Source organism: Stenella coeruleoalba (assembly GCF_951394435.1).
Source record: "Stenella coeruleoalba genome assembly, chromosome: 1".
Lineage (NCBI taxonomy): Eukaryota > Metazoa > Chordata > Mammalia > Artiodactyla > Delphinidae > Stenella > Stenella coeruleoalba.
Genome location: NC_137169.1, coordinates 145,425,686 through 145,551,291, shown reverse-complemented (window position 1 = coordinate 145,551,291; position 125,606 = coordinate 145,425,686). Strand labels below are relative to the sequence as shown.

At 39.4% G+C, this 125,606-nt stretch overlaps 2 protein-coding genes across 4 annotated transcripts; one reads left to right on the top strand and one right to left on the bottom strand.

Annotated features, from left to right (window-relative positions):
• Window positions 1–55,756: 55,756 nt before the first annotated feature.
• Window positions 55,757–98,988, top strand: WDR26 (WD repeat domain 26). 2 transcript variants are annotated; one of them, XM_079920061.1, is made up of 14 exons: window positions 55,757–56,851; window positions 58,699–58,798; window positions 58,899–59,003; window positions 64,549–64,685; window positions 67,022–67,119; window positions 68,818–68,974; window positions 74,143–74,281; window positions 79,758–79,898; window positions 83,912–84,031; window positions 86,196–86,341; window positions 86,652–86,730; window positions 87,002–87,131; window positions 91,400–91,585; window positions 94,276–98,988. In XM_079920061.1, exons 1-14 carry the CDS (start codon window positions 56,424–56,426, stop codon window positions 94,299–94,301), a joined length of 1,992 nt encoding a protein of 663 aa, XP_079776187.1. In that variant the 5' UTR covers window positions 55,757–56,423; the 3' UTR covers window positions 94,302–98,988. The 2 variants fall into 2 exon arrangements, with proteins under 2 accessions (XP_079776187.1, XP_079776188.1); XM_079920062.1 differs by having other exon boundaries at window positions 58,899–58,955; window positions 94,276–98,987.
• Window positions 98,989–104,235: 5,247 nt separating this feature from the next.
• On the bottom strand, window positions 104,236–124,436 carry CNIH4 (cornichon family member 4; the record flags this gene model as incomplete). 2 transcript variants are annotated; one of them, XM_079940883.1, is made up of 5 exons in its annotated part: window positions 124,314–124,436; window positions 120,898–120,966; window positions 114,747–114,859; window positions 110,034–110,174; window positions 104,236–106,729 (listed from the first exon to the last, which is right to left on the bottom strand). In XM_079940883.1, the coding sequence occupies exons 1-5, from the start codon at window positions 124,380–124,382 to the stop codon at window positions 106,702–106,704; spliced, it is 420 nt and encodes a 139-aa protein (XP_079797009.1). In that variant the 5' UTR covers window positions 124,383–124,436. The 2 variants fall into 2 exon arrangements, with proteins under 2 accessions (XP_079797009.1, XP_079797010.1); XM_079940884.1 differs by lacking the exon at window positions 104,236–106,729 and having other exon boundaries at window positions 110,034–110,127.
• Between the last annotated feature and the right edge of the window lie 1,170 nt (window positions 124,437–125,606).

Below are 125,606 nucleotides of genomic sequence, written 5' to 3'. Positions count from 1 at the left end.
AGAAGTTCTGAGGTACCCAGAAAAAGGGAAAGGCGTTGCCTGGTAACCATTTTGTCGGTGCAGAAGATCAGAGATGAACAAACTCCTGCAGCCAGAAAGCCAAGGGCTGACTCTCTGGAATTACATGAGCTCTCCAGTAATTTTTCACTTCCCCGGTGGTGTCCACTCCACCTAAAAAGAGCACATCCTACTGCTTAGCTGGTATCTCTCTACCCATGGATATCTCATAAACGTCTTCAACTTGACTAAATACAAACTCAAATTCTCCATTTTTCTCCCCAAAGTCTGCTCCCTCCTCCTACCCACTTCCACTCCACCTTTGTCCTCCAAACTCGCTGGCCTTCTTTCATCTCCTTTGACTCACGCTGCTCCTCTTGCACCAGAGAATCGGCACACGCTGCACCTCCACTGGGGATGCTGCTCACCTTGTCATTTCCCTGAGCCCCGCTTCTCACCAGTGCCCAACAGCTCTTCAGCTAGAATGCCCACTCCTCCTGGGAGCTCAGCTCAGTGTCACTGCCGCAGGCAGGATCCCTTGGAGCAACAGGGCCCCTTCTAGGCTCTCACGGCTGCTCTAGGCACAGCTTCTTTGTAATAGTACATGCAGAGTGTGATTACTTCACTAACATCTATGGCCAGCTGAACTAAAACTCTACTAGAGCAGAGACCCTGTCTATTTGCCTCACCTTTGTACCCCAGCACCTGGCACAAAGCCTGACACCTAGCAGGGAAATAGATATTTGATAAACAAATGAATTCAACTGGCGGCGGTAGGTATTACCTATCTATCTATTTATTGATATTTATTGAAGTATAATTGGCATATAACATTATGTTAGTTTCAGGTGTACAATACAATGATTCAATATTTGTATATATTGTGAAATGATCACCACAATAAGTCTAGTTAACCTTCGTCACCATACATAGTTACCAAAAAAAAAAAAGGGTTTTTTCTTGTGATGATTAGGACGGAATCCCTCAGAGCTCTCTAAGATAAAGTGGCTGCAAAAAGAACCTCAAAAGAACCACAGGAGTTAAGCTACAGAAACCGTATTTAGTACTATCAAGCTGCTGACCACATGGCTTCAGCTACAAGCAAAGGTTCAGCAGAAATGCAGATTCAAGGACAGGGGTTGTCAGGCAGTGGGTTGATCAAACAGTGACTGCTTTGGTCTACTTTGTCACCCTCCCCTTTCTGCTTTCAAAATGTAGGTTGGGGGCTTCCCTGGTGGTGCAGTGATTGAGAGTCCACCTGCCGATGCAGGCGACGCGGGTTCGTGCCCCGGTCTGGGAAGATCCCACCTGCTGCGGAGCGGCTGGGCCCGTGAGCCATGGCTGCTGAGCCTGCGCATCCGGAGCCTGTGCTCCACAACGGGAGAGGCCACAACAGTGAGAGGCCCGCGTACCGCAAAAAAAAAAAAAAAAAAAAAATGTAGGTTGAAGGAGGACCTGAGTATGTGACAGTGGCTACTGTCAGACATATATTCTCTCAGCCTAGTGGTCTGAGAGCATTGGAAGGACACAGGGATAAAGTGGCAGGACTTGGCCTGCTAAGGAGATGTGAGCAGAATTCGTTCATGCTAAGCACTTGGACTACACAGCATTTCAAGGGGCTTGGCAATTTTTGAAATTCTGTATGAAAATGATATGAGATCTAATTTTTCAAGTCCTTTTAGTCAATTTTATCAATAAAGGATCTGAAATACCAACACTGCTGATAAAATACAGATTATATGACCACAGCTTTTGACCCAACATCTACGATAAGACATTTAAAAATCGACCCTGGTGACTTTTTCTTTTGCGGTACGCGGGCCTCTCACGGCTGTGGCCTCTCCCGTTGCGGAGCACAGGCTTTGGGCACGCAGGCTCAGAGGCCATGGCTCACGGGCCCAGCCGCTCCGCAGCATGTGGGATCTTCCCAGACCAGGGCACGAACCTGTGTCCCCTGCATCGGCAGGCGTACTCTCAACCACTGCGCCACCAGGGAAGCCCGACCCTGGTGACTTTTAAAGACTAAAAGCCTGAAAGACACTATAACTGGTTTTGTAGTTCATCTGAAGAACCATACCTGATTTTACATTGTCCTTTCTCATCAGATCAATATGTTCAAGTTTATTGTCTGTTAAAATGCTGCAGTACGGCAGCTAATTTACATGGCATTTTGGTTCTAGGGCAGTGATAAACACAAAGCAGAGTTAATGAAGGAGCTCTAGCCTGTCCTTCGCAGATTGGAGAGGAAGTATATGAGTCTCCATAACCAGGGGTGCCAGAGGAGAAAGGAATTGCATTCTGTCCTTCCTCACTCTCTTGGCCTCCAACCCCTACATACAGCTTTAGTCCTACCCTTGTTACCGGGCTCCCAAAAAGCACTCGGGAGGGCCAGGTGTGAGAGTGACCTGAATTATCTCTAATACATGATGAAAGCAAATCATTCACAAATTACAATATTTTTATAATAACGTTAACAAATCACTTGTGATGCACCTTGCAACCCATCCGGACACCTTGTTGAGAAACTTAATAAGGAGTTGATTGCTTTCCTGGGGGAAAAAAAAAAAAAAAAAGATACACTTGTTTACCAGCCCATGTTTACACATTACCACTCCCTGCTAACAAAGCGGATAATTCTGCTTCTTTTCAACCTCTTTGTAGTTGTATCTCACTTAACACAACAGCTATGTTCCTGGAAACCTGTGTGCATTTCATGTCTTGTGAACAGTGCCATATTTGAAAGGCACTAAGGGAGCTTCCTATTTAAAGGAATTCCACATTAAGCAAATACCAGAACTATGGCTACCAAGACTTTGTGGCAACATGAAAAATGCTTATGACTCAGTGTTAGGAAGAAAACACCATAATCAAAATTGTGTGTACACAATGATTAAATTTTTTACAAAACAGATGTACATATGACAAATTCTGGAATAAAATTTACCAAAACTGATAATAGCTACATTAGAGAGATGGGATATGGGTTATTTATGTTTCATTCTACTTTGCAAACTTTCTGGAATTATGTTTTTAAAACTGAAAATGTAAAGTAAAAGAATTATGTGCTAGGTCTTATAGAGTTGAACAGTTATTCAATCATGCTATCAGTCTGGATCTTTCCATGATGAACTTCACTTAAGTTCAGGCAAATCTGTATTTCAAAAGGTTTTAAAACCATTAATTTAAACACATTTTAAATTTAACAATTAGAACAACCCTAAAGTCAATCAAAATTTGCTAAGGACAATTTTAAAAGCCAAAAACGGCTTGTAAACTTCCTTTATGCTCTGCAAATATAAAATTTCCGCATGTCTATTACACAGATCAGTCACCTACCCACCTCTTTATTACCACCATATCAAGTTGATATACATAGACTAAGCAAATAACTTTCAACAAATTGATTCCTTTAAAAAGTAAATAAATAAATAGAAGAAAGATTTTATTAGTAGGCTTAAAATGCCCTTGTCAACTGATGACAAATGAAACACATTTTATGGGTTGAATTAAAGGCCCTGGGATTAATGCCCTCCCTATCCAGGGAAATTATTGACTAAATCTTTGTAAACTGATTAGATGGCTCACTCTCCTCCATTCTCATATTGTTGGATATTAAAATAAAATAGTTGAAGTCATTCAATCTTGTCATAAACAGATGGCAGTCTGCCTTTCCCTCATACTTGCCTAAAGGCCTCTGCTATAAACTCAGAAGAACAATTGAAACTTTTGGAAGTAATCTCAAAAAGAGATACAATAAAAACTGTAACAGGTACTCCTAACTATAGATAGTACAGTGAACAGACTCATAAGTGCAGGCTTCCCAGTCGAAGCTGGCATCCACAGACACCTGTCCAGTCTGTATCAAGGACAGAAGGCCTCCAAGCTCAGAAACACGTGACTCCATGAAAGCTCCGTGACAGCTTAGTCTGAGATCGGCAAAATAAAAATGAATTTCCTGGGATTACGAAAACTGATTTAATTGTGGTTGATGTTCTAAAGAAAAGGAAAACTCCTTTTCTTTCTCCTTTATCTCTATCAGTCTAAGAGGACATACTTTCATAAATTGGAATGAAATATTCTTTAAGTGGTAAATTATTCCAACATCCCTCCTTAGAATTCAGAGGAAAAAAACTTCTTATGAAAATTCTTAGTATATATTTTCAACCTAAAAAAAAACACTTAGAAAAACTCTAAAATAGTGATTCTGTAGAATACATTAATAGACTTTATGTACAAACTACCCAAAACAATAGTAAAAATGATTAAATATTATTCAAAATGCTTTTTCTAAATTCCTTTACTTTTTGTGATAATGTAGTTATTTACTCAGGCTCAGTAAAAATCCATTCTCCTTCCTATAAGACTGAACTGGATAAATCAAATTTGCAACAATAAGACACAAGCTCATTTCATTTTAACGATATGACAAGCTGCTACTAGGACTAAGGACTGTGCTTTACAAGTTGAAGGGAAATGTGTGTAAACAGTAATATGTTGGTAAACATTTAACAACTGGCTCTCTAAAATAAAAAGAAGTACTTCTTGGTATCATTTGCCAATGTCTGTGTTGTAAATTGTCCTGTCATGGCCAATTTTAACATGACACCACTGAACATAGAATTGGAAAGAGACATGCAATAACGCACAATTATATAGAATTTCCACCACAAAGATACAATACATATATAAAAAACCTCAAGAGCATACTTTTCTTTTTAATAAATTTACTTTTTTATTTATTTATTTTTGGCTGCATTGGGTTTTCATTGCAGAGCACGGATTGTCTCAAGTTGCGGGAGTGGGGGCTGCTCTTTGTTGCGGTGTGCAGGCTTCACATTGCGGTGGCTTCTCTTGTTGTGGAGCACGGGCTCTAGGTGCACGGGCTTCAGTAGTTGTGGTGCACGGGCTCAGTAGTTTGGACACACAGGCTCAGTAACTGTGGCTCGCGGGCTCTAGAGCACAAGCTCAGTAGTTGTGGCGCACGGGCTTAGTTGCTCCGCGGCATGTGGGATCTTCCCAGACCAGGGCTCAAACCTGTGTCCCCTGCATTGGCAGGCGAATTCTTAACCACTGCACCACCAGGGAAGTCACAAGAGCATACATTTTTTTTAAAAAGGTCATACAGAGTGATTGGTTCAAGATGGCAGAATAGAAGGACATGCGCCCACTCCCTCTTGTGAGAGCACCAGAATCACAACTAACTGCTGAACAATCATCAACAGGAAGACACTGGAATTCACCAGAAAAGATACCCCATATCCAAAGACAAAGGAAAAGCCACAGTGAGATGGTAGGAGGGGCGCAATCACAATAAAATCAAATCCCATAACTGCTGGGTGGGTGACTCACAAACTGGAGAACACTTGTACCACAGAAGTCCACCCACTGGAGTGAAGGTTCTGAGCCCCACGTCAGGCTTCCAGGCATGGAGGTCCGGCAACAGGAGGAGGAATTCCTAGAGAATCAGACTTTGAAGGCTAGCAGGATTTGATTTCAGGACTTCTACAGGACTGGGGGGAACAGAGACTCCACTCCTGGAGGGCACACACAAAGTAGTGTGCGCATCGGGACCCAGGGGAAGGAGCAGTGACCCCAGGGGAGACTGAACCAGACCTACCTGCTAGTGTTAGGGGGTCTCCTGCAGAGGTGGGGGGTGGCTGTGGCCCACCATAAAGACAAGGACACTGGCAGCAGAAGTTCTGGGAAGTACTCCTTGGCATGAGCCCTCCCAGATTCCACCATTAGCCACACCAAAGAGCTGGGTAGGCTCCAGTGTTGGGTCACCTCAGGCCTAACAACCAACAGGGAGGGAACCCAGGCCCACCCATCAGCAGACAAGCAGATTAAAGTTTTACTGAGCTCTGCCCACCAGAGCAACATCCAGCTCTACCCACCAACAGTCCCTCCCATCAGGAAACTTCCACAAGCCTCTTAGATAGCCTCATTCACCAGAGGACAGACAGCAGAAGCAAGAAGAACTACAATTATGCAGCCTGTGGAACAAAAACCACATTCATTGAAAGATAGACAAGATGAAAAGGCAGAGGGCTAAGTACCAGATGAAGAAACAAGATAAAACCCCAGAAAAACAACTAAATGAAGTGGAGACAAGAAACCTTCCAGAAAAAGAATTCAGAATAATGATAGTGAAGATGATCCAGGACCTCGGAAAAAGATGGAGGCAAAGATTGAGAAGATGCAAGAAATGTTTAACAAAGATGCAGAAGAGTTAAAGAAGAAACACCTAGAAGAATTAAACAACAGACAAACAGAGATGAAAAATAAAATAACTGAAATGAAAAATACACCAGAAGGAATCAATAGCAGAATAACTGAGGCAGAAGAACAGATAAGTGGCCTGGAAGACAGAATGCTGGAATTCACTGCTGTGGAACAGAATAAAGAAAAAAGAATGAAAAGATATGAAGACAGCCTAAGAGACCTCTGGGACAACATTAAATGCAACAACATTCACATTATAGGGGTCCCAGAAGGAGAAGAGAGAGAGAAAGGACCCAAGAAAATATCTGAAGGGATTATAGTTGAAAACTTCCCTAACATGGGGAAGGAAATAGCCACCCAAGTCCAGGAAGCACAGAGAGTCCTAGGCAGGATAAACCCAAGGAGAAACACGCCAAGACACATAGTAATCAAATTGACAAAAATTAAAGACAAAAAAATTATTGAAAGCAACAAGGGAAAAATGACAAATAACATAAAAGGGAACTCCCATAAGGTTAACAGCTGATTTCTCAGCAGAAACTCTACAAGCCAGAAGTGAGTGGCATGATATATTTAAAGTGATGAAAGGGAAAAACCTACAACCAAGATTACTCTACCCAGAAAGGATCTCATTCAGATTTGAGGGAGAAATCAAAAGCTTTACAAACAAGCAAAAGCTAAGAGAATTCAGCACCACCAAACCAGCTCTACAACAAATGCTAAAGGAACTTCTCTAAGTGGGAAACACAAGAGAAGAAAAGGACCTACAAAAACAAACCCCAAACAATTAAGAAAATGGTCATAGGAACATACATGTCGATAATTACCTTAAACATGAATGGATTAAATGCTCCAACCAAGAGACACAGGCTTGCTGAATGGATACAAAACCAAGACCCATATATATGCTGTCTACAAGAGACCCACTTCAGACCTAGGGACACATACAGACTGAAAGTGAGGGGATGGAAAAAGGTATTCCATGCAAATTAAAATCGAAAAAAAGCTGGAGTAGCAATACTCATATCAGATAAAATAGACTTTAAAAAAAGAATGTTACAAGAGACAAGGAAGGACACTACATAATGATCAAGGGATCAATCCAGGAAGAAGATATAACAATTATAAATATACATGCACCCAACATAGGAGCACCTCAGTACATAAGGCAACTGCTAACAGCTATAAAAGAGGAAATTGACAGTAACACAATAATAGTGGGGGAATTTAACACCTCACTTACACCAATGGACAGATCATCTGAACAGAAAATTAGTAAGGAAACACAAGCTTTAAATGACACAATAGACCAGATAGATTTAATTGATATTTATGGGACATTCCATCCAAAAACAGCAGATTACATTTTCTTCTCAAGTGCTCATGAGAACATTCTCCAGGATAGATCACATCTTGGGTCACAAATCAAGCCTCAGTAAATTTAAGAAATTTAAATCATATCAAGCATCTTTTCTGACCACAAAGCTATGAGATTAGAAATCAATTAGAGGGAAAAAAAGGTAAAAAACACAAACATATGGAGGCTAAACAATATATTACGAAATAACCAAGAGATCACTGAAGAAATCAAAAAGGAAATCAAAAAATACCTAGAAACGGGCTTCCCTGATGGCACAGTGGTTGGGAGTCCGCCTGCCGATGCAGGGGATGCGGGTTCGTGCCCCGGTCCGGGAGGATCCCACGTGCCGCGGAGCGGCTGGGCCCGTGGGCTGTGGCCGCTGAGCCTGCGCCACTGAGCCTGTGCTCCGCAACGGGAGAGGCCACAGCGGTGAGAGGCCCGCATACCGCAAAAAAAAAAAAACAACAAAAACCTAGAAACAAATGACAATGAAATTATGATGATCCAAAACCTATGGGATGCAGCAAAAGCAGTTCTAAGAGGAAAGTTTACAGCAATAGAAGCCTACCTCAAGAAACAAGAAAAATATCAAATAAAGAATCTAACCTTACACCTAAAGGAACTAGAGAAAGAAGAACAAACAAAACCCAACCTCAGTAGAAGGAAAGAAATCATAAAGATCAGAGCAGAAATAAATGAAACAGAAACAAAGAAAACAATAGCAAAAATCAATAAAACTAAAAGCTGGTTCTTTGAGAAGATAAACAATATTGATAAACCATTAGCCAGACTCTTCAAGAAAAATAGGGAGAGGACTCAAATCAATAAAATTAGAAATGAAAAAGGAGAAGTTACAACAAACACCGCAGAAATACAAAACATCCTAAGAGACTACTACAAGCAACTCTATGCAAATAAAATGGACAACCTGGAAGAAATGGACAAATTCCTAGGAAGGTATAACCTTCCAAGACTAAACCAGGGAGAAATAGAAAATATGAACAGACCAATCACAAGTAATGAAATTGAAACTGTGATTAAAAATCTTCCAGCAAACAAAAGTCCAGGACCAGATGGCTTCACAGGTGAATTCTATCAAACATTTAGAGAAGAACTAACACCCATCCTTCTCAAATTCTTCCAAAAAATTGCAGAGGAAGGAACACTCCCAATCTCATTCTCTGCGGCCACCATCACCCTGATACCAAAACCAGACAAAGATACTACAAAAAAAGGAAATTATAGACCAATATCACTGATGAATACAGATGCGAAAATCCTCAACAAAATACTAGCAAACAGAATCCAACAACACATTAAAAGGATCATACACCATGATCAAGTGGGATTTATCCCAGGGATGCAAGGATTCTTCAATATACGCAAATCAATCAATGTGATACACCATATTAACAAACTGAAAAATAAAAGCCATATGATCATCTCAATAGATGCAGAAAAAGCTTTTGACAAAATTCCACACCCATTTATGATAAAATCTCTCCAGAAAGTGGGCAGAGAGGGAACCTACCTCAACATAATAAAGGCCATATATGACGAACCCACAGCAAACATCATCCTCAATGTTGAAAAACTGAAAGCATCTCCCCTAAGATCAGGGACAAGACAAGGATGTCCACTCTCGCCACTATTATTCAACACAGTTTTTGAAGTCCTAGCCACAGCAATCAGAGAAGAAAAAGAAATAAAAGGAATACAAATTGGAAAAGAAGTAAAACTGTCACTATTTGCAGATGACATGATACTATACATAGAGAATCCTAAAGATGCCACCAGAAAACTACTAGAGCTAATCAATGAATTTGGTAAAGTAGCAGGATACAAAATTAATGCACAGAAATCTCTTGCATGCCTATACACTAATGATGAAAAATCTGGAAGAGAAATTCAGGAAACACTCCCATTTACCACTGCAACAAAAAGAATAAAATACCTAGGAATAAACCTACCTAGGGAGACAAAAGACCTGTATGCAGAAAACTATAAGACACTGATGAAAGAAATTAAAGATGATACAAACAGATGGAGAGATATAACATGTTCTTGGATTGGAAGAATCAACATTGTGAAAATGACTATACTACCCAAAGCACTCTACAGATTCAATGCAATCCCTATCAAATTACCAATAGCATGTTTTACAGAACTAGAACAAAAAATATTAAAATTTGTATGGGGACACAAACGACCCCAAATAGCTAAAGCAGTCTTGAGAAAGAAAAACGGAGCTGGAGGAATCAGACTCCCTGACTTCAGACTATACTACAAAGCTACAGTAATCAAGACAATATGGTACTGGCACAAAAACAGAAATATAGATCAATGGAACAGTATAGAAAGCTCAAAGATAAACCCACGCACCTATGGTCAACTAATCTATGGCAAAGGAGGCAAGGATATACAATGGAGAAAAGACAGTCTCTTCATTAAGTGGTGCTGGGAAAACTGACAGCTCCATGTAAAAGAATGAAATTAGAACACTCCCTAACACCATACAAAAAAATAAACTCAAAATGGATTAGAGACCTAAATGGAAGACCGGACACTACAAAACTCTTAGAGGAAAACATAGGAAGAACATGCTTTGACATAAATCACAGCAAGATCTTTTTTGATCCACCTCCTGGAGTAATGGAAATAAAAACAAAAATAAACAAATGGGACCTAATGAAACTTAAAAGCTTTTGCAAAGCAAAGGAAACTACAAACAAGATGAAAAGACAACCCTCAGAATGGGAGCAAGTATTTGCAAATGAAGCAACTGACAAAGGATTAATCTCCAAAATATACAAGCAGCTCATGCAGCTCAATATCAAAAAAACAAACAACCCCATCCAAAAATGGGCAGAAGACCTAAATAGACATTTCTCCAAAGAAGACATACAGATGGCCAAGAAGCACATGAAAAGCTGCTCAACATCATTAATTATTAGAGAAAAGCAAATCAAAACTACAGTGAGGTATCACCTCACACCAGTTAGAATGGGCATCATCAGAAAATCTACAAACAACAAATGCTGGAGTGGGTGTGGAGAAAAGGGAACCCTCTTGCATTGTTGGTGGGAATGTAAATTGATACAGCCACTATGGAGAACAGTATGGAGGTTCCTTAAAAAACTAAAAATAGGATTACCATATTACCCAGCAATCCCACTACTGGGCATATACCCACAGAAAACCATAATTCAAAAAGACACATGCACCCCAATGTTCACTGCAGCACTATTTACAACAGCCAGGTTATGGAAGCACCCTAAATGCCCATCGACAGACGAATGGATAAAGAAGATGTGGTACATATTTACAATGCAATATTACTCAGCCATAAAAAAGAATGAAATTGAGTCATTTGTAGAGACGTGGATGGATCTAGAGACTGTCATACAGAGTGAAGCAAGTCAGAAAGAAAAAAACAAATACCGTATATTAACACATATATGTGGAACCTAGAAAAATGGTAAAGATGAAGCAGTTTGCAGGGCAGAAATAGAGACACACATGTAGAGAACAAACGTATGGACACCAAGGCGGGAAAGTGGCGGGTGGTGGTGGTGGTGTGATGAATTGGGAGATTGGGATTGACATATATACACTAATATGTATAATATGGATAACTAATAAGAACCTGTTGTTTAAAAAAATAAATTAAATTAAAAAAAAGAACTTGCTGCATAAAAAATAAATAAAATTCAAAAAAAATTAAAAAGTTAAAAAAATAAATAAAAGGGTCATACAGAAAAGATGCTCAGGACTTCCCCGGTGTTCCAGTGGTTAAGAATCCGCCTTCCAATGGACACGAGTTCGATCCCTGGTAGCGGAACTAAGATTCCACTTGCCCATGAGGCAACTAAACCCTTGTGCTGCAACTACTGGGCACACAAGCCACAACTAGAGAGCCCGTGTGCCACAACTACAGAGCCCATGCACTCTGGAGCCCGCGTGCCACAACCAGAGAGAAGCCTGCACGCCACAACTAGAGAGAAGCCTAAGCGTTGCAACAAAGATCCCATGTGCCACAACTAAGACCCAACGCAGCCAAAAATAAAAAAATAAATAAATATTTTAAAAAAGAAAGAAAGAAAAAATGCTCAACATCACTAATTATTAGAGAAATGCAAATCAAAACTACAGTGAGGTATCACCTCACATCAGTCAGAATGGCCATCGTTAAAAAGTCTATAAATAATAAATGCTGGAAAGTGTGTGGAAAAAAGGGAACCCTCCAACACTGCTGGTAGGAATGTAAATTGGTGCAGTCACTATGAAGAATGGTACGGAGGTTCCTTAGAAAGCTAAAAATAGAGTTACCATATGATCCAGCAATCCCACTCCTAGGCATATATCTAGAAGACAAAAACTAATTCAAAAAGATACATGCACCCAATGTTCATAGCAGCACTATTTACAACAGCCAAGAATGGAAGCAACCTAAGCGTCCATTGACAGACGAGTGGATAAAGAAGTTGTGGCATAGATAGAAATATAGATATATATCTGTGTGTGTATAGATAGATAGATAGATAGTATATGAATACTACTACTCAGTCATAAAAAAGAATGAAATAATGTCATTGCAGCAATATGGATGGATCCAGAGATTATCATACTAAGTGAAGTAAGTCAGACAGAGAAAGACAAATATCATATGATATCACTTATATGTGGAATCTAAAATATGATACAAATGAACTTATTTACAGAACAGAAACAGACTCCCAGACATAGAAAACAAACTTATGGTTACCAAAGTTGAAAGGTGGGGAGTGGGGATAAATTAGGAATTTGGGATCAGCAGATACAAACTACTAGATACAAAATAGATAAACAAGAAGTTCCTACTGTACAGCACAGGGAACTATATTCAGTATCTTATAATAAACTATAATGGAAGAGAATATGAAAAAGAATATATATAACTGAATCAGCTGTACACCAGAAGCTAACACAACATTATAAATCAACTCTACTTCAATTTTAAAAAATAGTTTTAAAAAAGGTCATACATAATTAGGAGGTGATAAGTTTTGAGCATTTATTATCACTGATTTAAATATAATTTATTTAATTGTAAGTTATAAAGTTTAATTTCCAATAATGGCCATGTTTAACAAGCAGCTTACAAAATTCCTATAAATTTAACAACGAGTTCTCATGAATCAGTAGGAGCCAGTTCCAGTATACCAGTCCCAGGAAACTGTCCTGGAACTTATTCTATGGCTTAAAGAATATCAGCTTTGGGACTTCCCTGGTGGCGGAGTGGTTGAGAATCCGCCTGCCAATGCAGGGGGCAAGGGGTCGAGCCCTGGTCCGGGAAGATCCCACATGCAGCAGAGCAACAAAGCCCATGTGCCACAACCACTGAGCCTGCGCTCTACAGCCCGTGAGCCACAACTACTGAGCCCACGTGCCACAACTACTGAAGCTCGTGCACCTAGAGCCCGTGCTCCAACTACAAGAGAAGCCACCGCAATGAGAAGCCCACGTACCGCAACGAACAGTAGCCCTCGCTCGCCGCAACTAGAGAAAGCCCGCATGCAGCAATGAAGACCCAACGCAGCTAAAAATTAATTAATTAATTTTTTAAAAAAAAGAATATCAGCTTTACAGGTAATAAAGAATTTTCTAGCAGGTCAGGAATTTGACAAACTTGAGTGTCTCAGACAGAGAGGGACCCTTTCAGGCTACTACAGGTAAACTTCATAGAAGCAAATTGGAAGGCCCTTGTTCCTTAGTTCAGTAGATGAGCAGATAAAGGCAATAAAATAATTCTGATACATAAAAGTAAATTACAACTGTAGAGGATTTACAGGTTAATTCTTAAACCAGAACTGCTCTGGTTTTATTAATATACAACAAGGATGTCTTTGTATATTAACATCTCTTATATGCTACATAAATAAAACCAGTTAAATAAAACAAATTGAATGAATAATAGTGAATCAGATAATCTCTAAACAATTTATGAGGTCAAATCTGCATGTGAGAGTGGGAGTTGACCATAAAGAATCCCAGTGACAAAACACACACACACACACACACACACACACACACACACACACACAAAACATACACAAAAAATGTGATCACTGTGTATAATTCTAGTCCTCAAAATATGAAATCTTGATTCTTTCCTGTAGGTTAATGCCTCCCTAACAAAAATATCTCTATCCCTAACTTTTGTAATATCAATGTCTGAAGATATATCTCTACCTTTGTAAATGTTAAAGTCATGCAAGAAAACTACTGTTTTTCCACCATAAACAGAATGACAGTAAACTCAGTAATTTGGTGATTTTTTTCCTTTAAATTCCTGCTGCATTTTTTTACTTGATAAGCCTGTTTTTCTGAAGCCTGGACTCCCTTGCAAACCTCTTCATAAGTAAAGTTCTTTTCTTTTCTAAATGCTTTTGTCTCTGAGTCTTTATTTGACAGTAGCTTGCTTATTTGACCCTATGTTTTTTTGGTCGTACATACCTACTTAGGTACTGCTGCTAGTCATGGCCATGTGGCTCCTGTGAGACCAACCTTCTTGCAGATAACAACTATAAACTCTGAGATAAATACAGAAACAACTCTGAAGACACTGAAAAGCAACCAAAAACAGGTAGATACTGAAAGGGAGTCAACATCTGGATGAAGAGAAAAGCACTGGTGAGTTTCCCACTTTTTTATGACTTTTATCCTGAGGGAAGTCCTCAAATTGCACTACACAGTGCAGCTAAAAGTCAGAAAGAAAACCCCAAAATCTTACTGGCTTGAAAAACCAGAAGACAGAGTTTGAGGGAAACACAGCTGCTGGAAAACAAAGGGAGAAATCCTAAAAAGTAGAGAGCCAGAAAGGAGGAGCCCCAAATCATGTGTATAAATTCTAGCCAGATCCCTGGCACGTGTTGGAACCATACATGTGTGAGGCAGACTTCAAGTAGTCTAGCTAAGACTGAAAGAACTGAGCAGAAAATTGAGCCACCATTCACTGCAAGGAAGATAAAGTTTAGTTTGAATTCAGCCAAGTTAACTTCCTACTATTAAAAAAAATAAAAAATACTCTTCAGGGGAACACGGCAGAACTGAGAATCTCTATAACATATCATTCACAACATCCAGGACAGAGTTCAAAATTATATAACAGTCAAAGAAACAGGAAGACATTACCTATTCTCAAGAAAAAGTAAAATCAATGAAGGTCAATCCTGAAATGATTCACATATTGAAGTTAGCAGGCAATGGTTATAAAACAATTATTATACAAAAAAAAAAACAAAAAAAAACAAAAAAAAACCTCAGGGCTTCCCTGGTGGCGCAGTGGTTGAGAGTCCGCCTGCCGATGCAGGGGACACGGGTTCGTGCCCCGGTCTGGGAGGATCCCACATGCCGCGGAGCGGCTGGGCCCGTGAGCCATGGCCGCTGAGCCTGCGCATACGGAGCCTGTGCTCCGCAACGGGAGAGGCCACAGCAGTGAGAGGCCCGCGTACTGCCAAAAAAAAAAAAAAAAAAAAAAAAAAAAAAAAAAAAAAAACAATTATTATAAATAAGCTCAAGGACACAGGGGAAAATATGCTTGTATTGAATGAAAAGTATCAACAGGTAACTAGAAACTATAAAAAAGAACTAAATATAAATTCTAGAATTTAAAAATATATATCTGAAATGTTAAAAATTACTGGATAGGCTTAACAGAAGAATGATGATAGTAGAAGAAAGAGTTAGTGAATTTGAAGAAAGATTAATACATTAATTATCCAATCTGAAGCACAGAAGAAATGATTGAAATAATTAACAACAGTTTCAGGAACCTGTGAGACATTATCAAAAGATTTAACATGTACAACTGGAGTCCCAGAAGGAGAAGAGGAATAAAATGAAGTAGACAAAATATTTGAGGAAATAATAGCCAAACATTTCTCATAATTGCTATGTCCCCATCTGGACTGCAAGCTCAGTGAAAGCAAGGGATTCCGAGTTATACCTCTTTAGTGGTCCACGTAGCACCTAACAAAATCAGGCTACATAGCAAATTCTCAACTAATACATATTTATACATTCAGCATCAAAAATAATTATTTATTGAGTGCCTACTGTGTGAAAGCATGACAAAAGGTGCTAGAGACACAAAGATGCTTTAGTTACAGCCACTGTGCTTAACGAAGAAGATTTTGAAAAAGATAAAAGGAGAAGCCCCATTGTTTCTGAGGGAGGAAAAGGTTTTCAATGGCTCTTGTTTTTCATTCTTTCTTTCCTTTTTCAATTCATCATGATTTTAGTTAACTTGCTTATAGTGATCCCTGCTAAAAGGAGAATGTAACATGTAAATCCAGAGTGAAAGGGGATCTCACATCAGAGGCCATGGTTACAGGTATATCATTCCAGAGCCTCTTTAAACAGTCCTTTTCTTTGTTTTTTTAAATTTTTTGGATGCGTCAGGTCTTAGTTGCGGCACACGGGATCTTTCGTTGCGGCGTGCGGGCTCTTCGTTGTGGTGTACAGGCTTCTCTCTAGTTGTGGCTTGCAGGTTTCTCACTAGTTGTGGTTTGCAGGCTCTGTAGTTGTGGCGCACGGGCTCCAGAGCGCGTGGACTCAGTAGTTGCAGTGTGCGGGCTTAGTTGCCCCGAGGCATGTGGGATCTTTGTTCCCCGACCAGGGATCAAACCTTCATCCTCCGCATTGCAAGATGGATTCTTAACCACTGGACCACCAGAGAAGTCCCTAAACAGTTCTTTTCTCCCCAACTTTGTTCAATTAGGACAAAAAAGGGAGACTCTTCTATATAATTTTCACTGGTTTTTTACATTTGCCTTTACTTTTCGGCAGAACTTATGTCCTCTAGACACTTACAGATGATTAATAAGGACATATTTTTATACTTCAGCAAAATATAGTGGGAAACAGCTGAGAAAGACATTTCTCCACTTTGGGAAGAGTACACAGAGGTGTGCATATGTCTCCAGAACCTGGAGAGTGTAAGATCAAAAGAATTGTGTGTGTGTGTGTGCGTGTGTGTGTGTGTGTGTGTGTGAGAGAGAGAGAGAGAGAGAGAGAGAGAGAGAGAAAGACAGAGACAGAGAGATAGAGAAAGAGGACAAAGAGAGAGTCAGAGAGACAGAAACACAGAGAGAGACATAGAGACAGAGAAAGTAGGACTCAACATTCCTTTCTCTGTGTGAAAGCTTGAAGCACTTTGCTCTGTCTGTTTAAAAACAATCCACTAACAGTCTGTGATTCCGAGAACCAGTCTGTCCACAAATAAACTCAGCAAAACGCCACAACAGAGATGTGCTGGTCTGATATGCTCATTTCAAATATTACTGTGGATGTAAGGACATGGTTTGGGGCACAAAGCCCAAACCTAGATGCGTGGAACCATAAATTTAGTAAATCCCCTTGAAATGAGCTGCTGGAAATGTTTTGTTTCTATTATAAAATAGAATTCACCCATAGATATAAGAAGAAATTAGATTTTGGTATGTTTGCAGGAGGCTCTGAGTCCAGGAAGTGGCATTTATGACTTTGGTTATGGATCTGTCTGTGACTTTAGTCAGTATTTTAGTCTCTCTGGTGCCTATTTAATCAGTCAATTAGGGATAATACTCTTTGCTGTCCATTCCACAGCACTGCTACATCTGTCAATCATAATAGCTGTCATTTATTGAGTTACTACTATGCAACAGGCACTGTGATAAACACTCTTGTTGTATTATTTCTAATCCTAACCATCATCCTGAAGGTGGGTGTTATTCAGTTTACAGATGATGATACTGAATCTCTGAGAGGTTTAGCAATTGGAAAAGTCACACCAACTAGTAAGTAGCAGTGCCAGGATTCTACCAGAGACCTGTCACTACATTATGCTAACTTGTTTTTATTTATTAAGCATAATTGCTACATAAAGAACACTCTAGTTATGTGTCTGTGTATATATATATATATATACATACACACTTAGGGGGAAAAAATCTTAGAAATCTTAGGAACTGTATTCAAGGAGCGTGAACATAGATTAAATATGAGATATGACCTAAATCAACCAGAGACTATAAACAAAGCACAGAGCAAAGGCTACAGGCTGCAATTAAGGACTATGTATAAAACACAAAGTGACAGAGTATTTGAGATGCTTGGGGAATCACTGGAGACTCTTAGTCTTCATGTTGTATGCATCCTAACCTGGATAAAAGCCAAGAGTCCTACACACACAACCCTCAAGACAAAATGGGTTGTGTATTCCCTACCACATGATTTCTAATGTAACTTGAAAATAAGTTTCTAACGTTTGTAAATCAGAAGCATTAGAAAAATACAGTTTCTAAATCAACTATACCTCAATTTTAAAAAGAAAACACTTTTTTAAAAGAAAAATACAGTTTCACAAATTAATGATTATTGATTGGTAGGTGGGAATACCTATTATACCAGTCTCTCTATCTTTTTGAAGGCTTAAAATTTTCCATAATTAAAGTTTTAAAAGAAAGAAAAGGGAAAAAAAAGAGAGAAAAAGGAGAGGAAGAAAAAGAATGGCAATCTGCCTAAGATGGAAGAAGAGTGACGCCTGAAAACAAGGAAGAAATTCTAATAAAATAAATGACTTATGAAGGAGCTTCTTTCCCCCAGTTCACCATAGTTGTAGGATTTCCAGAGGAGAAAACTCAGGGAAGAAAGCAAAAGATCCTCCTGTTAAAACCTGAGAGTGTTCTTACAAGAAATGAAGGACTCTAAATGACCAAGAATAGCCAGTATCTTGGAAGATACACCAGAGTGGCCCAATAGGGAGAAGCTGAGAGTGGCTACACAAGGAGTTCATGAAAAAAGGGCAGGTTTGTAACAGAGGACTGTTTCCAATGAACTTAACGGCATCTAAGAACAAAGTTCAAAAATATTAATAAAATATATTAATATATATGTATACATATCAAAAATATATCTATACTGATTTCTCAGCCCATCAGTCTGTTTAAGCACTTATCAGGGCTTCCACGCGGTTATTTTGCCCTAGTTGATCTTGTTGTTTGCTGCCACTGGCATGAAGTGGCCAATTGTGGCTGTTACGGTTGTTCTTTCATTCAATTCTAACTTGTAAACCAGTGATTTCCAAACTTTTTCAAGTTAAGACACATTACCATTGCTTATTTGATTTTATGAAACGTGTTCCTTCTTTTCTCCTTAAAGGAAAAAAGCTATATGACATATTTTTAATAAAACTAAGCAAAAATAAGTTCTGATAATTCTTTTAAAAATTTTTTTCAATATTAATAGGTATATAAAAATACCCAGCATTCAAAATGGTAAAATTAACAATTTCTGGCATCCAATCAAAGATTACCAGACACACAAAGAAATAGGAAAACTTACCCTTAAAGAGAAGAATGATCAGTCAAGATTAACTGAGCCAGAACTGAACCAGATGTTTTGTGTCCAAACAAGGACGCAAAAATAGTCATTATAGTTGTAGTACATATGTTCAGAATTTAAGTAGACATATGAAAGATATTTTTTAAAGATCCTTAGCAAACGAATCCTAACAATCATCCTGACACACATAGACACACATAGATCAATAGAACAGAATAGAGAGCCCAGAAATAAAACTATGCATATCTCGGCAACTAATTTGTGACAAAGAAGCCAAGAATGTACAATGGAGAAAGAATAGTCTCTTTAATAAGTGGTGTTCAGAAAACTGGATAGCCACACACAAAAGAATGAAACTGGACCACTGTCCTACACCATGCACAAATATCAACTCAAAATGAATTGAAGACTTAAATTTAAGACCTGAAACCATAAAACTCCTGGAAGAAAACATGGGCAGTAAGCTCCTTGACATCACTCTTGGCAATGACCTTTTGGATTTGACACCAAAAGCAAAAGCAGCAAAGCAAAACTAAACGAGTGGAACTACATCAAACTGAAAAGTTTCTGCACAGGAAAAGGAACAATCAACAAAATTAAAAGGTAACCTACAGAATGGAAGAAAATAATTGCAAATCTTGTATCTGATAAGGGTTTAATATCCAAAATATATAAAGAACTCACACAATTCAATAAAATATCCAATTTAAAAGTGGGCAGAGGTACTGAATAGACATTCTTCCAAAGAAGATATACAAAAGGCCAACAGATACATGAAAGGGTGCTCAATATTACTAATCATCTAGGAAATGCAAATCAAAACTACAATGAGATATCACTTTACACCTGTTTGAATGATTTTCATCATAAAGACAAGTGATGGGCTTCCCTGGTGGCACAGTGGTTAAGAATCCGCCTACTAATTCAGGGGACATGGGTTCGAGCCCTGGTCCAGGAAGATCCCACATGCCACGGAATAACTAAGTCCGTGTGCCATAACTACTGAGCCCACGTGCTGCAACTACTGAAGCCCGTGCACCTAGAGCCCATGCTCCACAACAAGAGAAGCCACCACAATGAGAAGCCTACACACTGCAATGAAGAGTAGCCCCCACTCGCCACAACTAGAGAAAACCCATGCAGAGCACCAAAGACCCAATGCAGCCCAAAAATTTTTTTAATAAAATTTTAAAAATTAAAAAAAAAAAAGAGAAGCCATAACAAGTGTTGATGAAGACATGGAGAAAAGTGAACCCTTGTGCACTGTTGGTGGGAATGTAAATTGGTGCAGCCACTATTGAAAAAAGTATGGAGGCTCCTCAAAAAATTAAAAATAGAACTACCATATGTTCTAGCAATTCTACTTCTGGGTATATGTCCAAAGGAAATAAAAACAGAATACCAAAGAGATATCTGCACTCTCATGTACACTGTAGTATTATTCACAATAGCCAAGATATAGAAATAACCTACAGAATCAACAGATGAATGGATAAAGATGTAAGATACATATTTTTAAATGGAATATTATTCAGCCATGTGAAAGAAGAAATTCCTTTCATTTGAGACAACATGGATGGACACTGACAGCATTATGCCGAGTGAAATAAGCCATACAGAGAAAGACAAATACTACATAGTATCACTTACATGTGGAACAACAACAACAAAAAGTCAAGCTCATAGAAACAGAAAGTAGAAAGGTGGTTTACCAGGTATAGTGGGGTAGGAGAAGTAGTGAGAAGTCGGTAAAAGGGTATAAACTTTCAGCTATAAAATGAATAAGGTCTGAGGATCTAATGTAATGCATAACATGATGACTATAATTAATAACACTATTATAAAATTGAAAATTGAAATTTGCTAAGAGAGTAGAACTGAAATGTCCTCACCAAAAACAACAACAGCAAAAAAGATAAATAAATATGTGATATCAATGTATTAATTAACTAGATGGGAGGAATCCTTTCATAAAGTATATGTACATCAAATCATCTCAATGTACACTTTAAATGTTTTACAATTTAATTTTTCAATTATACCTTAATATGCTGGAAAAAGTAAAATAAAATAAAATACCAATCTACCAACCAACATCTAAATAATCCTGGTGGGGGGGCGTCTAGAGATGAAAACTACATTACGTAAGATAAAAAAAAAAATAAGTTGGATGGAATTACTGGCAAAGTAGATACTGCAGAAGAAAGAATTAGTGAATTTGAAAACATAGCAATAGAAACTATTCAAAATGAGACAGGGAGAGGGGAAAAAAAAGAATTTAAAGAAATGAAATCATCAGCGTGCTGTGGAACAACTTCAAGCAGCCTAATATATATGTAATGGGAATCCCCAGAGGACTGTCACAAAGGAGACACGGGGATGCAAAAAAATTTGAAAAATGATGGCTGAAATTTTTCCAAATTGGATGAAAATTATACAGCCACAGATATAAGAAGTTCTATGAATCCCAGCACATGAAATATGAAGAAAGCTACACCAAGACACATCAGATTCTTAGCCCAAAACTAATGTCGAAGGGAAAATCAAATGGATAAATGGATGTCCATAGGCCAAGAAAAAAAAAAACTTCAGCCTAAGCCTCGCACCTTTTACAAAAAATTAACTCAATTAACTCAAAATGGATCACTGATTTAAATGGAAAGAGTAAAACTATGAAAATTTTGAGAGAAAATCTTCAAGATCTAGGACTAGGTAAGACATGCTTAGACTTAATATCAAAAGTATGATCCACAGAAGGCAAACTTGATAAGTTGGACCTCTTAAAATTAAAAAATTTTTGCTCTGTGAAAGACCCTGTTACAGACTGGGAGAAAATATTTTCAAACCACATATTCAACAAAGGACTTGGTACCAAGATGATACAAAGAACTCTCAAAACTCAACAGTTGACAAGCAAACAATACAATTAGAAAATGGGGCAGGGGGAAGAAGGATGGACTGGGAGTTTGGGGTTAGCAGATACAAACTGTTACATTTACAATGGATAAACAGCCAGGTCCTAATGTATAGCATAGGGGACTACGTTGAATATCCTGTGATAAACCATAATGGAAAAGAATATTAAAAAAAATAATGTCTATATGTGTATAAATGAGTCACTTTGCTGTACAGCAGAGATTGGCACAGCATTGTAAATCAACTCTACTGCAATAAAAAAAAATTTTTTTAATAAGTAAAGTAAAACTCACGCTCAAAAAAAAGGAAAGAAAAAGAAAATGGATTAAGAATATTTCAGTGGGCTTCCCTGGTGGTGCAGTGGTTGAGAGTCCGCCTGCCGATGCAGGGGACGCGGTTCGTGCCTCAGTCCGGGAGGATCCCACATGCCGCAGAGCGGCTGGGCCCGTGAGCCATGGCCGCTGAGCCTGCGCATCCGGAGCCTGTGCTCCGCAACGGGAGAGGCCACAACAGTGACAGGCCCGCGTACCGCAAAAAAATAAAAAATAAAAGAATATTTCAGTGAAGGGAATTCCTTGCCAGTCCAGTGGTTAGGACTCTGTGCTCTCACTACCAAGGGCCTGGGTTCAATCTCTGGTCAGGGAACTAAGATACCACAAGTCGTGCAGCATGGCCAAAAAATAAATAAAATAAAATTTGCTTTTAAAAAAAAGAATATTTCAGTGAAGGGGATATACAGGTGGCAAATAAGCCAATGAAAAGATGTTAAACATCAGCAACTAGGGAAATGCACATTAGAACCACAATGAGACATCACTTTACAATAGCATCAAAAAAATATGAACCAGTAGGAATAAATCTGAAAAAAAATATTCAGAACAGGTACACTGAAAACTACACAACACTGATTAAATTAAAGAAAAACTCTTTTAAGAAGTAGAGGGAGAAATAGACTTTGTTCTTGGACCAGAAAACTCAATATTAAGACATCAACTCTTCCCAGATTGCTCTATAGATTCAATACAATCACAATGAAAATCTCAGTGGTATTTTCTGTAGAAATTGACAAGATGATTTTCCAATTTATATTAAAATGCAAAGAACTTAAAAGAGCCAAAACAACTTTGAAAAAGAGTGAAGTTTGAGGACTCACACTACCTGACTTTGAGATTTATTTAAAGGCTATAAGAGTCAAAACGTGTGGCTTGGTGTAAATAAGGCAAATAGATGAGTGGAACAGAATAGAGAATCCAGAAATAGATCCATCCATACATGGACAACTAGTTTTTGACAAAGGTGCCAAGAGAATCCAGTGGAGAAAGAACAGTGCTGGAACAATTGGATATCCATATGCCAAAAAATGAACTTCGATCCATACCTTGCACCATATATAAAAATTAGCTCGAGATGGAGCATAGACTTAAATGTACAACCTAAAACTATAAAACTTCTAGAAGAAAATATTGGAGAAAAATTCTGTGACATTGGAGTAGGCAGAGATTACTTAGATATGACACCAAAGTGTGACCCATAAAAAGAAAATTTAATAAAATGGACTTTATCAAAATTTTAAACCTCAGCTCTTAAGAGAATGAAGACAACCCAAAAGGTGAGAGAAAATCTTTGCAGAGCATATAGCTGATAAAGGACTTACGTTCACACTATACAAAAAACTCATTATATAAAAAACTCTCGGGACTTCCCTGTTGGCCTAGCAGTTAGGATTCTGGGCTTTCACTGCCCAGGTTTGATCCCTGGGCAGGGAACTGAGATCCCACAAGCTGTGCAGTGCAGCCAAAAAAAAAAAAAAAAACCTCTCAAACGTTGACAAGAAAACAAATGACAATTTTTCTTAATGGGCAAAGGATTTGAACAGATACTTCACCAAAGAAAATATACAGATAGCAAATAAAAACCAAAAGATGCATTAGGGAAATGTGAATTAAAACCACAACGAGATCCCACTACACAGCTATTAGAATGGCTAAAACTTAAAAGATTGATCATCCCAAGTGTTGGAAAGGATATGGAGGAACTGGAACTCCCGTACACTGTTGGTAGGAATGTAAAATGGTGCAATCACTTTGTAAAACAGTTTGGCAGCTTTATAAAAAGTTAAGCATAGCACAGATGATTTTCAGGGCAGTGAAACTATTCTGAATACTATAATGATGGATACATGTCATTATATATTTTTGTCCAAACCTAGAGAATGTAAAACACCAAGCGTGAACCCTAATGTAAACTATGGTTGAGTGATAATGGTGTGTGAATGCAGGTTCATAGATAGTAAAAAATGTACCATTCTGGTGTGGGATGTTGATAACAGGGGAGGTTGCGCGTGTGTGTGGGCAGGGAGTTTAAGGAAAGTCTCTCAATTTTGCTGTGAACCTAAAACAGCTTTAAAAAATAAAGTCATTTTTTAAAAAATGTAATGAAGTACTGATACATGTTACAATATGGATGAACCTTGAAAACATCATGCTAAGTGAAAGGAGCCAATCACAAAGGACCACATATCAGACTTCCCTGGTGGCGCAGTGGTTAAGAATCCACCTGCCAATGCAGGGGACACAGGTTCGAGCTCTGGTCTGGGAAGATCCCACATGCCACAAAGCAGCTAAGCCCGTGCGCCACAACTACTGAAGCCCATGTGCCTAGAGCCCATGCACCACAATAACAGAAGCCACCGCAATGAGAAGCCCATGCACCACAACGAAGAGCAGCCCCTGCTCACCGCAACTAGAGAAAGCCCGTGTGCAGCAACGAAGACCCAATGCAGCCAAAGATAAATAAATTAACTAAGTTTTTTAAAAAGTAAGTTGTAAGTGTAATAAGAATATTTGATTGGAAAAAAAAAAGCTAAGCATGCTCCTACCATGTGATCTAGCCATTCTAGTCCTCTCTATACATCCAAGAATAATACAAAGACCTGTATACAAATGTTCATAGCAGCTTTAATAGCCAAAAACCAGAAATGATCCATACATCTATCAACAGGGGAATGGATAAACAAGTTGTGGTATATCCATAAACTGAATATTATTCAGCAATAAAAAGGGATAAATTGATACATGAAAAAGATGGATGAATCTAAAGAAGATTATTCAAGTGAAATAGGACAGAAAACCAGAAAAAAAAAGAGTACATGCTATATGATTCCATTTACATAAAACTTTAGAAAATGCAAACTAATCTGTCATGACAGAAAGTAGTTCAGTGGTTGCCAGGGGTGGTATGATGGATTACAAAGAAAACTTTAGAGGTGATGCGTCTGTTCACTCTATTGATTGTAGTGACAGATTCACAGATGTAAACACATGGCAAAACTTATCAAATTATCCAGTTTAAATAGGTGCAGTTTATTGTATGTCAATTATACCTTGATAAAGCTGTCGGGGTTTTTTTTTTGAGATGACTCAAAGATCAAGAAAAATATGGGTCATCTGACACTAACAAGCTCACCTCCCTGGTGTGCAGGGGAACGGAACCAAGGGCCTCACCTCTGCTTTCTCTGAGCTCAGTACCGGAGCTTTTTACAAGCTCCAAACATGCCTGCAGGATCTTAGTTCCCTGACCAGGGATTGAACCCGGGCCAGGGCAGTGAAAGCACCAAGTCCTAACCACTGAACCGCCAGGGAATTCCCCAAACATGCATTTTACAAAGGCAATGAGATCAGCCTGGTTTTCTTCTCTGCGACCTTAGTAGCCTTCGTCACCACTCTCCACCATACTTAAACCAAAGCTAAGAAACACGAATGTGTGCTTTTGAAACTCCAGCTCTTCCCCACCCCTACTGTGAGAAAGACTTAAAATCAATAATTCTAAGAACAACAGCACAACCAGATCTACTTTGCTGTGTGCACAGAGTCCAACCAGAGGAAAGCCCCGCCAGAGATTCAATTTGTATTATTTCTGCTCTTTATTAAGAACTATTTGCCCCTATGCCATAGTATAGACGAGAACAGGAAAACACCTGGATATCACGGAGGGTCGCTGTGTATGTTACAGCTAGGTTTGGCTGCAGATAATAGAAAGCCCAGTCATTCACATAGGTGGGGGATTATTCTCCTACTTTATTGAGGACAAGAAGTAAGTAGTCGAACTGTTTTGGCAGCTCCACGTAAGTCATCAGGGTCTCAGCCTTTTTCTGTCTCCCCAAGCAGGTGGTTTCCATCCTCGAGGTTACATGGTGTCTGCTGGAGAGCTTTGATCCGAGCAGTAGGAGAGAGGAAGGAAAGGAGAGGTACCCTGATTGTCCCGGAAGGTAGAAGGGTGCTACCTGGAGGAAGGAGAGGTGGATCACCAGGAGGTCAGTGCCTGGCTCTGGGAGTCAAAACGATGGTGGACACCGGAACCGATCCTGGCAGAGCACTCGTGCTGTCTTGCGCCTTGAGGTACTCCCCAAAAGAGTTAATCACTGGAGCTGAAACATGTTCTCTGGATATAAAGACCAACAATTGAGTGGGGTGCTATGATTTTCTTTCCCGGGAGAGCCGCTTCAAAAGAGTTCCACTCCTGTGTCCTGGTCCCATCCTCAGGGACTGCGTTACAAGGACAGCAGGACCTCTCTCCTCCCTGTAGACCAAACCTGGCCCTGGGAGACTCCCCTGGGGCTCTGCCCCTGAATGTCTTGCATCTTCCTCTCAGGTCACTCAGCCCCCCAGTGTTTCTGGGCTACTGGTTGGTAAGCCGGGTGAACGGGCACAGTCAAGTGAGAGGAATGTTTGCTGTCCTGAGCACATACTTGGAAAGTGGTTACGTGCAACACATTCGTAAAAGTATGTTATCTTTGCGGGGGTAGTGGGAAAGCAGTGGGAGGTCTGTTCAAGAATGGAAGGAAATGTTGGTATCGCACAGTAAGAGGCATAGAGAAGCTAGTCAGAAGGTAGCCGCTTTCATCAGACCGGGCTTTCCTGCCAGCCAGCCCCAGGCCACATCCGCCCCCAGCCCTGCTCTCTGATGTTAGAGCCCGGGGAGCTTCTGCCTCACACCCCGAGTGGCCTCACCACGCCTTGTGAAACTTGGCTCCTGGCGCCTCGCACCTGTGAGGCATCGGAAACTCGAATGAATGGTTGGCTCTCCAACCACTGCTGAGCATGACCTTGGGAAGTGGGCAGCCCACACCTGACAGGAGCACTGCTTCCTTCACTCCTGTGACCACCAAGGGAGCTGGGAATTTTTCCCAGCTTCAGCACTCCGGCCAGACAGCTCCCTAGGATCAGTTTCTACTCAGCTGCTGGGCTCCTCCACCACCATCAGTGAACAAGATCAGAGGGAGAAATGGATACAGCCACTATGGAGAACAGTATGGAGGTTCCTTAAAAAACTAAAAATAGAACTACCATATGACCCAGCAATCCCACTACTGGGCATATACCCTGAGAAAACCAGAATTCAAAAAGAGTCATGTACCACAATGTTCATTGCAGCACTATTTACAATAGCCAGGACATGGAAGCAACCTAAGTGTCCACTGACAGATGAATGGATACAGAAGATGTGGCACATATACGCAATGGAATATTACTCAGCCATAAAAAAAGAAAGAAATTGAGTTATCTGTAGTGAGGCAGATGGACCTAGAGTCTGTCATACAGAGTGAAGTAAGTCAAAGAGAAAAACAAATACCATATGCTAACACATATATATGGAATCTTAAAAAAAAAATGGTTCTGAAGAACCTAGGGGCAGGACAGGAATAAAGACACAGATGTAGAGAATGGACTTGAGGACATGGGGAGGGGGAAGGGTAAGCTGGGACGACGTGAGAGAGTGGCATGGACATATATACACTACCAAATGTAAAACAGATAGCTAGTGGGAAGCAGCCGCATCACATGGGGAGATCAGATCAGCTTGGTGCTTTGTGACCACCTAGAGAGGTGGGATAGGGAGGGTGGGAGGGAGACGCAAGACGGAGGGGATATGGGGATATATGAATACATAAAGCTGATTCCTTTTGTTATACAGCAGAAACTAACACAACATTGTAAAGCAATTATACTCCAATAAAGATGTTAAAAAAAAAAAAAGATCAGAGGGAGTCCAGCCGTACTCCATGCCCTCAAAACACGTGAAAGCACTACAGGTCCTTGGACACAAAACCAGGAGAGGGTAGGAGCCCTGGAGGGGAATATCCTGGACTTCTGGACCTCCTGCCCAAGTGGGGTACTTCAGCCACAATTAAAGTAACACATCCATTTTGTTTAAAATTAATTTCAAAGAGAACTAGAAGGTGTAAAGTAAAATAAGTCTCTCCTCCCCCCACACCTAGCTTCACTTCCTAAGGACTATGACATGAAGTTTCCGGTATATCTTCACAGAAATTTTCTATTCAAGTGTATTCTGTTGAATGCATTTGCAAGAATTTTACTTATAAATAATTCAATTAGTAATAATAACTAATGTATAAAGTACATGTTATTTACATTGAAATCATAACTGGAAAAACAAAAATAACTAAAAGTGATCGAAGTGGACCTTGGATCCTTCCAGAGTGCAGTTTTTGAAGTGACCACCAGGTGTCAGAGTTATCAATAGTATTCCCCAAATCACACTGGAAAGTTACAAGAAGGGGAAGTGCCCGGCTGGAAATGAGATGGCGAGATCCTAAACAGGATTATTTGGCCCTTCGGCCCAATATTTTGTCTACTTAGGGTTAGGTAGGGAGAGAGTAAAGGGAGCTGCGGAAAAAACTATTACATTCTCCGACCATAGATTCCCATTCAGTTGGGCACCCCTGGATCTTTGGCCATGGCTCACGCGCCCAGCCGCTCCGCGGCATGTGGGATTTTCCCGGACCGGGCACGAACCCGTGTCTCCTGCATCGGCAGGCGGACTCTCAACCTCTGCGCCACGAGGGAAACCCCGCACTCCTGGGTCTTCAGAGAAGCTGTCAAAGCGCTGGTGAGTTTCACGTAGGAAATGTAAAAATGGCTGGGCAGAGTCGGGCCTCCTATAGTTGTGAGGCTACTTTTGGAATCCAGGGCCATCTCTCCTCTCTTCAATCAGGAGACCAGAGGAGGGGTGACCACAAGAGGAGGACACACACACGAGAAGTGTTCAGCTATGGCCATCCTTGTTTTAAAAGGGAAAATCCAGTTCTGTATCAAGAGCTCTTCCTCCCTAACCTTGAACATCATGGTCTCCTATTCACTTCCTATTTGATCTCCTCATGTATACTTCCTTTACCAGGCCTGACCCGGCTGTTGTCCAGAGCTGCTGGCCTAGAAAACATCCGCCCTCCATGCTTGAGAGCTGCGGGCAGGGCACCTGCCATCGCAGTCTTGAGGCTGTGGCCCAGGGGTAGTTACACTCGTCTTCCTCCAGGGGCCCAGCCACTTCTCTGGCTCCCCCCATCTGGCTCTAGAGGAGTCAACATCCTCTGGAGGATTCCAGACGCCACCCATGGCAGGCCTCATCCTTCTGGAATCACCAGTGTCCACCCCAGCAGAAAGGGGGATGTTGATGCAGTCACAACACAGACTTGTGCAAGGAGGATGACCTAGGCTCCTCCTCCCTGGGAGGCCACAGCTGAAGGGTGTCAAAAAGGAAGGAGAACCCTTGCCACGTGTCCCAGTTGGCACTTGTCTAGGCTGTTCCCTGGACCACATCCCATTTCTGGCCATGGGTCCAGGGAAGGGTTCAGACCCACTACGTACCGGGACTTGTCACTGGTGGAACTTTACTGTGAATAACAATGCCAAGCTTGTGGAAGAGGTAAGAAGTGGTGTAAGGAGAGGGGAGAAGGAAAGAAGGATTCAACATTTCATGGACAATGTTATTGATATTTAAATACTTCTCAAGACCTGTGATTTCCGTGAATTTGGACAGGCAGATTAAGGGGACTTTTTATGTGATCTGAATGACATCATCTGTTAAATTGGTACATCCTATATAGGCCAAATGAAGCAACAGTAATGATTTCAGTCACTATACACCTTAAGTGCTATATACATAATTTAAAATGATACACCTGTGGTACCATACACACAATAAAGATCCCAGTTATCATTAAAACATAGGTAGTATTCATATTCAAATATGATCATGCATTATGTTTGATGTTTCAAACAGAATATATAAGCCAAATGGTTCACTGAAAAACAAAAATGGATAAAACAATGTTTATATCAGGACCCATGTTAATTTACCATGACTAGTATATTAACTGTTGCTTTGATGTGGCCAACACTGGTATGGCAACTGAGGGGGTTTTTTTGTTTTTTCCATTATCCTGTTACATATGATATAAGAGGGATGGAACAGAAAGAATCTCTCATAATGCTAACCATAGCCTGACTGTTTCAAAGACAATGCTCTCCAGACTAAAGCCAAGGATAGGGACCATGAAGCTCCACCCTAATCTCTCTGGGTTTATCTCCCTCAAGGAGACCCCAGTCATTGTGACTCCTGGATAATCCTGGACCCACTGGATCCCCGTAAGTCAAAGAGCCTCCCACATCCCTGAAAAGTCTGGCTATCCATCACATGTTCCACCTCATTTGGCCACTCAAACAACAAGGGTTTCACAAGTCCAGGACAGACTTCACTGGTCAAGGTGTATCTTGAGATCCCCAGACTTCTAGGTCCTCTGGAAAAGGAACAACCAATGGGGTCCCCAGGCTGGGAAGGGAAAGGATTCAGGCCCCTGACTCACCAATGCCTGCTTACCACCCGCCCCCTCCAGTTTAATCATGCTTTGTGTCGGTGAGTCACAGAGGAGATGGGGCCGGGTTGCGTATGGTCTGGCCATGTGTGTGGTATTCTAATGACAATGACTCCTCCCCCTACTTAATCCTTCTTCCCAGCCCTGCACTCAGCCAGGCAAAAGGCCGGATTCAGAATCTCCTCACGGGTACCCAAGGCTGTTTCCCTTTGATAAAGCGAGTAAGGAAATCGTTGATGTGAACACACAAAAATAGAAGACTTCCTGAATCAGACGTGAGTTTGGGTGCAGAGTAAGGCCAAGCTAAAAGCTCAAACTCACTGACCATAATTATCCCTCCCGTAGTGCAGCCTTCCTTACCTGTAGCCAAGCAGCTTCAGAGGCTGTGACAAATAGCTGAGCCTGTCGGAACTCCAGAAGAAACATTCCTCATCAGGCCTCCCAGCCCCAGCTTCAGCGACAGGGCACCAGGAAAGTAAACAGACTAAACCCATCGCAACAAGAGAGAACTGGTTCTTCTGCTCTCCAGACACTGTTCATGACACTTCAATCAAGATCAACACAATATAGCTGAATTATTTTTAACCTTTATGGAGGCTCCTGGCTTCACAAACGAAATATTAGTCAGCAGAGTCGGTATAAAAATCTCTTTGCGGATTTCCCTTGTGGCGCAGTGGTTGAGAGTCTGCCTGCCGATACAGGGGACACAGGTTCATGGCCCTGGTCCGGGAAGATCCCACATGCCGCGGGGCGGCTGGGCCCATGAGCCATGGCCGCTGAGCCTGCGCGTCCGGAGCCTGTGCTCCTCAACGGGAGAGGCCACAACAGTGAGAGGCCCGCGTACCGCAAAAAAAAAAAAATCTCTTTGCAAAACTTATCAAGCGTATACCACAATGTCACAGTGAAAAGACATATCCAAAGTTCTTCTGATCATGGTATTAGATCCTTCCACAAGAGTTGCAACTTCCAATGCCTTACAGATGCCAAATAGATCTGCTTCCTAATATCACCTTGAGCTGTATTCTTTCGACCTGTATAAAGGTAGAAGCCACTGTTAATACCGATAATCCTGCAGGAGTGTGGACTCAAGTCTTTCTGGAGAAACCAGAAATCCAGATGTTTATGTGTAATCTCCCAATTTTTAAATATGGACTACTAGCTTAAAAAAAACACACTTTGCTACCTCCCTTCAGTGACTAAAGGCCGTATGACTGGGAGTCAGGAACCCAAGTTCTGACACCAACTCACTGTCTGTCCCTGGGAAAGACACCTAACCGTCCTGGTCTGCAGTCACCTTGTCTGAAAAGTTTAGACACCCAAAATTCCTTTCAATCCTAAATTATTACACTGTATAGTTAAGTAAGTGTTCTAGATGGTCAATTCTCCCAAGAACAACCAGAAACAAAAATAAAGGAAAAAAAACCCACAAAACATAGATCACTGTGCCATAGCGGGGTCTATTACGATGCCTAGACATGGCCTTGGTGTGGCCAAGCCACTTGGTTAATATATCCACAAGAATGTGAACACTTTTATCAGACCAGATCTCCTCCATGATGGCCACCCACCCACTGGGGAAGATAAAAATTGTATTATCACCATGACTGTGGCAGGGAACACCTCTCTATGAAACAGAACACTCTTGGGTCTTTTGAACCCAAACCCAAGGTTTCAAGGGAACATTTTGAGTTGGGAAACAAAGCTGACCCGCAGGCTGCCCTGAGCCATGACTCCTGACTTTCAAGTTCATGCTCAGCCTACCTGCGATGAAATTCGGAGTTGCCAAATTTGGAGTTGCCTTCGGTATCAGCCAACTGTACTCGGAACAGTTTTGTTACATAATCCTCAGCTGTGCCCCACGTGTGTACATGAGCACACGCTCACCCTGTACAAAAGCCCACAGATCTTCAGATACAGCACCTTTTTTTCAGCACAGGAAGGGAATAAAAAATATTAAGCTGGAAAATAATGAGGGACGGGTAAATTAAAGGCCCTTTCCCACTGTAAATGTTAAAAAATAGACACATTTCAGAGCAAATAAAAGTATTCACATTCTTTTGGTTATATTAACTGTGGCTTGAGAAAACTGCAGGCCCAAAGAAGAGAAAGCCAAGTGGATTACAACCGGGCAGTTTCTTCACACAGGCCACCTTGACACAGATAGCCTGGCTCCAAGTGAAGTGGGAAGGGGTATTCCACAGGCACCTACATTCCTAAGGGCTTTTGTGCATCAGTTGTGAACAACAGGGCCTTTTTATTTTGCTATTAGTAGCTGCCAATAAATAGTATGGTGTAAAGAACCTTTGACTCCTAAACCAGCTGTGACCTATCGCTTCAGTTTTGCCTGCTAGAGACATTTCCTTCACTGTGCCCCACTGTTGCCCTGGCTTTAGGTAACCAGTGTTTATTCTAAGTCAGCTTGCTCTTACCCTAAGGCCTTTGTATTATCCGTTTCCTCTTCTTAGAATGCTCATTACCCTGACCTTCACCAGGTAGTTCATTCAGACCTCAGCCTCCAGGCTGCCCTCAGAGAGGCCCTCTCTGGCCATCCAACATAAAGTACACACCCATGCATTCTGTGTCACATGACCCTACTTTAATTCTCTGCCTACAATTCCTACCACCTGATTTATTTCCTCTTTCTTTCTTTCTTTCTTCTTGCCTGTCTTCTCTCACTGGTATAAAGCTCCATGGCAATAAGGATTTTGTGTCTTTTTCAGCGTGGCTTTGTAGCAACCAGAACAGTGCTTTGCGTATAGCAGTTGCTCAATGATTATTAGTTGAAAGAAAGATGGATGCTTGGATGAATGGAAGAATCCATCCAGCAAATACCTGTGAAGCATTTATGGTGCGCTGGGAATAGATGAAGAATGAAATCCTCCTTCAAGGACTCCACAGTCTACCAGGGAAGACAGATGTTTATACAGTGCAATACTGTGAGAGAACTGCTTTTAGAAGCATACCGTGCCTTCTACCCAAGGTGAGTACGAAGACAATCTCTAAGGAAAGTTAAGAGTTGGCCGAAAGGGCAAAGGTGAGAAAAAGCGTGGCAGGGAAGTCACCCTGTTGAGAAACATCACAAGAAAGGCACCAAATCTGAAAACAGACCGTGGGTTCCAGGAGCCCCAGGAGGTCTAGGATGGTTGGTGCCACAAGTGACAAAATGAGGGAGACGGGACCTCGAAAGAGAGGTCTGGGCCAGTTCTTAAGGCGCCTTGTAGACCAGCCCCTGGATGTTAGATTTTAATCCTCTGTGCAACGGGAGCCATTGAGATGTTTTTAAGTAGGGAAGTGACATGAGGGTTTTATGCTTTATAATGTTGATGGCAGTGAAGGCAACTACTCAGAGAAAAGAACAAAGCATTCAGGAGGCTATTGTCCAATCCAGGTGAACAAATGTCAAGGATCCCAACTAGTGGCAGTGGAGAAGGAAAAGAGAAGACAGATGTGAAAGCTATTAAAAGGGTAGAATCAATAGAGCTTAGTGACACATGAAACGTGGGAGGTGAGAGAAAGGATAGGGTCAAAGGGAACTCCAGGCTGCGGTTAGTGTCATCAAAATTAATGGTTCTCCTGCTTCAGGCCTGGGAAGCCCTAGGTTCATTCTGTTTGTGATGTGACTGGATCTGAGTCTGCTCGCTTACATGAGCTCATGGACACTTGCCCAGGTGGCTATCTACGGTCCTAGCACAAAGGTTCATTTCCCTGCTTAACAAATAAATTTGTATAGAAGTCCCTCTGATGTGTGTGCATCCAATCTACAACGTCAATTATTCATTGGTTTGCAAAGAACACGTTATTATTTCGATGCACGGCCATTTTTGGAGGCACACACTTATCCATCACCACAGAAGCATGACTATTGGTCTAAATATAGATGTGCCTGTCACCTCAGAGAAACAACAGACCAGAAGTCATGATTCCACTTATTCCAAGGAAATTTTAAAGTGATAAAATTGAAAAACAAATCAATGTCATGTTTTGAAGTCTGTAAATCTGATCTACAGATCCCATTATGATTACCTCACCACTTCTCTTGAGGTTAATTGTTAATTTAGCCCCCAGACCCCTCGAAAGCAGCCCTCACCCCCACCCCAAGATATTGCTTACAGCCCTCACGGGCTATCTCACAGGTGCTGAAAAACAAGTAGAGTAGGCTCCTGGCCAGACACCCTCCAAGGATCCCCAGTTTATTCCTTTTCTCCTACTCTAGCCCCCATCCGCTGCTGCCACCTGAGAGGCTATATAATGTGAAGAGATTGGGCGCTGGTGCCTGCTAGCTTGAGTTTGAATCCTGGATTTACCACTTATAAGCTGTGTGACCTGAGGCAAGTTATCTAGCCTCTCTGTGCCTCAGTTTCCACCCTTGTAAAATACGAATAATATTATCTAATTTACCTCATGGGGTAGTTGGGATGATTAAATGAGTTAATGAGTTAATGTTTATAAAGTACTTAGAACAGTACCTAGCACGGTAACAAGTAACAAGCACTCAATAAATGTAAGCTATTATTCCTACTACCACTGCTCCTGCTGGCACTGGGGAAGCCTCTGGTGACTCCTGCCATAAGGTGCCAAAGCGACAGACAGGAGTTCTGTTATAAGGTAAGGGACAATGTCCTCCTTTTGTAATATGATATCAAAGGGGTCACACAGCAGTACAGCGCATGCCCAGTGCTTTCTGAAATTACCAGTAAAAGAGTTCTTTGCATTTTTCACTTGCAGCCTTCCCTCCTCACACCAAAGGACTGAGACTTGAGTCCAGGAGCACCCAGGCTAGAAGACACATGAGTGACAGACACCACGCGATCTCCCCCCCTTGGAGCAGGGCTTTGTTACAGGGTCAAGTGGGTCCAGCCTGGCTTCCACTCCCGTAGGATGAGCTCTTCCCAGGAGAATCCTTCGATCCTCGCCTATATTTCCTTCTGGAGCCACCCACTTCTCAATCCCTCCAAAGGAAGCGTTTAAATCTGATCCTTTAAAAGAAGGAGACCAGCTGTATTGTTAAATTATTTGTAAGTAAAAAGCAAACATAAACTGTAAAAACATGCTAAATTCAAGACTAAAGAATAGTTCTGATATGGACTTCTAATTTATCTTTGATGATAAAGTACCTGTCCATAGTCTTAACATTGGGACAGGCAGAGGAAAGTCAAATTTTGAACATGATGCCATTTATATTAGCATAAAAAAAATCCAATATATGGAACAGAATCGAGAGCCCAGAAATAAACCTACACACATAAGGACAATTAATTTACGACAAAATAGCAAAGAACATACAGTGGAGAAAGGACAGTCTCTTCAATAAATTGTGTTGGGAAAACTGGACAGCCACATGCAAAAGAATGAAACCAGACCACTATCTTACACTAGGCACAAAAATTAACTCAAAATGGATTGAAGACTTCAATGTAAGACCTGATACCATAAAATTCTTAGAAGAAAACACAAGCAGTATGTTCTTTGACATCAGCCTTAGCAATATTTATTTGGATCTGTCTCCTCAAACAAGGGCAACAAAAGGAAAAATAAACAAATTGGAGCTAATCAAACTAAAAAAACCTTTACACAGCACAAGAAACCATCAAAAAAAAAAAGGAAAAGGCAACCTACTGAATAGGACAAGATATTTATAAATGGTATGTCCAACAATGGGTTAACATCCAAAATATATAAAGAACTCACACAACTCAACAGCAAAAAAACAAACCATCCAATTAAAAATGGGCAGACAAACTATTTACAATAGTCAAGACATGGAAGCAACCTTAATGTCCACTGACAGTTGAATGGATAAAGAAGATGTGGTATATATATACAACAGAATACTACTCAGCTCTAAGAAAAGAATGAAATAATGCCATTTACACCAACATGGATGGACCTAGAGGTTATCATACTAAGTGAAGTAAGTCAGACAAAGATAAATACCATATGATATCACTTATATGTACAACCTAAGAAAATCATATAAATGAACTTATTTAAAAAACAGAAATAGACCCAGACGTAGAAAACAAACTTATGGTTATCAAAGGGGAAAGGGTGTAGGGGAGGGATAAGTTAGGAGTTTGGGATTAGCAGATACAAACTGCTATATATAGAAGAGATAAGCAACAAGGTCCTACTGTATAGCACAAGGAAACATATTCAATATCCTGTAATAAACCATAGTGGAAAAGAATCTGAAAAAGAATATATATGTGTACACACACACACACACACACACATATGTATGTATAACTGAATCACTTTGCTGTATACCAGAAACTAACACAACATTGTAAATCAACTATACTTCAATTTTTAAAAAATGGGCAGACAAACTGAATGGACCTTTTTCCAAAGAAGACATGCAGATGGCCAACAGACATATGAAAAGATGCTCGACATCACTAATCATCAGGGAAATGCAAATCAAAACCACAATGAGCTATCACCTTATACCTGTCAGAATGGCTACAATCAAAAAGACAACAAATAACAGGTGCTGGCAAGGATGTGGAGAAAAAGGAACGCTTGTGCACTCTTGGTGGGAATGTAAATTGGTGCAGCCACTATGGAAGATGGTATAGAAGTTCCTCAAAAAACTAAAAATAGAACTACCATATGATCCAGCAATTCCACTTCTGGGTATATATCCAAAGAGAACAAAAACACTAATTTGAAAAGACACATTCACCACAATATTCATAACAGCATTATTCACAATAGCCAAGGTATGGCAGCAACCTAAGTGTCCATCAACAGATGAATAGATAAAGAAGATGTGATACTGAGATAGATGATAGATAGATAGATATACACAATGGAATACTACTCAGCCATAAAAACGAAGGAAATTTTGCCATTTGCAACAACATGGATGGACCTGGAGGGTATCATACTTAGTGAAATAAGTCAGACAGAGAAAAACAAATACTGTATGTTATCACTTACACGTGGAATCTAAAAAATAAAACAAACTAGTGAACATAACAGAAAAGAAACAGACTCATATATAAAGAATAAACTGCTGGTTACCAGTGGGGAGAGGGAAAGGGGGGAGGGGCAAGACAGGGGTAACGAATTAAGAGGTAGAAACTACCATGTATAAAATAAATAAGCTACAAGGGAATATAGCACAGTGAATATAGCCAATGTTTTACGACTATAAAAGGAGTGTAATCTATAAAAGTTTTGTATCACTATGTTGTATACCTGAAACTAATATAATATTGTAAAACAACTATACCTCAATTTTTTTAAAGATATATGCACCCCTATGTTCATTGCAGCATTACTTATAATAGCCAAAATACGGAAACAACCTAAGTGTCCAGCAATGGATGAATGAATCAAGAAGATGTAATACATGTATACAACGGAATACTACCCAGCCACAAAAAAGAATGAGATGTTGCCATTTGTGACAACATGGATAAACCCTGAGGGTTTTATGCTAACTAAAATAAGTCAGAAGGAAAAAGACAAATACTGTATTATTTCACTCATATGGAGAATATAAAAAAAAACCCACAAATGGAGAAATAAAACACATCAAAAACAAACTCATAGATACAGAGAACAGATAGGTGGTCACCAAAGGGGAAGTGGGCTAGGGGGTGCATGAAAGGAGTGAAGAGGGTCAATTGTATGGTGACAGATGGTAACTGGACTTTTGGGGTGAATCACTTTGTAATGTATACAGATGTTGAATTGTACTGTTGTACACCTGAAACTTATATAATTTTTTTAAATCCAATACATAGGAACCCAGCAATTCCACTCCTGGGTATATATCAAAAAAAAAACAAAAACACTAATTTGAGAAGATACATGCACTCCAATGTTCATAGCAGCATCATCAAGCAATGTGGATGGACTTGGAGGGCATTATGGTAAGTGACATGTCAGACAGAGGAAGACAAATACTATATGATATCACTTATATGTGGAATCTAAAAAATACAACAAACTAGTGAATAAAACAAAAAACAAGCAGACTCATAGATATAGAGAACAAACTAGTGGTTACCAGTGGGGAGAGGGAAGGGGGAGGGGCAATGTACGGGTAGGGAATTTTTAAAAGGGGTTACTATGGTATTATATGAAATCATGTGTGTGAAACTCTTGAAAATTGTAAAGCACTATAGAATTTAAAGAATCCTTCATTCAATTAAAAAAATCCAATACATAAGAATAAATCTAGTAAAAGATGTACAAGATCTACCCAGAAAATCAAGAAACATTACTAGGAAAAATGAAAAGACCTATATAAATGGAGAAATATGCCATAGTCCTAGATACAAAGATTCAATATTGCAAAGATATTTGTTCTCCCCCAATCGATCTACAGATTTTACTTACTTCCAGTCAAAATCTCAGAAATTTTTTTGTGTAAACTGACAAGATGATTCTATTTTTCTATGAAATGCAAAGGGCCAAGAATAGCCAAGACAATCTTGAAGAAGAAAAACAGTTGATAGATTTACACTACCAGATGGCAAAACTTATTATAAAATTATAGCAATTAAGGCCGCATGGTATTAGTACAAACTTTTGTCAATTAAAGCATAGAGTGGGGAGGTTCCGGGAAGATGGCGGAAGAGTAAGACGCGGAGACCACCTTTCTCCCCACAGATACACCAGAAATACATCTACATGTGGAACAACTACAGAACACCTACTGAACGCTGGCAGAAGACCTCAGACCTCCCAAAAGGCAAGAAACCCCCCAGGTACCTGGGTAGGGCAAAAGAAAATATAATAAACAGACAAAAGGACAGGGACGGGACCTGCACCAGCGGCAGGGAGCTGTGAAGGAGGAAAGGTTACCACACAGTAGAAGCCACTTCGCGGGCGGAGACTGCGGGTGGCGGAGGGGGAAAGCTTCGGAGCTGCGGAGGAGAGCGCAGCAACAGGGGTGCGGAGGGCAAAGCGGCGAGATTCCCGCACAGAGGATCAGGGCCGACCGGCACTCACCAGGCCGAGAGGCTTGTCTGCTCACCCGCCAGGGCGGGCGGGGCTGGTTGCTGAGGCTTGGGCTTCGGTCGGAGCTCAGGGAGAGGACTGGGGTTGGCGGCGTGAACACAGCCTGCAGGGGGTTAGTGCGCCACGGTTAACCTGGAGGGAGTCCGGGAAAAGTCTGGACCTACCGAAGAGGCAAGAGACTTTTTCTTCCCTCTTTGTTTCCTGGTGCGCGAGGGGAGGGGATTAAGAGCGCTGCTTAAAGGAGCTCCACAGACGGGCGCGAGCCGCGGGTAAAACGCGGACCCCAGAGACGGGCATGAGCAGCTAAGGCTGCTGCTGCCGCCACCAAGAAGCCTGTGTGCGAGCACAGGTCACTATCCACACCTCCCGTCCGGGGAGTCTGTGCAGCCCGCCACTGTCAGGGTCCCGGGATCCAGGGACAACTCCTCCGGGAGAACGCACGGCGCACCTCAGGCTGGTGCAACGTCACTCCGGCCTCCGCCACCGCATGCTCGCCCCGCACTCCGTGCCCCTCCCTCCCCCCCCCCCCCGGCCTGAGTGAGCCAGAGCCCCCGAATCAGCGGCTCCTTTAACCCCGTCCTGTCTGAGCGAAGAACAGACGCCCTCAGGCGACCTACACGCAGAGGCCGGGCGAAATCCAAAGCTGAGCCCCTGGGAGCTGTGTGAACAAGGAAGAGAAAGGGAAATCTCTCCCAGCAGCCTCAGAAGCAGCGGATTAAATCTCCACCATCAACTTGATGTACCCTACATCTGCAGAATACCTGAATACACAAACGAATCATCCCAAATTAAGGAGCCGTGTGGATGAAAAGCTCTTGGTGCTGCAGCCAGGAGCCAGTGCTGTGCCTCTGAGGTGGGAGAGCCAACTTCAGGACACTGGTCCACAAGAGACCTCCCAGCTCCACATAATATCAAACGGCGAAAATCTCCCAGAGATCTCCATCTCAACACCAGCACCCAGCTTTACTCAACGACCAGCAAACTACAGTGCTGGACACGCTATGCCAAACAACTAGCAAGACAGGAACACGACCCCACCCATTAGCAGAGAGGCTGCCTAAAATCATAATAAGGTCACAGACACCCCAAAACACACCACCAGACGCGTTCCTGCCCAACAGAAAGACAAGATCCAGTCTCATCCACCAGAAGACAGACATCAGTCCCCTCCACCAGGAAGCCTATACAACCCACTGAACCAAACTTAGCCACTGGGGGCAGACACCAAAACAACGGTAAATACGAACCTAGAGCCTGCAAAAAGGAGACCCCAAACACAGTAAGCTAAGCAAAATGAGAAGACAGAGAAGCCCACAGTAGATGAAGGAGCAAGGTAAAAACACACCAGGACCAAACAAATGAAGAGGAAATAGGCAGTCTACCTGAAAAAGAATTCAGAATAATGATAGTAAAGATGATACAAAATCTTGGAAATAGAATAGACAAAATGCAAGAAACATTTAACAAGGACCTAGAAGAGCTTAAGATGAAACAAACAACGATGAACAACACAATGAATGAAATTAAAAATACTCTAGATGGGACCAATAGCAGAATAACTAAGGCAAAAGAACGGATAAGTGACCTGGAAGATAAAATAGTGAAAATAACTACTGCAGAGCAGAATAAAGAAAAAAGAATGAAAAGAACTGAGGACAGTCTCAGAGACCTCTGGGACAACATTAAATGCACCAACATTCGAATTATTGGGGTTCCAGAAGAAGAAGAGAAAAAGAAAGGGACTGAGAAAATATTTGAAGAGATTATAGTTGAAAACTTCCCTAATATGGGAAAGGAAGTAGTTAATCAAGTCCAGAAAGCACAGAGAGTCGCATACAGGATAAATCCAAGGAGAAACACGCCAAGACACATATTAATCAAACTGTCAAAAATTAAATACAAAGGAAACATATTAAAAGCAGCAAGGGAAAAACAACAAATATCACACAAGGGAATCCCCATAAGGTTAACAGCTGATCTTTCAGCAGAAACTCTGCAAGCTAGAAGAGACTGGCAGGACATATTTAAAGTGATGAAGGAGAAAAACCTACAACCAAGATTACTCTACCCAGCAAGGATCTCATTCAGATTTGATGGAGAAATTAAAAGCTTTACAGACAAGCAAAAGCTGAGAGAGTTCAGCACCACCAAACCAGCTTTACGACAACTGCTAAAGGAACTTCTCTAGGCAAGAAACACAAGAGAAGGAAAAGACCTACAATAACGAACCCAAAACAATTAAGAAAATGGGAATAGGAACATACATATCGATAATTACCTTAAATGTAAATGGACTAAATGCTCCCACCAAAAGGCACAGATTGGCTGAATGGATACAAAAACAAGACCCATATATTTGCTGTCTACAAGAGACCCACTTCAGACCTAGAGACACATACAGACTGAAAGTAAGGGGATGGAGAAAGATATTCCATGCAAATGGAAACCAAAAGAAAGCTGGAGTAGCAATTCTCATATCAGACAAAATAGACTTTAAAATAAAGACTATTAGAAGAGACAGAGAAGGACAGTACATAATGATCAAAGGATCAATCCACGAAGAAGATATAACAATTGTAAATATTTATGCACCCAACATAGGAGCACCTCAATACATAAGGCAAATACTAACAGCCATAAAAGGGGAAATCGACAGTAACACATTCATAGTAGGGGACTTTAACACCCCACTTTCACCAATGGACAGATCATCCAAAATGAAAATAAATAAGGAAACACAAGCTTTAAATGATACATTAAACAAGATGGACTTAATTGACATTTATAGGACATTCCATCCAAAAACAACAGAATACACATTTTTCTCAAGTGCTCATGGAACATTCTCCAGGATAGATCATATCTTGGGTCACAAATCAAGCCTTGGTAAATTTAAGAAAATTGAAATCTTATCAAGTATCTTTTCCGACCACAACGCTATGAGACTAGATATCAATTACAGGAAAAGAGCTGTAAAAAATACAAACACATGGAGGCTAAACAATACACTACTTAATAACGAAGTGATCACTGAAGAAAACAAAGAGGAAATCAAAAAATACCTAGAAACAAATGACAATGGAGACATGACGACCCAAAATGTATGGGATGCAGCAAAAGCAGTTCTAAGAGGGAAGTTTATAGCAATACAATCCTACCTTAAGAAACAGGAAACATCTCGAATAAACAACCTAACCTTGCACCTAAAGCAATTAGAGAAAGAAGAACAAAAAAAAAACCAAAGTTAGCAGAAGGAAAGAAATCATAAAAATCAGATCAGAAATAAATGAAAAAGAAATGAAGGAAACAATAGCAAAGATCAATAAAACTAAAAGGTGGTTCTTTGAGAAGATAAACAAAATTGATAAACTATTAGCCAGACTCATCAAGAAAAAAAGGGAGAAGACTCAAATCAATAGAATTAGAAATGAAAAAGGAGAAGTAACAACTGACATTGCAGAAATACAAAGGATCATGAGAGATGACTACAAGCAACTCTATGCCAATAAAATGGACAACCTGGAAGAAATGGACAAATTCTTAGAAATGCACAACTGCCAAGACTGAATCAGGAAGAAATAGAAAATATGAACAGACCAATCACAAGCACTGAAATTGAAACTGTGATTAAAAATCTTCTAACAAACAAAAGCCCAGGACCAGATGGCTTCACAGGCGAATTCTATCAAACGTTTAGAGAAGAACTAACACCTATCCTTCTCAAACACTTCCAAAATATAGCAGAGGGAGGAACACTCCCAAACTCATTCTACAAGGCCACCACCATCACCCTGATACCAAAACCAGACAAGGATGTCACAAAGAAAGAAAACTACAGGCCAATATCACTGATGAACATAGATGCAAAAATCCTCAACAAAATACTAGCAAACAGAATCCAACAGCACATTAAACGGATCATACACCATGATCAAGTGGGGTTTATTCCAGGAATGCAAGGATTTTTCAATATACGCAAGTCAATCAACGTGATACACCATATTAACAAATTGAAGGAGAAAAACCATATGATCATCTCAATAGATGCAGAGAAAGCTTTCAACAAAATTCAACACCGATTTATGATAAAAACCCTGCAGAAAGTAGGCATAGAGGGAACTTTCCTCAACATAATAAAGGCCATATATGACAAACCCACAGCCAACATCATCCTCAATGGTGAAAAACTGAAACCATTTCCACTAAGATCAGGAACAAGACAAGGTTGCCCACTCTCAACACTCTTATTCAACATAGCTTTGGAAGTTTTAGCCACAGCAATCAGAGAAGAAAAGGAAATAAAAGGAATCCAAATCGGAAAAGAAGTAAAGCTGTCATTGTTTGCAGATGACATGATACTATACATAGAGAATCCTAAAGATGCTACCAGAAAACTACTGGAGCTAATCAATGAATTTGGTAAAGTAGCAGGATACAAAATTAATGCACACAAATCTCTGGCATTCCTATTCACTAATGATGAAAAATCTGAAACAGAAATTAAGGAAACACTCCCATTTACCACTGCAACAAAAAGAATAAAATAACTAGCAATAAACCTACCTAAGGAGACAAAAGATCTGTATGCAGAAAACTATAAGACTTTCATGAAAGGAATTAAAGATGATACAAACAGATGGACAGATATACCAAGTTCTTGGATTGGAAGAATCAACATTGTGAAAACGATTATACTACCCAAAGCAACTACAGATTCAATGCAATCCCTACCAAACTACCACTGGCATTTTTCACAGAACTAGAACAAAAAATTTCACAATTTGTATGGAAACACAAAAGACCCCGAATAGCCAAAGCAATCTTGAGCATGAAAAACGGAGCTGGAGGAACCAGGCTCCCTGACTTCAGACTATACTACAAAGCTACAGTAATCAAGACAGTATGGTACTGGAACTAAAACAGAAATATAGATCAATGGAACAGGATAGAAAGCCCAGAGATAAACCCACGCACATATGGTCACCTTATCTTTGATAAAGGAGGCAGGAATGTACAGTGGAGAAAGGACAGCCTCTTCAATAAGTGATGCTGGGAAAACTGGACAGCTACATGTAAAAGTATAAGCTTAGATCACTCCCTAACACCATATACAAAAATAAGCTCAAAATGGATTAAAGACCTATATGTAAGGCCAGAAACTATCAAACTCTTAGAGGAAAACATAGGCAGAACACTCTATGACATAAATCACAGCGAGATCCTTTTTGACCCACCTCCTAGAGAAATGGAAAGAAAAACAAAATAAACAAATGGGACCTAATGAAACTTCAAAGCTTTTGCACAGCAAAGGAAACCATAAACAAGACCAAAAGACAACCCTCAGAATGGGAGAAAATATTTGCAAATGAAGCAACTGACAAAGGATTAATCTCCAAAATTTATAAGCAGCTCATGCAGCTCAATAACAAAAAAACAAACAACCCAATCCAAAAATGGGCAGAAGACCTAAATAGACATTTCTCCAAAGAAGATATGCAGACTGCCAACAAACACATGAAAGAATGCTCAACATCATTAATCATTAGAGAAATGCAAAGCAAAACTACAATGAGATATCATCTCACACCAGTCAGAATGGCCATCATCAAAAAATCTACAAACAATAAATGCTGGAGAGGGTGTGGAGAAAAGGGAACCCTCTTGCATTGTTGGTGGGAATGTAAATTGATACAGCCACTGTGGAGAACAGTATGGAGGTTCCTTAAAAAACTACAAATAGAACTACCATATGACCCAGCAATTCCACTACTGGGCATATACCCTGAGAAAACCATAATTCGAAAAGACTCATGTACCAAAATGTTCATTGCAGCTCTATTTACAATAGGTGGGAGATGGAAAGAACCTAAGTGTCCATCATTGGATGAATGGATAAAGAAGATGTGGCACATATATACAATGGAATATTACTCAGCCATAAAAAGAAACGACATTGAGGTATTTGTAATGAGGTGGATAGACCTAGAGTCTGTCAGAGTGAAGTAAGTCAGAAAGAGAAAGACAAATACCATATGCTAACACATATATATGCAATTTAAGAAAAAAAATAATGTCATGAAGAACCTAGGGGTAAGACAGGAATAAAGACACCGACCTACTAGAGAATGGACTTGAGGATATGGGGAAGGGGAAGGGTGAGCTGTGACAAAGCGAGAGAGAGGCATGGACATATATACACTACCAAACGTAAGGTAGCTAGCTAGTGGGAAACAGCCGCATAGCACAGGGAGATCAGCTCGGTGCTTTGTGACCGCCTGGAGGGGTGGGATAGGGAGGGTGGGAGGGAGGGAGACGCAAGAGGGAAGAGATATGGGAACATATGTATATGTATAACTGATTCACTTTGTTATAAAGCAGAAACTAACACACCATTGTAAAGCAATTATACTCCAATAAAGATGTAAAAAAAATGCATAAAGATACACAAATAGACCAACAAAACAAAGAGAGTTGGGAAACAGACCCACACATGTACAGTCCTCTAGTTAGGATAATGATAGCACTGCAGGACAGAGGAGAAAGGAATCTTTCAACATGGTGCTAGATCAGGAATTTCCTAGCAGTCCTGTGATTAGGACTCCACACTCTCACTGTGGAGGGCCAGAGTTTGATCTCTGGTCGGGGAACTAAGATCCCGCATGTCCCACGCCATGGCCAAATAAATAAATAAATAAACAATAACAAAAAAATGGTGCTAGGTCATCTGGGTATCCACATGGAAAAAAATTAACGGGGGCTTCCCTGGTGGCGCAGTGGTTGAGAATCCGCCTGCCAATGCATGGGACACAGACTCAATCCCTGGTCAGGGAAGATCCCACATGCCGCGGAGCAACTAAGCCTGTGCGCCACTACTAAGCCTGCGCTCTAGAGCCCGCGAGCCACAACTACTGAGCCCACACGCCACAACTACTGAAGCCTGCGTGCCTAGAGCCTGTGCTCTGCAACAAGAGAAGTCACTGCAATGAGAAGCCCCCGCACTGCAACAAAGTGTAGACCCCGCTCACCACAACTAGAGAAAGCCCGAGTGCAGCAACGGAGACCCAATGCAGCCAAAAATAAATAAATAAATAAAATTAAAACAAACAAACAAATTAACACTGACCCCTATCTCACACTCGTCACAATCCTAAATTCTCGAAGGAGTGTAGACATAATTTGGAAAAGCAAAACACTGAAACTTCCAGAGGATAACTTAGAATATCGTCATGCCCTTGAGGCCAGGGGATGACTTCTAAAGCAGGACACGAAAAGCACAAATCATAAAGGGAACAATTGGTGAATTGGATTTCATTAAGAACTTCTGTTCATTAAGACACCGTTAAGAGAGTGAGGGCAAAAAAAAAAAAAAAAACAAAAAAAAAATAAAATAAAATAAAAAAAAATTTTTTAAAAATAAAAAAAAAAAAAAGAGAGTGAGGGCAAGCCACACAGTGGGAGAAGAAATATGCAGTACATACATTCAACAAAGGACTTGTATTCAGAATATATAAAGAATTCCACAAATCAATAAGAAAAATGAAACACAATTTTAAAAGGGAGAGAGAGGAGCAAAAGATTTGTAAAAGGCACTTCTTTAAAGAGAATATACACATGGCTCCAAAAAAATATTTTAAAAGGACTTAGCGTCATCAGTCATCAGAGAAATGCAAATTAAAACTACTTTTGCTGCATCCCATAGATTTTGGGTCATCATGTCTCCATTGTCATTTGTTTCTAGGTAGGGTACTACTGGGGTCCTGGTAAAGTTCTATTTCATAGGTGGTGGTTTCATAAGAAAAACTTCACTGAGTTGTATATAAGGATTTGTGCACGCCTCTTTGTATATTATACTTCAATAAAAATTTTTCCTTAAAAAAAGTGAGATTTTAGAAATATATCAACCAAATGCAACGCGTGGATCCTGTTTGGACCTTGCTTCACACGAGCCAACCATTAAAAAAGAATATGTGAGACAGCTGGGGGAATTTGAAGACTAACTGCATATTTGATGATAATTAAGGGATTACTAAGTTTTTTAGGTATGATGATGGCATTGTGGCAATGTTTTCAAGAAGAGTTCTTATCTTTTAGCGCTACATAGTGAAGTATAAATACATATATTATAAATAAAAATAATAGCTTGGATTTACTTCAAAATAATCAGAAGAGGGAGGATGGATGAAATGGGAATCTCTGTACTGTTCTAGCTTTGTGTACGTTTAAAATCTTGCATAATAAAACCTTTTTTTTTTAAAAGCTATGGCATAGCCAAGGTTTTATGCTTTGGGGCTATTTATGACTCCTCTCTTCTACCCCTCTGCAACCTAACCAAGTAATATTATGTAGTGACGATGGAAACCAGAAACATTGAACCCTTAGGCTACAGGGACCTCAGAAGTCATCTAGGCCATTTCCTCGTTCCCAAGCAGAGTATCTGAAACAGGAGAACCCACACCACATCTGCTGCAGAGACTAGCATAGGAGACATAGTGTGACTACTCTCAGAGAAGCAGTTAAAAAAGAAACTTTCCAGGGACCTGGATGTGGCAGAGCAATCATTTACCCACATTCTTCGGGGCACATGCCAATGTGAGGTCTCTAAGCAGCCTGGCTGCCCTCCCTACAAAAGTAAACTCTCAACGGGAGCTCTGGTAGCCTCCCTGAGCTGGCCCTTCCTGTCCTACCACTGGATGCTATGCATATGCTGTCTGACCTCATCTCAGTTAGATATCTATCTTCCTTTGCCAGCTGACCTGGCTGGAGCTGTTAAAGGAGTAAAGCAATGAAGTATGAATTCCTGTATAAATCAAGGCTGGTTCTTCCTTATTCCACGATCCTAGACGAGTACAGGCTTACACAGTTTAGAAACCCTCACTAGATAGATACAAGTAGTTGCAAAAACAAGCTGGATGAGGCCTCCTGACTTAATGTGTCTCCCAAGAAGCCCTCTAGGTTTGGAGCTTTCCCGCTTTGAAAGAAAATTAAACTCATTGATTCCTTCTGGCCCTCATTCACTATTTTAAGATGAAGTCGTTTAAATGGATAAACAAATCTCCAGGTTACACCTAGTTTTAGTGTGCTATCCCTTCTATGCAAAACGCTGCATTTCAACAAGGACTTATTGGAGAAATGAACTGTATCTTTGATAAGGAGCTTTCAGGCACTCTCAGTGGTAGCTTCTGGAGGGAGGAAAACCTTTTACTGGCCCTCACATACTCACTTATCTACCACTAATTAGGCCAATGAGATGATGAGGGCTTCAAAGGTGAGGGACCATGTTTTCATGTACACAAAAAGGGCAAAGTTGAAAAATCAATTTATAGGGCTTGTTTATTTCTTCTTTTGGCCCCTTTAAACAAAGGGGACTTTTCAGACTGATACCAGTTCTGAAGCCTGTGCATCCAGCTCTCCCACACACCAGCTATGTGACCTCAAGTTTTCTGTACCTCAGTTTATCAACTGTAAAATGGGGGTAATAATAGTACATACCTCATAAGGTTGGTGAGAAGGCTAAAATAGTACAATGCATGTAAAGCACTTAAAACAAAGGCTGGTTAGTGTTAACTCTTCGTATTGTTTGATTATGACGGAAGCCCTGCCATGGACATGTGCCATCACAGGAAAGAAAGGATAAGAATGGAAAGAGTGGACACTAGGAAACAAAAGGAAACGAGCGGTGTTGTTGAAACTCTGTGGCTAAACCTTACAAACACACCTATTTCTAGCTATTTTTATAATATATGTCAGTAATTCAGGAATAGAGAAAAAGATACTCCGAGATAAAGGGTCAGAGGTGTATAGCAAGAAAGTGGACATCCTTGTATTTCAGATATGTATATAGAAAGGGTACTCTTAAGTGAAGATACAAACCCCATTAGTATTAAAGGGACTGCAAGTCCTGTGGGTCTTGATTTAGCCAAGGACCGCTCCACAAGCCACAAAAAGAAGCTAAGAGCTACTGTTTTGCTCTTTTGTTGTCAACGACTGGCATTCACGAGTTCATTAAGCTTTTTTATCTTATTTATTTTTTGGCTGCGTTGGGTCGTCGTTGCTGCAAGCAGGCTTTCTCTAGTTGCGACGGGCTACTCTTCGCTGCGGTGCACGGGCTTCTCATTGCAGTGGCTTCTCTCCTTGCAGAGCACGGGCTGTAGGCGAGCGGGCTTCAGTAGGTCCGAGGCATGTGGGATCTTCCCGCTGCAGGAATCGAACCCATGTCCCCTGCCTTGGCAGGCAGATTGTCACATTTGCATATACATTTAGTATTATTTAGTAAAGAGCACAATTTTGAAATAAAATTAATTGAATAAATGCAGGGACCCTTTAAACAGTTTTCTTTTCAACTTTATGAATAATCACCTACTACAGTCTTTAACATTTTTAATTTTTAAAAGTCTAGTCATTAGACCATTACCTCTATATGGGCTGTGTATACATAATCAGAACACATATTTTCTCATAATAATTAGCATTTGTTTGTTAACAATCATAATTGTGTTTTCCCATTGATTATTATTTACTATTATCATAGTGCCAGAGGGATGAACCACATATAGGAACCTGAGAAGAAGGAAGACTGCCCAAAGGGCCTGCTGTCCACTGTCCACGGACTCTAGGGGCTATTAATTATTTATCTACTTTTCAAAGTTAATAAATAGGAATGTCTTTTTGCCCTTTATTCCCCAGATGAATTTAACCAAATGAGAGATGGGTGTGTGTGTGCACGCAGCATCTACAGTCTGAGAATATAAGAGGTGCAGGTAATGGGAAAGAAGGAGATGTTTAAAAAGCAAATAGGGCTTCCCTGGTGGCACAGTGGTTGAGGGTCCGCCTGCCGATGCAGGGGACACGGGTTCGTGCCCCGGTCCGGGAGGGTCCCACATGCCGCGGAGCCGCTGAGCCTGCGCGCCCGGAGCCTGTGCTCCGCAACGGGAGAGGTTACAACAGTGAGAGGCCCACGTACCGCAAAAAAAAAAAAAAAAAGCAAATATATTTAATGTCATCAACTATACACAACACTGCTTCCTCTGGCATTTTTTATTATGATTAATTTTCATGAATAGTTTGATTGGTTTTGAGTGTGCTTTTAAGAACATGAGTGCTTTAAAAACATGATACTTATTAATACCAAAAAAAGCAAAATCCAAATAACCCTTATTGACACTTAAAAAATACTTACATATGGGCTTCCCTGGTGGCGCAGTGGTTGGGAGTCCGCCTGCCGATGCAGGGGACGCGGGTTCATGCCCCGGTCCGGGAAGATCCCACATGCCGCGGAGCGGCTGGGCCCGTGAGCCATGGCTGCTGGGCCTGCGCGTCCGGAGCCTGTGCTCCGCAGCGGGAGAGGCCACAGCGGTGAGAGGCCCGCGTACTGCAGAAAAAAAAAAAAAAAAAAAAAAAAAAAAACCTTACATATAGTTAGAAAATGCAAACCCTGCAGAAAAGTATCAAATGGAAAAATAGGAACCTCCCTCTTCAACCACCCAAGTCCTTCCACCCAAAGGTAAACCACTGTCTTATGCTCCTCTAACCTACCAGAAAAAAATGTATGTGTATATATTCATTTATTTACCCAAATGAATTACATTATGCATACTTCCGTTATAGGCATCTTTTACTTTATATTTCTTGATACTACTTCCACAACAGCACATGGTGATGACCCCATTCTTTTTGCTCCTACAAACAGTGCTGCAGTGAATATCTCTGCACACACAGTGAACATCTTTGCACACCCATCTTAGTGTTACATGCGTTTTGTTACAGTGCAGCAAGAACAAGCTACTCCAAGCAGTCTAACCCAGCTGTGTGGCGGGAGAAGAACAATCTAGTTTTCTTGGAGAAAAGGACGGTATTCAGCTTAGAGGACAGTGAATACTTCCACCTGTTCACTTCTGAATATAAGGCTCCTGTCTCTGCACTTAGATCCACCCAGTGTGCCACCCCTTCTCCCCTCACAGGAGGACACTAGATTCTTGTGGCATGAGTGGAATGTTTGTAGAAGGGGGAAAATAAGCAAGCACTGGAGAGACATATATGGAACAGTGGGTAAAACTGCCAGGTAACTGTGCCCTTCACTCTACTACATAGGTATTGGAAACTCCCCGTCCATGGAAGACCAATATAAAGACAATATTCAGACTTGTCTGGCTAGAGGTACACAGGAACACAGTTGAGTGGCAGAGTTGGGGTTAATAAGTGACTAGAGTCCACAGCTCAGACATATGAGTAATTATAAAATCTTCTTATATCTTTGAACTTCATTGCCTCAAATCCTTTTTGAAATGATGGAGGATTTAAGTTATATTTTGAAACCTTTCAAGATAGTCTTTTCCCAACGATCTGTTATATTTGATATGTCATTTGACTCACAGATCAATTCTCTGAGGCAGGTAGGCCAGTGCCATTATCCCCACTTCATTCATGAAATGAGTGCAGGGCAGCGAAGTTAAATGACTTGCCCAATGTCAATCAGCTGACTAATTGTTTGTTCCCCAAACAAAGAAAAGCTAGGAATGAAGCTAGAAATGTAAACACAAATATGTCCCTCTCCAGGGATACCTGAGATTCTGAAAACTACCTCTTCAAATAGAAATTGAATAAATTGAATAATATTGATGATGCTAAGTACCAGGTTGAGACACCGAACTTAAAACTTGACAGAAGAACAATAGTCTCTTCTAGTTTTTTTACAAAGTCTTTTGAGAAAATTTGGTTTCATGTTTTATTATAAACACCTATACTATCTCAGCTTTTTTTAATATGGTAGCTTTTAATTTTTACAGCTAAGACACTGCCGTGGACAGAACTTGTGATTTGTCATTTAGATATCTAACACCAATTTCCTGAGTTGCCTTTTTGTCAGTCAGGAATGTCCTAGATGAGTGTTTTGGAAACTTTTTTGAGAATGGCCTACAGAAGAGATATATTGTACTTTGTAAAGCATAGATATATATCTGCCATTGAAACAGAACTTCCACAAAATAATAATGACCTTTCCTATGGGTGACTGACTTGGATGTTTTCTACTCTTTCTCACTTTTCCATTTCATTTTTTTAAATTGTAATCATGACCAATACACTGATTTCATGACTCATAGATAGGTCAGGACCCACAATCTAAAAGCACTGGCTTAGACGAACAATACACAGATCCTACCTCAAAGAATTTATACTCTAGTTGGGAGATGCGTATGTGCATAACTCACAGATATCTTGTAGTTGGAAAGTCTTTAGACATCAATTAGTTCAACTACCTACTCTGTAATATCCCTGAAAGCCTTTGCTTGAATATCTCTAGGACAATAAGTTGCCTCTTATTTGGAAGCTAGCACAGGCTTGGTCATATAAAGATTTGGTAAAATAGCACAGAAACAAGATAAATGAATCAAATACCTGAATATATATTCAATTTTTTCCCCCCTAAAAGCTTGGACCTTTATTCATAAATGCATCTCAGTTTTTTCCAGGATGAGGGTGAAAAGGGGAAGGCAAATCAGGGGGACAGCAATCTAGAAAGGCTCCTCTCTGATAACTTGAAGAAGGGGTTTTACCAAGTTAAAAGACATTGCAAGGGCTTCCCTGGTGGCGCAGTGGTTGAGAGTCCGCCTGCCAATACAGGGGACACAGGTTCGTGCCCCGGTCCGGGAGGATCCCACATGCCGCGGAGTGGCTGGGCCCGTGAGCCATGGCCGCTGAGCCTGTGCATCCGGAGCCTGTGCTCCGCAGCGGGAGGGGCCACAGCGGTGAGAAGCCTGCGTACCGCAAAGAAAAAAAAATATATTGCAAGCAGACTTCAATATTGGAAGGTTAAATAAATGATCCTCAGAAGGAGGGCAAGGAGGCTGGAAGTCAGGAAAGGCTCCCCCGAGGAGGTGAGAAAGGAGCCAAGTCTTGGATCAGAAGGATGAAGAGAAGGTAGGAGGTATGGTCAGACGCAGAAGAAATGAGCCCAGCACATTTGGGGGACAGCAGTGAAGGGTTCAGAAAGGGGGTAGGAAAAGACAAAGTCAAAGAGAAAGATTGAGGTCAATCTACAGAGAGCAAGATAAACTCTGGATTGTATTCTCTAGGTAATACGGTGTTACTGAAGGTTTCTGAGTGTATGTAGAGTGGTATTTCAGAATTATTCATCTGCAATGGACTTGAAACCTGGCTCTAAAAAAATCCAGAGTTCAGACAACAGAGTCTCCAGCTGTACTTTAGAGAAAAATGTGTGCACACGTGGACTTCATAAATTCAGAATTCTAGTAACAGCAGTCTCGGTCTCATAAAATATAGAAAAGCTGGGGTATATATATTGAGTTTAGACACCAGTTGAGACCAGTTTCTTTTGCCTTTCATCCTTTACTTTTGTTCATGAAGTGTAAGCCGTGTCTGTGGCTACCAGTAAGTCATTGTTTCCTTTATGAAAGCTACAGATTTTATTCAGAAGCTTGTCCTCAGCACTGCTATGGGCCTCATAAATTATTACAAACGACTTTGCAAAATTTAATTTTGTATAAACAATAACAACGCTTTTAATAAGAAGTCTGAAGTTAACGAACAAACAGGGATCTCTGAAGTGTTAACTATCTAGTAATTCAGGCTCCTCTGGATATGGTGGCAGTGCCCTACGAAACTTAGCTAGAACTCAGGTCTCTTTCAGGTGAATAATAAAATTGAATGTGAGTCACCTTAAAATTACACTGCCACCTGGAAGCACATTTAAGAGATGAGACTAAAAGCTAAATCTCTGTCAGATCTTGCAGTGGTCTTCCTCTCCCTTCCTCTAGCCTGTGGATCAGTAAAGCTCAGGATTCTTTAATAATTTCTCATAAGCATTATTTTTTAAATTATTTTTCTAAATTTGAAAAGTAACCAAAGACCTCAAAGTTACTTTGAGCTATAAAATTTGCAATTTCAGAGCTATAAGATGCATTAGGGACTTCCCTGGCGGTCCAGTGGTTGGGACTTCGCCCTCCAATGCAGGGGGTACGGGTTCGATCCCTGGTCGGGAAGTTAAGATCCCACATGCCTCGAGGCCAAAAAAAAGCCACAAAACGTAAAACAGAAGCAATATTGTAAAAAATTCACTAAAGACTTTTAAAATGGTCCACATCAAAAAAAAATCTTAAAAAAAAAGATGCATTAGTTGAGTCCATGTTTTTCCACAGGAAAACTTCTTCAGAGAAAGATTGTTTAAATTTCTGAGACAATGTCTGTACATATCGGTGTATATGCTATCGACCACACACCGGTAAATAATTGTTTGGGGTAATGGAGACTACTCACCAATGATCAAGATTCAGCCCAGCTCTTCCTTGCCGCTTTTCTACATCCACATAAACGAGTAAATTACAGCGACGCTGAAGCCTCACAGTTCACCTAAACATTGCAAGCCTGGATCTCAAGTTGAGTATGAATTCTCCTTAAGGTGCATGTTTTGGAGGCAACAGCTCGGTCTGTATTACTGCTGCCTAAACTGGGCAGTGACTCAAGAGGCAGCTGGAAGGAGGTGCTGGGCAATAGCTAAAAAAAGAGTGAAAGCCCCTCAGCAAAGTCCCGCCTCACTACACCCACAGTCTTTTTCTGACTCCTTGGCCCCATCAGATATTGCTCTTATCCATTATCCCACCTTCCTGGGGTAGAGCACAGAGTCTCCTAGGCTCATCATCTCAAACCTCCTGGGATGGCCCGGGCACGACAACTGTGTGTGGCACTTGGCTGTGGAAGTTCGAGTTCTTCACACTCAAACGAAGAGCTGGTCAGTCCTGGTTACCATTAAGTGAGTCGACAAGGACTGCCACAGCCCTGTGCCTGGGAGTTCTCGTGACAAAACCTCGCCACCTGCTCGACCCCATCCTCGGCCGGGGATGGAAATCTGCAGTCCCTCCGCACGCCTGGCGTTTCTAGGTCACCCTGGGGTCCACACGCACACACTCGCGCACGCGATCGCCGCCCTCTTGTGCACGCCCGGCTTCGGAGGGACGGAACAAACTTACTTCTCGCCGACGCAGCCCAGCCAGGGCGCTGGGGGCGAGACCTAGCCGGCCAGGCCCGAGCTCCGGGGTGGATCGGGTCGGGTCGGGTCGGGGTCGGGGTCAGCCCCAGCCGGCCCGCCGGCCTCCCTCCCCTCGCGCCCAACCGGCCCCCGGCGCACGTGCCGGGTGACAGGCCCCCTATAGGTTCCATACCTGCCACCGGAAGTGAGTGAGGAGGGCAGTATAGGCATTTCCTGTGACGCGAGCGCCTGGACTCCATTAGGCAGCAGCTGGGGGAAGAATCAACACACCAGGGAGCAGAGCGGAGCGGACCCGAGGACAGAGGCGGCAGCTGCCTCCGCTGCCGCCCGCCGCCGCCGCCGCCACCGCCGGGGCTCAGCCCAGCGGCGGGCCCCACGCCCCCGCAGCCGCCCCGCGGCGCCCCCCGGCCCGACCCCCGGGCCGCGCACCCCGAGCTGCCTCCGGGAGGGGGGGGGGAAAGGGCCCGGATCCTCCTTCTCCCCCTCCTCCTCTCCCTCCTCCTCCCCCTCATCTCACCCCTTACCCTGACCCCTCCCCGGCCCCCCCTCACCCCGACCCTCTCCCCGGCCCCCGCCTCCCCTCCCCCGCCTCGCCCCACCGGCTTCCCACCACGGCCTCTCTCGGCGAGGAAACTCTGGCCTCCGCTTCCTCCTCCTCCGACTCGGACACCGGCGGAGCCTCCCCGCCCCCGCGGAAGAAACCCCGAGCCTCGGCGGCGGAGGGAGCAGGAGAGCCCGGGGCTTCGGCAGGCAGAGCAGGCCTCTCCCCTCCGTCCTCGTCGTCCTCGTCCTCGTCGTCGTCGTCCTCCTCCTCCTCCTCCGTGGTGGTAGTGGTGGGACTCCCCCCGGCTGCCCCTTCCGCCGCCGCTGCCGTCCCCCACCGAAGTAGCGGCCACAGCCTGGTCAGCGGCAGCATCATGCAGGCCAACGGGGCAGGAGGAGGAGGAGGAGGCGGCGGCGGCGGCGGCGGCGGAGGAGGAGGAGGGGGCGGCGGGGGCCAGGGACAGACCCAGGAACTCGCCTGCCTGTCGGCCCAGAACGGGGAGTCGTCCCCCTCGTCGTCGTCGTCCGCGGGGGACCTGGCCCACGCCAATGGGCTCCTGCCTTCCGCCCCCTCCGCCGCCAGCAACAATAGCAACAGCCTGAATGTCAATAACGGGGTCCCCGGCGGGGCCGCCGCCGCAGCCTCCGCCACCGTTGCAGCTGCCTCCGCCACCACCGCCGCCTCCTCTTCCTTGGCCACCCCAGAACTGGGCAGCAGCCTCAAGAAGAAGAAGCGGCTCTCCCAATCAGATGAGGATGTCATTAGGCTAATAGGACAGCACTTGAATGGCTTAGGGCTCAAGTAAGTATCCCTTCCAGGCAGCTGGTGTGGACAGACCGAGGGACGGAAGCTGGCGGGAGGGGAGGGCGGGGGGTGGCTGGAAAGAGCTCAGGCAAAGGGAGAATTACTGCTGGGCCCAGGATACAGGAGGACGCAGCTCAGACAGGCTGACCGGGGAGGAGGAGCCCACCTGCAGGGAAATAAGGGGAAATCAATCAGTCTGACAAATTGTGTGGTTGGGGGTTGGGCAGGGGGCGTAGAAACCAAAAGAGTCACCCCTCCCCGTACACCTTCAGAGCGTAATTGTCTGTCAATAAAGACAGATGCGGGAGTGTGTCTGTGTGTGTGTTGGGGGAAGGGTGGATTAGAGCTGGTGGAAATAATGAACCTTGGAGGATTTGTTTTTCAAGGGTACCTCAGAGGCATCTTTGTGGGACACCTCCCCCCCGCCCCCAGCCATGACAGACAACCCAGGCAAACTACCAATCAGGAAAGACAATCACTTACAAGTGTTTATGGGAACTGAGGGGCTGGGATAATTTGGAAGGAGGCTGCTGAATAAATCTGATGGGAATAATGGAGTAAGTTACCATGTTGATGTCATTTAAAGGCCCTTGTGTGTGTACAAGAGGCCTGCCACTAACTTGTCTGAAATCCCACTGTAATACCAAGAAGGCGACTGCCTCTGAAAAAGGGACATCTGATCTGGTGAATCATTTATTTTCAAATACAATTTAGATGACCTTGTGTACCTAAAGTAGGGTGAAGGTAGACGACCTTGGCCCCAAACCCCCGTTTTGTATACACACAAAGGAAAACCAGGGGTGGTGGAAAGTAGGATTGGTGGGAGTGCCGTGGAGCTTGATGGAGGATGAAGCAGAACCAGAGAGAATTAAGACTAGAGAACAACATGCAACAGTTTCCAGCTTCAAAGCATAGATTAAAATAAGCTCTTAGTATATTTTGGATTTATAGATTTGTTCTGGGGAGAGGGAGAAAAGAGCACTTTTTAAAAGTGACATAAGTATTTTGATTCTCAGGCAGATTATTGCACTGTTTTTTGCTGAAAAATAAATGGAGCTGAATAAGAAAGCATTGAAACATAAGCAAATATGTAAGACTGTTAAAGATTCTTAGATATCAAAATATCTGATGGAAGAAACCACATGTGGTGAATCGTTTAAGCTCTGAAAGAAGTATATCGAAGGAAGATTTCACTTTGTTCCCTAAGGAAAAGCATTTCCTAAATGCTAACAGAACATATTACTGAGACAAGAAGCAAGCTGACAGCAGCAGGAGGAAATAACTCGTGACTGTTTGGAACCTACACCATAGTAAATTTGCTATTTTTAGTATAGAGAGAAAGCGAATGATTTTTTGAGGCAGGATTTATTTCAGTTTTAAAGATTGACCTATTAGAATTTCTTTGCAAACATAATATCTGGATGTAAGGCTTTTACCTAATACAGGTCATCTCCATCACCTTGTATGTAACTAACAGTTTTTATCTTTCCAAATGTAGTAACGTGGTTAGTATGTAGATCATGGTTTTTCACTTTTTTTAACCGGTTGGTTAGAACACATTTTTAGAAATTTTATACTTCATTAAAGACATTAAATGGAAAAGGAGGAAGAATTTATTTTGATTCTGGTTTCAAGAACGTTTTTGACTTGACTAGATGTAAACCTAGGTGGCAGTTTAAAAATCAAGTTTGTTTAGCCAAGCACATCAAAGCTAATTATTTCTTTTTCCTTCATCATGAGGTTAGCTTAAGAACTTTTGCAACTGTTTTCATAGACAGTAGTTTATTTGGAAGAGTAAACCCTAAAGTTGGTCAGGTCTTTTTTACACTGTATCTCTCCTGCAGCCAGACTGTTGATCTCCTCATGCAAGAGTCAGGATGTCGTTTAGAACATCCTTCTGCTACCAAATTCCGAAATCATGTCATGGAAGGAGACTGGGATAAGGTAAAGTAGGGCATATAGAGCTGTGTAACTGCTGCTAAAATTGTATATTTGATGTGCATTTTGTGACATTTCTGTTTTTCTCTTATACCAATTTTTGCAGGCAGAAAATGACCTGAATGAACTAAAGCCTTTAGTGCATTCTCCTCATGCTATTGTGGTAAGAGGCGCACTTGAAATCTCTCAAACGTTGTTGGGAATAATTGTGGTAAATACACTTTTGTTCTTAGTTTCACATTTATGCTTATTTTAGTAGGTTATTGATAACTCTAGGCTTCTGCCTCTTATAAAAGATAAGGCCTTAACTTTCAAATAATTAAACTTGTAAACTAGGATGAGTGTTGATGTTTTAAAGTTTGAGTTTTATATTTTTAAAATCATGTTTAGTAAATGTGTCCTTTGAACCTTTGAGTTTATAAATTAAGCTTTTGCTAAATTATGTTGAAAGATCTTTATGCTTTTGGTACTGTTAATAGGAGTTTAATATTTATAGAATCAGGAATAAATTATACTTTTATTATTTAAAATACTGAATGTGCTGGTAAAGAAAACATGTTTGGGTGTATATATATCCATATAGCCTTAAGTAGCTGACACATTCATTATCTTTTTTTAAAACAAATCTTTGGGAATTGTAGTTAATTCAAACCAGCTCCATTGGTGTGCTCACCATTTTCCATTCTTGCATTCCAGTTGTGTGAATTGACAGTGTCCAAGTTTGTATAATAGATATCACTCTCGTGGAGGTTTAGTATGCAAATTTGACCATTGGGCTCTGCTTACCGGCCTTATTTCCTGACAAGATCAGTTTAGTAGTTTAATCTGTTAGCCTCTTTCATAAATCTTAATGAATCTTTTATACTAATAGGCTTTAATTCTTCAGTAGATGTTGGTGAGGGAGAGGAGGGGATGAGTTTTTCCTAAGTCCTTGTGATTGGAAACCATGAAGAATCAGCTGCTGGCTGCTGGCTTTTTAACTTCTAGCTGATTCATTTGTTGTCAAAAGCAGTTTCCTGTCTGGTGGGGGAGGGACAGAAGGCAAATAGGAAGTGAAGTAGGGAAATCAGCTGTTTGTTAAATATTAGTAAATGCCTGTTACATTTTGATTTTTTTTTAATTGGGTCAAACATTAATCTTTCTGCCTTTGTGTATAGACCTAATAGACTCTCCTGTTTCAGTTTTGGGGTTTTTTTTTTAAAAATCTTAATTACAAGAGTTTTCAAATTCTTAATATAATTGTTTACAAAAATATCCTAGAGAATGGACTTCAGGTGAATTAAAGGAGCAACCAATATGAACAAATACGGATTCAGTTAAATTGACGCTCTAGTGTTTTGTGGGTTGTTTTTTTTTTCCGTAAATACTAAAATTTTTAATTTATTATCAGGCATCTGATTCAATAGTAACTCATGGAATAATCAGTTCCATGGTAAATTTTTAAAATGAAAACACAGAAGTTAAACATCTATATTCAAAAGGATTGCAAATTTTCTAGTAATTAAATTTTCCCCAACCCATATGTTTGGGTTTTTAAAAAAAAAAAAAAAAAAGTAAATTTTTATTGGGCAGTTTTTTGTAAATTGTTAGCCCTGACAGAATGGAAGGTGACCCTAATATAAAGACAATTACAAGGCCAAAATAAGAATTGGGTTTCCTTTCCCACTGGACAAGTTAACACTGCTTATATGGTGACAGTAGAGAACTTGCCCATGGACTATTTTAAAATAAGTGTGTGATTTCTTGAAGGATCATTATCCTTTTTTAAGCTTCATCCAAATTATATCTGTAATTTAGCAGTAAAAATTATTAATTAGGCACACTTTTTTTCTTATTTGTTTATAGTAATTTGAGGCTTGTGTATTGGGTTTAGATTATAACTATCTCATTAGAAATCGTCTTTGTAGATAATAAGGAGGAATCCTTTCTTTGTACAGCCTGTTCAGTCTGTAGAACATTCTAGGATCTAATAAGAGATGAAGATTAAATCTCTGGCTGAGCCTCACATCATCAAACTGTTTAGGTATTTATACACAGAAAGGGATTCCAACTTTATCTCACTTTAAACATTAATGAATCAATTGCTTTTAAAGATTCAGGTCAGCATTTTTTCACCTAATTGTGTTTAGATTTACTCCTCTCCCCCACTCCATCTCCAGAAGATAATCTAATGTAAACGTAAATTTGTCATAATACCTTAGAAGACAACTATTTGGCTTTTGTTTAACATAATTATTTTAATTGTATGCCCAGACACATTTGATAACTTAGTCTAGACTAAAGTTGTATTTTCTTTTTTAAACCTGAATGTTTCTATTGACCCAATCCACTCCCCCCTTTCAACACCCGTATTTTTAAATGGTTTCTAGTCAAATGATACTAGGAATAGCAGAATTTTTTCCAGAGTTTCTGGAAGCTGAGCTTATGAATCAACATATTTTAGTTTGGGTTCAGATATTCTTAGCCATGTCTGGGGAATTTGGGTGGGTATTTGAGATCAATAACAAAACTTTTACATGTCTAAAAATGTCTGATTCTTATTTTAATAGAATAGAAACATGCTTAACAAAAGTGTTCAAATATTGATCTACAGAAATTTAGTAGTATATTTTAAAGTCAAATAGGGAGGAGTTTTGAAAACCATGGTTTAAATATAATTCATTTCTACTTTCCTCTGAGTCATGATTTAATTGATATAACTTGGTTATAACCTTATCTCAGAGCTGGTCAGAACCACTGCTAAGTTAGCTAGGAGCTAACTGCCCTTGATAACCAGACTTCCTGTGTATCATAACTTCTGAGTTTCAGAGCTTCACATTGAGTTCAGTATAATTATATGGGAGGAAACAGTAAATCCAAATATTGGGTAGGGTGATGGGGGACAACGGCAGGATTTACCACGTGCACTATCTATCTTTCAAACTATCCTACCTAGTCACTTACCAATTTCAAGTTTTTATCAGATAGTAAAAGAGAAAAAATTACTGCTAGGCCCAAAGATGCTGAAACATTTTTCAGAGATCAGGAATGATCTCTTACAGAGGTCTAGTTAGGAGTTGGGGAAGGATACAAAGGAGAGTTTATTATCTCAACCTGTTTTCTTTTTTTCTTCATTTAAGAAGTTCATGATCTTTCAAAAAAAAAAAAACCCATAGTAAAGCCCTGTCCCCACCTCAGCAAACTTCAGTTTTGCCTGATTCTTTAAATTTTTTCAGTACATAATTAACGTCTTTTGTGACAGATGTTCATTTTCTTGAAACTGTATTTACATTTTTGTGCTTTAAATTTGGGGAAGTAAAATATAGCTTTACTTTCTCCATCTTTATCATATGTGTCAAATACTTGAATTGAACTGATTTTTAGGAGAATAAACAGTTTCTCAACCAGATCTCTAGCTATTCTTGGCCAGTAGCTTATTAGTTACCATGCACACTACCAGGAATTGGTATCTGTTTGAGGGTATTCTTTGTCGTAATCTGGATAAAATGACTCATAGGGAAATGTTCTTGTGCTGCTTTTATAGCATTCCATGTATATACAGAAATATGTGTGTATATTGGCTTCTCTCAAAGTTTTACTCTGCGTTCCTCTTCTCTCCTGCCCTGCCTTTGCTCCATAGAAAGAGAGTAACATGTTCTAGTAGGATCTTGATGGGAAAGTAAGGGGGAAATAGGAAATAGCAACTAGGGCACTGTCCCTACACACGTTGGAATGGGGAAGGTGGCGTGCATAGGACTTAATGATTGATACCCCCAAAGTTAAGACTTGCCCTGAATAAAAACAGACAGAATTTTCCCCCAGATTCCCAAATATTAAGAAAATTCAGTGAAGAAATTAAATACACATGCTGCCAATGGCATTTAAACAGAAAAATTCTGCAACTAAATGATACTCAAGTTTGATTCAAAAATCCTAGGTAAAGTGAAACTCTTAACATTATATTGATAAATGGAAGTATATGAACTCTTCATAAAGAGTTGAAGTTTTTTCAGAAGATAAAATGGTGAGAATATCCATAATAACTTTGAATATTTGATTTTTAGATTTTGTTCTATTTAGTCTTTTGTTTTTTGTCACCTGATGGACTTTAAAGTATTTTTTTTATTTGACATCTAGAGTTTAACGTTAGGTTACATGTGCAGTAACGTGTTTTCAGGGCATCTCGGTAACCTATTTCCGAAACATTCATTAGTAAATCTAACTTTACGTGTAAAATTTGTTAAGTGTAATTTTTCTAGTTATAGGAGCTTACCTCCTAGTTTGAAATTTTTTCTTTTGTTCTTTAGCTATCGATTTAAGATTCGATTATTACCAAACATAAGCAATGTATCTTGTAAAAGATGTATTTAAATGTATGCCTAACTTACATGGGAGGGTTTGTTTGGTTTACTTTCTCTAGAAACGATTTTTATAAGCTTGTAGGTTATGCGTACCTCCCCAATACTCCCTGAAAGAAAATCTTACAGAGCAATTCGTTATACTCTTAATTTTGTGAATAAACGATAATTTCTCCACACCATTTTTGACAGCAGTTTATTTTTAATGTCTTTTAAAGTAAGCATCTTAATGAAGAAGAAAAGGCTGTCATTTGGGGTTTTCTTTTGAATGCATTTGGAATCTTTACCTCTATGTTCCTTGGAATCTCTAAGTATGACTAACATTTCCTGTCTACTAAATTTTCTACCTGCATCAGTTGACTTGCTCAAGTGCCACAAGTAACAGATTTGATAAATGAGTCCCTCCAAGCAGTGGTCTTTAATTAGGTTTAAGGTTTAAAAGAAATTGCAGGCTTAATATTCGTAAAAGCTCTTTTGTCTAGCAAAAAGCTGCTAAAACTGCGATGATCACTTTCAAGTCAAAAGTAAAGTAACAGAGTAAAGGAACATTAAAAGTATTAAAGCTGTACACATTTCAGAAAAAAACTAAATGTGAAAGGGCTTCACAATAAGCTGGAAATGGTTTGTCCTTTTGGGGGAAAAGAGTTGATAATAATTGTGCTTCATAGTGAAATGCATCAAGATAGTTACCAATACACAAAGACCTTTGAGTTCAACCTTCGATTGTTCAGCCTTCGATGGCATCCCTTTATTGCCACCTAGAGACAGTGAGTCCATCAAGCTCATGCTTGTCCACTTTAGTCATAGGAAACTCAGTACTTTGCACACCAGCCTCTAATCCAGTTGCTGGACACCTTTTCTTACCTTTGATAAGCCAAAATATGACACTTTGTAACTTTGACCCAGTGGCTCCAGTTCTGCTTTCTGGTCTACTTAGTCCTTCTTTCACATTGTGGCCTTTAAGTAATTCCTCCATTAACTGGTTTTTCTGCTGTCTTTTTAAAACTTTTTGCATGAAACCCCACAACAGCCATTATAGAAGTCAGACTTTTTAAAAAGCAAATTTAGAATACTTGGAATAGTTCTAGCTTTTCACGCAAGAAGTAAAATTCTAGGTGAATGTTTTGAGGGCAGAATTAATTTTCTCCTGTGTTGATGCCTTGGTCACTAATGATCTTTTCTAATTTGAGATTATTTGTTCAAAGCAGACTTTTATTAATATGTGAAATGGAGCAATAGGGTCACATTTAATCTGCTGTGACCCTATTAAATCAAAATATTTTGAGTCTTTTTAAAGCTTTATAACAATTATTTTTAAAGGGCATAGTAGAATGGTTTCTACTGTTCTGTTTAGGCACAAACATTTTCTGAAACTTCCATCAACTTTTTTCCCCTGACTGCTGCTTTCTGTCATGTCAGAGGATGAAGTTTTTGCTGCTGCAGCAGAAGTACCTGGAATACCTGGAGGATGGCAAGGTCCTGGAGGCACTTCAAGTTCTACGCTGTGAATTGACGCCACTGAAATACAATACAGAGCGCATTCATGTTCTTAGTGGGTAAGAAAGCTCAGTTCTTAGCTCCAGGTTGAGGAAGGAGCTATTTTTATCAAGGTTACCATTCCAAAGTTGCATTTCTTTTAATATTTTCCCAAGATGTGAGTATTGCTAAATTCTTGGGTAATATTTGTCTGGGTAATTTCACTTATGTGTGTACAAACTATTTTTGTCATCCTAGGAAGCTTTCCATATTGAAATAGAGAGATGCTTAAGTGGGTGAAGGGAGAAGAAATATGTATTAACAGTGAAATGCCATTTCATGATCTTCTATAAAAGCCCTGTGGCATAATCTTCTATTAAAAAAAAGCAATAAAGTTTCTAGTGTTGATGCATACAGACATTTTTTTTTTTAACATATGCTTGTCATGTACCAGGTCCTTGCTAAGCGTTTCATAGACACAATCTCATTTTATCCTCGTGTCGATCCCTTAAATGTTAGAGTGCCCAAACCCTTGGTTTTGGACCTCCCTCCCTTCTCTGTCTACACACACCTTCTAGGTGATCTCATTCTATACTATGCCTTCACATACCATCTACATGCCAGTGGCTCTTAAACTTACCCTCTCATCTGAACTCAAAGTGTATATACCTGATAGCCTACTTGACAGTCTCCATTTGGATGTCTAAAAGGTATCTCAAAGTTACGTGTTGAGAACAGAAATGCTTAATTCCCATTGTCCCTCCACCCACCCAGCCCGCACAAACCTGCTCCTCCTCTCGTTTTCCTCATCTTCGTAAACGGTGAGACCTTCTACCCACTTCTTCCAACAAAACACTTAAACCTCATCCTTGCATTTTTATCTTTTAACTGTGACAAGTATTGTTCACGTAAGGAAATGGCCCAGAAATGACAAGATGTCGAATTGACATGGTTTCTTCCTCTTAGTCCAGTGTCCTTTGAGTTATACCACATGACTTCCCATAAACAGACACGCGTTTGAAACCTTAGGGTATAATGTGTATTTTCAAAAGGGAGCAGAGCAACCATGGGTAACTTTTGGAAAATTCTAAAAGTAAACGATTTTTCGTAAAATTGATAATAACTCCCCAAAAGTTATTTTGGAAGCCAAATTTTTGCATTGTCCAACTTCTTTTATAGGGTTTTGTGAGTGTAATTACTTACATATTAAAAAGTAAGTTCTCATCAGCTAAGGCACTATATATTTAGTAAACAGCAAGAGAACAAGTAGTTCTGCTGTTGGGTAAGAGGCTATTACATTATTTAGATGCTAAATGTAATATGCTAAATGCAATATGCAGTTAAGAAAAGGAGGTGGTGATACTCAAGTTAACTGAGAGGTTTCTGATACTTACATGACCATTTATCAAGCTCTACCTATATACCAGGTAGTAGACCAAGTACTTCATATACTCCCTCTTATTTAATCCTCACTACCCTACTTAATACCCTTGTTACAAATGAGAAGAACAGATTGTCTGAGACCAGAGTACTAGGCGAAATAGCAGGAGAGTTACTTGCCAGGTCTAATCTCCAGGTTTGAATAATTCTTTCACTTCTTTTACTTTTAAAGCCTGTTCTTCTGAGAAGAGCCAGAACCAGGTCAGGGTCACACTTCCAGCAGGGGGCCCTCATGTATTCTCCAGAATCCATGAATTTAGCATTTATGCCTCCTTCGGCACATATAGTGAGTAATAAAACAGTTCCCAAATATTCTGCTTTGGGATCTCAGTACCTTTCACAAGATGACACAAGGATGATTATCCAATTATACCATTTCTTGAGTGGCATTTATGAAAAACTTTTGAAGGTATGTTGTTTTTGTTTAGTTAACTGAGTATGAGTATCTTTGAAGGTTTTTTTTTTTTTAGTTTCGTTTTGTTTATTGAGGAGCAGTTAGGTTAGCATACTGGTTAAGAGAAAGTTCTGCAGCTACAATGCCTGGGTTCATTTTCTACTTTGCTGCTTAACCCTAAGCCAGCTACTTAAGCTTTCTGTTTCCTCATTTGTAAAAATAGAATAATAGTGTTTACTTCATACAGGATTGTTATGAACATAAAACGAACTAATATATGTTGAGTGCTTAGTTAAGAACAGAGCCTGGCACCCAATAAGAGCTACATATGTATAATGATACATAACAGTAAATATAAGGAGGCATTTTGTTAATAGATAGCATAACAATAATATCTACTATTCTATTGTTATATTCAGGTGCCAGGTTGTATTAATGAATTGGGTCCACTGTAGAAATTTCTTCCTGATTTATATTTCTTAGTAAGAACTAGATATCCAAAGTATAATCAGTACTTTTCAATTATGTTTAATTCAGAGAAAAGGGTTTGATATTTGGTGCTTTCTCCTGTCATATTTTTAGGTATCTGATGTGTAGCCATGCAGAAGACCTACGTGCAAAAGCGGAATGGGAAGGCAAAGGAACAGCTTCACGATCCAAACTGTTGGACAAACTTCAGAGTAAGAGTCTTGAATTTTGATGTTTCTGTATTTTCTCTTAGAAATGATACTACGAATCAATTAGGAAGACTTGTGTCTAGACGTACTCTTATCAAGTGGTTATGTAAGAGGAGTGAGGGGGAATCCATTAAGAGGCCCTTTATTTATTTATTTTTTTGATAGGTCTTTATTTTTTTTTTAAACACCTTAATTGGCATATAATTGCTTTACATTTTTATGTTAGTTTCTGCTTTTTAACAAAGTGAATCAGCTATACGTATACTTATATCCCCATATCCCCTCTCTCTTGCGTCTCCCTCGCACCCTCCCTATCCCACACCTCTAGGTGGTCACAAAGCACCGAGCTGATCTCCCTGTGCCATGCGGCTGCTTCCCACTAGCTGTCTATTTTATGTTTGGTAGTGTATATATGTCAGTGTAAGAGGCCCTTTAAACCAGAGACTTCAAATTCCACCATGGAGTCTAAGAAGCTAACTTCAGGAGTCAGTAACAGGATGCTGGTCCCAGAGCAAGTCTCCTTTCATTTCTTTTATGTAGTGATGCTCCGCTTAAGATTCTGTTTGGGGGAGAAATGCTGTGGTTAGAGGAAAAAACATGTAAACCACAGCTTTAAGCCACAAGTGTTTTAGATAGAGGGAGACTTCGTTTTATTGCTCTTCACTTTATTGCGCTTCGCAGATAACTGCAGTTTTTACAAATTAAAGGTTTGTGGCAACCCTGAGTTGTCAAATGATAGTTAGCATTTTTTAGCAATAAAGTATTTTTTAATTAAGGCTTGTACATTTTTTTAGACATAATGCTGTTTCACACTTAACACACTACAATGTAGTGTAAACACAGCTTTTATATGCACTGGGAAACCAAAAAAATATTTGTAACTCGCTTTGTTGTGATGTTCCCTTTATTGCGGTGGTCTAGAACTGAACCCACAGTATCTCCGAGGTATGCCTGTTTTTTGTTGATTTCAACAGTAAGGCACAGATTTCTTTAGGTAAAATGTTTTACCCTCCTTCCAAATATTTTATATAACTTCCAAATTAGAGTAGGGGTTTCATTTTTGCCACATCTTTATAATGAAAGACCCTCTTTCCCTCTGTGGTTATACCATATTCTGTGTTTTCATGTTGAGGTGGGAGTGGAGATCCTAAGAATCAGAAGACCATGTGGTTGTGGAGGTGTAAGCCTTGAAGGATTGGAATAGATTGGTATCTATAATCAAAACTCCAGTTATATTCCCTGAATTTTCACACTGTCCTTGGCATTAGAAGCAATTTGATGGGACCTGGAACTTGTTCCAACATTTTGGCCCGCTCTTCGTTAAGTGGGTATTTTTCCTATACTTGCAGTGATGCTTCATCTCCCTCTGGGACACAGTTATCTCTAGATTTTCTTTTCATCATCAGTGCCCTTTTATTTTTTGCTGAGTTGTTGTTGTTGTTCTAGGGGATCCACATGCAAATTAAAGCCCTCCTGCCCAAGTGTATTCCATTCTAGTGGCAACCTAGCTGTAGGTGCTGACAGATATTCATGAAGCTTACATGTTATGTCGCCCAGAACTGCTCTATTTAAGGGCATGGTATTATTACAGTAAGGGCAAGTACAGCAGAAGATGAGTCAGATGTCCTAAATAAAAGTAAACTGTTTTGTTTTTTTAATTTTAATTTTTATTTCTCTTTTTAAAAATATCTTCTATTAAAGCCTATTTACCACCATCAGTGATGCTTCCTCCACGGCGTTTACAAACTCTCCTGCGGCAGGCGGTGGAACTACAAAGGGATCGGTGCCTATATCACAATACGAAACTTGATAATAATCTAGATTCTGTGTCTCTGCTTATAGATCATGTTTGTAGTAGGTAAGAGAAAAACTTTTTACATTCTAAAGTAGGCTAACCTTTTATGGTCTCACTTATGAACTTTATTAAAATGTTTTTTTAGAGTTTTATCCTGTCACCATAAAACAATTCATGTTTGCTTTAGCATTCACAAGTACAGCTAGAACTCTTGAAGTTGACAATTAAGAGAAATTTGTATATGTTTATATAGGAAACCAGTCCTTGAGAACTGAAGCTGCAAAGCCTGTTTTGCCTTTATTTGCCTGTGGGTTTGGTTGGTCATTTTCTATATCTGGCCATTTTTTTAAGAATTTGTAAGTGATACTGTATAAGAATGCCAGTGATTGAAGTGTTTACCGTCCTTGGATGCCGGAGATCACTTAGTGATTTTTTTTTTTTTCCTGGACATTATGGCTGTTTTAACTATAGCCCAGATTATTTTCTGCTCGTAAAGGTCATGGAAATACTTTTTTCATAATGAAAGTTCTGCTTTTTAGTTGAAAGTGACCTTTCAACTAGACATGTTTAGAGCAACAGGTATTAACTTTCTGGTTTGGGTTTTATCATACCTATCCATCTACATAATTTTAACTTTGAAGAATTCGGGCTTCACTTTAGATGTTAGGAGTGTTTTGAGTAAAAAAGTCCCTACTATTTGAACAATGATCTCCAAAATTTCAGCAGAGCTTTAATTTTTAAGATACTGAAAAACAAATTGTGAAATCTTTCAAACTCCAGGAAGAAAATTATTTGGGTCTGGTGAACCAGACATAACAGCTGCAGTGCACATGCTCAGTTTCTTTTATCAAATATCCTCAGAGAACTACTGAAAATAACATGCATAGGAAGAACAAAAATGTATAAGTATGAGAGCTTTGGAAAAACAAGGAATTTCTGAATAACTACAAAACTCATATATGTGTGCATACATGCACTGCGATTTAAGATCATCGTTTACTTGGGCATAAACTACTTTTAAATGTAGTTGGATTCTCACTTCACCCTCCCCCATTGCAATTTAAAAAATAGATAATTGAACTATTGGCCATAAATTACTTAAGTCTTAGTTATCTTAAAGTATTGGATAATTACGTGGTGTACTTAAAGAAAGTGATTAGAGATCTTTTTTCCTTTATCCCTTGTTATTCTTTAACATTGTTCTCTGATTTGCTTAAGAGAATTTTTAACTCTTTTCGTTTAAGTTGAATAGAGGTAGGAGGAGATAATAGATTAAAAGGCTATCTGGTTTCATATTTTATAGCTTCTTTAGGGAATTTGAGATCAATGTTAAAATTAAGGCGATTGTGAACCCGAATTTTTTTTGGTTCATGAATTTATTGGTGGTGGAATACATTGAAAGGTATATATGGTAGACTTCATGGTTCAGGAGGTGTCAGTAAGCTGAGAGCTTGCCTTCCTGTTTGGAAACTGCAATGTTATGAGCACATGACCTACATTTTTCTTAAGTGCTTTAATTTCTATACCAGTACCTGTGAAAGTAAATGATGGACAGTATTTAGTCTGACTTTTTCCAACCCTCAGATCAGGGATCAAACTCCTATAAACCTGCATAGAAAGCACTCTGAAGTGTTACGTAAGAATGAAAGAGTTCTTGCTCCTCAGAAATAACCATTGACGATTGGAAGGTCTTCCCTATAATCTTCTAAAAACAAAACAAAACTTTGATTCTGTGCTCTTCCTGGTTATTACTGCCCATGCCCCCCCCCCCCCCCCTGCCGTAGAGCTAACTTCCTAAAATAGTTGCCTTCCTTACTACTTCTTCACCTTTCAGATCTCTGTAGTATTAGGGTTTACGCAGCCAACACAACACCAGAACTGTTCGTAATGTTGATAAAGAACAACATCTTTATTAAATCCAATGGCTACTTTCCAACCTACATCTTAGCATTTCTATAGCATTTGACTGCTTTGCCGTGAAGCTTTTCCTTTTTCCAGACTCGGTTTTACTCCTGGCTACTCCTCCAGGAAAGAGGCTCCTCCGCTTTCCCTGTCCCTTTAATAAGTTTGTGTTCCAGAACTATGTTTCTTTTCTCACCCTACTCTTCCTGTTTAGGTTATACTTACATGATTCTAATGACCCCTAGGTCTGGGCTAGAGCTACAGAACTATCTCCTAAGCCTTAGACCTTAATACGACAATGTGGATATTACTCAAGTACCGTAAGTGCAACATCTCAAACAAGAATTTCCCTCTCCTCTCACTTATCCCTGCAAAGTCTGTTTTTCCTATTGAATTCCCTCTCTCAGTGAAAGGCTTCCATCTACCCAGTTTCTCCAAGGAGTCAGCCTTGACTTTTCACTCTGGGGAGACACTAAGTGGGGAGATAGATGTCAGGCACTAACTAAGTCAGTATATATAGTCTTTAGAGTGAGTTGTGCCCTTTATTGCTGAACTGGGAAAATAGAACCTAAATTTTATGTAATTGCTGGTGTTCCTGACTCATCTGAATGTCTTCAAAATAAAAGTTGATATTTTTTATTGTTTGTTTTATTCCCTTTTAGAAACTACATTTTAGCACTGAAACTAGAAAACTGTATTTTCGGAATTAAATCTTAGCATTTAAATCTAAATACCGGCCTTCTTTAATCTCTGGAGAATAAAGAATTGATTATGAAAATATGAACTATAACTTTTTTTTATCTTGATCAGCACTGAAGAAATTTCATTAGATTGTATATTATTTATATTTTTCACAATTCATGCATACATATTTTTGGTGAAATTTGATCAGTAAGGGACAGGAATTTTCTTGTTAAGTAATTCTGTGGGATTTTTTCCACCAGCAAACGGTGGAAGAATATTTCCACAGATAGCTGCTTATAAGTATTATTTTTTAGTAAAGGATCATAAAATATTTATAGAGTGTTAAGATTTATAAAATGTTAAGGTTTAAAATGCTTGATTAAAATGCTACTTTTCTTCAGTTCGATTTGGGAAGGTACTGATATTTTTAACAAATCTTAAAATTTTAAATTTACTTGAAAACAAAGACATAGCCTTTTAATAAACTAGGGGTTGTCAATTAGTCTTTTTAAAAGATTATTTAAGTAATAATAAAATAATGACAATTTAAATACCACCTTGACATTCAGATACAACTGACTGTCAATAATCTGGTTGCCTTGCACCCTGTAATTTTGATTATGAATCATTCCTTCCTTAAGAACATTTTGCTGCTCTGATTTTAGATATATCTTCATTCATGATCGACTTTAGCCATTTGAATTATTGTGTATTTTATACCTAGATATAAAGTGTTTCTCACTGAATAAATATTGACTATTACCCATAGGAGGGGGAAAAATCATTTTTGATTTAGAAGTACTTATTTGATTGAAATTTTATCCAGCAGTGTCTTGAAAAATATGATTTGAAAAATGATATTTGGAAAGAAAACTGACCCTGGAGTCAGCCATAGGTTTATAATCCTAGTTCAATTATTTATCAGTTTTATATATGTTAAGTTACTTGCTCTCCTTGAGCCTCCTGAAAATGGGGCTATTACTTGCCTTGCAAGGTAGTTTTGAGAATTAACGCTACTGTGTGTAAAGCATGTAGCGCAGTCCTTGGCATCTAATAGGTGCTTAATAAATGTAAACTGGAATTGACTATGTTTCAGTTCAGATATAGACTAATATTTTAATATTAAAGCAATTTATAGTTAGTCTAAACGTTTAAAGCAGTCTCCAAGTAGCCAACTGCTAAGGTACATTACCATGTGTGCCAGATAAAGAATATTAATTTAATTTACATATTGCCAGTCAGGCTGGTGAATTGACAGAATATGTTCTTAAATTATAGATTGGTTGGGGGAAAAAAATAGAGAAGACCATTTTTTTAAAACAGACTTAGAAGTTACCCATTAACGTTTAAGCAACTTTTTTACAATACAGATCTGTACTGTCCCAACAGTAGCCATTAATTACATGTAGCCATTTAAATGTAAAGGAAAAGTCATTCAAATTAAAATTAAATGAAAAAAATCTAAGTTCCTCAAGTGTGCTAGCCACCTTTCAAGTGCTCACTAGCCACATACAGGTAGGGTTATCAGATTGGACAGTACAGTTATATAACGTGGGTATTATCACAGAAAGCTCTATTGGACAGTCCTGATGTAGAAACTGGAAAAGGATAGAATGGTTTTTAAAAGTGAGTGCTTAATGAGAATAGTCATTCTTAGGATAACTTTATCCTCTTTAACTTAGGAAAGTTAATCATAGAATTCTTTACCCTTAATGTATAAAAACTGCAACTTACAAAGTACTGGCTAAGCGTCAGACTCAGTCTAAATGCTTTACATTCATTATCTCATCCTTGTAAAAGGAATTCTATAACTCAAGTACCCTTGTCTGTCTTTATTTTATGGCTGGAAAAATTGAGATTTAGAGAGATTAAATAAGTTCCCAGAATCACAGCTAGTAAGTGGCCAGGATTTGAACCTAAGTCTCTCAGACTCTACTGCTCCCATTCTTAAGGCTTTACTCTTGACCACTACAGCCTCTACCATGTATTGCTCTTCTCCTTTGCTGTCCCCAAAGTAATACTGGTAATCACTTTTGAATAGCTGTTACATTCCAGCAACTTCAGATGTGTTTCTCATCCTTATAGGAACCCTAAGAACCTTGTTACGTATATATTCATCTCATTTTATAGATGAGAGAACTGAGACTCAGAGGAGTTAAATGACTTGGCAAAGATAATAAAGCTTGTGACCCAAAATTGTCTGGCTACAGTGCCTGTTCTGTTTGTTATGCCAAGTTGCTTTTATATAAATGAAAATGTACATTATTTCTTCTAGAACAACCTGATGCCAGCCCACTTATACAGACAAACATGAAGCCCTGGTTGTTAATTTTTATTTATATGAACTGACTTAATCAGACCAAAAATTCTCTTTAATCTTGAGGGCGGGGGGAAAGGATAAATTGTAAATTGAAGCAGACTTTAGGTTACTGATTTCCCCTGAGATTGCCTGACTAATGTTATAATATTTTCTTTTTCAATATAACCAATATAAATGTGATTCTTAGGATTTACAAATGCATTCATATTTTATTTTGAAAGTTTTTGATCTTCAAAGAAGTTTCATCAGTTGTTTAACCTTTTTCATTATTATTACTCTTAATCTATTTTAAAAGGATAATTATTTGTGGACTTATTTGTTTTAGGAGGCAGTTCCCATGTTATACTCAGCAGATACTTACGGAGCATTGTAATGAAGTGTGGTTCTGTAAATTCTCTAACGATGGCACTAAACTAGCAACAGGATCAAAAGATACGACAGTTATCATATGGCAAGTTGATCCGGTATGTACTCCAGTATGAATGTTTAGATTGCAAAAAGTAGTTTTTAATCTAATTGATTGAGTACATATTTTTAAAGTATGTGTATATAAGTAGCATTCTTTTCCAAGAGCATTTTTTGTCATCTTTGTCATGTCTTATCTCTTTCTGTGTTGTTTAGGTAATATATACAGATTAATATTATCAAAATTGTTGAGCGTTATGTGCTAGGATTGTACTTGGTCTGTGCGTGCATTATCTAGTTTTATCCTCTGAATAACGCTGTGAGATTCTAATATCTCCTGTTTTCCGATGAGGAAACCTAGATAAAAGTTAAATGCCCAGGCCCTCACAGCTTATAAATGGCAGAGTTAGACTTAAATCCAGGAATACTTTTACTCCAGACCTACTGCTCTTAATGTCTCTGCCAGTTTATCTTTGTTAATACTTGATTTACAGATTAATACAATGTCCATTCTGTCACAGGTTAGAAAAGACTCGTTACCATTTTGCCTTCTGAAACCCTTCATTATCTTCTGTAATTTGTGGAACCTCTGTTAAACACCCCCCCCATTTCTCCCCCCCCCCAGTGATACATATGAAAAGTATTGTATTCTGGATTTAAAATTCTAAGTTCTCTCTAAAATTAGATTTGTCTTTGTTTATAACCAGGTGACCTACAGATTCGTAGAAATAAGTGTTTCCATTTCTTTCAGCCAATTAAACATTTATCGAGCAATCAAGGAAGTACGTGACTTCCAATAGGTTAGGGAGATGTATTTGGTATAGGAGTCATTCACCTAAAATGAGAAATTATAAGTAATCTTATTTTAAAATTTAGAATTAGAATATGATATTAGCCCACAATAAAGTTTTGAACTCTTATGTTGAAAAAATAGAGAAAGGGAGCCATAAAAGGAAATATTTTAAAAAGAAGAGAATCAAATTTGACAGCATACATCAATTCTTGTGTACCTGCACTATGCTATGAATGAAGAAAGGTAAATAAGATCTACCCTTTGTCTTAAATAAGGCATTCTTTCCCTTTTATTGTACCATGTACTCCTCTGGCAGTCTGAACCCTGTGGACCCCCTCCTCAGAATAATGTTTTTAAATGCATAAACCAAAACACATAGGAAGCCCAAGTATATATTATATATTAATTACAAAGGAAACCCAATTATATTGAAATATAGTTATCAAAATAGTACAGATACAGTATAGTAATAATGCTGCTTTTTTATTAACATATTCAGTAACAAATTCTAGCAGCAGATCTGATAGCTATAAGAATTTTGAATTAGTGACAAGCATAAATAATATTTTGAGATATCTGCAACAACTATAATATGATGTGAAAATATTTGAGATTTCCATTATTAACAGTCACCTAATATGACCTAATATAATACTTGATACTACCTTGCTTGTTAACTGCCTGCATTCAAGATTGAAGGAAATACTGAACTTCAGTCTGTGGTTAGTGAAAATAAAGGTGTGCATTTTCAAGTACAAGGACTGCTGCTTCTATCCCTGGATGACTCCTTTAGATCTCAGGTTAAGAACCTCTGTGAAAGGAATGCACAGTTTAGAAAGGGGAATTACATACATTGAAATAAGAATCGTACAGTATATGTAAAGTATTGTGAAAGCACCAAGTAGCTTCACAGGTTAGGAGTACCTCATTTGAGGCTTGCTGTGCATAGCACAGGTAGAGACAGGAAAAGGAAGAGAGGGACCTTCCCTTCCTTTCTCCCCACCCCCAAGTAAGAGAATAGGATGACCAAGGCAAAGCGTGGGAAACATGACTAGAAAAATAGGTTGGGATCCAGTCATAGCCTTTGAATACTATTATGAGGAGCATTTTTGTTCAGTAGTTATTTGCAAGATGTCTGAAAAGAAAGCAACAATATCAAAACTTTTTTTATTTTGTTTTTTCTTCTAGCAGCAGTGTGTAAGAGTTCCTTTGGTTTAGCAAGTATTTATTGAGCACCTGCTGTGTGCCAGGCCTTTTGATAGAGAGAAGTCACACTGGGCTCCTGATAATATAGTGTACTGGAACTGGAAAGCAAGGGAAAGTTAAGACAAGTTAAGTCTTGGGTGAAGGAGAAGTAAATAATTATTTAGGCAAAACCAGTTACACCTGGTCCTTGTGTGAAAGATAATGTGGCTGGACATTTGGGCAAAGAGATTTTGTAGACTAGGAGATGAGGTTAATGAAGTAAGTAGCAACCAGGTCGAGGAGGATCTTGCACACTAAGGAGTTCAGACTTTTATGCCAGTGTTTCCCAAAGTGTTTCTGTGAGAATACTGCTTAAGCAAGATGTTAATAGGTGTTATATGTAAAGGGCTTTTATGGCCAGATTAGCTTGGGAAATGCAGAGTTAATGCTTACATTCATAGACTTTGGTATCATGATATTTTATTCTGTCAAATACTATTTGAAAAACTTCTTAAGAAAATTGGTGCTCTTTTGGAACATGTGTTTTGTGTGTGTGTACTTTTAATGGATAGAAAAAAGAATGTATAGAGAACCTTAAGATTTCAATTGATGTGATTCCAATGCCTAGTTTCTTTTAACAGGTTTTCTTACCTTTCCCCCAAAAAGGAATTTTACCCATTCCCCTGCCCAAAATCCAAGCAAAGTTAAGTGGGTTCCATGAACACAGTATTACCACTTGGAATATCTTACTATAGAGATATTGTACTTCAGAAGATACAATATTAATATTCTCATTTGTTTTCAACTTCTTCTTTTACAGTGGTCCCCAACCTTTTTGGCACCAGGGACCGGTTTCGTGGAAGACAGTTTTTCCATGGGTGGGGGCGGGGGGGAAGATGGTTCAGGCGGTGATGCAAGCGATGGGGAGCGACGGGGAGTGACGGGGAGCGGCAGGTGAAGCTTCGCTGGCTCACCCGCCGCTTGCCTCCTGCTGTGTGGCCCGGTTCCTAACACGCTGCAGACCAGTGTCGGTCCAGGGGTTGGGGACCCCTGTTTTACAGCGTTGTATTTTTTAATTAATGTGCATGAAACAGTTTTTGGTATTTTTTTTATTGGAGTGTAATCGCTTTGCCATGTTGTGTTAGTTTCTCCTGTACAACGAAGTGAATCAGCTATATGTATACATATATCCCCTTCCTCTTGGACCTCCCTCCCATCCCCTCCCCCCATCCCACCCATCTAGGTCATCACGGAGCACCAAGCTGAGCTCCCTGTGCTATACTGCAGGTTCCCGCTAGCTGTCTGTTCTACACATGGTAGTGTATTTATGTCAAACATAATCTCCCAATTCATCCCACCCTCTCCTTCCCCACTGTGTCCACACGTCCATTCTCTACGTCTGCGTCTCTCTTCCTGCCCTGGAAATAGGTTCGTCTGTACTATTTTTCTAGATTTCACATATATGTGTTAATATACAATATTCGTTTTTCTCTTTCTGACTTACTTCACTTCGTATGACAGACTCTAGGTCCAGCCACATTTCTACAAATGATCAAATTTCAGTCCTTTTTATGGCTGAGTAATATTCCATTGTATTATATGTACCACATCTTTATCCATTCATCTGTTGATGGACATTTAGTTTTTGAGTTAAACACTTCTGTAGTAGTACTGTTTGTCATTAGTTTAGAAGCAAATCTTTGTGTAGATCTAAAGCACCACTATGAATGAAAGTTTGTTCCTAGAAGATCTTGAACTAGTCCAAAAGAATTGACTTGCTTATTAAATTATGCAAGCCACTTTGACCTAATGATACTGTGATAAAATACTCCATACCTATTGTCATCTTCCCGAAGAAGAATCAGAAGTAATTACATTGTGAACTGTTGAATTTTGTCAAACAAATTCCCAGTCTTGTTTTAGCAGGCTAGTTCCAGACCCATTTCTAACTGCTTGTGGGTCATCACCATTGGAATTTCCCCGAGGCTCAAAACTGGTCTCCATAAGTCTTTAGTCTAGCCAAATTCCTGCTTCCTCTATTCACTGTCTGTATCCATCCTTATCCCCTAAAACAGAAATTTAGAGGTTGTCTTTGAACATTTCTTGTCTCATCCTGTCATGTCAGTTTTACGTCCCATGTATATTTTGATCTGACCTCTTTCAGTCCTGACCATGTTAGTTTAGGGCCTCATTTTTTTGTCTTAACTATATGGCTGCTGTGCTGGCTCATTAGGGGTGTCCTTATCCTGTGTCTCTTCGTTCTGATTCATCTTCCACACTGTTGTATGAGTTCTGTTCCTAAAACCAAGTATAGTATATATTCCCAAGCTTAAAAATCATAAGTGGCTCTTCACTCACAGGATAAAATTTAACCCTTTAGCCTAAAATAATGGTGTCAGGTTTTCCAGTCTTGTCACTTCAGTGTTTGCACTATATATAGTTCATCCTGTAAAGCTTCAGAGTCGGGCACCTCAGGTTCCCTGGTATCAACAAAGGCAAGTTTGTAACCTATCTGAACCTTCAGTTCCTTCCCTGAAATACAGGGGAGGAGAATTAATACTTAACCTTTTAGATTTATGAGGTTTAAATGAGATATTGTTTGTGGATAGTGCTATTACTGATCAGCACTAAATAAGTGATAGCTCTGCTGGTGGGAATGTAAAACGGTTCAAACACTTGGAAAACAGTTTGGCAGCTCCTCAAAATGTTTAGCACAGCGTTGGCATATGACCCAGCAATTCTACTCCTACGTATAGACCCAAGAGAAATAAAGACAGGTCTGCACAAAAACTCATACATAGTTGTAGCAACATTATTCATAATAGCCAAAAAAAGAAACAATCCAGATGTTGCAAAATACAGTGTAGTCATAAAATGGAATATTATTCAGCAACTAAAAGGCATAAAATACTGTTATATTCCACAACATGGATGAACCCTGAAAACATCATGCTAAGTGAAAGAAGCCAATTACAAAAGGCTTAGATGTTGTATGATTTCATTTATATGGAATGTCCAGAACAGGCAAATCCATAGAGTAAGTCGGGTTGCCAGCGCTGGAGGGAGGGAGAATGGGGAATAACTGCTAATGAGTATGGGGGTTCTTTTTGGGGTGATGAAAATGTTCTCAAGTTAGATAGTAGTGATGGTTGCACAATCTGTGAATATACTAAAAGCCACTGAATCATATACTTTAAAAAGGGTGAATTTTATGGTAAGTTATATCTCACTAAAACTGTCTTAAAAAGGAGGGGGTTAGCTTCTATTATACCTGTTTTCAGTTTCCTTGAAAGTCTCATAAGGACAAGGTCTGTGTCATCTTTATTTCCATCTAGCATACAATGCCCTTGTGTGTAGTAGACGCTTAACAGATACTGCAGCAAGAACGAGTCTTTATGAAGCAAGCTGTTAGAGCTTCAGTTGCGGGGGAAATTGGTGAAATCTGTGGAAATGTCCTCAGATTTAAATTATATTATCAAAGTTCATCTTCGCAGCTATTTAAGTTCTTGGGACTTTAGGAATTGGAGTTAACTAAGTTGTCTTGTTTTCCCTCCTAGGATACACACCTGCTAAAACTGCTTAAAACTTTAGAAGGACATGCTTACGGTGTTTCTTATATTGCATGGAGTCCAGATGACAACTATCTTGTTGCTTGTGGCCCTGACGACTGCTCTGAGCTTTGGCTTTGGAATGTACAAGTGAGCAGATTTCATCCTTGGTTTAGTCTTTAAAGTATAGTCATACTGCATGTATTCATTATAACTTTATTCATGATCTGTAGACCAGCATCATTCAACCTAAATTACCATGAATGTATCTCTTGTAAAAGATAATTCGTCAAATGGAACCCAGGTGTCCAGATTTATACTAAATTTAAATATTATGTTGAGCATAGTAGCATTTTTGAAAGAATGAGCAGCAGGTATTTTTAGGGATGTTGTACTTCGTAGTGTATAATTTGTACTATTTACTGTAGTACTTTGTACCTCAAAAAAGACTTTACAGTTGTTTTACAGTTGCACAGTGGTACACGAAACTTACCTTTCAAGTGTGAAAATATCGACATTATACCAAATTTTCCATTCTGATGGCAATTGCACCATCTCCTTGCCTATATTTAATGTTCCAATCTCGTTTAGTAAATTTAAATTATGTTTTCAGTACTTATTATTAAGGGTTTTATTACGGTTTCTAAATGAAAACTTGAACACTTTATCTAGGGTCCCATCCCATTAGAAAAACTCAGCACTGAGTTCACTCCATTATCTACAGACTCTATTTGGAAACCTTGTAGTTATCATTTAAAATTATTTTTGGGCTTCCCTGGTGGCGCAGTGGTTGAGAGTCCGCCTGCCGATGTGAGGGACACGGGTTCGTGCCCCGGTCCGGGAAGATCCCACATGCTGGAGCGGCTGGGCCCATGAGCCATGGCCGCTGAGCCTGCACATACGGAGCCTGTGCTCCGCAACGGGAGAGGCTACAACAGTGAGAGGCCCGTGTACCGCCAAAAAAAAAAAATATATATATATATATATATATATATATATGTATATATATACACACACATAATTATTTTTTAAACTTCTATAAGGTGACTGGTTAGGTGATTTTGCGGGAGGGGGTGGTTGTTTTGGGTTTTTTTTTTTTTTTTTAAATAATGTTTCTTTTCTTTTTTTTGTTTTTTTTTGCCGTGCTGCGCGGCATGCGGGATCTTAGTTCCCCGACCAGGGATCGAACCCCTGTCCCCTGCAGTGGAAGCACTGAATCTTAACCACTGGACCACCAGGGAAGTCCCGTTCTTTGGTTTTTTAACCTCTAGGCAGGTGAATAGTTCAGGCTGTGGGTTTGAGTGTAGAAATGTAAGTTGAAAGGATGTGGTTTTGAGTTTGAGGACCTATAAGTAAGTTGATTTTTACCAAGAGAGTGAAGCTAGAGCTCCATAGAAATGACTCATACAATAAGATGGTATAGAGGACAGATGAATACTAAGATGTACCTGAAGATGATGTGCCATAAATCTAATTCTACAGTAAGATTTCTGTTTCAACCCAGCTTTTTATTAAGAAAATTTCCAAACACTGAGAAAGGTTGAAAGATGAGTACAGTGATGACAGTGATGACCTGTATTCCGGCCACCCTAGATTCAACAGATGTTACTAACATTTTGTCACATATGTGTGTACATACCTACATGCATGCATACAAATGTACGTGCTTATATATATATATATATCTCCATACCCAAAACATCTGGAAGTAAATTAAGATGATATTTTACTCCTTAATACTTAAGCACGTATCTCCTAAAAAATAACATTCTCCTACATAATCAAATGCCATTATCTTATCTAAGAACATTAACTTTAATTCTCTCATGTCTAATATTCATTTCATAATTAAAAAATCCTCAGTTGTCCCCAAAATGTCTTTATGCCATTTTTATCAAACCGGTGTTGAATCAGTGTTGTATTTCTGATTGGGCTCGGGGGGTGGCAAAGCACAGAATAGATTGGATGGCTTCTCAATGAAACAGGCTTGAACTGAATCTGACCTAAAAGACAATTTTTTTTTCCATTAAAGTTGTTTTTCCCCCCTCAAAGGGAGGAGAGGTACATAGTCATAATCCTATAATAGAGACTCAATTTATAGTGCCTGTGTAGTCTTCCTTTGAGTCAATTTTGAATTTCTGGACAGTTCAACTATGTTCTAGCTTAACTGTTTTACTGTGCATTACGTTACATAGACTTGTTCTAAAAGAGTGGTTCTTTTAAGTCAGTTTTCAAATTGCTCCTTTGTGTTTTTAGGTAGATTCCTAATTACAGGTTTCCCATGCTACTTGAAAAGTAGAGTATTCCTGTGGAATGTTTCATAAGCTGAAATGGCGTAAAGCAGCGGTCCCCAACCTTTTTGGCACCAGGGACCGATTTCGTGGAAGACAGTTTTTCCACGGACAGGGTGGGGGGGGGGTGTGGCGGGTAGGGGAAGGGGATGGTTCAGGCGCTAACGCTAGCGATGGGGAGCGGCAGATGAAGCTTCCCTCGCTCGCCCGCCGCTCACTTCCTGCTGTGCGACCCAGTTCCTAACAGGCCAGGGACCGGTACTTGTGCGCAGCCCGGGGGTTGGGGACCCCTGGCGTAAAGTGAAGAAGCAGTTACCTTAGGACACATCTTACTAATGGATGCACAAAAGAAATCAAGATAAAGCACAGATGCTCACATAGTTCAAAGCCATGGCAGCTTGATGCTGAGATGCTGAGCACAGTTCCTGGGAAGGAGCTTAGCGATGCCACTCTCACTCTTCAGGGTGTGTGCTGCCTCTGTGACAATTCATTGCAAAACACTGAACACTACTTTCCTTTTTCACGGACTTTTTTTGTAAAAGCAAAAATCCTCTTCAGATGTCTTTTGGTTAGCAAAAACAGGTACTAATGTAGGTCTTTGTGAAAGCCACTTGGCGGAAAGTGAACTATTGAAAAGCAGGGGATACCTGTAATGGCCTCATACACTCATGGTCCTGAGCATAACAGAGAAAAAGACCATTTCTGACTTCAGAACTTAGTGTATTAACACAGTTGTGAATAGAAAATGCTGAGGATTTAGCTGTTTCATGTGTATTCGTGTTTCTAAACTTTTATTTTTTACCTGTTTATATCGAGCAACCCAAAAAAACAGTGACTTGAGAGCAATAAACAATATGGGAGAAGGATTTAAGATTGCCGAATTTTTTTTTTTCTTTTTCAGTGTAAGGAAGACATTCTGGTTTTTGTGCCCTCTTTGCTTTTATTACTTGGCCCCATTTCCTGATCATGCACTTTTTTTTTTTTTTTTTTTTTACTTTTGATTACCCATTTCTCACAGGAAAATTATGCCCATGTACTTTTTATTATACCAAGGGCAGCTATTATCTCTCAGATCCTGTTTCTAATCCATGAACAAAATGGAATCAAGACTAAATTAAATGGTATGTGTCTACCTTCTAAGTTGGATAACTTAGAAAAAATAACAGGAGGATATCTGAGGGTTGTAATCAACTAAATAGTCTTGATTAGTTGGGAATGCTTTAAAATGACTGTGCTAAACAGTACAAAAGTTCTTCATTCTTTTCTGTTACTTTTAATTGAAATAAAGTTATATATCAGAAAAATAATTTTTGTTTTTCTCTCCCCATTTTTCCTACTACATTTTGAGCATCTTGAATATGAAGTTTAACATAATTTAGATTGCCTACAGTCTTGGCCTAGTTTAAGGGCATAGTTTTTCTGCCTATTAATCATGTTCTTAAGGAGTTGCTAATTGCATGAACTGTAATTTTAGAATAAAATTTATAAAGAACTATGAACTAAGGAGAAGTGGAAACTCAGAAGGAATAGGTATGTAGTACTGGGCATTTCATTATCTTACTTGGGAAAAATTACATGTTTTAATTTATGAATGTAATTGATTTAAGACAAGAGTTCTATTGGAGTTTATCTCATCTCTTCTTTGGATCACATACGCCAGGCTTTGTTTGACTCCTGAGTTTTCCTTCAAGTCCTTAATTTCTCTTCTGAGTGCTATAGTCTCTTTCTATGAGGGCAATTTAAACAGTTTATTTCTCTAATTAGAAGTATTAAACTAACCAGATATCCCAGTTACTATCTTTTTTTTTTCTTTGTACATTTCCTTTAGAAGAGTATCTTGAAGATCTCATCCACAGTTTTATTTCTTTGTAGACGGGAGAGCTAAGGACAAAAATGAGCCAGTCTCATGAAGACAGTTTAACAAGTGTGGCTTGGAATCCAGATGGGAAACGCTTTGTGACTGGAGGTCAGCGTGGGCAGTTCTATCAGTGTGTGAGTATTTAGTGCCCTCTTTCAAATGTTTGCTTATTTAAAAGCAAACTTAGTTTTGTAAAAATAAAGAATTCATTTGACTTGATATCTTTTATAAAATATACTATATGAAGACCTACTTTGCCATCTTTCTAGAAAAGCACTGTCCAATAGAACTTTCTGTGGATTTTTTTTTTAAACCATTTCAAGTGCTTATACAAAATATAGGCTTTGAATTTAGTAAAACATTAAAAAAAATTGTCCTACTAAACATTTTGTTCTTATAAATAAGTTCCTAATGTATAGGGACAAAAAGGTTTAGTATTTAATTTCTTTGGGTTTTTTTAGCCCTTTGGAATTTTTTGTATCCAAAAAAAAAAGCTGAATTTCATGAGGAGACTGTCTTTAAATATTTGAGGAATAAAAGTGATGATGAGTGTTACCAGAAAACTTTGCAGTCTTGATTGGAGGTATCTTCTAATCATTACCTGCCCTGTTAATCTTGGAGTGTTGGGATAATAAAAATTAATAGGTAAAAAGTCTTATGACAAGGTAGATTGTGATACAAATCCCGTGTCATCACTCTGTATCTAGATTCCACATCTCATATCACTACCTAGCGTGGTTCTAGTAGGCCCGTCTAGATTTTTAAAACTAAAATAAGATAATAAATCCCATCAAATCATTCAATGTAGGTCATTTATCATAAAGACTTTTATGTAGCCACTACAAATTATCAATTTCACTAAGCTGGCTGCTAGACTCGTGCAACCTAGTGTCATATTCTCTCAGCATGGTTGTAAGCCATTTCTTTCTTTTTTTGTTTGTTTTTTTTCCAGTTGTGCCAACACTCTTTATTGATATACCCATGATTTTCCAATTCTTTTTTTTTTAAATTTATTTATTTATTTTATTTTTGGCTGTGTTGTGTCTTCGTTTCTGTGCGAGGGCTTTCTCTAGTTGCAGCGAGTGGGGGCCACTTCATCGCGGTGCGCGGGCCTCTCACTGTCACGGCCTCTCTTGTCGCGGAGAACAGGCTCCAGATGCACAGGCTCAGTAGTTGTGGCTCACGGGCCTAGTTGCTCCACGGCATGTAGGATCTTCCCAGACCAGGGCTCGAACCCGTGTCCCCTGCATAGGCAGGCAGATTCTCAACCACTGCGCCACTAGGGAAGCCCCTAATTCTTTTAAAAAGTTATTTCAAGTGGTCAATACCATTGTTATATACTAATTTAGCATTTTATTTCTGGACTTTCTCTCCATGGGCTAATACTTTACTGCATTGATTGATTGATCTAATTGACATATAACATATTAGTTTCAAGTGTACAACATAATGATTCAGTATTTGTATGTATTACAAAATGATTACCACAATAAGTCTAGTTAACATCCATCACCATACATAGTTACAAGAATTTTTTTTTGTTATGATGAGGATTTTTAAGATTTACTTTTAGCAACTTTCACATATGCAATACAGTATTATTAACTGTAGTCACCATGCTGTACATTTTAGCATGTAAGCCATTAGTTCTTAATTCCCTGTGTTCAAGACGCATATATGTTTCTGCTGACTTTGCCATCCCATACATTGTTTAAACCTTCATGATACAGGACTTTGGTAGTTCCCTAATCTGTAAAATGGGAATGGGAATGCCTCTCAGAGCTCTGAATGTTCAATAAGATAATGATCCTAAGAGCTTTGCTCAGCACGTTACAGACTTGGTGACTTTTTAAAAAATGTCGTAACAGATTCCTAAGTTCTATAAAGTTATAATTAATGTTTTAGTAATTGTTTTCCATATCATAACTTGTGAATATTACAGGACAAGTCCCAGTATAGTGAATTTTAAAGGAATGTTTGAATTCTTTTCCAAAAGTTGTGAGACCTTAAAACTTAAGGATTCTTTCTTTCTTTGTATTTATTGTACTTATCTGTGCATGGTAGGTTATTGAAGGGAAGATAGATTTACTAAGATTCTCCCCCTCCCCCTTAGGTATTGTAATGAAATTTGACCTATATTCAAATTCTGATGATTAAAAACACTTATGGAACAATTAGGTTGAGATCAGTCTCAGGAAAAGACAAACATTACAAAAAGATATGCTAAGAGATTCTTTTGTTTTTGTTTGCTTTCTGAGTGCTGTTAAATAATGGAGTTAATAGTAATTTTCTCCTCAGGATTTAGACGGTAATCTTCTTGACTCCTGGGAAGGGGTGAGAGTGCAATGCCTTTGGTGCTTGAGTGACGGGAAGACTGTTTTGGCATCAGATACACACCAGCGAATTCGGGGATATAACTTCGAGGACCTTACAGATAGGAACATGTAACTATATTTTGTATCCATTAAACAACAGTTATCTGATTTATGTTAAAATAAAAGTGTAGTGGAACTTACTTCTTCAGAAAAAGTTTTTATTATGGTTTTGGTTTTGGTTTGATTGGTAATTTGGGTGGATAGTCAGGTGGTGCTTAGTAGTTATTAACTCAGAATCTTTTTATTGATTGAAATATAGTATATAATAGCGAATACAGACAAAATTTGTGATACTTAAGCTAGAACATTTTGTATTTTGATAATTTGAATGTGTTGATTCTTAGTATGTTTCTTTTGACATATTATTTTTTGGTTACAGAGTACAAGAAGATCATCCCATTATGTCTTTTACTATTTCAAAGAACGGCCGATTAGCTTTGTTAAATGTAGCAACTCAGGTGAGTTTATTAGCATAATTCTCAGAAAAATTTAGCTTAGTTAAAGTTTATTGTGATTTTTAGTATATATAAACAAGTATTTCTGTGAATTCTTAAATTTCAAATGTGTTTGATCCTTAAGTTTGTAGAGTCAACTCGAAATTTTTCAGTTGGCATTTCGCATAAATAGAAAATGAAAATGTTCATCAGGCAAAGGGATAGTCACAGGTAACTTTTTAAAATTGTTTTGAGTTGAGTTAGAATAAATACCTGAATTCTCTTTTGCTTACAGGGAGTTCATTTATGGGACTTGCAAGACAGAGTTTTAGTAAGAAAGTATCAAGGTGTTACACAAGGGTTTTATACAATTCATTCATGTTTTGGAGGCCATAATGAAGACTTCATCGCTAGTGGCAGTGAAGGTAAATTGTGTCTCTGTTGGTTCACATATATTGATGGACTGAAAGTTCTATAATTCTCTCAACTTGTGAACATAGTCATGTCTCCAAACAAATTCAAGATGTTAAATCAAAAATTGTATGAGCTGTTTATCCAGTGCACTGTTAATTTCCTTTTCTTGGAATGATTTGAGTCCTCCTATTGTCACAAATTAATAGTGCCTATTTTGGCTTATGTGGAGGTGTGTTTAGTGCATGTGGGAAATCAAGATTTAGTTAAATCTTCATTCTCTCGTATGTTGACTTTTTTTTAATAGATTTATTTTATTTATTTATTTTTTGGCGTTGGGTCTTTGTTGCTGCGCACGGGCTTTCTGTAGTTGCAGCTAGTGGGGACTCCTCTTCATTGCGGGGTGTGGGCTTCTCGTTGTGTTGGCTTCTCTTGTTGAGGAGCATGGGCTCTAGGCGTGTGGGCTCAGTAGTTGTGGCACATGGGCTTAGTTGCTCCGTGGCATGTGGGATCTTACCGGACCAGGGCTCGAACCCGTGTCCCCTGCATTGGCAGGTGGATTCTTTTTTTTTTTTTTTTGCGGTACGCGGGCCTCTCACTGTTGTGGCCTCTCCCGTTGTGGAGCACAGGCTCCGGACGCGCAGGCTCAGCGGCCATGGCTCACGGGCCCTGCCGCTCCGCGGCATGTGGGATCCTCCCTGACCAGGGCACGAACCCGCGTCCCCTACATTGGCAGGCGGACTCTCAACCACTGCGCCACCAGGGAAGCCCGGCAGGCGGATTCTTAACCACTGCGCCACCAGGGAAGCCCCACTATTTTTTCATGAGACTGATGGTTTTCAGATGTTAGTAGGTAGTATCTTAAAAATCAAGGTTAATTGTTTTACCTGATCTTGGACAAAATTGACTATAGTTAGATCTTCAGTGTTTCTTTAGTGACCAAAGAAAATAATTTAGGATTCTTATGGTCTCAGAGAAGCTGAAATTACAGAATTGTGTCTACTACCTTTTTGAATAAACTTCTCTGGTCTAATAACATCGGTATTTCAGGCAGGCATGTGCCTAAACTAGTCAGTCTGATTTAAAATAGAAATTGTTTAAAATATGCAAGCACAAGTAAGTGAGGCAGTATTAAAAGTTGGTGTACGTTTTAAGGTGATGAAACATAAATAATGGCAAATTATTGAAAATTTTCATTCAGCACATTTTCTTGAGTACCCACTATACTGTTCTAGTACTGTAGCAGCAAATTATTTAAGTCATTTTTTTAAAAACTGAATCTCGTTTTCCAAGGTAGACCAAGGAACTGGATTATGTTGGTAAACACCTGGTAATGTTCAATTACTGTGTAAGATGTTTCTGTTACCCATTTCTTGACAAAAAACTGATCTCAGTAGCTAAGAGGATCACAAAATGACACATGAGTTTTTCCTTTGTGTATAAGATATTTAAGGATTAAGACAAAGAGATTTAGGGATTTAGATTTTAACATGAAGCATGTGAATTTATCTATTCTTTTTTTTCCCCCCAAAAAAATCAGTCAGATAAGATTGAGAAAAGAGAAGAGTGGTTTACTAGGTAACAATTGGGAGTTCACTTCTTTCCCATCAAAAAATCTTTTTTTATCTGTTAGTTTAATCATGTTATTTTTTTCTAGGTTCTCTATTGGCTTCTAATTTGATATGATCTAAACATATTAATAAGCCTTTTACCTGCTTTTTAGCTCTTCCTACTCAAAGATCTCTTTCCCCTTGCTCTATTTAATCCTGCTCCTGGGGGGTTTTTTTGCCTCTTAATTATGCCTCACAATCCCCTATAGCTCTTTCTAAAAATAATATGTAGCCTAGAAGTGCTTTAAAAATATTTGTTGCTACCATTATCCCTAGTGATGCCAATCTTTTTTTTTTTTTTGCGGTACGCGGGCTTCTCCTGTTGCGGAGCACAGGCTCCGGATGCGCAGGTTCAGCGGCCATGGCTCACAGGCCCAGCCGCTCCGCGGCATGTGGGATCTTCCCAGACCGGGGCACGAACCCACGTCCCCTGCATCGGCAGGCGGACTCTCAACCACTGCGCCACCAGGGAAGCCCCAATCTTTTTTTTTTTTTTTTAAGACCAAACTAACTTTAGAATTAAGCCTGATGAATAATGTAATTAAGCCACACATTATATTCTGCTTAGGGATAAAATGAAACATAACTATGATGGAAAGAGATTAGCATTCTCATGATTCAGGTGGTTTAGAATGGTTCTAAAAGTGTTTTCAACACCAAGTGGATATAGCAACTATATTATCTCCCAAGATGACCACAGTAATCCATTTGTCATTTATTGTCAGAAATATATTCCAAGAACCTTCCAAATCCCCAAATATATGAATGTCAGTATAAAATAGAGCAATTAGGAAACCTTTCCCCCTAAAAGTTATGCCATTACTCCAGCCTTTTCGTTGTGCTGGAAATATATAGAAAAACTTATGTTTTACCTCTGCATAGGCACTGGATTCCCTAAACTGGTACAGTAAGCAGAGCTTGATCATAAAGCCTGTCATTCTGACCTTGACTACATCAAATCTTAATTTTTGCTGACTGTTCAGCAAATATCCTCCTCGGGTATGTGTTTGCAAATCCAAATGTAGGCAGATTTCAGTTGCATTCACACTTTTCAAGCCTGTAATCTTTCTTTGTGGACTTGCTCTGTCCAAGGGGAAACATAGCTAGTCTGGGCTTTTTTTTCCTTTTGCTAATTTTATTTTATTGAAAGAAAATTATTTTCAGAAATGATTGAAGAATAAGTACCCTCTAGGAAAGATAAATTCAGTACTTCAGTGAGTGCCTTTTAGCTTTTGCTTCACATACTCAAAAAAATGTTCAGAAACAGTTCCAACTTTTTATCTTTGTAAGTTGAAACCAGGGCATGTTTTTTTTTTTTAACCACAAGTTTATTACCTTTTCACCACTCTGAAGTTTCCTCAGTTGGCAGCACATCCACTGCAAGTTCCCACATTGATCTCATAGTTGATTGACAGATCTTCAGATAGGACACTTTTCTGATTTACCCTGGGATTCTGCCTTCTGCTGAAAAGCCATCACTTCTATTTCGTTAACTCTTTGTGGTAGTACATGGTGTTTACTACGTGCTAGACTCTGTGCAAAACACTTTTTCATGTACAGACTTACTTTATCCTCATAACATGATGAGGTAAGTACAGATCCCCGTTTACAGAGGAGTTGCAAAGAGTGGGTAATGTGCCCAAAGTTACACGGCTGGTCCGTGATACAGGGAGCGTGTGGACTGGGTAGTCTGACTCTACAGCCCGTACTGTGAACTTCTACTCTGTACTAGTCCGTTGTTTTGTTTTGCTTTGTTTGTTTTTGAAGATTATTTTATCACAAAGTTGTCAGGGTTTTTGTTTTTTATGGTCACTTCATGAGATTACAAATAGACTACTACGAAGTCATATTATTATGCTGTCTAGCCTCACAAGTAAACTCTTGAGCAGGGCCTCCTGGATTTCAACCCCAGTTTCACCATTTACTGGCTGTTAACCATGAGCAGATTGCTTCTTCAGTCGCCATCCATAAAAGGGATAAGCATAGTGCCCACCTCATGATGATGGTGAAGATTAAATAATACACTTAAGGGCTTCCCTGGTGGCGCAGTGGTTGAGAGTCCGCCTGCCGATGCAGGGGACACAGGTTCGTGCCCCGGTCCAGGAAGATTCCACATGCCGTGGAGCAGCTGGGCCCGTGAGCCATGGCCACTGAGCCTGTGCGTCCAGAGCCTGCGCTCCGCAACGGGAGAGGCCACAACAGTAAGAGGCCCGCGTACCACAAAAAAAAATAATAATTAAAAAATAATAATAATAATATACTTAGTACATTATAAGCACTCAGTATTTAGCTATCGTAATTGCTATATTTGAATTTGGATACATTGCTTTTCTATCACCTCTCATTTCCATAGAATCTGTCTCTATCCTAGATTTGTTTATATTCAAAGATCTTGACTGTAATTATATATTATGTATTACAGGATATTACAGATAGATTTTGTGGTGACTTGCAAGCTAGTCAGTCATCAGTAACAGGGAAAAAAATGTGTATTTTATTAAAATGGCTTTTTTCAAAAGGTAGTTTGTTAAATTATTCACATTGTTTTTGTTGTCCTTTCAAGTTCTAATAAGTTATACGTTCTGTGTGTAATGAGCAGTAAATTTAAAATCAGTTGGTTTTGTTAATATGTAACAACTCCTTGACTTTTCTCTGAATTACTGTTTATTCAGATCACAAGGTTTACATCTGGCACAAACGTAGTGAACTGCCAATCGCAGAGCTGACAGGGCACACACGCACCGTAAACTGTGTGAGCTGGAACCCACAGATCCCATCTATGATGGCCAGCGCCTCAGATGACGGCACCGTTAGAATATGGGGACCAGCGCCTTTTATAGACCACCAGAATATTGAAGGTAACTATCATACAGTATCCCTGTGTTTTCTCCAGATGAAACGTTGCCCTGCTTATCATAAAGTTGTAGCATTTTTAAGCGGTACTTTATTAAAAGTGTAGGATACAATCAATTTTTTTCCCTCATTTAGAGATTGTACACTATATCTCCGCAGAAGTTTAATTAATCTAAGACACAGCAGTATTTTGTTTGTTTGTTTTATCGGTGACACTGGGGAGAATAAGCTGCAATGTGCCACCTCATTTACATCCAGTTAGTATTGCCACTTTCAAAATTTTATTGAAAATCTTGCTTCATCAAGCAAGAAGTATTTTATACTTTCATACCCATGAAAACTAGCTAGTATATGAAATTTGAACTATATGAAATTTGAACAACTTTAGAATGATCTTGATTATGGTTTTACCCTTAAAAATAAATATCTGTTAATACCAATAGAGAAAAAGAAGGGAACTAAAATTTATCATGTACCTATGTGCCAGGCAGCCTGCTAGGCCCTTTATATACACTGTCTTGCGTAACATCTTCATAGCCCTGTAAGAGAAGTAGAAGTGTTTTTATCCTCATTTCTGTGGATGTAAAAACTGAAGCATGGCAAGACTAGTTAACTTGTTGAGAGCTGCCAGGTCTTCAAATCTAGGTCTGAAAGGTTTTTTCCACTACTTCCAGATACTTGAAGAAAGCCCAAAGCCAAAAAGCTTGACAGTTAAGGACATAGCTTAATTGAGCAAGATATTGGTACTAGAGAGAGGAGATAACGAGAGCAAAAATATTTAGTTTGCTTAGAAAGAAGTAATTTACCTAGAAACAGAAACAGATTTTTTTGTTCAGTTAAGTTATTCTTAGAGGAGGAGGGTTGTCAGGGTAGCATGTGTGGTTTAAAAGCGTATTTTCTGTGCTTTTGTCTTTGTGGTTCAAACTGTAAAAGACTTGACCAGATCTCACTGGTCGGTGAGGATGTACAGCCAAAGATGAGAGTAAAAAGCACGAAGAGCACACAGGTCAAAAAGCTTGAGAATTACTGTTCAGTTATTCAGAACCTTCAAGGACCTTTTTGTATCTGTACATCACTACATGACATTCTAACATTCCTCTGAAATCAGCTAAAACTAAAAATCTTGTTGATCTCCTATTGTTCGTTGTTGTCCTTTTTTAGGTTTCAAGCCCCACTCTCTTAGATGTTTTAGAGATCTATAACTGAGATTATATGTGCTTTTCTAATTTTATTAGTCATTTTGGAAGTTATTTCTTCAAATAAACATTTGATTTGAAGAAGTAGGAAAACATTAGGTATATAGTAACAGATTTACCTTGTAAGTGGATTTATTTTAGACATACCTTTAAGGGTGTGTTTATGCTTCTACTGTGAAACAAAAGTTACACTGCTATTTGGTAACTTAGCTATTGTGGATACTCATTATTGTGGGTGAGCCAAACTTGGCCCAGTTGTAAGCACTGGTTCTAATTCAGCAATTTTCAGTTGTGCTTTGCAACATAGGTATAGCCCTAAAATTTCATTTATACCTAAAATAGGAAAACAGCTTCTGTATAACTAGAAATTTGGGTAATGCCTTTTATGCAGGCATCTTCTGGGTTCTTTTTCCCACACTTGAAAACTTGTTTTTCTAATTAATACCTGTTTGGAATAGACGTTTTGGAAAAATATAGATGAGAAGCTAAGGAAATGACATTCAAAAATCATGATATCCTAAGATACTATAAGTCATTGAAGTAAAAATATTTCACTTAACTCAATTTCAAAAAAGAGAATTGCTGACCTTTTATTATAACAGTAAAGTTCCAAACTGCATTTTTTTTTTTTGAGGACTATAGATAGAATAGGATCAAGTACTAATAGAATAGTACTAAATAGAATAGGATCAAGTACTAATGCATGCTACAGCATGGATGAACTTTGAAAACAATATGCTAAGTGAAAGGAGCCAGACACAAAAGAGCACCTACGGTGGTGCTCTTACATTACATTTACATGAAATGGTCCGGAAGAGGCTAATCCATAGAGAAAGTAGACTAGTCGTTGCTTAGGATGGGGGGGTGAGGGTTCGCTTACGACTGCTAATGGTGATGAAAATATTCTAAAATTGTCATGATGGTTGTACAATCCTGTGAATATACTAACACCTATTGAATTGTCCACTTTAAATGGGTGCATTGTAGAGTGTGTGAATTTATATCGGTAGAGCTGTTGACACATTACCCCTCCCACACACACACAGAAGTGTAGGGTGATATTGCAGAATTTCAAACTGAGCCACTGAAAGGAGAATTAAATACATAGTTATGATGCACAGTTTATCTTGGACTGCCAGATCTTCTTTATTCTCTTCTATTGTAAACTACCATGAAGATTTTTCTATTCTGCATAAGTATTTCAAGGTTCATTTTTAAAGTATGAGATTCCAATATGATTATTCTCTTGGGTTCTCCAATTTTCAAAATAATCCTGAGTTTAGACTGTAATATATAGCCTAAGATGTGACGTGGACACAGTTCTAACGATAATGATGAAAGTATCAAGAATTTGCCTCGATGTGATTGTTTTCTAATGTTACGATATTTTGTAATGGCATGATGCTGATTTTAAAACTTTCTAACTGGTAACTTTTTTCTCCCCCTCCCCTCTTCTTCCTCTTTTCCCCCAATACACATTTCATCTTGTCTTCATTCAGAGGAATGCAGTAGCATGGATAGTTGATGGCGAATCTGGAGCAGACGACTTCTGTTTAACTTAAAATTAGTCGTATTTTAATGGCTTGGGATTTGGTGCAAACAAACATGATTGATAGCTGGACAGACATGCTCGTCATGAAAAAAGAACCATTTCTGAAGCCCGACTGGGGCCAAACATTTACACCTTGCTTCATAGTAACCAGTTGAGATGAAGCACGTCGTTAGAACGTTGTTGGACACCATGTTGAATTATCCCCCCATCGGTTGTGAAGAACTGTGCTACATTCAGGCTTACCCATTGAACTCAGTATATATAATTTTTTCCCTCCTGCCTTTGTCGGGCAGGATCCATTCTTGTTGCTCTTCTGTGTAATGAAGTTTAAATGCTTGTTTGGAAAACTTTATTTAACAGTTTAGAAGGCTTGATAGAAAGAGTGCATTAGTCTGAAGAGTATACATTGGATAGGAAAGAATTTCCTTCTTTTGTTTCTCCAAATCTTTCCGCCTTATTTAGCTTGAGATCTTTGCAGCTTGGTTCATGGATTCTAGCCTTGCCCGTTGCGCAGTATATACTGATCCAGATGATAAACCAGTGAACTATGTCAAAAGCACTCTCAATATTACATTTGACAAAAAGTTTTGTACTTTTCACATGGCTTGTTGCCCCGTAAAAGGGTTAACAGCACAATTTTTTAAAAATAAATTAAGAAGTATTTATAGGATTAAAGTGACTTCATTTGTATACATTTGGAATCTAAACCAGCTTAAAAAGAGTTTCCTCTATGACTTAGATATGCAGTATAAACTGATGCTCTTCTGGAATACCACATGAGACATGGTCAGAAACAGTGCTTGGAAGGACATCACACAGGAAGTTCAGAGTAGCGCTTTGAAGATTTTCCCCCTTTTGTTTTATTCCTGAAGGAACATCAGTACCTGATCGTCAAGAAATTCAAGATTCATAACGAGAATTTTAAATTTATACCAACATGAGAGATCAGTAGTCAGTCCAGGTTTTCAACAAAGCTTGTTCCAAGTTGTTCTCAACTTGGGGAATCATTTTGGTGTGATCTAGCAAGAGAGTAGAAGTCAGCAGATATAACCACTTTGGAAATTCATAGTATAACTGAGCTTGTTAGAAGAATTCAGCAGGTTACAGACATACTTAAACTGGGTTTAAAACCTAGGAGTCATTTCTCTAATTGCCCTTAATATTTTGACATATAGGGATACGTAAATTTAAAGAATATTTCTCCTCAGATTTTCAGATATTGCCATACTGAACCTCATTCTAAACTGGTGCTGTGGATAGTCTCCCTCTCCCCTCCCCTTTTAGTTTAAGGAAGGGTTTCCTTCATGGAAAAGCACTTTTAATTTTGAGAATTTCACGTTTAAAATAAGCCAAAAGCCTGATGTTCACGTTGTGCTTTTAAACCCCGTAACAGCTGAGTACAACATACTTAGTCTCCTTGGAAATTCTCTCCCCTCTTTAGTAGAGGATATAAATATGGTGACCATAGCTGTTACGTTGGGAAGAGGAGTGGGAATACCCCCAAAATAAGATTCTGGTGAAGAAAAAGTCTTACACTGTTCCCTTTCGGCCCAGCCAAGTCTACAATATATTATTACCATGAGTAGACTCCTTCAGGATCCACAAAGAAGAGAAAGGCTTGGATGTTAGGAGTTCTTCCATCGGGGGATGGGTGGGTAGGGGAAGGTAGCAGGGAGAAATGGGTAAAGTCAGGGAAGGGGAGAAGAAAGAAAAACACAATTGGCCTTAAAATAGCTCGGATTCTCCCAGAAAATGATAGATCGTGGTCAGCAGATTATTTTATCAAATTGGTAATGTAAAAGATTTCTTTAAGCTCCATTTTGCAGAGACCACCACTTAGAGAATCAAGAATTCCTGTTTTGATACTTCTAAGTTAAAATAACTATGTTACAGTTTATCTGGTACTTCATTTTTCGTAACTAAAATTACTTTTTACTTTAAGCTTGAATAAAATCTTCATTGGTAACTGTATATAATTAAGTGGCAACTTCTCTTTACCTCAGTACAGTTAAATCCATTCATATTTTAAGTGATTCATGTATACCCTGAAGCCATTAATACACCCCAATCTCTATGGTAACATCACTAACAAAATGTGGGCATAGAAACTCCACAGCTGTTTACAAATTTGGTTACAGTGTGCTATGGTACATGTGTAACATTCACGGAGATTTGTGCCCATTCAGGGGCAATTTGGCGCTCAAGTCTACTATACTTCACCCAGCCACCCCTAGATCTGAGTTTTCAGAGTGCTTCTGAAGTACAGTTAAAAACACTTTAAAAAAGTGGAGTAAAAGAGAGGCACATTTTACAAGAACATAACTCCATTAAAACGGAGTAACAACTATGCAAAGGTTTCTATAGCAGCTAGGTGAGTTTGTGTTCCGAGTCTGTCTTAACTGGCAGCTTCCTATATATACTGGTACTTTACTGTGCCAATTTGCTGTAAACGTCTACTTCATGCATGTGCCATGCAGCGACTGTGCTAGAAAGGTAAAATAAATGAAGATACCTAGGATTTTATGGTACAAAGAACCTGATAGCAGGATGGTCTAACTCATAGCTCTTAACTGAAAACTTCTGACAGTGCTGTAGTCTCTATATAGGCTTGAGGTGAGAATATACAGAGTGAGAATACTACCAAGCCAGCTGCAAGATACTAACAAATGTATAAACTGAAAAGTACCAATACTTTTTGCACATAGATCAAAATAGAGTGGAGAATTTTGGCTCCAAAAATCAGGTTAGTAGGCTCATTTCCATGTGCTTAAAAATGTTTTTTTGTTGTTACTATTCATTGATTAAGGGCTAGAGCACGTATGAAATTAAATGTCTTTTTCCTCCAAATAACTGGTTATTAGTAGTACAGTGTTGGATTTGGGGATTCTTAAGACTGGTGTGTGGGTGGTGAATTAGAGTTGGGGAATTAGCTGGGAGGGATGACAAAGTTTCAGTTTGGGTTTTTGTATGTTATTAGTGTTCATTCTAGCTAGCTACATTTCTTTTGCTCTTATTGGCCAGGTAAATGTTATATTTAACCAGGTAAGTAGTTTAAACAGAGGAAATTTTTTTTGCAAATGCCCCTACACATTGGCCCATTTCAGTGGGTGGGAGAACAGAAAGGGATTACCTAACTTTAAAAATAAACTTAAGTAATTAAAATAACTTGGTAATTGAAAGGAAAAAAATCAATTTTTATCAGTATTTTCTTAATTTGAAATCACACTAGTAGTAGTATGGTAATTTTTATTATTAGGAGTGTTCTCCCTCTGGAGTGGCATTTCATGACATTAATAGAAAACCCTTTTTTCCCCCACCCCTCCCCATCTTGAAATTTTCTTTTTTAGGATGTTGGTTCCTGCACACAAGAACTGACCCTATCACCTCTGCTCACAGTGGTAAATATAACGTACATCTCTTGAAAGGGAAATATCCATGTCAGTTTCTTTCACAGCAGAAGAATGGCTACTTTTGAATGGGGAGGAAAGAAGACATTTTTCTTAATATCCTTTTTGTCCCATCTCTGAAGTGTATAAATATCTTTATTTCGTTTTAATTTCTCATTTAGATTTTAGCAACTTCTCTTTCGGGGTTGTTCTCCAAAATACTACTTCCATTTCAAAAACCATATCGGATTTAATTTAAACCGCTAACTTTAAAAGAAGAGGTGAATCTGCATTTATACTTAAGACACTTTCTAAAAACAGGGTGAACTTAATCGAAAATTTTCAGTGTTGTTAAGCTATTGTTATAGTAGCTGCCCTATAGTTGCAAAAACAAAAACTATAAAAACCCATCCCTTATCTACTTAATCCAGATAGCCTGGATTTAATGAAACCAAGAGAATAAAAATGTGTGCGTGTGTGTGTTGTGTGTCTGTGTGAAAGAGATTACTTAATTCATAAAAAGTCCTGGAAACAGCTGTCCTGGGTTCTTGTCAGTTTCACTAAAAGTCTCGTGCACATGTGAAGTGCCCTCTCTGAATTGAAGGTTTGGTTAATACTGGTATATTTTTATAAGACTGAAATTGTGTCCCCATCTTTAACTTAAAACATTTTCATCATCAGGGTCAATGTGCTAAAAACTGAATCGGAACATTTTTAGGCACAGATGGAAAAAAATGTTATTGGCTCCTTGAAAATGTGTGTGTGTGGCGAGGGGAATAGATCCACAAAAGCATGTATGTACTTACAAACCAAGCTGTAGAGATCAAGAAAAGAACTTAAGTGTTGATCTCAAGATTTCTAAATTGTCAAGATTTACATGGCATTGTGGTGGAACTAGTTAAAACTTAGAGCTTTTGATATATAATAACTATTTGCTATGGACTGATTAAATGTTTCAAAGGATTGTGTTCTTAAATATTGGGGTTTTTTTTTTTAACTGCCTCTCAGATTATATTTAGTAGTTTAAATTTTTTTGCTTTATTATTTCATTAAAGCATAAGAAACTTCAGGTCTCTGATATATTTATTTTCACTTGTTCTACTAATTATTTACAAAACACCCTTTGTTAACTTTTATTTTATAAATGTGTAGTATATTAAATGTCTTTAAATTTTTGTTCAATTGAATCTACATTAACTTTGATTTGCTTTCCTGGGATTTTTTTTTTTAATACACCTTTTCCATGTCAGTGCATAGCACTTAACCAATCGTTTGTATTCCCTTTCAATCCAATAAACAGAATGAATAATTAAGTAATTGTTGCTGTGTTAAATCTCCTAATAGGCATTAGCCTGAGTGTCTAACTAGTACTATTTTTACCTAAAACAATTGATTTGCTGAATTTGACATCCATAGATTTACCTGGAGTTTTTTAGTGGTGTCTAACAGAGCACTGCTTTGCCAGTTGAGATATCTGTTTTTTTAAAAGCTGTTGTGTGTAATCATGGATTAATTTAGAAAACTCTCAGGAACATTTGCATTTTTAAAGGAATCATAAGCCGCATGTTCAAAAACATTACTGCGTCTGAAATTATGCGTTTAGGCAGTGGATATGCTGACAAGGGGAGAAAATATATTTCCAGTTTGAAATTAAAATTTATTTCATAACAAATAAATATATAGTTATTTAAAGATATCCTTGGAGAAAGCATTCAATGTATACAAACCTATATAGTACATTTGTATTTATGAAAAGAAAAGAAAACCAATTGCCCATCAGGGTGAATTATTACAGAAGTAGGCTTTATGATTTTTACTACTAAGAGTGGTGGTCTGCACAGTAAAAGGAAGTGCAAATGTGAAAAATTAGTACTTGGCAGGCAATCAGTGGAGACTCAGGATAGCAGATCCAGTGATGAGGCAGAGAGAGGTAATGCTTCCACACTACTGCTCACCACCTTAAAGGTACGGTTTGCCACTTCCTCTGATCAACAGGCAAGAGAGAAGTTTTTTCTACTTGAAGTCTTTAAATACAGCTATACTTTGCAGACTTAGCTTAAAGTTTCATGCCAGATCCCAGCACCAGGTAAAGAAAATTTCCCAACCTTAATAAATCTTAAGAGAGTTGTATTTTAAAAACACAATTCAATTCCCTTTCATTTAAGCAAAAGAAAAGTTGATGGTCTTCAGTTACATCATTTCATGACTTCTACTTGAAATTTTTCCCAGAAAAACTTAAAACTGTTAAAGAACATTCAACAAACAAAATGACCCCATCATCCTGTCACTACTTCCAAGAATCTTAGGTGTCTGCCATTGGTTTTGTGGCAGTGGGCTCTCCTCCCTCAAACCTGATGAGCGTGCGTAACATGGGCTTGCTGTATAGGAAACAGTACAATCACGTAATTAACAAAATGTTAAATCGGCATGAAATGTATAGCTAATGCTTGAAACGGAAGAACAAGAACAAATTTTCAGCAAGTTTTAATTTCCTTTTCTGATGCGAGGATTAGTGGCTTCTTTGGTCACTGTATTAAATTGATGCAACTGGAGTCCCTCATACACAATTTAAGACTTTTAACATCTTATTCAAGACATAATTAGCCATGGTGATAGGCCGTATCTAGAATTCAAATAAATGAATGTGCTAATGTTCTTCATTTAAGTTCTGTGTGGCTTTTTCCTCATTTTGAATATAATTTTAAAATGCAGCTACACATTGAATTGGGAGTTGTATACCAAATAGTTTCCAAATATTGAATAACTTTGCCCTCATTCCCAAATGGAAAAATACCAGTTTGTGGCCTATGAATTCAGAAAAGGGGTCTTGATTTTATTATCAATGAAAAACTTGTTCTAAAAGTTCTTTCACACTATGTATAAATGGGCTCTCTTTCCCGTTAATGGATTTGCATGAAAAAACTTTTCAGTTAAGATTTTTTCTTTCTCCCCTGTTAATGGGTTTGCATGAAAAAAACTTCAGTAACATTTTGTGTTCTTGTCCACAAAGAACTGATACTATTCAACTGGTTTGGTTTTAATTTCCTTTCTCTTTCTGTGCTTTCTCCTAGTGTTTGTATAAATAACTGGAGTGCTTATTGGGTACCAGGCGCCTTATATACATTATTTAAACTTCTATCTCTGTAAGCAAGTATTGCTCACTTTTCTTCAATGATAAACTCAGGCTTAAGGAGACGGAAATACAGTTAATAGATGATAGTACTGGGATTCAAACCCCTGTTTGATTCCAGAGCCTGTGCTTTTAACTCCTAAATCCAAGGGCACGTGAGACTCAACTGAAGGCTTTTTTAACTTTTAGATTTCGAAGCCACCTTCCAGATCACAAGTCAAATTTGTTAACACGTCAGGTAATTGTATGTTGTCAGCTGACACTGATCCACACTGGTGGGTTTTGAAAACCGTGGGACTACGCTATATTATTACTTCAGCAATGAGACCAAGAATCAAAAGCAGGAGCAAGAATGGTAATGAGAGGGACTAACCACAACGCACACACTATTTGGTCGTTGAGTAACATGAGTACAGAACAGGTATTCCTTTGGGCTAATATACTGGGTGCTTGCTTTAGGCCAGTCACTATGGATGAGCCACTCATTCCATTCTCATTTAATTCTCAAGGTACCTTCATGGGGCATATACTCTAATTTCCATTTTACAAATGAGGGAAGTAGGCTTAAATAAATTAACTGGTATGAAGGAGCTGGGATTCTAAGCCAGGTGCCCCTGAGCTTATGCTATTAGCCACTGCACACATAAACCTCCCTTGGTCTGTAGATGGCCACTTACACCCTAGATTAAAAATTGACTGTTAAAAACTTGTCAAAGATAGGTAAAACATTTAAGGGCACACTTCTTTACTGATTCTAGTTAACTGTGTAGTTCATAGAAGAAAATGACACTTGAAATTGTACAGATTTTTCTCCATACAATTAAAGCAATCAATAAAACAGACTCATGAAGTTTCATAGAAGATAGAAGCACAATAAATTTGAATGTCTTTAAATTGTTTTATAAAGTAGTGGGTTTGGATTTAAATATAAATCCTATCACTTGGTGTGTCACTTTAGACAAATTACTTATCTGTCAGAGATCCCTCATCTATGAAAGAAGCTAACAGTATCTTCTTACCAGACAGCTTGTGATGGGTGAGAATGCACATAGTAAAATCACAAACGATTTTTTTTTAAGTCTATGGCAGTCAGCAAAAGCCAGATACTGGAGGTTCTACACAACAAATGATTGCTATGTCCAGTGAAACAGTTTCTTCAACAAATTGCAAGGAAAATAATAGGGAATTTAGTAGATTAAGAGACTTAAGGACATTAACCAAATGAAATGTACAGATCTTTGCTGAATCCCAATGTGAACAAACCGACTGTAAACCTTGAGCCAATGGGGGAAATTGGAGCACCCGTTGTATATTTAGTACTAAGTAATTACCAATTTATGTATGCTGCTGGGACTGTGTGTGTGTTTTAAGAACCCTTATCTTACAGAGATATGTGTAGAAATACTACATATGTACTGATGTCTGGTATTGGCTTCAAAATAGTGTGGGGGAGGGAAGGTAGTAGGTTACAGATAAAACAAGAATGCCCGTAAGTTTGATTATTGTAACTGGTAAAATAGAAGATTACCAACTGACACGGATTAGTCCTGTTATTGTCTTCTAAAAAGTTAGTATCTTTATACACAGCTACACCAGAAGCTAGCCTTGCCCTGCAGGTCACTCTGATACAGCAGATGCAGTGGCAGCCAAACTTGTTGCTTTTTAATTGAGCTGTCAAGTTCAACCCTCGCCTGCTTTGCATCCAACCTGTGAAATAGGCTGCTGATCAGATAAAGTGATAAGATCAGGCTCTACAACTTGATTCCACTCACATCCTCTCCTTCAGAGATTATCAATTTGAATGAACTGAGCTGTGAAAACAGACGAAGGATTCAAGCTCCTTCCCTGTTCAAGTGCCAGCCTCTTGCCCAAAGAATATATGGTACTTAGAATAGCAGACTGAAGATGAACCAAGTCCCCTGGATAAATAACAAAGTGGGGATTCTGACGAAGCACCGGGTGCTTAGAAGGGAACCAGGAATCAGAGAGATGGCTGGAGAGTGATAGTACAGCAGTGTGTAACTCCGCACCTTTACTAGTCCTCTCAACATCCACACACAAGGTGCTGCACTGGAGAACAGCAATTTCAGTATTTGTTCGACTGACTCACATTCTGACTATGCGCTAATGTTGAATGGGAACTAATACAGGTGAAACCAAGACTGTTCCATAACGGATGTAGCAAACCAAATACACAGCAGGGGAAGCCACGGTCAAACCTCTGAGCTCCCAGCTAGCTGATTCTGACCACTCACCCACCACCCACCCCCTCAGCCAGCCTCAGAGGGAAGCCATTGAAAACAAAAACAGCTTTTATCAAGGAATTTATTCTAAAGAGCAACTTGAGCTCTTAGTGACCAATCCCTTTAACATCTATGTCCTGACGTTGATTATTACTGTGATTACTGCGGTTCACAATGCTAACCCTAAGGCTCTGAATGACCCTCAGTCCTTAGATTATATTTAGAGCAGAACAATTTGACTACTACCTTGTACAATTTTCACGGTAAGTATGGCTTAAAACCAAAAGGCTTCACTGACAAATGCTCAGATAGAACAGCCCATTCTTTGAACAGCCTTATTAACTGTAGTTTCACTACACCAAGAATATTTCCATCTTTGTTACACTACATTGCAAAATAGTATTTTTGGCTTAAAGTACACAAATTCAGGTGGCAGCAATCTAGATAATAGGCATAGAATTTCAAGACTTCCCTTCTCTATCTTGCTGCCTGTTTCCATGTATTAGAACAATTTTACTTACATGCAGGGGGTAATTAATTATACCTAGTACATAATACTTTTCATCACAATTACTTCTGACAAAATATTACTTGTGAGGAAAACTGACTTCACAAGCCTCCAGTACACCAAATACAGCGGTTTCCTTTCCTAACCTAGCATGTCTTAGAACATTCCATAATGTGACTGCCTTGAAAACAGATGGTAGACTTTGATTATGTTGCTCCATTGCTTCTTACTTCCCTGATGTAAAGGACATTAGTTAGACTTCATGCTGAGAGAGCAACAGAACAACACAATCAGATTTATGTATCCATTCAACAGTCATTTATTGTTTCCGTCTGCAAGGCATGGACTGCGTTAGGTGCCAGGAGCAATAGGAAAATGATACAAATATGAATAAGAGGATACTCTGCCCTCCAGGAGTGTACAGTCTAGTAGGAGAGATTAACTGCATACAAATAACCGTAACACCAGATAGAAAGTGGTAAGTGCCACAGAAGAAAAAGTTCCATGGGGAGCTTTCTTATCCCTCAAATTCAAAGTGAGCTCAGATGAGAGGAAGCAGATTTGGATTATTATTCCATTGTCATCTGTGTGGCATGAAAAGGTGGCTGTCAGGCTTTGATGAACCAAGCTGCACCTTAGATCTTTCTTCCTCGGCTCTCTCAGCTGAGTCCAGTGATTAGCAAGTGCACCTGCTAACCACTGAAGGGATGGAAGGAAAAGGTCAAAGGAAAATGACAGAATACACAGATAAAAATATTCTGCATCCAGGAGCATGCCATAGTAGTCTGCACTGGCTGGGCCCAGGGTACTACCTTCACAGATGGACAGGGACGAGAAGTGATAAGGGAGAGAACACTGGACTAGCCAGGAGGATTCCAGATGTCTAAGATGAAGTTAGACCAAATGATCTCTAAGGGTCTCTGCAACTCTCCAATCAGTTAAAAGCACAGAAGATTAATCTTTGGCATCTTAACCACAGCTTTTAAAGTCAGTGCTTTTTCCCTCTTTTCATAATTTGTAGAAGGGCCCCTAAAAAATCCAAACAAAAAACTAGAGTTACCCCCTTTCCTGCCTTTGATTACAGACAAGCAATACAAGAAAGGTGGTTTTGTTTTTAACCACTGTTAATGTTTCAGAAGTAAAGAGCTCCTGTCTTTCGTTATAAACAAGGCACCTTTCTGATCTGCTCAGCCTCACCAACAGACGTGCCTGATGGTATGTAAACTGACAGCCAGATGCTCTCAACTACACAGGTTTCTATTTTGGTTACTAAGAATACTTGTATATTCCAGACCTTGTAATAACCTATAATGGAATATAATCTGAAAAAAATAATTGAATCACTATGCTGTACATCTGAAACTAACACAATATTGTGAAAATTTCAATTTTTTAAAAAAAGAAGAATGAGAAGATAAAACATTTTGGTCAACAGTCCTCCACCACCTTTGAGCTTCCTGAAGTAGCTTGTTTATCTCTCAGTTCTAAGGATTTAAGTTCTCCAACAGCTTCATTGCTTTCAAAGCTTGAGCAGAACATTTAGAGGCACTGGAAGTTAGGGATAAAGTCAGAGTTAAGTGACTGTTTTTCTTTTTTTAAATAGAGGAAGGTGCCTAAGAAGGAAAGGGTAAGAGAGATGCATCAAACTAACTTCTATGTTACAGCTTCTTGGCTCTTTGCCTGGAAGAAAAACAAGATACCCCCAAGGAGCAATTTTTGAAGCTCGAAAGAGGCCAACAGAACCAAGTTTACTTTGCCTACCATTTCACCCTTCCTTTCACGTGTGGCCAGGGTATACCACCATCCTCAAAATGTGGGTCTATCCAAATAGGGAGTTTTGCTTAGTGCCTCTCCGGCTTCTGCCAAGGCTAGACCCAGTCCAGGGCCGAAAGGACATGCAACATTTGATATCTGGTGACCACACACCTTATGTGACTATGCAATTCTGCCTCAACAGAGTGAATAACCTCTTTGGACTCAGCCATGTTTTGCCTAAATGCCAGCGCCTAAGATGGCCACATTAAAACACAAACGAGCACTGAGAATGAACTGCTAGGTTCACTTCACCCAGCAAACAGAGCCCAAGAGGTTAAGTGCCCTCAACAACTGCAAGAATTGACAAATATACCTCCAAGGAATCAAGTCTGGTCGGATACTGCTATGTCCATGAAATGGACAGTGGTCAGCGCAGCAGGACAGGAGTGCTACGGTTAATCAGGCCCCAAACAGCGCTGACAGGCTCAGTTTCACCGACACCGAATGACTGGCTACTCCTGCTTCTGATCTGATGGGCATCTTCTACCAAATCACCTCTCCAAACCCATTAAAAAATATATCGGACAGATCAAATACAACTGGACCAATGAGAATGCAAAACCAAGACGCAGCAAGGGCCAGTGGGAGTATATGGGTTTGAGGGCGATTGTGGAGGCAGCGGCTTTTAAATGAAAGCTCTTGATAAAGTTTTGCTTTTTTGGTTTATTTTCCTTTCTATAAGCAGGAATTACATCGTATGTGTAATGGCTTATAAGGGTTCACAGATTCAGCAAAGAAATATTATTTTTTGAAATGTCATTTTCTGTTAACATTCTTGTGAAAAGACATTTGGCTTACAGCCCCATAAATCTGTAAACCATATTAAATACAGGAAGCTGCCGCAATATAGACAAAAGGGTAGTTTAGTTTCTTTCTTCCTTTGCCCAGACTAACAGTATCGCTTTGTACTCTGACTTCTCAGTAGACCTGAAGAGCCACTTTGCTCATCTATTACATTTTCCCTTTAAAGCGTGTCCTCTATTTCTTTGGCATGCAAGGCTGGAATGACAGTCCTATTCCTACATACAAATAACTATCTTCAACATACAGATGATGAAAAACACCTTCACATGTTGGGGGTGCAGGCTAAAGTTGAGAACCAGAAAGCTACAAAAACTCAATTCATGTTTTTTAAATACTTTATATGGTAAAAATACAGCAAAAATATTTTTTGTTCAAAGAGGAAAAAATATACTGCTATGGTCATGGTTCTAAGGATGATTTAAGTCGTCTCTGGCTCCTCAACTGTGCACTGTAGTGTGGGCTGACTTCAACTACGGCTTCTCCAGCTTCAGTCATTTATCAAAGCTAAAATCATACTGTGGAGAGAAGAAATTAATGTTACTAATGTTTCCTTAGGAATGTTCCTACAGAGTCTGGTCTGTCCAGACTTGCATCCCTAAGGCTCAGCAAGGAACACTCATTTAAGTAAAAAGCAAAAGCAATCATTTACACCTAAAGGAAAGAATATCTATATTAGGACATCAAAAGGCCCTAACGTTTTCACTAAAAGAAAAAAAAGAAAGAAAGAAAGAAAGAAAACCGGGGTAGAGGTGGCGGTAGGGAGCATAACCTAAAAGCACTGCTGGGCTCTAGCTTAGAGAAAACAAGCTGTGTCTAGGAAAAAACTTTAATTCTCCATGGAGATCTTTGCACATGTTGTTCCTGCCCCTGGAACCCCTCCTCTCATCCCCCATCAACCCAGTAACTTCCTCTCAGACTTCAGGATCCAGCAGGCTCCATCAGGCTCCGGCACGGCCTCTGGGAAGCCAGCCTCTCGGCCCAGGGCCGTTACCCTGCCTCTTCCTGCACACCTCAGCTCATACCCACTTTCATTCTCCAGGATGATACCCGCGTGCTGCAATCAGCAGGCTCCCAGCTTTGACACAGGGATTCTGCGCTGCTCCTTTTGTGTCACACGCAGTGCCTTACACAGTGTCTTTGACACATGGCGGTCACTCAGTAAATACTCTGTTAAAACCACCACACTTAACAAGAGTAAGAAGACTATCATTTTTTTACTGAAATCAGCCTTGCTATGCTGAGAGCAAATGACTAAAACACAGAAATACCCTTACACTACTAATGGTATAAGTGATGCGTTGTCCAAATTTAAACAAACTAAGGGTACACAGTGCACAGCACAAATTAATGGTAGTAACCAATATTTTTGAACACTTTGTTAGAGCTTACAAGAGGTCAGCACAAACCAAAGTGCTTTATGTGCATTATCTCATTTAATCCACATCACAAGCCCATAAGGCAGGTACTATTATTATCCCATTTTCAGATGAAGAAATTGAGGCACAGAGAGGATAAGAAACTTGCCCCAGGTCACACAGTGAGGGAGTGGTAGATTACACCAGGCTGGCACCTAACCAAACACCAAAGGCATAGATTCCACCAATCTCCAAAGAAGATGGGAATTTTTTCCTTTAATTCTATTTAACAAACGCTGAATGTCTGCTATGTGCAAGGCACCATACAAGTGGTAGCAGGCAATACAGAAGGAGCAGCATAAATCCCTACATTAGAAATCGGATGATTTAGAATAGTAAACACTTTTTAAAAACAGCAACCAAAGCTAAGAGAAAAGTGTTACAAGAACATCTGCGATTACTCTTCCATCCTGATCCCTTGAGCTACAAGGAACGCCAAGGGGGAAGGAAATAGCAACATGGCTAAAAATGACAAGCTGAGAAGGGAAGGGAAAAGAAAGAAAAAGAAAGGATGCATCCAGTGAGCAATGCAGCTACTCAGGCAAACCAGTTATACTGGTTGCCTATCTTTTATTTCATTGTAAAGAACCATACCTTAAACCTGCCCCAAAATTGCTTCCTGATTCCTCCAATCCCCAGTCTTCAGTCCATCTTCCCACTGCTTTAAATTCAACAACTGAGAGGTAAGAAACACTTGTCCATTTTTAAATCCTAAGACTTTGGGTCTTACTAAGCAAGATACTGCTCCCTAATCCTACATTTACACCCAGAAGTGTGACTACATTAGCTTTGCTCCCAGATGTCTCAAGAAGCTCATGTTATCAAGACCTAGGGGATGTCCACTCTAGTTTATTCTCCAAAGCATAAAACCTGGAGGGGAGAGAAGGATGAAGAAAGGATAACCACCTTGCTTTTTGTCTCCGACAAATAGAAGGGAACATATATGATGGTAAAGATACCTTCATATGGTTTGACTTTAAAAAGTAATAAAAATAAGAATAGGGCTTCCCTGGTGGCGCAGTGGTTGGGAGTCCGCCTGCCGATGCAGGGGACACGGGTTCGTGCCTCGGTCTGGGAAGATCCCACATGCCACAGAGCGGCTGGGCTCGTGAGCCATGGCCACTGAGCCTGCGCATCCGGAGCCTGTGCCCCACAAAGGGAGAGGCCACAACAGTGAGAGGCCCGCATACCACAAAAAAAAAATAATAAGAATAAGAATAGGTGTACCATTGTATTCTTCATGTTAAATTTTGCTCTTTATTCTCCATCTTTAATGCTAGGATTAAAAATTAAGCACGTTAGCAATGAGGTATGAGAACCAGAAATGTTATTAGTGTGGTTTTTCTGTCCTATTTTTTAAAATACAGAAAAGCAAATATGATAAATAGTCAAAAGGAAACCACCTAAACTCTAATTTCAATCTAATCTGTGTGTGGAATTAGCATAGCAAAAGGATTTAGGAAGCCTGCTTTTTCAGGCAGAGGCTAAAATGGCTCTGACTTCTAAGCTATTTCAGACAAAATAGCAGGTTTTTAAAACTCTTATCTTTGTACAGTTTCTAATTATTAGGACTTTTTTGAGTGACAGAAGTTTAGTTCAGTACAAGTTTTTTCCTACTTGTCTCATGCCCATGTGAAAATTAAAATTTACCTCAGAAAAAAACAGGAATGATACAATTAAGCTTGGATACAAAAGCTTGACTTTTAGCCTCTTAAAGGCTTAATCAAATCATACACACATGACAATTTTTTTCTCTTCTTTGCTGCACTCTATGGGTCTATAATGGGTAAAGGAAAAGGTGGCATGTTATCTCTAAAACTTAAGGTAATAAATATAAGTTTAAACAGGACTGCATGAGGCTTCCAGTGTCTGATAGCCAATCCTTCATATTAATTCTTACTTCCAATCTAACTGGAAGACTGATGAAATTTTACCCGAACAGACCACTTGCATCCCGGAGAAAAGGCATCACACCTAAATTCCTTAATGCCAAGAAAGATCAGCCCAACGTGGATATAAGTTGTTGAGAGCTGCTGCCAGTGCTCTGGTCCCCCGAAGACCCAGGAGTGGGAAACTCTCTGGGGGTACATATAGTAATGTTTATAACAGGCAGTGAGACCTCACAGCTGGATACCAGGGGAGCGAAAGAACAGCAAAGACAGTTTAAAGCATGTTGATAGCCTCAACAGCTAAGGAGTAACTAATAACACAGAGTAACTCTACTCCAGGTCAGACAGAATGGAATCCTGATTCAATGACATGACATAAAAAATCTACACAGCCACAAGAAATTCACATAATCCCCAAAAGCTCTGCAATGTTAATACAAAATCCTACGGTATAGTAATACCTCACCCGTCAAAAGCATATGGCATCCAGGAAAACGCCAGGACTGTAAACTCACCTATAAAGATACATGAAGAAACAGAGCAGGTGGAAACCAAGCTTGATCATGGCTTCTTTCATGTGTGACTTCAGCTGCCCTCGATTGTGTATTTCTGTTGGATCAAACACTCCCATGTTACCACTTGGCACCATAATGAACCTGGTAAATTAAAGGATGCACACACATTAGAAGGAAAATCAAATCATCAGCATAAATATTCAAAAATAAGTAAACCAGTAATAATCAACCTTCAAAAATGAACCAATCATAGCTGCCTTATATGACCAAATATGGACAAGGTATTATAATGATGTCACAGGCCATGCCTTAGTCTTCCTTTGAAAATACAATACTATTAATTTTAGGTGTAATTTCTGCCCTCTGAAACAAATACATTAACACTCTAGAGAAGGATATTTTATGCACCCTTTTACCCATCTTCTGTAGAAAACTACTGAATCGGTAATACCTATAGCTGTCTTCCATGAGACACAAGTGAAGGGGGCCCCAAAACCAAACCAACTTTATCAAGTTCTTAGAAACTTCTTTATCTACAAGGTTCTAACTTAATTAATGCAATTCTCTTCACCTTCACAACATCTCTGCAAGTTGTCTTTATGTTTAACACTTACATCTTTGTGTCAAACATAATTATTCCCATTTCACAGATGATACTAAAAAGAGAGATTCTATATCCCAAATAGAATCCTCATGTTTGGTGCTCCTGCTGATCAACAGATATGTCTCAATCTGCATGGTTAATAAACGGTACCTACTTGAAAAGAGCAATTTAAAGAAGGCAGAAATGATTTCGAATAAATGCTACTGTGGTAAAATAAAACTCTTCAGTTAAGACAGTAAATGGAGAGTTCAGATGCAAACGCAGTGCCTAACTTTACATGACACTTAAAAAGTACAGATTACATTTAATTAAAATATAAATTTTATTTTAAATTAATTTTTATGTAAATATTAAGTTAAATAATAATATTTTGACAAATAAGAGATGTACATTTTATAGTGATGGAGGTATGACCACAGTGAGGGAATGAGAACAGGGCTACAAAGACAATACGGAACCTAAAGGGCACAGTAAGCACACACCGAGTTCCATATCCAGACCAATTCAACTCAGTGCTCACACAGACTCAGACTCAAACTTAAAAAAAAATCTTCAAGATACTGTGTTTAACACGCTGTGGAGTCTTTGGGCCTCTTGAGATAACACATAACATTTCATATTTATTAAATACCACTGTGTATATAGTATTACATATGATAATCTTCTCTTTCTTCCCCAAATGATTCCTTTTACAAATAAGAAAATTGGGTTACTTTGAGAGGATCAGTGAGTTTAAGCGTCTAGGCTTCTGCATCCCAACTGTGCCATCTGCACAGCATGCATGTCCTAACCTAGCACTGATCATGACCTCTTCCTTCTCGCACGTCCAAGCTTCTCTAGTCCAACTTTGGGTTCCTCACTCTCGCCACACGTTTGGTTTCTCAATTATGACTTCTTTGAAATGCAAATGGCTCTCTGAGTTTCACAAATCTAAATTCTCCCCCCAATCCTAGTAGCCCATCTATGGCTGAATAAACGGTATACATGGTATTTACAAATGAATATCTGGATAGCATCTCAACTCAATACCTATTTTCCTCGATTTACAATGGTATTATATCATGATAAACCCACCAAAAATTGAAAATGCAATTAACACACCTAACCTACCGAACATCACAGCTTAGCCTAGCCTACCTTAAACATGCTCAGAACACTTACATTAGCCTACAGTTGGGCAAAATCGTCTAATACAAAGCCTATTTTATAACATTACAAGAAAGTTTCGTACCGCATATCGCTAGTCCAGAAACAGATCAAAATTCAAAATTCGAAATACGGTTTATACTGAAATGTGTATCATTTTCACACCATCATGAAGTCGAAAAATCAAAAGTCAAACTATTGTAAATCGAGGACCATCTGTAGTCTCAAAGAGTCTTATCCTTCTCTGACTGCTAGCTTATCTAACAGGAGTGTCACCACTTCCTCAGTAGTCCTTAAAAACTTTCTCTTACTCAATTCTGACTTCTCTCTTCATCTTTCATAGGCAATAGGTTAAACTCTTGTCCATTCTTCCTTCCTATCACCACTTATATAGCCCTATCTTGTTGTTTGTTTTTTTTTCGGTACGCAGGCCTCTCACTGTTGTGGCCTCTCACGTTGCGGAGCACAGGCTCCAGACGCGCAGGCTCAGCAGCCATGGCTCGTGGGCCGAGCCGCTCCATGGCATGTGGGATCTTCCTGGACCGGGGCACGAACCCATGTCCCCTGCATCGGCAGGCGGACTCTCAACCACTGCGCCACCAGGGAAGCCCTAGCCCTATCTTTTTCATTCCCACTATCACAACTCTATTCCAGTACTATATTATCTCACCCCCGTCTCTGAACTGGTTTCCCTACCTCCTGCCTCTTTTCCATCCAATCAATACTATATAATCCTTCCAGAAAAATCTTCCCAAAGCATAATTTATATCATGTCAACTTAGCTAATCAAAAACATATGCAGCAAATGTATAAAATAAGCTACAAGGATATACTGTACAACACAGAATATAACCAATATTCTATAATAGCTATAAATGGAGTATAACCTCTAAAAATTGTGAATCACCATACTGTACACCTGTAACATATAATATTGTACATGAACTATAATTCAATAAAAAAGAAATTAATTAAAAACATATAGAGCGCTCTGTGACAGCCTGGAGGGGTGGGATAGGGAGGGTGGGAGGGAGGGAGACGCAAGAGGGAAGAGATATGGGAACATATGTATATGTATAACTGATTCACTTTGTTATAAAGCAGAAACTAACACACCATTGTAAAGTAATTATACCCCAATAAAGATGTTAAAAAAAAAAAAAACATATAGAGCAAGAAAGATATATGAATGGCTAATAAGCACATTAAAAAGTACTCAACATCATTAGTCACTAGGGAATGTAAATCGAAACCACAATGAGATACCACTTCACATTCAATAAGACAGCTAAAATAAAAAAGACACAACAAAAAGTGTTGGCAGGGATGTGGAGAAACTGTAACCTTCATACACAGTTGGTGGAAACGTAAAATAGTGCAGCTGCTTTTGAACACTCAGGTAGTTCCTCAAAAGGTCAAACCATAGAGTTATACCATATGACCCAGCAATTCCACTCCTAAAAGAAATGAAAATATATGTCCACACAAAAATATGCACATGAACGTGAAAGGATGCTCTACATCACTAATCATTAGAGAAATGCAAAGCAAAACTACAATGAGATATTACCTCACACTGGTCAGAATGGCCTTCATCAAAAAATCTACGAACAATAAATGCTGGAGAGGGTGTGGAGAAAAGGGAACCCTCTTGCACTGTTGATGGGAATGTAAATTGATACAGCCACTATGGAGAACAGTATGGAGGTTCCTTAAAAGACTAAAAATAGAACTACGATATGACCCAGCAATCCCACCACTGGGCATATACCCTGAGAAAACCATAATTCAGAAAGAGTCATGTACCACAATGTTCATTGCAGCTCTATTTACAATAGCCAGGACATGTAAGCAACCTAAGTGTCCATCAACAGATGAATGGATAAAGAAGATGTGGCACATACATACAATGGAATATTACTCAACCATAAAAAGAAACGAAATTGAGTTATTTGTAGTGAGGCGGATGGACCTAGAGTCTGTCATACAGAGTAAAGTAAGTCAGAAAGAGAAAAACAAATACCATATGCTAACACATATATATGGAATCTTAACAAAGAAAAAAATTCCCTGGGCAGGGACAGGGGCAGGACAGGAATAAAGATGCAGACGTAGAGAATGGACTTGAGGACATGGGGAGGGGGAAGGGTAAGCTGGGATGAAGTGAGAGAGTGGCACTGACATATATACACTACCAAATGTAAAATAGATAGCTAGTGAGAAGCAGCTGCATAGCACAGGGAGATGAGCTGGGTGCTTTGTGTCCACCTAGAGGGGTGGGATAGGGAGGGTGGGAGGGAGACGCAGGAGGGAGTAGATATGGGGATATATGTATATGTATGGCTGATTCACTTTGTTATAAAGCAGAAACTAACACACCATTGTAGAGCAATTATACTCCAATAAAGATGTTAATAATAAAAAAAAGACACGATCACATTGCATTTTGGTAAATTAAAAGAATAATTTTAATGAAAAAAAATATGCACGTGAATGTTCATAGAATTATTTATAATAGGCAAAAAGTGGAAACTCAAATGCCCATTAATTGCAAACGGATAAACAAAATGTAGTATTGCCATACAATGGAATATTATTCCACAATAAAAAGGAATAAAGTACTGATACATGACACGGCATGGATGAACCCTGAAAATATTATGCTAAGTGAAAGAAGCCATAAAAGATCACATATTGATCTCTTTTAAATGATATGTCTGTCCAGAACAGGTTATTTTACAAAGACAGAAAGGAGACTAGCAGTTGCCTAGAGCTGGGGGAGGGGAGTGACTTCTAAAGGACATAGGGCTTCTTTTGGGGGTGATGAAAATGTTCTTAAATACGTTGTGGTGATGGTTGCTTACATCTATAAATATACCAAAAACATATTGGATAGTATAGTTTAAATGGGTGAACTTTATGCTACCAGTACTCATATGTATAAATAAACAAACTGTACTCACCGATATATATTCCAAGTGGCAACAGGCAAGTTGAGAAGGAAGATGAACCAGTGCAATGAAATGAGCATTAATACAGTGACAATAGTATGGCCAACCAATTCTGGAATTACCCACTGCAAGGGAAGAACACAGTATTACATCTCACTGCTGTGTCCTTCCGGAATGTACATGTTACTTGAAATTAAATCAAAGAAAGTACAGAGAATTTCCAAGCTAGCGTTTCAAGATTATTTTTAGGCTCGGATATCCCAGATTTGCATACTGCTCACTGCTTACCCAGTGCAAATAAATCAGGACACAGCTTAAAAATGATGCACTTAGTCTTTAATTACATTTTACCCTAAGCAAAGATTCAGATTCATTCTCTAAGCAGGTACAAATGACAACTAGAGAAAAAATAGAGTATTATTTACTTTCTATTCCAATATCTGTGCTAAAGCCTCTTACTCTAATTTGGGATGGTTTATATCCACATACATGCTGCCTTTCAGGTCAGAATACCGATCCTAAACATTTCCAAGCTCCAGAACCCTGAGGGAAATCATCTCACATCCACCAAAAAAAAAAAGTACTTTAACAGCTTACAATATCAGCTCAAAGTTAAACAAATATGATAATGGACCAGGATAACAGAATCCCAGACTATTGGCTTTATAGCACCCAGTGCCCTTATCTATGTTCTTTGTTTATTGTGCAATATTATAGTTCTCATATATCAACAGCTATTGTGGCAGGTTCTCAATTCACCAATAGTTTTCCTCTCCTATGAGTAGAGATTTTTCTTTTAATGGAAGTTAATAGCTAGTATTTATTGAGCCACAAACTGGCACTCCCAACTTATAGAAATGAGGAAAATAAAATTCAAGAGAGATTAAGTAACTTGCCCAAGGTCACACAGCTACTTAGTGGCAGAGCTATATAACAGAAGCCCAGACACACTGGTCCCAGGTCTCTTGCATTTAGATTTCAGATACATTTTTTTCTTTTTTCCTGGGGGGGACGGTGTCACTCTGCGACGGCTGCAGGATCTTATTTCCCCAACCAGGGAATGAACCCATGCCCTGGGCAGTGAAAGCACGGAGTCCTAACCACTGGACCACCAGGAAATTCCCTTAGATACGTTTTTTTTTTTTTTTTTTTGGCTGCATTGGGTCTTTGTTGCTGCGCGTGGGCTTTCTCTAGTTGCGGCGAGCAGGGGCTACTCTTCGTTGCAGTGCACGGGCTTCTCATTGGGGTGGCTTCTCTTGTTGCAGAGCACAGGCTCTAGGCTTCAGTAGTTGTGGCTCACGGGCTCTAGCGCTCAGACTCAGTAGTTGTGGTGCATGGGCTTAGTTGCTCTGCAGCATGTGGGATCTTCCCAGACAAGGGCTCAAACCCATGTCCCCTGCATTGGCAGATGGATTCTCTGCACCACCAGGGATATCCCACTTTTTCTTAATAAACAAAGAAGAAGGGCCTTAAACCTAATTTGCAATCAACCAAAATATTTTTAAGTATGTAAATGCATTTTTAAAGTGTAACCAATTTAACATAATGCTAATATGTGTAAGCTGCAAAATCAGATAAACCTGGAGTAAAACTCATGCTCTATCCTATTTATTAGCTGTGCAATTTTAGGAAGTTATCTACCCTCTCTAAATCATGACTTTCTCATCTGTAAAATGGAGATAATACTTACACCTCATGAGGTTGTTTCAGAGAATTAGACAAAATAATGTATGTAAGCCACACACAAAGTAAGCACTCAATTCACATTCCCACCAGCAGTGCAAGAGTGTTCCCTTTTCTCCACACCCTCTCCAGCATTTATTGTTTCTAGATTTTTTAATGATGGCCATTCTGATACTTATCTTCTGAAAGATAGATCAGTGGAACAGGATAGAAAGCCCAGAGACAAACCCACGCACATATGGTCACCTTATCTTTGGTAAACGAGGCAGGAATGTACAGTGGAGAAAGGACAGCCTCTTCAATAAGTGGTGCTGGGAAAACTGGACAGGTACATGTAAAAGTATGAGATTAGATCACTCCCTAACACCATACACAAAAATAAGCTCAAAATGGATTAAAGACCTAAATGTAAGGCCAGACACTATCAAATTCTTAGAGGAAAACATAGGCAGAACACTCTGTGACATAAATCACAGCGAGATCCTTTTTGACCCACCTCCTAGAGAAATGGAAATAAAAACAAAAATAAACAAATGGGACCTAATGAAACTTCAAAGCTTTTGCACAGCAGAGGAAACCATAAACAAGACCAAAAGACAACCCTCAGAATGGGAACAAGTATTTGCAAATGAAGCAACTGACAAAGGATTAATCTCTAAAATTTATAAGCAGCTCATGCAGCTCAATATCAAAAAAACAAACAACCCAATCCAAAAATGGGCAGAAGACCTAAATAGACATTTCTCCAAAGAAGATATACAGACTGCCAACAAACACATGAAAGAATGCTCAACATCATTAATCATTAGAGAAATGCAAATCAAAACTACAATGAGATATCATCAGAAGTGAGAGAGTGGCATGGACATATATATACTACCAAACGTAAAATAGATAGCTAGTGGGGGACAGCCGCATAGCACAGGGAGATCAGCTCGGTGCTTTGTGACCACCTAGAGGGGTGGGATAGGGAGGGTGGGATAGGGAGGGTGGGAGGGAGGGAGACGCAAGAGGGAAGAGATATGGGAGCATATGTATATGTATAACTGATTCACTTTGTTATAAAGCAGAAACTAACACACCATTGTAAAGCAATTATACTCCAATAAAGATGTAAAAAAAAAAAAAAGTAAGCCCTCAATAAATGTTAGCTGATGTTACTACTACTCCCCTCCATGCTATCAGACCCACATAGAAGTAGCTTTCAAACTTTGGATTTCTTACTGTGGGCTGCATTTTGGTTTACATAAACAAAAACCTAAAACAAACGTTTCAGGAAGCGGTACTTGACCTTATTATACTTGGATACTAACTTTCTACCAAGCCCTCTGTTCTCTTTCTCTTCCCTCCTTAATAATGTGTTCTTCCCCTAACTTAGGGGTAAGAAGCTCTAGGCTTATTTCACCCAGGCAGGAGTTTGAAAGATTCTTCTCTGGAGTAACTTAATGGCACAAGAGAAAACACCTACAAAAAAACTGCTATTTCAGGTACCCCCAAAAAAGGTAGACACCAACTACCCTCAGTGAAGTCTTACCTACCAGTCAGTCAACAGCCTGGACCACCCAATGAGCTTCCAATGAGTATTTTCGTGCCTTACCCTAAAGTATGACTAGATAGCCATGTATCAGAAATTGAGGAAAGCCCTCAATATGAAAGAAGGGGGAAAAACAAAGAGAAAGGAACTTGGAAAAAAACAGATATAATGTAGGAAGCAGAAGGAAATTTCAAAACTACTATAATCAATATCCTTGAGAACAAAGAGAGTCAAGCATGAACCAAGAGAACAAAAAGCTCTTAGAAATTAAAAATTTGACATAAATGATATACATACAAGAAAATTCAGAAGATAAAACAGAGGAAATCTTAAAACAAGAAGGTAGAAAAAAGACAAAGGGACAAAAATAAGAAAAAGAAGAACTGGGAGATCAATCCAGCAGATAAATTATCCAGCAAATCCAAGTTACTGAAAGAGAAGAGAGAAAATAGAAGGGGAAGACATTATCAAAGAAAGAAGTAGAAGAAAATTTCCCAGATTCAAAGAACCTCTCAGATGCCCAAAACAATGAGTGAAAAAGGCCTAAACAAAGGTATACCACTGCAAAATTCCCAAACACCAAGGATTACCATAAATAAACCCAACCAAGGATAAAGGTTAAGATTCTAAAACTTCTGGAGAGGATGGAGGTAGGGGTGGGAGGAGAGGGAAGAGAGAGATCCCATCAAGACGATAAGAAATAAAAATGGCACCAGACTTCCCAACTTGAACAACACTAGAAGTTAAAAGACCTTGACCAAGCAAACTCTGAAAAAAAAACTTTTCTAACCTAGAATTCTACACTCAGAGAACCTATCAATCAAGGGAAAGGATAAGACATTTTCAAACATGCAAGTTCTCAAAATTTAATTCCCATGTACCAAATCTCAAGAAGCTACTCCAGCAAAACGAGGTAGTAAGCCAAGAGAAAGGAAGACATGATTTCCAAGAATCAGGGGATCCAACCAGGAGTCCCAGGATGCAGGCTGTGAAACAGGCCTAAAGAGCAACCAGTCCAGACTATAGCAAGAGGATGTAGGTCTTGAGGGGAAATGTCACCTAGAAAAAAACAACTGACAGATTATTTTAGCATGTTTGAAACATGCAGAAAATAGTACTGAATGGCTTTAAAAGATGTTATCTGAAAAGACAAAGCTATGCAGAAAAAAAAATTGGAAAGAAAAATATGATCACTGTCTACCATAAGGCTCGGCAATAAAAAATGTTTATATAATATAATAGTATATCATAATGATATAAACATTGAATATAAACTTAAAAAGAAAATGGAAAAATAGGAGAGATGTTTAGAAGGGGGTACCTAAGAACTAAATCTGTCATATTGACTCAGAAGTCAATAGGTAATATGTAAAACTGATAAATCAAGAAATAGTGGGAGGGACTTCCCTGCTGGCGCAGTGGTTAAGAATCTGCTTGCCAATGCAGGGGACATGGGTTCAAGTTCTGGTCCAGGAAGATCCCACATGCCGCGGAGCAACTAAGCCCGTGTGCCACAACTACTGAGCCTGCACTTTAGAGCCCGTGAGCCACAACTACTGAGCCCACGTGCCACAACTACTGAAGCCCGCATGCCTAGAGCCCGTGCTCCGCAACGAGAAGCCACCGCAATGACAAGCCCGTGCACCGCAACGAAGAGTAGCCCCCACTTGCCACAACTAGAGAAAGTCCACACACAGCAACGAAGACCCAACACAGCCATAAATAAATAAATAAATAAAAAGAAATTTATAAAAAAGAAATAGTGGGAGTTCTCTGGTGGCCTACTGGTTACGATTCTGGGCATTCACTGCCGTGGTCTGGGTTCAATCCCTGGTTGGGGAACTTAGATCCTGCAAGCCACGCACCACGGCCAAAAAAAATGAAAAAGAAATAGTAGTGCAAGCACATAGAGAAATATGAATATAAGTATCAGAAAAAAATTAACAGCTCAAGTGTTGAAATCAGTTGCCCCTAAGAAGCAAGACAGATAGGATTTAAAAGGGTCAGGAAGGAACTGCTGTTTTTCACTACAAGCTTTGTAGTACCTCTGACTTTAGTTGTATGCAAGTATAACTTTCACAAAAACAAAAATAAACGTTAAAAAAACTACTTAACTTCAAACTGAAGGAGTAACTTTCTCAATAGAAGAATCCAGGTAACCTTTTTTTGTGTGTTTATTTGTATTTTTGTAAAAGAAAACCCACAAAATACCCACCTAAAATAGTGAGTAAGCAAGAAATATAAAAAGAAATACAATCCATCTGAAAAAATATATATATTATTAGATGGATCTATCTATCAGTATAAAATCATTCTTCTAAAGATGAGGAGGCCTAATCAACCATACTTCAATTTTTTAAAAAAGCAGAGGGCCCTGCCTGGCACACAGCAGGAATTTAATTTGTTTAAAATTAATTAAATTTCAATTTTTAAAAAATTAAAAATAAAGATGAGGAGGCCTGAAACTAATGCAATGTTACGTGTCAATTATATCTCAAGAAAAAAAAAGAACTCTGAAAGCATAGCAGATAAACAAAATCTTTTATTTAAATCTATCACTGTATTAAACCATGTTCTGGACAATTGCGAAGGAAGGGAGGGAGGGAGAGAAGGAGGGAGGGAGAGAAGGAGGAAGGAAGGAAGGAGAGGAGAGGAGGAATATAATTTACTAGAAATTTAATTTAAATTTAATGGCCTTAAAACAAATCAACTAATTCCATTTCTCAAGGAGCCACAAAAAGGTCCTCTTTCCAGAGTAAAGAAACAAAATTTCAAGTTAGGTCTTCTGGTATAGTTTCATGATCTAAAAATATTGCAAAGCACAGTAGTTCCACAAACATTCCGATGAATATCAAATACACATATGCTGACTATCTGTAATTATCTTTAACACAGAAAATGGAGAACTGCCTTCAATGCCAGAAAATGAGGAAAGAGATGTCTTACCTTGTTTAATTTTGAGCAACATGATCTAGCATTAATGTAATCACATTCTAAATCAGACAATGTAATTATCTGACAATCAAGATAAGGAATTATTAGACTTCTTTTATAACAACTATTTAAGTTTCAGAAAGCAATCACAGTTGCAAAGCAGAATTGGATTTTTGACTTGAAAAGATTAAGTTATTTCCTTAAAGTTCATTTATTAGACAACTAAATTTTCTCATTTATGTTCCTTCAGCAAGTGATTTTCACAAAATAATCCTCTTATTATGCACAATTCTAATGTGACCCATACCAGAACATTCAAGCTGGATTCCTCAAATGTCAAACAGTGGCCAAAAGAAATGGAAAATATGACCTATATAAACAGTTTAAATGTTATAAACCTGAATTCCCAATAGTAGAAAAAGTGTTTATTTATGATATATCCATAAAATGTCTTTGAAGAATTAAGATATGAAAAAAAAAGGATACAAAACTATAAACTCAGCTTGGTCATATGTTAGCAGTGGTTATGTCTTGAAAGTTGGATTACAGATGGTTTGTTTTCCCAATAGTTTTCTCTATAATCAAACTTTCCACTTACGTATATTATACTGGACTTAAACAAAAAGTGGGTTTTAGTACAAAATATAAACTTACAAATAAAAATGTGAGGGACAGATAGACATAAAAAGTCTTCAATTGAATGTGTGGTATTTACTTTAAAATGCACCCCCAGCCTCCCCACAATAGTTGGGAAAAAAATGAAAAAGAACGGCAAAATGTTGAAAATCACTGAAGGTGAGCAATAGAAACATGGGGTTTATTACACTACTCTCTCTACCTTTATGTTCGAAAATGTCCAATAAAATAGGTAAAAAGAAATGTTCTCAACTAAATTCTATACTTTTCCATATGGATAGTCCCCCTATCACCTCAACCCAGTCAAAGCCAAAAGCATCACTTTCTCCACAAATAGTTCCACCTCCAGTTTATTTCTGTCAATGACACAAGCATCATTTGCCCAGGCTCAAAATATGGAAAGTTATTTCTACCTTCTGTTTCATATCTCAGAATCAATCATTACCAGGTCCTATCAATCATTTCTTTTTAACACCACTCACGTTAATTCCTCTTTCACCTGTCCACAATTAGTATCCCATTCCAGATCCAAATGAACCCATTCCCTAATGGTTTCTTACCTTCCAATCTTTCCTGTTTCCAACCCACTCTACAGACTTATCTTCATAATACACCACTTTGTTTACGTCAAAAATTTTCAATGGCTCCCTATCGCCTAGAGGCTAAAAATGAAAGCCCTCCTCTCCTTAACATTCAAACCCTCCAAAATCTAATCTAATCTGGCCTTTCCAAACCTGACCTGCTGCCGCCAAAATCAACCTTGTGCTCCAGATGGCCTATTCCTCCATTACCCAGAAATGCCATGAACACACCTTTCTCTTCACCTTTGCTCTTGCCTGTATCTGATTTTAAATATCCACCCCTTTCCTTCTCTGCAGGTTTCTTTATTGGTTCAAAGTCCAGAAAAACTCTTATCCCTACAGAATGTATACCCGATGATTTTCCACCTCTTGGCTCTAATATTAAGCTAGTACAACTATCCCAAAATACAATAATACAATATGCTGAATTTCATCAAAACACATCCTGAATGTACCTTAATATCTAAGTCCAACACTCCACCTAACATGTTTCTATGTACATAAACTGGTATAAGCCAAGGCTTTTTTTATTTTTTGGCTGTGCCGCCCAGCTTGCAGAATCTTAGTTCCCTGACCGGGGATGGAACCCGGGGCCCCGCTGCAGTGAGCGCACCAAGTCCTAACCACTGGACCGTCAGGAAATCCCCTAGCCAACGCTATTTTAAATTATCAAGACTAGTTTTCCAAACTGCAGTAAGATAAATCCAAGTCTCACTACTCTGAACTTAAGCTCCTGTTCCTTATGCCACAAGAGAGATGTAGGTCATCAAAACTTCCTAAGTGATGCTGCCCTTTCAGTCAGCTCGCCAAGCCTAATAAAATTCAGGGTTCTCCTCGTCAGAAATCATCAGTTAAAGTAAAAACTGCTGTTCAATGTGTGGTAGGGAGGGAAGGCAGAGCAATATTTACTAAACATTGGCCATGGGGTAGGCATTGTGCTGCTAGGTGCTTAACACGCCCTCATTGTGCACATACCTATCTGGGAAGTAAACATTTTCCCCCATTTTAAAGATAAGAAAACTGAGGCTTAGAGAGGTGAAATAATGTGCATAGCAAATAACTAGCTGAGCAAGGAGTCCTGATTCCAAGTTTTGTCCCTTCCCACTTCAACAAGTTGCCAGGCCACAACAAAGTATGAAGCCACACTGAAAACATACTCTGTACAACCATCCTAAAGCCAGAATGCTCTGGCAAACAAACAGTTTAATTCTGTCAGAAAGGGACACATGTAATTTCCAAGGGAAAAAAATACAATGCAGAGCTTCTCATGTTTTTTCTTCGCTTACATTTAATTACTTAAAATTGGATTGTGCGTTGCATCGTTGGGTGACAACTAAGACTAGAAGCTCCCTCGAGAGTAGAGTTGTAGCCCACACGCCTTCTAGAGTGCTAGGTTCAACGACCATTTATTGGCCTGGAAAATACAGTATGAATACCGTAGCAGGAACAGCGATACAAAATACGGAAGTTTTAGACATGGGTCGACCGAAATAATCAGCTGCAGCTGGTTTCTAAAACAAACCCTTCCCAACACTCCCTACAAAAAGGCATCGCGAAGGAAACACTTCACCCGTTTTTGAAATGAATCAACTCCTGGATGTGAAAGGTCGCTACAAGTTCCAACACCCGCGAGAACAAAGGGGAGGGCAGCGGGGGTGTTGCCCAGAGAATGACAAGAGGCGCCAAATCGCCTCCGCCGAGCTCAGCGCGGGACAGTCCACTAGCGACCACCCCTGGGACGTGAGCCGTCGTTCTCGGGACCCCCAGCATCCGGCGAAGGGCCCGGCCTAAGGGAGCTGCAAGAAAAACCACAACCCTGATATCTCCAGGACCCAAAAGGAGGAAAACCGCAACCCCTCTCTCCTGAGGACCACAAGGGGAGGCCAAGTGCCAGCCCCCGCGCAGGGCAGAGCGGGTCCGGGCGTCACAGGGGCGAGCTGTGGCGGGCAGGCCGGGCCGGGGCGCTTCAAGAGAAAGGCCCGCTCGGACCCCCGGGTGAGGGGCGAAGTTGGGCAGCCGGGGTCCTCCTCCCGCCCGGGCTCGCCATATCGGTCTGGCGGGCCGGGCCAGCGCCCAGGGTACCCGCCCCGGCCGCCGGCCGCCTGCCTTGCTCCCTCGCACCTGCCCTGGCCCCCACCCAGGCCCACCCCCAGCCTACTCCCTCGGGTGGAGGGCCCCAGGTCGGCCTCCGCCCGCCTCAGGCAAGGATACGAAGTACACTGAGAGGAAGATAAGCGCGCAACAGTCAAGGAGAGAGAAGACGAACACCGCCGCCTCCATTCTACTCCGCCACCGCCGCGCCGCTCCTTCCGTCAAACTGGCTGTGGTGCCCGGACCAGCCCCGCCCCGCCCCCTGATAGGCCCTTACCCCTGCTTGTTGGAGCAACACAGTCCACTCCGCCGGGACGCGGCATGCCGGGAGTTGTAGTCTTTTCTTTTTCCAAAAAACTCTACCGCCGTGAGTCTGATGCATGCTGGGAAATGTAGTTCAGTAGTACGAATACCTATCAAAGCGGTGGGCCGGGTCTCTATCCTAAATCTGATTATTTCCAAAAATGTGACAAGCAATTAGTCAACGAGTATTTACTGATCGCTTGTAATCTTCTGGATACGCAGTAGAACTTCTTTGCCATGTGCTAAATTTTCTTTCGATTCCGCACTGGACCCACTGGATCCCTGACTTGGGAATGGTAAGAGGTTTTCAAGCCACTCCACGCGGCTTCTGGGATCTTAGTTGTGGCTCACGGGCTTAGTTGCTCTGAGGCATGTGGGATCTTCCCGGCAGGGATCGAACCTGTGTCCCCTGCATTGGCAGGTGTATTCTTAACCACTGCACCACCAGGGAAGTCCATTATCCCTCTGTTCTTGCACGTTGTCTACTTTTTCCAGTAGTTCCTTAGCTTATTAATCATAGTTGTTTTAAATTCATAGTCTGATAATTATAACATGCCTGCCACAACTGAGTCTGGATCTGGTTCTTGCTCTGTCTCTTCAGACTGTGTTTTTTTGCCTGTTAGTATGCTTTGTACTAGAGCCATCTGATGGAAAAAACCAAATGAACCTTTTGGACGACCCAATGCATCTTTCTCCATCCTTATCCCCTTGCTTTTTTTTCCCTCTAATTTTATAACATATAATTGATATATAACATTGTGTAAGTTTAAGGTTTACAGTGTGATGATTTGATGCACATATATACAGCAACATAATTACCACAATAAGGTTAGTGAACACATCCTTTGCTTCACATAATTACCATTTTGTTGTTGTTATAGTGAGAACATTAAAGCTCTAATGTCATAGCAACCATGCCTTTACTTTTCATCAATATGTGTTTTTATATTGAAAGTGGGTTTCTTGTAGATGATATATAGTTGGGTTGTATTTTTTGGGAATTCCCTGGTGGTCCAGTGGTTAGGACCCTGCGCTTTCGCTGCTGAGGGCATGGGTTCAATCCCTGGTCGGGGAACTAAAATCCCACAAGCTGTGCTTTGCGGCCAAAAA

Bases quoted from the DNA above. Each gene is read 5' to 3' on its own strand.
- WDR26 (XM_079920061.1), top strand. From the start codon at position 56,424: ATGCAGGCCAACGGGGCAGGAGGAGGAGGAGGAGGCGGCGGCGGCGGC. The intron at 74,282-79,757 runs GTATGTACTCCA...TTTCCCTCCTAG, and splicing joins TCATATGGCAAGTTGATCCG to GATACACACCTGCTAAAACT. The intron at 91,586-94,275 runs GTAACTATCATA...GTCTTCATTCAG, and splicing joins AGACCACCAGAATATTGAAG to AGGAATGCAGTAGCATGGAT.